Source organism: Balaenoptera ricei, chromosome 13 (genome assembly GCF_028023285.1).
Source record: "Balaenoptera ricei isolate mBalRic1 chromosome 13, mBalRic1.hap2, whole genome shotgun sequence".
NCBI lineage: Eukaryota > Metazoa > Chordata > Mammalia > Artiodactyla > Balaenopteridae > Balaenoptera > Balaenoptera ricei.
The window spans coordinates 77,739,003-77,872,563 of NC_082651.1; the positions used below are offsets into that span (position 1 = coordinate 77,739,003).

The 133,561-nt window shown below is 45.3% G+C and overlaps 1 protein-coding gene and 1 long non-coding RNA gene across 2 annotated transcripts; one reads left to right on the forward strand and one right to left on the reverse strand.

Annotated features, from left to right (window-relative positions):
- Positions 1-27,990: 27,990 nt before the first annotated feature.
- Positions 27,991-87,751, forward strand: XDH (xanthine dehydrogenase). Its single transcript, XM_059942928.1, has 36 exons — positions 27,991-28,032; positions 34,193-34,250; positions 37,233-37,329; positions 38,634-38,742; positions 41,882-42,008; positions 42,963-43,024; positions 46,289-46,357; positions 46,676-46,762; positions 47,867-48,008; positions 50,217-50,309; positions 50,929-51,080; positions 52,342-52,435; positions 54,103-54,212; positions 56,345-56,529; positions 57,956-58,130; positions 59,527-59,610; positions 61,198-61,367; positions 63,088-63,211; positions 64,899-65,018; positions 65,499-65,595; positions 66,579-66,703; positions 67,429-67,562; positions 67,978-68,065; positions 69,300-69,386; positions 74,587-74,778; positions 74,957-75,102; positions 75,920-76,001; positions 76,513-76,608; positions 77,258-77,386; positions 77,976-78,050; positions 80,263-80,315; positions 82,104-82,218; positions 82,877-82,942; positions 84,401-84,589; positions 85,903-86,079; positions 87,701-87,751. The coding sequence occupies exons 1-36, from the start codon at positions 27,991-27,993 to the stop codon at positions 87,749-87,751; spliced, it is 4,002 nt and encodes a 1,333-aa protein (XP_059798911.1).
- Positions 87,752-103,413: 15,662 nt separating this feature from the next.
- On the reverse strand, positions 103,414-105,699 carry LOC132377014 (uncharacterized). Its single transcript, XR_009506500.1, has 2 exons — positions 105,499-105,699; positions 103,414-103,987 (listed from the first exon to the last, which is right to left on the reverse strand). It is a non-coding gene; the product is annotated as an uncharacterized LOC132377014 (long non-coding RNA).
- Between the last annotated feature and the right edge of the window lie 27,862 nt (positions 105,700-133,561).

Below are 133,561 nucleotides of genomic sequence, written 5' to 3' on the forward strand. Positions count from 1 at the left end.
CTGCAAAGCAAGTCCCTCTGGCTTTCAAAGCCAAACATTTGGGGGGCTCATATTCCCAGGGCAGGGGTCCTGGGCTGGGGAGTCCAATGTGGGGCTCTGGCTCCTCACTCCTTGGGGAGAATCTCTGAAATTGTGATTATCCTCCCATTTGTGGGTCACACAGCAGGGGGTGTGGGTCTTGACTATACTGCATCTCCCCCCAACTCCTACCCATTTTGTTGTGGTTCCTTCTTTATATCTTAAGTTGTAGAAGATCTTTTGTGCTAGTCTTCAGGTCATTTATATTCATAGTTGTTCTGTAAATAGTTGTGATTTTGGTGTGACTTTGTGAGGAGATGAGCTCAGGGTCTTCCTACTCTGCCATCTTGGCCACTCTCTCCCATGTATTAACTTTTTAAGAACCCCAAAGTAGAGTATAATACAGAAGCTCTACCTGTTTCTCCCCACTACTAAATCCAAACACCTGGTGACATTACCACCCAGTTGTCTTCCTCTTCTGTGTCTGGGAAGAAGTGTCCCTTTCCCTCCTCTGCAAAGCTAGGTTCCCTATTTGTGCTCTGGATCCCACCCCTTTTTTTTGCCTTATAAGGCTGTTCTTTCCTTTATTAGGGATTCTGCCTCCACCTCTCTTTAACCCTTCACTCTCCATTGGATCCATCCAATAAATATTCAACATTTGTATACTATCCTTGTTATTCTCATCTCCTCCAAGTATTGCCCCAATTTTCTGCTTCCTTACTTAACTACACTTCATTCAAGAGCTGTCTGTGTCATGTCCTCACCTCTTATTAATCCTTCAGTGTATTCACTTTCAGCTTCTGCATCCTCCACTCCATAGAAACCCATTTTCCTAGGTCACTACATGGTGCCAAAGCCAACGGTGTTTTCTCTGTCCTTGTTTTATTGGACCTTTTTGTGGCATTCTAAGCTGTTGGCCACTTCTTTCTTGAAATATATGTTTCCTCTCTTGGCTTCCATGACACCATACTACCCTGGTTTTCTCCTAACTCCCTGGTCTTCTCAGACTTCTTTTCCAGCACCCCTGTTCTTCCTCCCCTCATCTGAACTCTAATACTTTGAGCTCTTCAGGGAGCAGTCCATGGACTTCTTCTCTTCTCCCTTTAAATCCTCATCCCATCCATTCCCATGACTTTTGACATTACTTTATATACTATGACCCTTAAATGAGTATCTGTAGCCCAGACCTTTCTTCTGGGCCTCAGACTCTTATATTTAATGACTTATTTGATATTTCTAATATCAAATGAAATGGCTCACAGGAATCTCAAAATTAACATGTACCAAAGAAACTTTTCATTCCCTTATTCCTGGCCCTTCATCATTCTTCTTCATCTGGGTAAATTTCATTCAGGCAAAACCAGCTCTATCTTTCCTGCTACCTTTCCTCATTCACTGCTCCTCTTCTCCCAACACACATTCTAATTCATCACAAAGTGCTATTGATTCTATATCTAAATCAATAGTCTTGGAATCATTACGGATATGTCCATCTCCATCTCCAGAGAGCTACCTCAGGCCATCACCATCTTTTGTTTGATTCCTGCCTAACGTCCAACCTTGTTTTCCTGTTTCAACTCTTGCCCCACTTCAATCCACTCTCCATGTAGCAGTAAAAATGATTTATAAATGGGTGTAAGATAATGTCTCACACTTACACATAAATTGCACCCACCCCCCCATGATGGAAAACTATCAATGGCTTATTTCACTTAAAACACAATAAAACCCTTACCATGGTCTCAAGGCCCTGCATGGTCTATCTCCTCACTAACCTCCCCTTGAACTGCTTTTCCACTCACTCACTACACCAATTTCCCTCCTCCCATCAGTACTTCAAGTAACCAATCCCTTTTTCCATCTCAGGGAGTTTTTACAACCTGTGTGCTCTGCCTAGAACATTCTTTCCACCACTCTTTGCTTGGCTAACTCAGTCAACACTCGGTTCTCTCATCACTTCCTCAGTATGGCCTTCTGTCTGCTTTTCTGTCCCTGACAGCCCAGTGTTTTCCATTGTAACAGCCCAATTTGTAAATATATATTTATTTGTGTGTTTATTGGTTTAATTTCAGTTTTTTTCTAAATATATTTAATCTCTGTGAGGGTAGAGACCAGGCCAGTTTTGTTTGCCGCTGTACATCAGTGGGTTCAGTTCCTGGTCCATAGTAGATACTCAATAAGTATTTGTTGAATGAATTTATTGTTGAATATAATATACATAATGATAAGTTCTCCAACTCTAGGCCAGGATCAATTGTCTGTTTTTCTGTGTAACTGTCCCTACTCCCTTAATCTCTAGTACAGGCAGGATGTACCATTTCTTCCTACAAAGTTCTGTTTTAAATCCCTCTGTATTTGCATTTACAGTGCTACTAATGTCACATGAATGAGAAATAAATCACTGTTCCTATAAATTATTGAGATTTGGGGGGCTGCTCATTGCCACCATTTAACCCGAACTACGCTGACTGATGGACTCACTTCCTTGAAGTTAGATGTAGCCAGTGTTACTAGTTCTGCCAAGAAAATGTGGGCAGAAGTCACATGTATTACATGTATCACTTGGTCATATCTCTCCAGGCTTCAGAAGTCATACTTCTGGGTCTAAATGCAGTGGGGCGGTAAGGAATCAGGAACAAAATGCAGAGATTAGGTATTTATGACTTGGTAAAGAGAGAATGAGATTGCCTGGAAGAAGATCTTTTACATCTAATATAAGTGTGCCTTGACTCTCTCATCCAAATCCTTACTTCTGCCTTTGGGCCACCCAGCATTTTCTTGGATAGAAACAGACCTAAGGGTCCTGAAGTCCTGGATGTCAGAGACTTAGTCCCATCTCTGCTTGGCTCCCCACATGTGAAGTGAAGGGACGTTGTGTACTTACTGCAGCCGTGTGGCCTAAGGCAGGCTCTCAGGAGGGGTTCATTCTCCTCATGCCTCCTGGTGGTTGCTGGTGTGTCCCAGTGTGGGATTCAGGAACTCTCCCCTAAGAAGTGCCTAATTGACATCACCAGTTTATTGACAGATGCATCTGGCTGGTAGGTTCTTGGGAGAGTGGCTAAAATACAGTATAAAATACTGCCAAGCTCCAACTTCTGCTTCAGGAAACATTTCCTGAATACCTGCTCTATTCCTGGAAATTAGCAAACATTTCTCCTTGCAACCACCAGATAAGGAAAGTATTATCTCCGTTAGACAGATGGGGATGTTGGTTCAGAGACCATAGGGATCTTATCCATGGGTGCAGAGATAGTGAGTGAAGAACAAAGGATTTGAACACAAATATTTGAATTTCTCTTTCTCTGTCTCTCTCTGTCTCTGCCTCTCTCTGTATGTTAGTGATGTTGTACATACAACTAAATGTACAACTAAGCTCTTAACGTTCCCTTCTCTAAATCTCATCCCTGGAATCTTTTTCTTGAAAGCTCTTCCTACTAGCCTGGTGTTAAAGGACATTTTTCAGTCTCCTGGAAATTATTGCTTTGTGACAAAAATTAGTTCATAGAAGTTTGATGGAAGAGCCCAGAGGGACAAGCCTTGGGAATCAAAATAGTAAAACCTTCTTTCCTGATTCCTGTTGGTTACTCCAGCACAAGCTGTGCTGGGCTGATGTAGGGAACCAGGGATTCATAGAGCTCCCAGCTGGAGCCACTGGACTGAGACAGTCCTCTCTGGGTTACTTCATACACCTCAGCCATCACTGTTGTCCAACTGAATACAGTAACATAATCCAGAAGAAGAGACCAGCTGTGGGGTCCGTCTCCCCAGGACACTTCTCAGAACTAATTGTGGGCTTCCCAAGTTGGAGGGCATGCCATAATTAAGGGGATCCGCTGGGGCAGCCACAGGCACCCACAGCTCAGACAGTGCCTCCCATCCCTCCCAACTGCTGCTGCCATACCTGTCCTCAAGGTGCTCTACCAGCTCTTGAAGGTGACTAATTATTATGTGGTGGCTCTGCTGGACATTTCAGGGCCTGTGGTCACTTGGGCCTTCAGAGAATTCCTGGTGTGAATTTGAATGGCATGTCTGTGTTATGTTAATCTTTGTACAGAATAGTGTCTTCCCACCCTCTTCCCTGACATTTCCCTTCCTTTCAGTGGATGCTGGTAGGAGAGGGCTGGATCTCCAGGCCCTTACTGAAGGAGAAGGCAGGTACTAGGTGTATGAAAGTGGAAGCAAAGTTGGGGTCTTTAATTTAGGTAGTGTCAATTACCGCTTCTTGGAGTTTATATCTGCTTACACACCCTATTCTTTTTTTTTTTTATTTGAAGCAAAATTTATTTTTGTTTTTTAAATTTATTTTTTATTGAAGTATAATTGAATTACTATGTTGTGTTAACTACTGCTGTACAGCAAAGTGACTCAGTTATACATATATATATACATTCTTTTTTATATTCTTTGCCATTATGGTTTATCACAGGATATTAAATACATTTCCCTGTGCTATAGAGTAGAACCTTGTTGTTTATCCATTCTATATATACCAGTTTGCATCTGCTAATCCCAAAACTCCCAATCCAACCCTCTCCCACCCTCCTCCCCCTTGGCAACCACCAGTCTATTCTCTGTGTCCCTGAGTCTGTTTCTGTTTCATAGACAGGTTCATTTGTATCATATTTTAGATTCCACATATAAGTGATATCACATACCCTATTCTTACACTCTGGAAAACTGGCCTTTACTGACAGGTGCTGGGCTTTAACTTATTCCTTATCTCATCTACAAAGTCCAGTACAACACTGTGCTGCTTCCTACATAATGTAAAACTGAATAACATCTTCCCCACCCCATGTCCAAACAGAAAGGGACTGAATGCGAGAGGGCACAGAGGGAACATGGGGAGACCTTCTGGAGGAAAAGGGAGACTCTGCTCTGACAGCCCAGCAGGGCAGTTGTTCCTTTCCAGAAGGGAAATAAGAAGAGATTGTTTTAGCTTTCCGGGGATTTTTGTAGGGTAGGAGCAGTCAAGCCTGTGGTCTACCCCTTCCGGTCAGAGCTGACTCGGTTGGGTGCAGTTAGGTTTGCATCATACCACTGGAAACCATGAGGCCATGGGAGTGGGCAGATGTTCCTGGCTCATCCTCCCTCTGCCTGGGGTTGGCTTTCTTTGAGCTACTTCCTGGTTTCCTTCCTCTTCCTCTGCCCAAACCAGTTTCCCCATTTTTCCTTTCTCACTTTCCTTATAATCTTTACTTGTCCATTTCTGGACCACTTCCATCCCTTTAGCAAACACTGTTTCCAAACCCCTTTCAAAATATTTCTTATAAGAGAGCACCCAGCATTGCCCATGACAGATTTCCAGACCATGAGTAACTCCCATTTGACCTGCTGTTTTCTGGAAAGTCCTATTTCACTTAAGCTAGCATTTCTGGTGACTGGAGTTTACTTAAGCCAAACTCACTTCCCAATCCCTGGATTTTCATTGTTGGTTGTTACTATTTTGTTTTATAAATGTTGAGGGTTTCCTCCCTGACTCCTTATTTGTCCAAATCCAATGTTGATTAGATCTCTGCACTGGTCAGTTACCAGGGTCTACATGAGCTTGTCAGTCATAAGAACAAGGGGGGTGCTTAAGTCGTAATCTCGGGGATCCAGTAGAGAGGAAAGAGCACTGAAACTGGAATTAAAACCTGGGGTTCAAGTTCAAACACTGCTGTTTGCTCACTCTCAGATCTATTTCTTCAGATGAAAATGGGGCTTATAACATTATGTAATACTTATGAGGATACCATGAATTGATGTACATGAAAGAGCTGTAGTGCTGTACAAACCGTAGGGCATGATGACGAGTGCAGAGAAGTGTCACAATAAGAATAAGTGTGAGATTAAGATGATTTTCTCTCTGGATGGGAGGGAAGCAGACTTAGGTAAAACATGTGAGAAGAATCAGTGCCTTTCCCTCAGCCCTTTATAGCTGAGCAGAGGTCATTGAACAAATATTGATTGACCACTACTAGGGATACAAAAAAAGTAACATCTAGTCTGTTTTTTGCCGTACTAGAGGTAGACATAAAATATATTGGAAATAGACAAGAGAGCAATGAATTTTCCTTGGTGTGGTTGTGTGTGGAGGTCTGAGGCTATGGCCTTTGGGGAGCTGATTGCATTTAAGCTGAGCTTTCAAGGATTTCATTATAGGGAGAAGTGGGGAAAAGGGGTTCTAAGCTGAGGGAGTGAACTGGGAAAAGGCATTGAGGTTTGGTGGTGAGTTTAGGGATTGGGGAATAGCCTATTAGCCAAAAGATGGGTTGTGTGGGCTGGGTCCAGATGGGTCCTGATGGCACAACCCTGTATGCTAAGGCAAAGTGGTCTGTGCTGTGGACTCTTGGTCCTTCTCACTGCGCTTGGAATCTTTCTGTTTGCATTGGTTTGAGTTTTAGGAGAGGTTTTCCCTTAAAGCTGTGAGTCTTTGCCACTGCTCACCTACTTTCCCTCCTCTTTAATAATATTTATACAAGCTGTTGGAAGTGCACCACTTTCCAGGCTCACTCCCAATATTTGCAGGGAGAGGGTACAAATGGAAGCCCATTTGCTATATGTTTACGTATTTAAAAGTTGTAAACCAACTTAACAAATGTTAAATCAAGAGGTTCTATGCTCCTCACTTGACAAATGCACCTTTGTAATCACCTTGAGGGCTAGGTTTTAATTTATAGTTTACGGACTCTCCAGCGAACTGCCCTCCCCCGCCTCATAGTGCATCTCCCCTTTCCACCTTGACTTCCCATCCTCAGCTCTGTCCCACTCTGTGATGGTCTTCTCTCAGGCAGATGAGTGGATAAGGCAGCTCACAAATCCAAGCTATGCCCACTGTCCCCAGGAGTCACCCTCCGGGGACCTCAGGTTGTACATATCAGGAGCCAAGGGGTGGTCATAATAAGATCACAGCTCTCCTTTGCAGGAATAGACCAAGGAAAATGGCCAGATTGGGCCTTGAAGTGAGCTGGGGCCATTTGGTGGGAACCCAGGTACTTAGGGTATGCTATAAAAGGGGGAGTGATATAGGCTATGAGTGGTTACTTTCCTTAGGCCTAAAGGACCTCTCAACCTGTGGGGAGGGGAATAACCACAGGAAAAATGGAGAAGGGTCCTATAAAGGGCAGGCCCAGGGCAGGGCCACCTCTTGCTTGGGCCTCAGGGTGGGGCTGTGATGAGCAGCTCCTATCCTTGGTGAGTCCTACTTTCAGGGTTACTGGGCTGACTTTGTAGGCGCACCCAACCTAGCCGGCAGGAAGACTTCTTGTCACCTCCATCTCCCAATAGATATTTTAAGGGAGTCAAGTCTATGCATTGGTGGACAAGAGTCTGACAACATATTTCATAATGCCATACAATGTTATGACTATTTCAGAGGCTTACTAAGGAGAGGATTACTCAAGGATACTCTATATTAGGAAATCCTGGTCCAAAGAGTTATATGAAAATGATAAGCATAAAATAAACTAAAGCACTTCTATCATCTGATATTATTTTCCTTTCCTTAACACTCTGGCTACACTGATGTTGCACAAGAGTTGGGAGCGTCCTGATAGCAATGCACAACTTGCTCAGAGATGAGTGAGGCTCAGAGGACATGAATATAAAGCACCGTTGCACACTTGAGCAGGCTATGCCATTGGAAAGAAGGATGCAAAAACAAAAAACAAAAAAGTCCAAGTATTATCCCACACCATAATACCCTAGTATGACAGAGCTGGAAGAATACGTGGAATTTTATAGATAGGAAAGGGTCTTGCTGAAAGTGTCAAGGAGGAACAGATCCTTGATTGTCACCTGAGTCTCTTGTCTCTTAGACTGAGACTCTTTCCATGGCTTCATCTCAACACAATGTTTGGTTGCCAAAATTCTCTAGATCAGTTGAATGAGGGCTCTGTTTCATAACAAAGGGATGGGAAGCTAGAAGATTTTGCCTTGGAAAAAGATATTCTTTTTTTTTTTTTTGGAACAAGTTCACAAACTCTGCTCACAGACCCACCATTGAGGCACTCTGATTTAGCCTCCAGGCAAGGTGCTTCATGCATTTCCTGGGAGCTGCTACTTCCCTGGCACCCAGACATGGCTACTGGGGCTGTGTGATTCATTCACAAGATCCTTGTCACCGTAGTTCCTACTTGCATATGAGATTCTCAGAATAATGGTGATAATTAGATAGAGGTGATGAATAGGGGACATTTAATATCACTGATAGTGATCAAGACTGAAAAATTATAGTTGCCAGGTCACTAAGGACTGTTAACGATTCTGGTCTGGCTAATCACCTGGTTCTAGAAGACGTCCAAGAATCACAGAGGTAGGAAATTAGACTAAGAGGCCATGGAGTGGTCCCTGAGGTAACTTCATCATCCTTGGGAACCACTCTATTTTTCCTCCCTTTGGGTCTGTCTTCCTTCTTGTCTCCTTATGTCCTAAATCTATCAGGCCCACAAGTATCACCTATGGGGGGTTAAAACTTTTCCCATCCAGGTTCATGTTCCCTTCATGCTCCAGGAAGCTACCAAGCCACCAAAGGGTACTGTTTTCCAGAAGCTTCCTTGTTCTCCTAGAGAAAAATGGCCAAGTCCAAGTGTCGGGTAGACCCTGCAAGAAGACTCCTGCCTTTGCCCTTCTCTGCACATCCTGGACCTGGGATTCTGGAGGAGTGGTGACAGTAGTCACATGGCCTGTTTCATCTGCTTCTCTCCTGGTAGAGTGAGGCTGGGACCTGGGACCTTTTTCTTGGTACCCAGGGAGTCAATTGTCAGATGGGTGACAGCTAAGATTGCACTGACTTCCTACTGTCTGTTTCTTCTCTCTCCCTAGAACTCTTTTACACTTTACATTTCCTTTGGGATTATAGAATCCCTTAAGATTCTTGTAGTCTGACATCTTGTAGTCTGACAATTTCTGTTCACTGGGTGATCTCTGTCTATGAAGCACTTTATGGGGACTGTAAGAGTAAAGACAGAGATATAAACTATCTCTGTGTATTTTCAGAAGACAGACCTGAACGGCCCCAAGCCTGCTTCTGCCATACTGCACACCATTCTCCTTGTTGTTTCATCCCCTACTCTACTCCTCTGATTCCTCAAGGTCAAAGTTTCTCACTGCTGATACCTCTTCAGTGTTAAGTGAGACCTTTATCAATGAAGCAGTTTCTCCCCTGCCTCCAGCCCCTATAATAGGTGGTGTTGAGCTAGGAAAGCTTAGTCTCTGCTCTCTATTGCTTTCAGAAGATTCTAGAATCAGAGGAACTTGGGTTCAAATCCTGGTTCCCCCTTACCAGCCATGTGAATTACATAACCTCTCTGAGTCCAGACAGCTTTTTCATATAGAAAACAAGAAATGATATCTATCTTATAGGGATATTGTAGAAAGTAAATGAGATCCATATAGAATGCCTAATTTAGGACTTGGCATATATTAGTGGCTTCATAAATCTTTGTCCTCTTCAAAATGTCTCCTACTAGGGAGGTGATTTAACTTTGACCAGTAGACTAGCCTTAGGACTGGAGGCCTTCCGTTGCAGCATTTATAGCAAGAACTATATACTCTCCTAAAAGACCTTAAGGTTACTTGCTAGATCAGTGAGAAGATGTGGTTGTCTTAATTTCTCCAGTCATCACAAAATGTACTAAAATAAAGCTAACAGTATAAGAAATCTCCTTAACTCACTCAATGAGAATTGCTCAGAGTGCTGTGATGTGGATGCAGCATTATAGCTCATGAGATTACAATTCACGCTTCAGGAAAATGGCAAATATTATGCCATGAAACTTTGGGATTACCCACAAAGGGCTAAAATCTCAAATATCAATCCACAAATGCCAAGGATCAACTAGCTTTCAAGACTCTGGAGAGAAGGGTAGACTTCTTCCAAAAGTGCAAGAAAGGATGGAAGGGAAGGTCGCATCAGCAGTGGACAGCATCGGCCAGGCATGGATAAGACCACCAGGAAGGACTCGTGCAGAAGGGAAGACTCTATGCAGCAGATTGCTCCAGTTTCCTTTTCCTCTCCTTGAGCACTGGGAAAACTGAACTTAGTCTCGAGAACAGGTCTGCGGTGGCCAGCTTGCTCTCTGTCCCTGATTGCTTTGGGGACTATGCTCCCTTTTTGGGCTGTATGCCTTGGGATGTAAACAGTAGTTTAATGGATTTTTTTAAAAAGCAGGAGAGATGGTGTTCCTTCTTTTTTAAAGGAAAAACAAAGCAAATAGCATCATTAGCAACACTATGTTCCTGTGGAGAGTTCTGGTTCAAGGACTGATTTAGAATGGGAACAGCAGGTGATCTTCCTATATACTCTTGCACCCTGACTTGACTTCCCAGAGGCTACTGTATTAAAACTAGGGAGGCAGCCCTGGGAGGTCTGAAGGAAGCTCTCAAGTTTTCAGATCATAACTATTTAAAAAATATCAATATATATACGGGACTCCCCTGGTGGCGCAGGGGTTAAGAATCCACCTGCCAATGCAGGGGACACGGGTTCGAGCCCTGGTCCGGGAAGATCCCACATGTCACGCAGCAGCTAAGCCCGTGCACCACAACTACTGAGCCTGCATGCCACAACTACTGAAGCCCGTGCGCCTAGAGCCCATGCTCTGCAACAAGAGAAGCCACCGCAATGAGAAGCCTGCACACTGCAACGAAGAGTAACCCCTGCTCGCCGCAACTAGAGAAAGCCTGCACACAGTAACAAAGACCCAACGCAACCAAAAATAAATAAATTTATTAAAAAAAAAAAATCACTATGTAAGCCTGAAATCTGCATCTTTGCTTTGGGGAATGGTGATATTTAGGAGGGAAGGTAATGTTCTGAAATGTTCAGTTTCTGAAATGTTGGCTCAGAAATCATGGATTATCTATAAGGTAAAATGAGGGTGTTCTTTAAGCCTCTTTGACCCTACCAAAGCCTGTCATAGTGCCTGAGACAGGGCAGAGTCCTATTAAAGTTGATAAATGAATGGGTGTGTGAATATTGCCTTGTATAGAAGTTGCTCTGAGCCCATCCTTAAAACAGAATTGAGGATGGGGACACTAAAGGCCAAGGATCTGGGAAGGAGACCAAAATTGTCTTCTGCTCAGGGGCCCACAATCCTTGGTGGCCATCATTTACACACGCAGCTTTGCACATGGGTCAAGCCAGACATCTGAGCCGTGCTCCCTTGCCTTTAACTAAAACCAGGTCCCCTCATTGCTCTAATTCATTCGTTTGTTCATTCAGTATTCAAGAAATATTTCTTTCTTTCTTTTTAATCATTTGCTCTGTTTACATGAGAGAGACAGATCTGAGCTTATTTATAGAGAATTTGATTACTCTTGGGACTAACAAAAGACTACAAAGAAGAAATTTCAAAATACTTCTTGAATAAATATTGTGTTCACCATGCCCAGGCAGTGTTTTGCACTGACAAAAACACATTAACACATCTGTCTTTGGGGAACTTATTGTATTAGTGAATGTAATCCTAGATGTTGTAACAGACAAACCCAGAAATCTCAGTGGGTAAATACAATACAAGTTGATTTCTTGCTCCTAAAAAGTCAAATAAGCAATAAGGTAGGGGAGGAGAATGCTCAGATCATTGTAATATTTATTTAAGGACTTTGGCTGACTTGAAGCTCTGTTATACTTAGTGTGAGTCTTCCAAGATTACCCTGGACGTTGACATTAGCGATCAGAGAGTGGGAGAGAAAATGGCAATCTGGAGATTGTGAACATCACTTTCATCCATATTTCATTAACCAGAACTCAATAATATAGCTTTATCCACATGTAAGGGGGCTGGGAAATGTCGCACCTGGCTGGCAATTGTTTCCCAGCAGAAACTCTCTATTAGAAAAGGAGGGCATGAATATTTGGTTGACAGGTAGACACATCTGCCACACTTACCTTCTATTAGGTTCAGGTAGATAGACAATACATATCTAAGTGAGTACATTATATAGTATTTCAGATGATAATAAGAAAAATAAATCAGGGGAGAGGAACAGGGCTGCAAACAATTGTGAAAATAGTTTTCCCTAATGGTACACATTCGGCCATATTGCCTACAGAGTGTATGTGAGTTGATCCTTTGAATGAGCAAAGTAGTAAGGACTCTCCTTCCTGAGTTGTGCTGGAGCAGCTCAGATTGGAAAGAGAGACTTTACTTGGTATCCAGACAAGCCCACAGTTTCATCATCACAATGATGATGAGATTATAGAGTTTATTGAAAGATATTATTGGAAAACATAATAGGTGCAGACAGATAAAGCGGGTTTACATTTGCTTCTGGGCCTTTTCTACTTTTTGAGCTTTTTGTCAGCAGTATTGACCCAGGCAGAAGTTCAGGTGCTTTTAGTTTTGACTCTGTATCCACTTTTGGATAATACCACCTTGTTGATTCTAGAAGGATCTACTTCGCAGATGTACATAGAAAATCAAGGGTTGATTTTCTCAGTAGTAATAGAGTAATGTGGCCTTTATGCTGAGGAATACTAGCTGGTTACCTAATATCAATGACAGAAGTTTAGTTGGAAAGAAGCTGGTGAGGGACTTTAAATGGTTCTAAGAATGTATGGAGTGATGGGAGAGAGTTCCACATTTGGCAAGAGGCAGAGGTTTAGACATTTCTGAAAACTCAGTTCATTCCTTGCATTGTGGGCTTAATTCAATGGGCATTTATTGATCCTTTTTATATACCTGGCCCTATGTTGGGCACCAACAATATAGTAGTAAACGGTTCTGCTCCTGATCTCAGGGGCTCACCATCCAGGCCTGAGAGAAATACTTCAACATCCAGAAGGCTGAATTTCAGCTGGACTGAGAGTACCCATGAGTGCTATGCTAAAAATCTTGGGTTTTATGCTCCTAGTTAGTGAAGAAGCATCAAAGAGATGCTTTCTCTGCTGGGTAGTGGGTGACAGGTGTAGAAACCGGTACTTGCTTACTGTGAGACAGTTGGCAACTCAACTTATTGGACCACCATTTTCTTTGTCTGGAAAGGGAAGATAATAATAATTTCCCTGCTCATCTTGCAGGGTTTTTATAAGGATGAAAACATATCACATTGTGTGATAGAAATGTTATTCAGTTGTTAAGAACTATTATTAGGATTGGTTAATAATCTAGACATCTGGGAGAACAAGGGAGAACTTAGGTGCTGGGCAGTGATGTTCTGAGAATATAGCAAAATCTTTCATCTAGAACGGGTGTATGTAAGAGGGAAACCAGTCTTAGCTAAAAAAAACAGAAAGCCCAACAACTTAGTAAAAAATAATCTAAACAATGGAATATTTTGAAAGAAAGGTGATTTTTTTCAAGTAAAGTTTGTTGTAAGTGAAGGAAGTGAACAGGGGATGCCTGTCAGACACAGAAAAGATGCATATCTGGATTCAAAGAAAGGGAGTGAGCAGACCAGAGGCACTGCTGTCCAGGCAGGTTAAGGGCTGGCAGTGAGACTTCTGAAGGGAGCTGGGGATCTGCCAGGGCACAAGCTACCAGAGAATCAACTCAAAAGCAGCAAAGGCTCTACAGCTGTCGACCCAACCCAGCCTAAGCCTTCAGAGAACACGCCAAAGCTTTCCTGAATCGCTCTTCCTCTTTTGCAGGGAGTACCTGGCCCCAAGGGGGCTCACTCTTCCAGAAATAATGACTTGGTTTTTGGCAGCATTTTCTCTCTTCTTATCTTTTATGATTTCCTAACAGTGTTGTTCCAAGAGGAAGAGGTCTGTGTCCAGGAGGCCTCAGGGTTTATCTGACTTTTCTGTGGACTTTGGGACCTCACATGCCAATGCAGTGCATATTATAAACCAAGCAGTCCTTAGGAAAATGAAGCAAATTAATGTCATGTAAGTTGTAGTTGGCCTATTTCAAGACCATGAAATCCCGTTATTCAGCCCAAATTTGAGAATGCATCCCAACGTTGAAAGCATATACAGGTCTTCAGCTTGGGGAAGACCTAATTTACAGCATCTTGAAAGATTGCAGAGAAAGACATGGTCACAAATATTCTTCTGAATTAGAAGTAATCATACTAAGTCAAAGTATCAATATGTCAAAGTTTTGTTAGATCTCAGTTTTATAGAAACTAGTTATTACAGAAATAAAATCTGAATGACAATATAAGCCCTTATTGAAATGTTCCATAATAACAGTGGAATTTCTTCTCCAGATAAGAGAAAGAGGCTAACGATTGGCCGAGTGGGAAGTAAATCAATCCCTGCAATCAGTTCTCTGTATCCACCGGTTTCAAATCCACAGATTCAACCAACCAAGGGCAGGACATTTGATCCACGATTGGTTGAATCCACATATGCTAAACTGTGATTAGGGATATGAAGAGCTGACTGTATTCATTGTACTCTAGCCATTTTACATAAGGGACTTGAGCATCTGTGGATTTTGGTATCTGGAACCAATCCACCACGGATACTTTGGGACAAAAGTATATGTTGAGTATTTACTATGGGTAAAACATCTAACCTCTGCCTCATTTAGTTCTCACCAGTGTGGATTCCTACACAGCTGGTATAGTTAGCCCCATTTCATAGATAAGGATATTGAAGCCAAGAGAGTGATTTTTGCCAAAGGTCACACAGAACTGGTGGAGCTAATATTCAAGTTGTCTACCTAACCCCAAACCTGAGCTCTTTACTCAGCCTTCCCCCTTTACCTTGACAGTGTCCTGGTGCTTTGGCTAGAGACTGGCTAGGAGGAAGTGGAGGTCTTGTAAAGCTGGGTAGATCAGTGAATAGGGGAAAAGCCTCTCCATCACAGAGGTGTGGGCACTGTTGGGAGAATTGACCCATTACAAAACACCTACCCAAGCTTAACTCCTCTACCTCTCCCAAACTCCTTCCCTCTTATTCCTTTTAAGGCAGGATTTCTCCATTGACATTTTAGATCAGATAATTATTGCTTATAGGAGGCTGTCCTATGCATTGTAAGGTGTTTAGTAGCATCCTTGGCCTCTATAAATTAGATACCAGTAGTAACTTTCCCCAGTCATGTCAATAAAACTGATGGAAGAAATGTTCACATATTGAGGTATGGGGAAGTAATTCTGGCTTATATAAGATTTAACTTAAACTTTATGCTAACTAGAACAGCCTGTTTTGTGACCTATTAAACTACATTATACATATGCTTTAACCATTAAAGAAAAGAGTGCATTGACCAGAAGTAAAAATGTCTGTTTTAAAGATAAAGATTAAATGCCTCCATTCCTGAGACACCAGTGCTAGTACACTTCAATGACAAGGATCCTTTCCCACGCGCCAAGGCTGTACTGACTTTTGGTGTACATGCTGATCTGTCGTCTTTGAAATCTTGAAATAATTTACGCTTGTCATGTTTGATGTTCTTTGTTCTGACAGGATATAAAACTGTGCTGAAAACCATGCTTCTCAGGATCAGTTCCTCAAAGCAATCTGAGAGTCTGAGGCTATAGTCCTCAGTTTAGCTCGAATAAAGCTCTCTTCTATTTGTATGGTAGATTGATTATTGATGATTTCCTTTGACGTTACTTTGTGTAGTCAGCAAGTTATCAGAAAAACCCACCTGAGGTCACCTGGAGTCTACTTTGGACTCAGTACCTAGCACAGACCCCTTGAGTCCCCACCGCCCTGGCTTCAGAGAATTCTTCCGATGCTTTGGTGAGTTCTTCCTGATATATGGACCTCCTTATCTTAAGTTTGACGTTCCTGTGACTTTTGTTCAAGTTGTCATCTTAAGCCTTGGAGTTTTATTGCGGAACCGGTACAATTCCTAGGTAGAAAGGATCTAGGAGGAATCCCTAGGCAGGAATAGCCTAGAAGAAATTTTTGTTATATTTCCTACGTGAATAGGACCTAGGGAGAATTCCTAAGCAAGGAAAGCCTAGAAGAAACTTTGGAGCGCTTTCCTAGGCAGGGACCTAGAGGTGATTTCTTACCCAGGAACCTAGAGGGAATTCCTAGGCAGGAAAAACCTAGAAGGAAATTTAGAGTTAAATGTGTTGGCTGACCTCTTTTTCAAATTTGGCTTAAATTGGAAAGATTTGTATGTATATATTATGAAGAAGGTGTTTAAGAGCAAAATGAGAGACTGAGTCCATTCAGCTCTCAAAAGAAGGGACACTAGTTCCTTCCAGACCAGAGGCATTCTCAGGCAACTGACAATCTAGAGGAAGTGTCTGAGAAATTATCGTCATAACGAGTAGTGGTCCCATAGGGAACCCCATCATGACACTTTATGTAGTTTTTAGCTGTCCTGGGGATGCACATAAGAATTTGTCATTCAGTGCTCTGAGCCCACACAGTGGTTTTAGACAGCTGGCTGGAGAAACCGAGACACAAAAGAGCTGAACTGACTTGAGGGCAACACCTTGATGAGCTAAGCTCACAAGTAGCACACTTTTTTTTTTTTAAGTTTCAGTTAAAGTTAAAAATTTCTGCCAAGCCAAAACCTCCCTTACTCTACTTTCCCTTGTCCTATAAAAAGCCTGAACCTACTTAAATGCCGGAATCATCTGGTCTTCCAGTAGCCTCGATGCTCACCAGCTGAATAAAGCCTTTAGCAAATTTTATTCTGTCATGCAAATCATTTTGTTTTGACAACTAACATATTCACTTTAGACTTTCATTTATCTTTTCTCTCTGGAGTCATGTTTTCTTCTTTTTATTCATTTCTGCTGTTTCATTCTGATTTATAAAAAACTTTTATTCTTCCTTGCCTTCCTCTGCATTTTTTACTTGAATATTTTTTAGATTTTATTTTGCAAATTATACATATTATTCTTTTTCTTTTCTTAGGCAGTTTTAATATTTTAACAAGCATTCTAACTTGAAATATAAAGTTTATCAACACCCCTAATGGTACAAAGATTTCGAGCTTTGTAGTTGCAATCACTTAAAAAAATTTGCATTACTAATTTATTATTTATATTTATGTTGTTTTGCTTATACCCACAATTAGATATCGGTGTTGGTGTTTTTGTTATTATTGTTAAATAAAATTAATTATTGCTTGTATTGTGTATTTTTTCATGACATATTTTCTAATATTTCAAATTTCCATCCAGTTAATCCTTTCTTTCTTTCTTTCTTTCTTTTCCTTCTTTCTTTCTTTCTTTCTTTCTTTCTTTCTTGTGAGTTGTATAATAAAAAACTGAAATTAGTCACATTTATTGATAACAGTAGAGTCTATCATAAAACCATAATTGTGAGTTACTGAAAAGGGGGGAACTTGAGACCATTGGAGTACACAAAGTCTAGAAATTTAGATGCCAATATGTTGGAGAAATCGTCTAAATGAGTTATAAAAATCACCAAGAATTACAACTGGGATAGCATTGGAAAAAGTGACAATAATCTTGTTGCTAAGACATTCAAGGAACAATGACCAGGGTATGGCAGATGAATATTACAAGGAAAGGTAGCAGTCAGTATGACCTGATGTACTGTCATAGCATTCTTTTTTTTTTTAAACATCTTTATTGGAGTATAATTGCTTTACAATGCTGTGTTAGTTTCTGCTGTATAACAAAGTGAATCAGCTATATGTATACATATATCCCCATATCCCCTTCCCCTTGCGTCTCCCCCCACCTTCCCTATCCCACACATCTAGGTGGTCACAAAGCACCGAGCTGACCTCCCTGTGCTATGCAGCTGCTTCCCACTAGCTATTTATTTTACATTTGGTATTGTATATATGTCAGTGCTACTCTATCACTTCGTCCCAGCTTACCTGTCCCCATACTCATGTCCTCAAGTCCATTCTCTGCATCTGTGTCTTTATTCCTGTCCTGGCCCTAGGTTCATCAGAACCAATTTTTTTTTTGTTTAGATTCCATATATAGGTGTTACCATATGGTATTCATTTTTCTCTTTCTGACTTACTTCAGTCTGTATGACAGACTCTATGTCCATCCACCTCACTACAAATAACTCAATTTTGTTTCTTTTTCTGGCAGAGTAATATTCCATTGTTTATATATGTGCCACACCTTCTTTATCCATTCATCTGTGGATGGGCACCAAGGTTGCTTCCATGTCCTGGCTATTGTAAATAGAGCTGCAATGAACATTGTGGTACATGACTGTTTTTGAATTATGGTTTCTCAGGGTATATACCCAGTAGTGGGATTGCTGGGTCATATGGTGAGGAAACACAAGCTTTAAGTGACACATTAAACAATTTGAACTTAATTGATATTTGTAGGACAATCCATCCAAAAACAACAGAATATGCTTTCTTCTCAAGTGCTCATGGAACATTCTGCAGGATAGATCATCTCTTGGGTCACAAATCAAGCCTTGGTAAATTTAAGAAAATTGAAATTATATCAAGTATCTTTTCCGACCACAATGCTATGAAACTAGGTATCAATTACAGGGAAAAAAACCTGTAAAAAATACAAACACAAGGAGGCTAAACAATATGCCACTAAATAACCAAGAGATCACTGAAGAAATCAAAGAGGAAATCAAAAAATACCTAGAAACAAATGACAATTTAAAAAAAATGACCCAAAACCTATGCGATGCAGCAAAAGCAGTTCTAAGAGGGAAGTTTATAGCAATACAATCTTACCTCAAGAAACAAGAAAAATTTCAAATAAACAACTTAACCTTACACTTAAAGCAATTAGAGAAAGAAGAACAACAACAACAACAAAAAAAAACCCCAAAGTTAGAAGAAGGAAAGAAATCATAAAGATCAGATCAGAATCAGAAATAAATGAAAAAGAAATGAAGGAAACAATAGCAAAGATCAATAAAACTAAAAACTGGTTCTTTGAGAAGATAAACAAAATTGATAAAACACTAGCCAGATTCATCAAGAAAAAAAGGGAGAAGACTCAAATCAACAGAATTAGAAATGAAAAAGGAAAAGTAACAACTGACACTGCAGAAATACAAAGAATCATGAGGGATTATTACAAGCAACGATATGCCAATAAAATGGACAACTTGGAAGAAATGGACAAATTCTTAGAAAAGTACAATCTTCTGAGACTGAACCAGGAAGAAATAGAAAATAGAAACAGACCAATCACAAGTAATGAAATTGAAACTGTGATTAAAAATCTTCCAACAAACAGAAGCCAAGGACCAGGTGGTTTCACAGGTGAATTCTATCAAACATTTAGAGAAGAGCTAACACCTATTCTTCTCAAACTCTTCCAAAATATAGTAGAGGGGGGAAAACTCCCAAACTCATTCTACAAGGCCACCATCACCCTGATACCAAAACCAGACAAAGATGTCACAAAAAAAGAAAACTACAGGCCAATATCACTGATGAACATAGATGCAACAATCCTCAACAAAATACTAGCAAACAGAATCTAACAGCACCTTAAAAGGATCTTACACCATGATCAAGTGGGGTTTATCCCAGGAATGCAAGGATTCTTCAATATATGCAAATCAATCAATGTGATACACCATATTAACAAACTGAAGGGCAGAAACCATATGATAATAGATGCAGAAAAAGCTTTTGACAAAATTAAACACCCATTTATGATAAAAACTCTCTAGAAAGTAGGCATAGAGGGAACTTACCTCAACATAATAAGGGCTGTATATGATAAACCCACAGCCAATATCGTTCTCAAAGGTGAAAAACTGAAAGCATTTCCTCTAAGATCAGGAACAAGACAAGGATGCCCACTCTCACCACTATTATTCAACATAGTTTTGGAAGTTTTAGCCACAGCAATCAGAGAAGAAAAAGAAATAAAAGGAATCCAAATTGGAAAAAAAGAAGTAAAGTTGCCACTGTTTGCAGATGACATGATACTATACATAGAGAATCCTAAAGATGCTACCAGAAAAATACTGGAGCTAATCAATGCATTTGGTAAAGTAGCAGGATACAAAATTAATGCACCGAAATCTCTTGCATTCCTATACACTAATGATGAAAAATCTGAAAGAGAAATTAAGGTACCACTCCCATTTACCACTGCAACAAAAAGAATAAAATACCTAGGGATAAACCAAACTAGGGAGACAAATGACCTGTATGCAGAAAACTATAAGACAATGATGAAAGAAATTAAAGATGAAACAAACAGATGGAGAGATATACCATGTTCTTGGATTGGAAGAATCAACAATGTGAAAATGAATATACTACCCAAAGCAATCTACAGATTCAATGTAATCCCTATCAAACTACCAATGGCATTTTTTACAGAACTAGAGCAAAAAATTTCACAATTTGTATGGAAACACAAAAGACCCCGAATAGCCAAAGCAATCTTGGAAAAGAAAAACGGAACTGGAGGAATCAGGCTCCCTGACTTCAGACTATATTACAAAGCTACAGTAATCAAGACAGTATGGTACTGGCACAAAAACAGAAATATAGATCAATGGAACAGGATAGAAAGCCCAGAGATAAACCCACGCACATATGGTCACCTTATCTTTGGTAAAGGGGGCAAGAATATACAATGGAGAAAAGACAGCCTCTTTGATAAGTGGTGCTGGGAAAGCTGGACAGCTACATGTAAAGAATGAAATTAGAACACTTCCTAACACCATACACAAAAATAAACTCAAAATGGATTAAAGACCTAAATGTAAAGCCAGATACTATAAAACCCTTAGAGATAAACTTAGGCAGAACACTCTATGACATAAATCACAGCAAGATTCTTTTTGACCCAGCTCCCAGAGAAATGGAAATAAAAGCAAAAATAAACAAATGGGACCTAATGAAACTTAAAAGCTTTTGCACAGCAAAGGAAACCATAAACAAGACGAAAAGACAACCCTCAGAATGGGAGAAAATATTTGCAGACGAAGCAACTGACAAAGGATTAATCTCCAAAATATACAAGCAGCTCATGCAGCTCAATATCAAAAAAACAAACAACCCAATCCAAAAATGGGCAGAAGACCTAAATAGACATTTCTCCAAAGAAGATATACAGATTGCCAACAAACACATGAAAGGATGCTCAACATCACTAATCATTAGAGAAATGCAAATCAAAACTACAATGAGGTATCACCTCACAGTGGTCCGAATGGCCATCATCATAAAATCTACAAACAGTAAATGCTGGAGAAGGTGTGGAGAAAAGGGAACCCTCTTGCACTGTTGGTGGGAATGTAAATTGATACAGCCACTATGGAGAACAGTATGGAGGTTCCTTAAAAAATTAAAAATGTAGCACACTTCTGATTCCCTACACTGTCCTTCGAAATTGTTAAGACCTTATAAATAAAATGAAAGTAAAAGGTAAACAGTACTTCCAAAGCCTACCATCTCCCAGATGGGCAGCCACCCACTAGAACTCCAGCTGGGTTCATGTACCGTTGGTACTGAACCAATACAGTACTATCAAGTACTTATCTGGCCCTAAAATGACCAGGATGGGGCTCTTTTGACATTTTGAAACTGGTTTTTACATATGCAGCTAGAAAATAAAGCTGGCTTGATATAATATCTTTTCAAAATTCTGACCCATAGGGAACAAAAGTATTTCTAGGAGAAACCTTGAAGTTATAACTTTTACCATGTCTTTGAAATGTAAACATAGCCTACATCTCCTGAGACTATGGCCTTGGCTTAATCAGTAGAACCTAAAACTTGAAACAAACAAACAAACGAAAAAAAAAAAAAAAAAGGGAGAAGAGACCTTTTCAAACTCAAGCAGGAAAACTATGAGATCTCTGTCTGTGTATATCTGGATGTATGTATGTCTATGTATATGTCAAAGACATGATATGTCTCTACCTTCAGGTGGTATTATCAAAATTAATTTGTAAGAGATCTCTATTTAAATAGCTTAAACAAATAGGTGTTTATATAAATTCTCAGAAATATAATAGAAATTTACTCAAAGGACTTTTGGGTTCATGAGATCTGGGAAATATTCAATATTAAATTAATATTCAGTATTAAAGTTAGTTTAAGTTGTTGGTATAATTAATACAGACATGTTTTTAGAGTCATCAACATTAGAATAATACTTTAATTGTACCTGGGTTTATGGGAAGTCAATAGACTCCTGTTATCTCTGTTGGAAAATTTGTCAATAAGAAAATTAACTTGGTATGATGATACTTTCATAAGTAATAAAATAGAAATAAATGGTTTTTAGGTAGATTCTTTAAGAATAATTATGTTTTATGGTATGTTTACTTAAAAATAGTTTCTCCAGATTTTTGTTTACTTGAAACTTTAGAGTTTTGCTAAGTTAAGTTTGATGATGGGAATTCATTTAATATCTAGATCATTTTTAATAAGATAAAATACTGAAACATTAATGCTAAGCAAGTCAATGTTTACCTACTTTTGTCTTTTATTAGAGAAAAACTAAAGATGTTTAGTTTATTGGACACACATCTTGTACCACAGTGAGGAAAGAAATTATGTTGTGAGAATATGTATGTTTCTAGAGGTTATGGAATATGTACGTAAGTTTGCCAGTCAGGAAATGCTGGTATACAGACAGTTCGCAATTGTTGCTTCTTGGTTTTTTGCTAGCGATTGAGGTTCTTAAGGATTAAAAATTGTAACATATATGTAATTAAACATACTAGAAAAATAAGAGAAACATTTCAATATGCAAGGAAAGTAGGATGTGTGATTCCAGTAAAAAAAGATATGAGGAATGGACGTGCATTTTGTTAAGGTAAAAAGAAAGTGACTTTGTCCTGAATCTGGTTATTTCTAATGGGAAAGAAAATAAGAGACAAATTTGGATATAGAATGTTGTGGGAGGTTTGTGGAAAAGGCACCCTGAGAAAAGTGGTGGTCAGGACTGGCTAAGATGAGATTGAATTTAAAGGTAAGCTGCTGCAAAACTAGAATTTGGTTCTCTCCCTGTTAGGAGGACAAAGTTTTCTTGGAATATTGATCTGTTTTGATAACAGATTGTAAAACTTTCTTTACATTTTAAGCAATCTGTTGTCTTTCTGTATTTGTCTTTGAAATATTTTATTGTCACTTTGGCTAAGTGAATGACTAAACATTTTTTTCACAGTGACTTATTTGACTGTTTTAAAAACCTTTTTGATACCTTTGAAAAACTTTCCCAAACTCAAATTCTAAATGAAGTCTTTTGGTTTAGAACTAACTTTGAGATATTTTTCTCTCCTTATAAAAAGAGAGATATTAAACTAATTAGGCATGTTGCCATGGGAAACACTGTCAATAAATAAAATATTCAGCTTTCTTTATGTAGTAATAAAAAGTAATATTCAGCTTTATGTAGTGTTCATACATATGGACACTACATATGCATTATAAGTGTTCCAGACACTTATATGCATTATAAGTGTTCCAGAAATTATGTGAAATTCCTGGAAGTCTTATATGTCCTGACATAAAATGTTATCTGTCATCAAAATTGAGACTCACACTGAAGGGACTGAACTCAAGTATCAGGGAAATGCCCAGCTGACTTACATGCAAAGGCACAAACAACAGAATCTGTCAAGATTATGGCATGTATAAAGTCCATTCTGCTCCTGCAAAAAATTAACCCCTCACTGTCAGACTTTTGCCATCCTGATGTCCTTGTAACATGGCAACAGCCTGCTCCTAAGTCAGAGAAATTGAGATGAGTAAGGAATAGCTGTAAATTAAATAGTTGGGCCTTGGGAAACCCAGAACGACTGCTTGGCTCTTCCTGGATCCCTGGCAAACTCCACTTTTCATTTGATGGGTTAAAGCCTTCCCTTACTGCAAGGCTGGTGCCCTCACAATGACAACGAAACTGTTAGAAAATGTTTTCTACTTGGGGTATACCTTCCACGGTCTCCAGTGATCAATGCACCCACTTTCCTGCATAAATTGTAGGAGCCTTAACAAAAACCTTGCAAACTTCTTGAAATGATCATTGACACTATTGCCTTCAATCATCAGACAAGATCAACAGAACTAAAGGAAATATTGGACTCAAGAAGAACAAGAATTAGTTACATGGGATTGAATGAACTGATAAATATAATGGTAATTTTAGTGATTTTTTTGTCTGAACTATTACTGACTCATGGATTCACATCTCTCATTTAAAAAAGTCCCCTCCACCCAAGTGGACTTTGACACCTATTTCTGACCTGGCTTTCACTGACTGAGGCAAGTACCATCAAACCAAGATGAGAAGAAGACATTAGTGGTAGGCAACGGACCCAAGTATCTGGACCAAGCCTGTAAGACCCGCTCTACCAGTTCAATTGAACTGTTTACCAAATGTTTATCTCTCTATCAAATTGAAAATTATTATTTCTAGCTATGCTTTTGCCCCAATGTACAGGATGAAAAGAACATTGTCTAGTAAAGTTGTCACAGCGTATAGCTACTGAGGGCAATTTAACAGATTGTTGGATCTGTCATCAAACTCCTCAGTGAATACAAGCCTGATTTAGGCCCCTCTTAATACCTGCCACTGACTTTTCTGATGTTCCAAACATTACCACTCATCTAGAACGGCCTCTCTCTGGCCTAACATTTCAGGTTCAAATTCTTCTACATATTAATGTGTCCATCCCTTGTCTGATACTGTCCTCAGTCTTTAGAGACCAGATACAACATACCCTAGGACTGCTTCACTCTGTTCCTAACTTAATTAACAGATGTCTTAAAGAGAAAAACACGAGTAAATTATGCCAGCTACTCTTAAATGTCAAATGCCATACAGATAGTTTTTGGAAAAGCTGCAAGAAAAATGATCCGTGGTTTAATACTATGTTAAGAAAACTTCCAATTAACAAGGCTATCAATGAGACTGCTTGTGCTTCCCCAGGTTTTATCTTAGCATGTGGTATTAGAATTGACCCACTTTCCCAAAGATGGGCATATAGATGTCTTAATAGCTGGCAAATAGAATCATTATGTTTACTGGTACATTATACTACCCCGTTGTTTCTATATAAGGCAATAGATGAACCTCCTTTCTCTGTTCATTACAGAGTCAAGAGATCCATTTTAGCAGGATACCAAGATACCTGGTGGGAAAGTCTTTTAGGAATCTCGATTCGTAGTGCAGGAGTATATGTAAGCAGAGAGATGATCAGAAATCTATGAGTCACCATTGGCCAAATAGCTGAGGACGCTGCAAAAAGCATTGCAGCACAACAGACAGCCCTAAACTCCTTCGCCCAAGTAGTATTTGATAACAAGGTTGCCTTAGATTTTCTGCTGGCTTAACAAGAGTTGTTGTGCTATTGCTCATGTTACTTGTTGCACTTATATCAACACCTGTGGAAAAGGAGGCATACACTTAGAAAAAAAATTCCCAAAAGGCAAAAAGGCTAAAAAGATGTGTGGGAAACTAACCCTTTAAATAATCTCTTTGGTTACCTTCCTTCAGTAATAGGTCTTTTTTTTTCCTGCTTTGCTTTGTAGATGATTGTCATTGTTGTAGTATGTATTATTATTCTTTTCCTAGCTGTCAAGGTACTCACGACATGTATCACTGTTTGCTCTAAGTTGACTGCTCCAAAAACATGTATAAAGTTTGTGCAACAATTTGATATAATTGATAATATAGCCTACGTTTATCCATCGTCGTATACCTCTGTGTTTACTTTGGTTGATTAATTAATTACTCCCCAATGAGAATAATTAGGCAACTCTTTTCCTAGAAAAAAGAAAAAGAGAGGAAGTCCTAGCACTGAGGGCCATGTTGGACAGGCAGCAACCACTCTGGCATCAAGGGACAAATATTTTGGTCATCACTGCTTTCTTTTGAAAGATTTTATTCAATCAAAAAAAGGAAATGATGGAAGAAATGTTCACATATTGAGGTATGGGGAAGTCATTCTGGCATATACATGATTTAAATTTATACTAACTAGAACAGCCTGTTTTGTGACCTATTAAATATACGTTGTACACCTGCTTTAATTGATAAAGAAAAGGCTGCATTGACCAGAAGTAAAACTGTCCATTTTAAAGATAAATAGTAAATGCATCCCTTCCTGGGACACCAGTGCTGGTACTCCTTTGATGGTAAGTCTCCTTTCCTAGGTGCCAGGGCTTTACTGACTCGCTATGTATGTGCTGATCTGTCTTTTCTGAAACCACGAAGGGATGTACTCTTGTCATGTTAGATGTTCTTTTTTCCAACAAGGTATAAAACTGTTCTGAAAACCATGTTTCTCTGGAACTATCGGAGACACTGTCTCCTGGAGTGTAGTCCTCAGTTTGGCTCAAATAAAACTCTCTTCTATGATTATTATTAATTGATTATTGATGATTTCTGTCAACAAAACATATCCCCAGACATTGCCAAAAAGGCTCCTGGGATGAAGATGTCCCTTCCCCAGTTAAGAACCACTGTTTTCTGCTGACCAATCATCCTAGTTTGCCTTGGACTGATTTGGATTTGCCAGGGATTTAGTGCTAAAACCAAGACAGTTGGGGACAAATTGGGATGATTAGCCATCCTACAAGTGGAATTTCATCTCCTGCTTAAATAAAGTCTGTTGTGGAGAGGGGCATTGTGTTGATAACATGGTGGTTGTCCTGGCAGTCTTCAGTTTCTCTAGATTATTTCTGTACCAAGCACATCTGCCCAATACTGCTTTCTTCCCCGCTCATATTTTTCAAGGGGTGTAGGGGAAGTGACCTACTTCACAGAGGCTAGCTTAGTAGAAGAAGACCAGAGAGAATGCTGTTGTGTGTGTGTGTGTATGTGTGTGTGTGAGAGAGAGAGAGAGAGAGAGTTGGGAGGGGCAGTTGGACGCTGGACTTTAGAGCCCATTGGTGCTGCCTGGGTAGGTGATATGCATGTGTGTTTACACCAGGAGTTAATGGACACTGGATGGGGGAAGGTTTTCAGCTCTGTATTAATTTGGCCTATGCCTATGAGATATGCACATTTTATTTGGTACAGTATTTTGAAATATTTTTATGAGTTATTCTGACAATTTAATCAAGGGTATTTCCCTGAGAGAAACAAAAGGAAAACCTCAAAAGTGGTTTGTTATCAGGATTATTTTTGCTGTGCTGTTGAGAATATATTTGCAATAGTAATAAAAATTTTGGTTGTTTGCTTATTTACGAAGCACTTCCAAAAATACATCATTTGTCACTCAGCCTTTTGCTCTTGATGTCATTCATTTGCCCATTTACAGGATGAAAATAAGTGAGTTCTGAAAGTGATAAGAGACCTGCTGAGGTCAAATGCAAGATTTTGTATCTGAATAACTGGACTCTGCCTCTTATGACTCCAGACCCCTCCAGGCTCTGGGAGAATGAGTCCTGCATGTAAGTTCTGAGTCTGGGTTGCTGTAAACCTAAATGGTAAAATGACAAGTGTAGGGCTTCCCTGGTGGCACAGTGGTTGAGAATCTGCCTGCCAATGCAGGGGACACGGGTTCAAGCCCTGGTCCGGGAAGATCCCACATGCCGCAGAGCAGCTGGGCCCGTGAGCCACAATTACTGAGCCTGCGCGTCTGGAGCCTGTGTTCCGCAACAAGAGAGGCCGCGATAGTGAGAGGCCCGTGCACCGCGATGAAGAGTGGCCTCCGCTTGCCGCAACTAGAGAAAGCCCTCGCACAGAAACGAAGACCCAACACAGCCATGAATAAATTAATTAATTAAAAAAAAAATGACAAGTGTAGACGCGGAGGGTGTGAATCATCTCTATTGCCGGGACTGTCACTATGACCGTGGCCCTTCCGCTTTCTCCGTCTTCAGCAAGTGGGAGGTTGAAGCAGGTTCTGTGAGGGTGGCGCCTAAGACCCCCAGTCATCTGGCACCAAGGCATCCTCCTTGCTGATATCTGCCTGTGTCTTCCTCTGTGCTCTTCGACACAGGTGTTGAGGGTGTGATTTGCTGTGTGTGATTGCATTTTCCTTGATTATGTAAACGGGTGGCTTTTGCCAAGAACTCTCCATGCCCCGAAGCTCTGAGCTTGGTCCCTCCCATCGGCTGACTTCATTTCATTTTTTTGGGAGGCGTATTTTTCAAGTTGCAGAGCAGTAATAACTGGCAGTGCCTCTTGGGCATACGGTACCTGGAGTTCAGGGACCCCCAACCCGTGACAATGACAGCAGATGAGTTGGTTTTCTTTGTGAATGGCAAAAAGGTAAGCAGAAGCTGACCTTTTCTCTGGTTTCCCTGATCCCCGGGAGGGATGTGTGTCCTCTGGAAAAGACCTGTTCTTGTTCTCTCTCTTTTGTGTTCTCCCTCATTTGTTCGCCTTCTCTCTTTCTCTCTCTTCCTTCAAACCTGTTGCTGCATTTGGGGTAACACTGGGGAAAGAAGACCTTCTCAGGGTTAGAACACAGTCAAGATACTCACAGGGCAAAGGGGTGATGGGGAGGGAAGCGAGAAGAAAGGCGTCTGTGAGTTCCACCCGTGCTACCTGCAACCTCTTCTCGGTAATAGAGACATTGGCAGGAAGCTGAGAAAGGTGGACAGGGTTCTAGGTGAGATTGGAGGTCGTCTCCGTTTCTGTGTTTAATCAAATGTATCCTAAGGCTCTTGTTGCTTTCTTTACCGAGAAAAGGAGCAGGAAGGTGTTTTCTTGCTAATCTCAGGGTATAAGATGTACACAGCTTTGCGTCTGATATTTCATCGGTGTAAATGTAACAGCTAAGTTGTGTGAGGACGTATACTGACATCTTGTGGCAAGCCACAATTTTTTATTTCTTAAAGGGCACGCTTCTCTCCCCGAGCCCTTCCACCCCACACTTAGTTATACATATAAATATTGCAAACCTCTTACTTTGATAAAAATTGCTCACTTGGATTAACTTCATTGGTGCACAGGGACCTAGGGAAGGTGGGGATGGGATAGGGCAGAGGGCGGTCTTATGAAAAGGGTACCAGTCCTTGCAGCACCGGAAGGGTGAGAATCTTTGCACATTTTAATGCAGGTGCAGGGAGAAGAGGGGGCAAGCACATCACATTGTCTCCACCGTCCACTTGCTCTCCCTACACAGGTGTTGAGGTGCTTGCGTCTGCTTCAGCCCCCTTATTGGAAAGGAAAGCGACAGTAAAAGGGTAGCCTTGGTTGCACATTGTGAATGGCCGTGTGCACAGTATGAGTGATTATTATACCCCGTCATAAGAGCAATTTTATTTGTTTTGCAACATTGGCAATTTTGAGTTGAGAAACTGGGTGACTTTGGAGGCAATGTTCAAGAACTAAAATGCATCTAGTGCTTAAATTGTCAGAATATATTTGGGTGACTAGCAGGGGAATTCCATGAGCCATCACAATATCAGTGCTCCCAGGACTGTTGGATTCAGTTTGAGTGGTATCACTGGGTGGCCCTGGGAACTGGGGTCAGCTGTGCTCTTCCAGGTGCAGAGCTGTCTCTCTGTGCCGACTTCTTTTCAGCATTGGTCTCTGGTAGCAAACTAAGAGGCAGGGCAAATCTTCCTTGTTGGTGGCTGTTAGACTTGCAGCCAAGAATTCCAACGACTTTGTCACATTCAGCAATTACATTGTAGAGATTTAAGAAACAGTCGTTGAATTGGCTTTCTCGACCCATTACTTACACAGTGGCATCTTCATGGCATTTTTCTAAGCAATTTTTATACTGGGTGAGCAAACGGATTCAGTGACTTCCAAGGAACAGTCTCACTCTAAGGTTTGATTATTTATTAAGCCAACAGTTCACATGTGACGGTGCAAGCTTCTGTTCTTCTTTGGGGACGGTTTGCTATGATGCACCGGATCTAGAAGCAAGCATTTCAAGGTGAATCTGGTTTGGTGAAAATTGTTTCCCCACGTATTTTATTTTCACCTTAGGAAAGCAATTTAAAATTTGTAGTTAGTATCATTACATCAAACCCTACTATCTCTTGAAGCTTCTACTACTACAGGTTTCTGTGATGAATATCAGTGCTTTTAATTTTATAAACACACAGACTTTTGAGAATCTGCTGGAAAGGTGGTGAGGCAATGCAAGGAGGGATGAGGTGAAAGCAGCGCTATAAAAACTAGACCAAGCAAGGGAATTCCCAGTCAAATAAAGACAGCTGTAAGTTTCTTCCCAATTCGATTCCCAAGATAATCTAGATCTTTTGTTACCAGATATTGTGCAAGGAGGTTACCAAAGAAGCTGTTGGTACTTAGTGACTCACTCTTAAATATGAGCTTCCTACTCTCCCTGTTTCAGGCCACTGTCCAGGATTCTGTCTTCACTCGCTGTGGTCCTGGAGAAGGTGTAAGATGTAAATGATCAAATACCTCGAGGGCCTTCTGTGGTGGTGACAGGCCTTGGTGACTATGGTTTCCACATCTGATCTAGAGTCAGAGTCGAAGGGAAAGAGCTGCCCAGGATTTTGGTATCACCGTAGTGATCGTCCTCTTGGAGGACAGGATTCTTGTTTTTCTGAACAGTCACTCTCTGGTTAGTGGAGATGGTGGCCCCGAGAGGAGTCTGGGAAGATTCGGCATGTAAGGTGCAGCTGAAGGTGTCCAGGAGTGACCCCCATGAGAAGCAGCAGTCAGTGATGAGACAACACTCACTCAGTCACTCAACCACCCACCTACCCATGTCGTCAACATTTACAAGCTCCTCCCAGGCCTGAGCCTATGGGACACATATGCGCTGGGGGAATACAATCTCTAAGACCAGGCACTTACCATTCGGGAGTTTATGAACTAGTTGGTAAAGTGGATTGTGATTAGGTAAGGTACCATATTCCAAAATGTATTTCAAAGAAAAGTATCCCCACCAGATACTCTTCTTAGATATTCTTAGACCACTTTGTATAGTGTTGGCACATAGTAGGTGCCCAATTAATGTGGACAGAATGAATGGATGAATATTAAAGCCCTGAGAAACCCTCTACTGAAGAAATTTATTTTTCAAACTTTGTACTTTAAAGGTATTTTAAATTTACAAGGAAGTTGCAAGAAGAATAAAAAGAAATATTAAATAGACTTGCCCACATTCAACACCTAACATTTTGCCACATTTGCTTTAACATCCTCTCTTTAAGTATACATACATGTGTGTAGATCTATGCATATAAATAGATATATAGATATATGAATACATAATTTAATATATATATTTATGCATGTAATTAATTGGAATAAATACATAAAGTATAAAATTTTCTTTCTGAAACATTGAGGATAAATTTCAGATATCAGGGACTTCCCTCATGGTCCAGTGGTTAAGAATCCTCCTTCCAATGCAGGGGATGCAGGTTCAATCCCTGGTCAGGGAACTAAGATCCCACATGCTGCAGGGCAATTAAGCCTGTGCACTCTAGATCCCATGCACCACAACTAGAGAGCCCGCTTGCCACAACTACTGAGCCTGCATGCTCTGGAACCTGCGTGCCACAATTAAGACCCAATGCAACCAAGTGAATAAATGAATAAATAAATAAGTATAAAAAATAAATTTCAGATATCATACTTCTCTATCCCTTAAACTAAGAATAAGTGTATTCTTACATAACCACAATCTAATTATAAAAATCAGGAAATCTAGTGTTAATATAATACTAGTCTAATCTATAAACTTTATGCAGAGCATTATTCCAAGTTTCCCAGTAAAGTCTTTATGGCTTTCACCCCCCAATCCCAGGATCCAGGATCATGCCTTGTACTTAGTTGTCATATCTCTTTAGTTTCCCTTAATCTGGAACAGCTCCATAGCTTTCCTTTGTCTTTTGTGACATTGATGTTTATGAAGAAAACAAGACATTATTTTTTAAAATGTCCCTCATTTTGAGCTTGTGTTGTGCTTTCTTCTAATTAGACTCAGAGTCTGCATTTTGGGCAGGATACCAGAGAAATGACATGTCTTTCTTGGTGGATTATATCAGGAAGCACATGTTATCAGTTTTCCCCATTATTTGTGATGTGAACTTTGATCACTCAGTTAAGGTGGTGTCCACCAGTAGTCTTACAATCTCCACTGTAAGATTACTTTTTTCCCTTTATAATTAATGAATAATCTGTGAGAAGATACTTTGGGACTATGTAAATACCTTGATTATCAAACTTTCATCTGCTAGTTGCAGTACCCATCGATAATTCTTGACCAGATCAGTTATTGTGCTGAATTACAAAATGGCCACCCAAAATGGCCACTAGTTGGTATTCTTCTGTCAGGAAGAACTTTCCTTTCTCTCCTACTTGTTTGTTTATTTATTAATGATCGGTTTGGACTTAAGAGTTTCAATTCTATTTAATGGTTTGTAATCCATTATTGCTATTATTTGTTTTGGTGCTTGAGTTTTACCAGAGCAATCTGTTTAACCCAGCATTTCCTAAGCTCACTTCCCCACAGTGTTTTTCTTTTAGAATACACATTTCCTTTGGGCATCCTGTTGAGAGAGGGTTCTGTGGAGTTTGCTAGGACAAACACTACAGCCATACCATGAGAGTGGTATGGTCATTCTCTGAGGAATTCAAGGAAGGTTGGACCACTTGTGGCTGGGGTGATAGGAAAGTGTTTGGGGTCTTCTAATAAGTCAAGATGCAGGTGAAAGAGGAATGGAATGGCCAAAGGCACAGGAGTTAGAAGGTTTAAGTTGTATTTTCACTGGAGTATGAAGACCAGCTTGGCAGGGAAGCAGGAGGGGGACAGGCTGAAAATGAAGACTGGGGACACATTGAAAAGGGTCTTGAAGGACAGCCTAAGGAACTTGGATGCTACCTTGAATATGTGGGAGGTCACTGAAGGCACTGAGCAGAGAACTGATGGGATATGATAAAAGGAGAGCAGCAGGGCAGGAGGAAAGGGAGGCAGGAGCCTCTTAGTAAGCTAAGAGGACCTTATTGCCATCTATGAGAAAGGTAATAAAGATTTTTATTTTGTGCATTTATGATTTCATTTCCAAGAGAAAAGAAACAACTCCTTGTGTGAAATTTGTAACCAGGAAAATTTGAACAAGCTGGACCTGTGGGGTGTAATCATAAAAGAAAATTAATTTCATCTTCCACTTTCCTTTAGACTTTATTCAAGGGTAAATTTTGGTAGTTTCATGACCTTCTGGATTACTCTTAGTGAACAAAAAATCCTATGACCAATTATAAGTTGCCAAACACAGTTTCATTTCAGGACAGAGAGGAGAGGGTAGTGAGAAAGTTCTTATTTATTAGGTGCTGGTGTAGGATGGCTTCCCACTGCTGGGAACCTTCAATTGCAAGTCTCATGACATGGTGCGGGGGGCTGTTTTCTCAGTCTGGCTGTTCTCCCTCAGCCTCCAGTTTTGGGAGGTCCACTCCACACAGACTCTGATGGAGGTCCCATCACCTCCTGTAGTCAGTCTTTCAGGAATGATTTAAACACCTCCAAGCAAGTTCTCTCTCTCATGTATAGCCTGTGCTAGGTCCATGGCACAACAATTTCACATCCTTTGCTCTTCCAAACTCTGGAAGTGCACATCAATCCTTACACTACAATTCTACCTCAGCTTGTCTGGTAAGACTTTCTCTAGCTTTTAGCTAAGCCAGACCACCATATGCCCTGCAGCATGTGAGCTTTACATGTAGGGCTATAGAAGCCCCTCATGAAGCTGGACGGGTGAGGCAGATACCTCCTCCTCCTACTTTAGGAAGATGTGAGACTCATAATACAGGTCTCTCTCAAGAAACTCTTATCACACATTCTCTCCCCTTAATCATCCCAATCACCCAGACCCTTTTAGGCTTGATGATGCATGAGGAGAAGCGAAACAGGTTTTCATAGATTTCCTTTGATGATTTGCATCTGGAACTGACACCACACGTCGTGGACAACATTTCTGCCTTACTGAACATTCTGTTCGTGGGCCTTTGGTTTGAGATTTCTCCTCCATTTCTAACCTGTGTTAGTGCTGTTGACTGTGATGACCCAACGCATACCACACTCTGCTATGAGCACAGGACGGCAGACTGGCCGTCCACCGCCTGAGTCCACCCTCCAGGATGCAAAGCCAGAGGTCTGCATGCCCCCGCTCCCAGCTGTCCCTGGCGTTCACTAATGTGCTCCAGCAGCTGGAAATGAAATGACTTGTTCAATTTGAAGGGAACTTTGCCTTGGTCAGCCCAGCACGGCCGGCGCCACACCTAAGTGCTCTGTGGTGGGTGCAGAATTTTAGAATTGCAGCGTGTCCGCAGGTACACGATTTGGCTTGCAGCTAATATGCTCATCTTATAGAATTAAGAAAAGCACCTCCGTTTTCATGATATATGTAGCACATCTCCATTAACTCTACAAATTCTTGGGTGAGACGATGGCTAAGTATACCTCTGATATAGTTTTCTTTGGTGTTTGCTTTTATAGGTGGTGGAGAAAAATGCAGATCCAGAAACAACCCTTTTGGCCTACCTGAGAAGAAAATGTATCCTGACTTTGGAGCTGGGGTGAGGGAGAGGGGGCACTTGGGGACTCATTCTCTGGGCCTTATGCCATTTGCTAGTGACTGGTCTGGAGGCCGTGAAGTGCAGAGGAAAGAGCACTGGGTCAGGGCTCTGGACCCCTGTGTCTTAGTTGGAACTCTGCCACTTGGCAGCTGTGTGACCCTGGGAAGTCATTTGAGCCTGGTGGGTCTGAAATTCTCAGCTGCTGAGTAAGAATATGATTCTTGATGTTCTTCAAGTCTCCTGCATTTAAGGTTCTAGTAATGCCAAGGTTTTATCCTGGGCCTGTAAAACAAGCAGCTCCAAAAGACCCTCCTTAGCTCTGGCAAGCTTCATGGTCATTCCCCTCCCCCCACCCCCAGGAGGAGCAGAGCCTGCCTCAGCAGACCTTTGTTAATACATAAATGGGCTTCCCAGGCAGGGTTTCTAGCTCTGTGAAGGTGGAGGGAAAGTCAGGGGAAAGGGTATTTTTTTGGGAAAAGGATGCCTGAGGTGGGAATCGTGTAGAGGTACCATCCACTGTGGGAAGGGCAGGCACTGGGAAGCATGGGGTGGGGGACTCCTGAGCGGGGTTGGGGTGCTGCTCTGCTCCCAGAGTGGGGAGGGCTTCTGTAAGATCCCCCATCCCTTTTGTTCTTTCCTAGTAGGAAAGTATTCTGAGGCTCTGGAACAAAACCAACAGTAAAGCTAGAATAGGAGCCAACATTAATGGGCACTGACTACATATGGGTGGAGTTCAAGGTGATTTATGTAGGCTCTCTCACTGATTCACAGCGATCCCTTTAACAGAGGAGGAAGTGAGGCTGGATGTGTTAAGGGACACACCTCTCCCTCGTGTGTTCTGGGCAAATGCTGGCAGACCTGGACTGAAGCCGGGAGCCATGCTCTGAACTTCCCACCCACACTGGAAACTCTCTAGGGGTCTGTTGTAGAATGACACCCATCCTGACCTCTGTCAATAAACCCTGTGGCTCCCAGAGGCAGGGATGTCTGGTGGCTCCTTGCAGTGACATACTTTGGAACAACAAAGGATCGTTTCAGCACCCACAGAAGCCAGCCTGGAATCCATGGCCTTGCCTCTGGTTCTTTCACCTCCTATCAGATAGCAGCTGGCTCTAGTGTACTTTGCCCTGGATCTTTGACCTGGCGGGGGCAGGTCTGGAGGTTCACAGCACATGGACCTGATGGCGTTCTTTGTAGACCTGGAGTCACTCAGTGGGATCAGGGGACTGCATGGGACTCCATTTCCAGCCCATCTACCTGGGTGGTCTGGAAAGAGAGGCTCACTCTTAGAGATTGTTGACGTCAATTTTAGATTTCTAATACAGTTTTGAAGACCTGACAGCCTCAGAAATTCCTGATCATAGCAGTTGGCTGGTTTAAAGGCCAAATCTCAAATGAAATCCAAACCTGAAAGTTGGCACGTAAATATGAAGTCCTCATGGCTTGCTGTTGCCTGTGTTGAGAGTTGATTTGTGGGAGTTCCAGGCAAGAGAGAAGACCCTAGCCTTGACTTCTACCCTGGCTTCCAGAGGATGCCCAGGTTAGCAGAAGACCTCTAGACTACTTTGAGCTGCTTCCATTTGTCCTCATGTGCCCCTAGATTGGTCTAAGCTGCCGATCTCATACGTCCAGACTAGTGAAAAGAATAACTTGAGATCTAGAGATCCCTCCCCAGCTGTGCTTTAAAAGAGGCAGCAGCATGGTGGAGGAGGAGTCAGATGGCCATGTTTGTGCCCTAACACTCAAGGTAACACAAGTGACTGTCACCTTGCAGGGCGCACATTACATCTTGGGTCTCAGTCTTCCTCCCTCCCTTCCTTCCTTCCTTCCTTCCCTCCTTCCTTCCTTCCTTCCTTCCTTCCTTCCTTCCTTCCTTCCTTCCTTTCCTTCTTTCTTTCTCTCTTTCCCTCTCTCTCTCTCTTTCTCTCTCTCTGTCTTCCTTCCTTCCTTCCTCCCTCCCTCCCTCTCTCTCTCTCTCTCTTTCTCTCTTTCTTTCTTTCATCAATTCCTGCCCTACCTGCTAACCACATTATTGTGAAGATCAAACGGGTCCGTGGGTATAGCTGCTTTCCAAGTAGAAGATGCTGTATCATTGTTAGTTATTAATTTTATCTTGAAATTAGGGAAGTGACCAGGGATAATAGCCTCAGCTCCTTCCATCTTCAGTAGGAAGATAGATGGCCTGGAGGCCTGTGGACCTGAGGGAAAAGCAGCAATGGAGCCTGTGTGTCCCAGGGAAAGAGGCCACCATAACTGCTGTTCTCCGGAATAGCCTATTAGTAAGGCACTTTTCAAGCACAAAGTATCAGAGATTTTGTTTCCCCCAATATATAAGCGGTGGCTCCAATATTGGTTTCTGACCTCAAAAATATCTTCATTTAAATTTCCATTCACATATCCTATGGGATGGATATTCAGAAGCCCCTGGTCCAGCCTTAATTTTGGTCCCTGGACTTCATCAATCCAAAAGGTTCGGCGGGGGGATGAGGGAAGCTGAACTCAGCAAGTCCCCTGCTGGCCTGAGTGGCTTCCTTGCACGACCAGCTGGGGTGATGTGAGGTCTGCCCCACGTGCCCAGTCTTTGAGGTGCCTGATTTACCTGCCCAGTGAGGCCACAGGGTTGGGGGACCGTTAAGACCACACCTAGAAGACCTTGATCCCAAGAAAATCTCCAGGATTAGAGAGCAGTGGAACTCCAGTCCCAGGGGATGACACGTGGGTGCTGGTGCCTTTCCTTTTCTGTACAGTGGAACTGGCCTCATTCCCTGCTTCTCCGGGATGCAGGGCAGCCTGTCTGAATGGGAGGCCGTGTGGGTCTGCTGCCTCCCGGCTTGAGAGGCCTGAGCCTGTGTGTGGACGAATGGCTCTTCACTCGGAGCTCAGTCCAGGCATTTCCCAGCAGCCCAACAAAGACTTTTTTTTTCCTCTGAGTTCATATTCTTTAACCCTTGACCATCCAGTGGGGCTGAGAGGGACAAAGCTGGGCTGCGGAGAAGGCGGCTGTGGGGCTTGCACGGTGATGCTTTCCAAGTATGATCGTCTCCAGGACAAGATCATGTATCCTTTGCCTGCTGGCTGCTGGCCTTTGAGGACTATGACGCAGGGGTCAGCTTTTGTGTGAGTGTGCGTGTGTGCGCATGTGTGTAAGCTCCTGCGTTTCTAAGTAGGCTTTGGTCATGAAGAGGGACATTATAGAATGATGTCTTAGGAAGTATCTTCCTGGCTTATAAATATGGACAAGATTCTGAACTGCTGAAAAAAATCATCTTTTTAAAATTCAGACTTATATCACATCCCATGAAATCCTTCAGTAGGCCTCCATTGCCCCCAAATTGAAGTCCAATCTTTTTGTTCAACGTGTGAGGTCCTTCAATTTTCCCCACCTTTCCTCTCCAGTTTTCTTTCTCTTCGTGGGTCCAGCACTCTGTTCATGCAGAAACAATTGTGAACTACCAATGCTCCATGCCCATTCATTTCTTGGTCTTTGCAGAAGCTGTTTCCCGTCTTGAATATCCTTTTCTCAAGGACTTCTCTACCTGGCTAACTCTTACTAGCACTTTAGGACTGGGCAAAATATCACCTCCTCTAGGAAGGCTTCCTTGACCTCCCAAGATTGGGTTAGGTGCCCCTTGTCTCTGCTGGTCCCATGGTGCCCTGTGCATAGCCCTCCTGAAACACTTACTGTAAAATATTTAAATTTCATCTTCACACTGGCTTCTGTTTTCCTGAGTTGAAGGCAAGCTATTAGAGAACAGAGATTCCATCTTATTCACCTGTATTTCCTCAGCCCTCGGCAGGAGTGCCTGGCACTTGGTTGGCCTTCAGTAACTGATGTTGTCTGTATGAGTGAATGAGTGATGCATAAAGGGATGGATGTGGGGAAGCTATGTCTAAGGGGTTGGTGTCCCATGTCACCTGGGGATTTCCCCTCCCTCTCCCCACAGAGGAATGGGAGAAATGGAGGTGAGTGAAAGCAGAGAAGCAAAAGTGACAGGACGTTCTGAAATTGAAGTGGCTAAGGACGGGCCCTGCAGAGAGAGGAGCACACTTTGGGCCTGGAAACTGCCAGAAGCTTCCTCTTGACTCAACCTCCAGTGTCGGGCTAAGAGGCAGCTGAAAGAGACCCTGGCTCCCATGCGCCGGCTCAGAGGCCTAGGGCGCACCGATGTCTGACTCCACAGGACGCTGGAGGGGCTCGGGTGCAGAGTCTTGGGTAGAGAGGTGAGGACACCTGTAGAAAAGACAAGAACATAATGTAGTGAAGAGAAGTGACACAGGCATCACAGATCTCCCAGACCCTGCACTCAGGTCTGCTCTGATGACCTGAGTTGTCAATGGAATGACCTTAATCTGGGTTCCAGTCACTTTTCTGCCAATGCCTGCCTGGCCCCCATTTGCTCCTTGCACCATGTTGCCGTGACAACTGTGGAAGGAATCGGAAGTACCAAGACGAGGCTGCATCCTGTGCAGGTAACCAGAGGCTCTTACCAAGGCTGCAGACTTGCTCTGGGTTATTGGGCTGAGTGTCACTGCCCAGGGCAAAGGTGGCATTCTGGCCCAGCCACCTCCCCAGATCCTCGTGGAGGTGAGGGGATGGCTGTGAGGCAGAAAGTGGAGGCCCCCGAGCCTGAAGCTCCCTCCTGTGTCTGGGTGAATGGTGACATTGCATGCCCCATGGGAACCAAGAGGTCAACTGGATCTGGTGGCTGGTAAGTCCAGCTGTGTCAGAGCTGGAGGGAGGAGGGGCAGGGGAACTTCCTCACCTTGTGCCCGAGTGTGCTTAGGAAGCCCCCTTGCCGTCTCAGATTGAAGATTCCAAATGCTCTGTGCCCCTTGATAAAAAACCCACCTACTCCCTGCTCCCTCCAATGGTGATTTCATTGCACCCCTCACCTTCCACCCACGGATCATATAGACATGGGCTCATTAAAATGGAGGTTAGCAAGGGCTGAGTCAGAGAGCAGAGACACATGGGTGTCTGACCAGTGCTTTCTCCCTGATGGTATCAGGCACCTGAGGATGAAGCGAAATTGGGAACACTTTGGGGAAGAGTGGGCAGTAGTCTGAGGGGTTTGTGGAGAGAGAAAGGATGCTCGTAGACAAGGTGGGATGGAGCCCATGTGGGAGCAGAGCACAGTGGGAAGGAAAAGCCACTGCTTCCGGTGCTTACGTTTAGAGAAACTGAGGCAGGAGGTCCTTAGGAGACTGCATCACGGAAGGTGCCTGAGCCAGGCCCTTTTCTTAATCTTCCCTTGACCGTGTCATTCAGATCCTGCCACCCTTGTGCCCCTTATGAGAGTCTGGAGCCAGGGTCGCCGGTTGAGCAAACTAATTACACTCCCTGGTGGGAGCATCCTGGGCCAGTCATGTGGGGTCAGAGCGGGGTGGGGTGGTATTGCTTCACTTCCGTGTCTTTGCTTCCTAGGCAGGAAAAGGGCAGATTACTAAACTTGTCCAACCTGCAGCAGATGTGAGAAGATTAATGAGGGCTTGTAATTTTCTTTGAAACATAGATGAAAGAAAGAATGAACCGTTTAAACACAGGGATCATATGCATACAATCAGGCGAAAACCCTCTCTTTCCAATGGTACAGATCCTTATTCCTGACGTACTTCTTTTGGCTCCAAATAAGCTGTAGATTCCACTTCCCCTTGTCCATTTATGTTTCTCTCTTGGCTTCTACGACACCACACTTTCCTCATTTTCCTCCTGCCTCCACGCTTGCACCACGTACAGCTCTTCCTCGGCTCAGTCCCTAATTGCTGCAGCACCCTGGGCTCTGGCCTGGGTCCCATCCCTTCTCCACCTTCACACTCTCCCGAGGTGAGTTTAATGCCATCTACATGTGAATGTATCATATTTGTATCTTCAGCTTCGACCTCTCCTCAGAGACCAGACTCCTATTTCCAGCTGCCTACTTGAATCACTAGATGGATACGTCTAATCTCAGACTTAACAAAACGCTATTTCCCCCCCAACTTCTTTCTTCCCTGGTCTTCCTCCATCTGAGTCAGTGGCAAAAGCATCCACCCAATTGCTCAAGATAAAAATCTAGGAGTCACCTATGATTCTTTCTCTTATACACCACACCCAATCCATCCAGAAGTAGTAACTACTCTACCTCCAAACTTTACAATGAAATCTTCATCTTTTTTCTCTGTTTCCCCCATTAATGTTTGGTTCAAGTCACTATCCCCTCTTGCCTAGGCCATTTTGGAGTCCTGTTCCCCTGTTTCTTCTCTTGCCCCTACAACTATTCCCTGCCCAGCAGTTAGAGTGATTCTTTAAAAACACAAATTTGATCATATCAATCCCTGCTGAAATTCCCCTTAAAGGCCTCTCATTATCACACCCAGAATAACAATCCGGATCCCTAACCCTGGCTTATGAAGAGCTGCATCGACTGGCTGCTGCCTGTTCCCCCAGCTGACATCCCTTGTCCCAGGATTCCACCCACCCTGGCCTTTCAGCAGCTCTAGCACATCAGACTTTGGCACTGTCTGTGCTCAGAGCCTTTGCACTTGCTGTTCCCTCTGCCTGGGATACACTCTTCCCTGCTCCAAATTATGTCATTAAGTTCAACTCAAAGGTCACTTTTTCAGAGTGGCTTTTCTAACCACTCCAAATAGCCACTAGTCACGCTGGGTCATGTCCTCTTGTACTAATTCTCTGCATAGAACTGACCTCCACCTCAAATTTTCTTCTTTGTTTTTGTCAGTATTTCCCCTGCTAGGATATGAGCTTCATGAGACCAGGAACCTCATCTCCCTTCTTCACTCTCTGTCCCCAGTGCCTTTACCACTCTTGGTACATGATAGTTTCTCAGTAAATATTTGTCAAATGAATGACTATCCATGCTAGGCACTGGGGATACAACATTCTAACAATTTTACTTAATGTAAGTTCTAAGAGAGATTCCCAGAGATTAAAAAATAGTGTAGATGAGGAGAATCTCCTTGTAATAAAAATCTTGCAGGTTTGAATGAAAATTCTGTGACATTCAATGCTTTTAGTGAATTCTATATCGCACATTTCCCAATTCTTAAGTCCCCACCCATTGGACTTCAAGGATTGCCTTCACATAAGAATACAGCAGCATTCTAATTTGGAATAAAATGCATTCATTTGGTTGATTTTGGATTGTGGGGTAGTGTAGTTAAAAGAACCTGACACAGCTCTTGCATTCACCATGTGTGATCTTGCATACATCTCTTAAATCTCTGAGCCTGCTTCCTCCTCTCTCTAGTGAAGGGAGTGAAGGTTGAGAAGCCCCTCTGGCTCTAACAGTCGTTCTTTGAGGGGGCTGTCCTATTAATAACTCCCATGGGTTGACTCCCTCCTCTATGCCAGGGATGATGTTAAGAGTTTTACGTGAATGATCTCACTGAATCCTCTAAGTGCTAGGATGGTCCTAAACATATAGACAAGGCTTAGTGAGGCTTGGTAACCTGGCCAAGGTCACAGCCGGGAAGTGGCGGCACTACAATTTGACTTCACGCCGTCTGCTACCCTACACTGCCTGTCGACATGGGCTGGCTCCAGTTGAGTCACAAGGGAGCCTGGGAGGGGTTCTGCAACACAGGTGTCTACGTCATCTGCCCCTTTTAGGAGAGAATCGCCAAAAGCCACGGCTCCCAATGTGGGTTCTGCACCCCCGGCATCGTCATGAGCATGTACACGCTGCTTCGGAACCAGCCCGAGCCCACTGTTGAGGAGATCGAGGATGCCTTCCAAGGTATGGGCGTTGAGGCAGGGCCCGGGAGGTGGAGTGGCAAGTGGGGCTCTGAGGAGGGCAGGGCAGGGCCAGAGTGGGTGCCAGGAGTGGACCAGGAGTTCCAGGCACTGCCTTTTGAGGGAAAGGCTCAGGCCATCCCACCATGTTGGTTACGATTGACTGGAAGGTTGGTGCTTTCTTAATTTGAAGAACACTTGGGTGGTTTGGAGACCTTCTGGGGTCTCCTGCCTTAGCGACCATCTTCCTGAGGTGTCTTCCTGCTCCCACCCCGTGCTGGGATGGGGTAGCCATGAGTGGCCGGAGTGGGAGGAGATCGTTTGGGAAACCGCACAGAAGCTAATGACATGGCGTCTTCCCTTGCTGCTTCCTCAGAGCACGATTCTGCAGAGCAAAGGCCACATATGAGGAAGGAGGCCATGACTCTGAGCCTTGAGCAGGGACTGGCTTCCCACTTTGCCTTCTGTGAATGGGCCCAGATGGTTGGGTCTGGTATCTGTTCCTCTGAATTGAGTAGAGAAGGCTCCCCACTCATTCGATCCATTTCAATGCATCATTTATTCTGTCATTTATATGAAGTCCTATCATTTGTCAGGCACTATACAGGGTACAGGGGACACAGGGATGAAAGACACAGTCCCTCCTCTCAAGGAGTTCGTACTCTGAAGGGGAAGAGAGCTTATAATGTAGTTTGATAAGCTCACTGATAAAGCTATGACTAGGCACCATGGGAGGACTTAGGAGGAGCACCTGATTCAGTCTAGGCATTATAGCAAGGCTTCCTGGAAGAAGTGGTAGATGTTTTGAAATCAGGGATACAAGCAGGAGGAGGGTCATTCCAAGCAAAGAAAATCGAATATGTAAAGAGAGCATTTAACTGAGCTGGGAGCAAAGCCACAAACCCCTTAGCTGCTCCGGGGCCTGCGCTGACACTGCAGCTTTTTCCTTGGCCCACAGGAAACCTGTGCCGTTGTACAGGCTACAGACCCATCCTCCAGGGCTTCCGGACCTTCGCCAAGGTAAGTTGGGGCCCTGGGACAGCAACGGCCCTGCTCCTGAAGCAGTAACACTCAGGAATCACAGCTGGGAGGGATGCCAGGGGCCTCTGGGTTACAGAGAAAAATGGTCAGATGGCCCGCTGGCGGGTCCTTCTGCCGCAGGTACCTGGCAAGGGCATTGGGCTCTGCCGTTCTTATTCTTGGGGGTGGAGGGAGGTGGTGGTTCTCATCAATAGCACGGAGACTTTCCTTCCAGGGAAGGCCTGGAGAACTGGTTACTGGAACACATGCTGCCTAAGAGCTAATTTCCTCCAGGGCATTCGGGCTTGGCATCCTTCCTTGGTGACTGGCATGCTCGGCCCATGGCACAGGAGCTGAACGTGGCAGTTAATAACAACCCAGCCTGACTCAGCACTCGAGTCCCTCCTGCTTTCCTGTCCCGGCTGCTCTCTGCAGCTGGCACTCTGCTGGGCTTATGAAACTGCTAATTAGATCTTCAGACAGTGTGTGAACCCCTGTAGTGTTCATATAACGCTGAGTGAGAAACCACAGCTGGGGTGCATGGGCATTGATTACATAAATGCAGACACACACCTGTCATCTGGCAAGGAGGACGGAAGGCTAGCTTCTCCTTTCTTGGCTTAATCTCCCCAGATTTTACCTAATTTCCCAGCTGGGTCAAGTTGATCCTGACTCCAATCAAACTGTCTCGTCTCAATTTGATTCTGGGTTGAGGGGAGAGTCACAGACTCCTGTGCCTTTCACTGACTTTTAGAGTTGGCACAGTACAAAAAGGAGTATTGTGTCCAAATAGCCCAAAAGGGTGGAGATGGAGATGGAGCCTCTAAGGATGGAAAATGCCACATCCTGGTGAATGCTGTTGATGATGAGGAACCAGGAGGTACGGATTTAAATGAAAATGATTGAAAGCTTAGATTCAGAATCTGCAGACCTGGGTTCAAATCCCATTCCATCACTTAACTGACGCATGATATTGGGCAAATTTCCTTGTTTCTAAAATGGGGATTGTAATAATATCTACCTTACAGTGCTTGTGGAAAGGACTTCTTGTAAAGCTCTTAGGACGATGCCTGGCACTTCTTACATTTTCAGTAAATGGCAACATAAACTATGATGCTGGTACATTTTTTCCGTTACCCATATTTGATCTTCATGTATTGCTTAGGCTCCCCTGAGAACCAGGGATTGTTAATCTTGTGCATGTACTTATTTCATAGGAGGATTCTCAAAGAAATACAATCTGACCAGCTCTCCTAGTTTCTCCAGAGAGAAGGGCTTTTGAGTGTAGCTGACAATTATACTCCTTCTGTGGGTCAGAGTTTTATCATCATTTACACAGTTCCTGAGTCTATTGTGACACCATGGGAGGAGGTGAGCCGCACCCCCTTCACTCCAGCTGCCTGGCAGTGTACAGCAGAGCAGAGTAGAGCTGGATGTTCCAAGCAGGCAAAGTGACTGACGCACAGAATGTGCTCAGAAGCTCATGCATGTTACTCATTGGAGGCCCCCAAGGCCTTTATTCAGAGCCTTTTAATTGTTACCTTACACACAGTTCTAAAAAGCTCATCTATCTAGTTTTCATGGCCATAGCACACACCGGAAGAGGGTGAGGAGAGCATGCTATAGCGAGGCAGCTTGTTCACAGCAGGAAATGACAACGTTCATCTAGCAGCAAGGAAGGAAATGGGGGAACCCTAAAAATAAGCCCAGTAGTTTTAGCCTACTGAGAAAAGTGGAAATCTCACTGGGGAAAATCCCTAGCCTCATCCAACCGCAGTAGACCTTGAGGGCAGTGACACATTATTGTACGTTACAGTAATTTATGTCATAAACACATCAATGAATTATCGAGGAAAAAGATCTAAGTAAGAAAGTGCTGGCACTTTCATTATCTGAATAATCCACTTTTGCGAAATACATCCTTCCCCACAAGGACCAGGTGAGGGAGGCTGTTGTCTTACTGTACGCAGGGCCTGGTAATTCTCCACATCACTCCTCCAAAAAGAGAGATGTGAAGAGACCCTCTCCTTTCTGTCCAAAGACAGAGGGGAAGGGCAAGGTGGAGGTGTGGCGGTATAAGATAGACCGAGCCGCTCTGAGATCCAGTGGCAAAGCAGTGAATGCAGGAGGGGTCTGCACGCAGGGCAGGGGGGTTGAGGCAAGTCTGACAGCGCTTGCACGTTCTCAGAGGCTACACCTTCGGCCTCCTTGGCCCTCTGAGAACTTCCTCGGGGACGCTGGTAGGTGGTGACTCACCCTTTGGGAAACGTCGGCGTGAATGGTGTCTTCCGCGATTCACGTTCGGAAGGGCTACTCCCAGCCTGCTTCCCCAGGAACAGCTGCCCTGGAAATGTGTCCCAGGTCTATGCCTGGGAGTTCCCCCACTTTTTCCTCTTAGCACAAATCCACGATTCTGTAGTGTCTTCTGGGGCCCTGAGCTGAGACTCCTGCCTCCTTGGGCTAGATCAGTCAGGTGAACACACCCTTTCCCACCTTCAGTGCATTGGTTTTGGGAGGTAGCAATCTGGGCTCTATTCTGTGCTCCGCCATTGGCACCCCAAGAGGTTCTGAGCAAGTCCTTTCCCCGTAGGTGATGAGTCATCAGACCTGTACACATCCTCCAGAACAGGCCTGCAGTGAGGGGTAAAGAGTGGGAGCTTTCTGGAGAGAAGTGCCTGATAAGGAGTGGGAAGGCCATCAGGCACACTGGCCGGGCACACCTCTGGTCCTGAACGTCTTTGGCAGGAGCCCCACAAAGGCTCCAGTCTGGGAGGCGCCCAGCCAATTCCCATAGAACTTGATGGTTTAGAAGTAGAGGCATGAGGGGCTTCCCTGGTGGTCCAGTGGTTAAGACTCTGTGCTTCCCCTGCAGGGAAGGCAGGTTCGATCCCTGGTCAGGGAGCTAAGGCCTCCTCAGGAAGCAGCACTGAAGAGGAAAGGGGGCACAAAGAGATGATTTGATAAAATAGGACTAGCTTTTATGGAGACATTTTCTCATAATTAAATATCCCTGCTGCTTCCAGGAGAGGTCCTGTTTGTTTACTCTCAAGTTATTTAATCGACATTAACCAAGTGAATGTAGTTAAAGCAGAGGCCTTGCCTCTGTGCAGAGGCAAGTGGGATGGGGTCGGGCATCTGCTGCTCCTTTTGATGCTGGAATAGGTATCACACCCAGATTTCATTTGATAGTAATACTCTAGGTTCTTTAGCTTCTGTGAAAACTCTTTGCAAATATCTTTGTGTGAATGTTGGTCATCTCTCTAGGATGGTGGATGCTGTGGGGGAAATGGGAACAACCCAAACTGCTGCATGAACCAGAAGAAAGACCACAAGGTAAGTGGGTCCTTTTCAGCCTGGAAGCCTGAGGGCCAACCTCAGATCAAAGGAGCCAGTGGGCTCTCTCCACACTCTGGGCAGTGGTGGCTGGAAGAGGAAACAGTTACGCCCCAACCATGAGGGTGGTGAATGTATACATTAGCCCTGGATCCTCTGTCAAGACCTCCTTGTCCCTTCTTCCCAGGAGATACCAGCTCCTCCACCAGCCTGCTGGGGTCTGTGGATGAGCTCGCTTGGACAGAGGGCTAGGCCAGCCCTATGGGGCATTTCAAAGGAGGGGACAGTGTATCACTCATCTGTCCCCTTTTCCAGCAGGTCACTCTCTCGCCATCTTTATTCAACCCAGAGGAGTTCATGCCCCTGGATCCCACGCAGGAACCCATCTTCCCCCCAGAGTTGCTGGTAGGTGATGCCCCATGAGCCCCTGGAGACCTGTTGGGTCCCACTCGTACCCACTGGGGCCTTTGTGTCCTCCTTGTCCTGTAGGTTTCAGCCTGAATTTCCCTTCCTTTCTCTGACACCCAAACATCAAGTCCCTGAGCCACATACTCCCACAGGGACCCACACTTCTCTCCTTCTCACACGTGTCACTCTGAGGGAGTGGATCCCTTTGGCACACTGTGTACAGTAACAGGAGCTCCAGGAGTATTTGGTGACCTCCTGGCTAAATCTCACGGATAAGCCCTCAAGCAATCCATTCTTCTTTCTGTTAGCAGTCCATTTATATACGAAACAAACAAACAAAGAGAGCTGTGTTCAAAGGACACAATCCATGGCCTGCAGCCACGTCTTAAGGACACCTCTCATGCCTACTTTCTCACCTTGATGATTCTGCTCCTTCACTCCAACATTCATGACCAAAATAATAATAATAATAATAATCAAGCCACTCTCAACGTTTCTCAAGTGCAGATTTCTCAGGCGGTGGTGAGCTCATGAAGCTCACCATGAGCTCATGATTTCATGCTGTATGAATTCAACAGGCCAGAAAGAACGGCTTTGCAGCAGACTGCCAGCATGTCTTTCTCTGGATTGTGAAACCTTGAAAAACCATCAGTTTGATTTGGGGGTTTTCTCTCTCAGCCCCCCATCACCCCTCATGCTCTAGAGCCAACCTTCCATTGCATTCCCTTCTGATACCCCTCTCGTACCTCCTGGAGACAGTGTGGGACAGTTCAAGTCACCTTGTGGCAGTGACCTTCAGCAGGTCCCGTAACCTGATCTTCAGGTTCCTCCTTCACCTGTAAAAGATGAGACTAACAGTGCCTCCTTCCCTGAGATCTTCAGAAGACTAAGTGACATAATGTCTATAAAAGAGCTGCAACGTAATTCCTGCCTCAATACATGGTGTTCTCCCTCTCTTCTCCCCTGACGTGCATTTTCCATCTGAATTCAGTATTAAACAAATCCATAGAAGAGTTGATCCCCTTGCAAACTTAAAGCAATGGCCCTGGGAATGGCAGTGGGGAGGAAGAGGCAGCACAGTAAGAAAACTTCATTTTCCAGAGGCTGAAAGACATTCCGCAGAAGCAGCTGCGTTTTGAAGGGGAGCGTGTGACCTGGATCCAGGCCTCGGCCCTGAAGGAGCTGCTGGACCTCAAAGCGCAGCACCCCGAGGCCAAGCTGGTGGTGGGGAACACGGAGATTGGTAAGGGCGCGGGGTGGCCCTGGGCCAGTCTGCCCAGTTCAGTCCCTGTGGCTGTGTGTCCTCTGTGTGTCCTCTTCTGCCCTCGCTTCCCCATTTCATATGTGGAGTAATGACACCTCCTGTAAGGGTTGTTCTGAGTATTAACCGAGCTCCTTGCTGACTGTTCTCCGTAAACACTGACAGAGAGCCGGCTCTGCGCGGTACTCTGGGAGAGCCAGGGGTACCCAGATCACCTGGACCAGACCCCTTCCCTTCAGTGTCTCCCAGTCTAAAGGCGGAGGGAGCAACGTAGCTCACATGTCTGGGCCGGTGCCTGACGGACACTAGGGGTTCCATAAAGGTCACTCTCTTGCCCTCCCTTTTCTGGGGGTGATGTGGTAAGGCTAGGGAGAGGAGATGTCCACGTGTGACTGTGCTGGGTTGCCCATGACTGTGGCCACCTGCCGTGTGGTGCCACCACTTGGGACATGAGGCCCACAGTACGTGAACAGGTCAGGGAGACACCAGATGTGCAGCTCTCGGGCTTGGTGCTTGAAGACACAGGAGCAGAAGTGCCCAGGTCCCTGCTCGTCTCCATCCATTTATAAACCTGGCTTGGCCCGTTTCCACTTGGCTGGGACCCAAGCCCAGTGAGGATCCAAGGAGAGGATGGTGGCACAGCCGAGGTCTGCCTCAGAGGAACCCTGGTTTGGGGGGACTTGACATGCTTTTAAGCAACCAAGTCCAGCTTGTGGGGGACTCCTGGCTCTGGCTCTGGAGGGACCCCCAGAGCCCTGGGTTCCGGTTGGTTCTTCAGCCACAGAGAGGAGGGCCTGGCTCAGGTCTGTGCTGGTGAAGTGCTGAACTGGGCCACCCTTGTGAGCACAGGTGCTGTACAGAGTCCCCTGCTGCCATAATGTGACACATTGGGATGGCAGGGTGGCCTGTGAGACGTGCCTCAGGTGATATGACCACAATGGCTGGCCTGTGTAGCCATGACCCAAGGGCCCAGGGTCCCATGAGTTAAGGTGGAGAATGAGGGGCTGGAAGAATATTTGGGGTCCTTGGGTATATGACATGTTCCTCGCCACGAGTCACACAATGTCCTGGGTTCAGTTAGATTCTGAGAGAAAGGCATTCACAAAGATATGATAAGCTCCAAGTTAGAAATAATTGCTTAAGACCATGCCCAGCTCCACCCCGGTCTCCCTCACACACAGTCCTCACAGCGTAACCACCTACAACCACGATGTCGGGGGAAGTGGGTCATAGAGAGCCCCTCGTCAAAACGAGCCACTTAGTGCCTCCCTCTGCATTCTTCGTCCTACGAGCTGATATTCAAACAGGCCAGACTCCTCAAAGCCTGCACCTGCCTTCAGAGACCCTCAACAGCACCGGAAAGTGGGGGGGGGTGGAGGGTTGATGCACAGACATTTCCTTCTTACCCTTTTCCATCTACAGCCCTGTGCGCGGGGCTGGGAGAGGTGCTGTGCTAACTGGGTCTGAGGAACAGCAGGTCTGTTCGCAGAGGTTTCTTACTTGACTCACCGGAAGGACAGAATCCAGACACAGACATTCGGTCCCACCAAGCCGTGCACCTTAAGAACTCAGACAGCTATTGGGAACTGGGAGGCCAACTTGAAGTTTTCTCTCTCAGTCAATTTTCCTGTTTTGTCTGAATGTTAGACTTTCATATCATATTACTATTACATCCCAATTCTAATAATTGCTCCGGTACTTAGATATGCCCGTTCTTAGCTGTGTAATTTGGGTAAGAAATTTAACCTCCCTGTGCCTCAGTTTCTTCATCTATAAACAGAGAAAATCACAGTGTTTCATAGGGTTATTGTGAGGATTAAATGAGTTAAAATATGTAAAGTGCTTAGAAGCATTCCTGACTTATTTTCATGCCCTTTTTCTAATATTGTGATTAAACACACATGCACATATGCACACACGCACACACACACCACACACACGAATTCAAGTTCATCTTATTTGAATTCCGATGGGGTTTTTTGAGAGGGAGAGAAAGACATAGCTTTCAGGCTGATTGTGCGGAATCTGCACTTAATCCCACATCTTGTCCACTGCACCCCCTCATCCCAAGACACCCACGGAGCATGTTATGATCGTGAATATGTCCTCCGTCCTGTGTGCAGTGGTGGGAAAAAATGCCCTGGTGATAAACAACAGACCTATAACTTGAGGCTTCTCGTTTGTCTTGAGGCATTGAGATGAAGTTTAAGAATCAGCTGTTTCCTGTGATCATCTGCCCAGCCTGGATCCCTGAGCTGAATTCAGTGGAGCACGGACTGGAGGGTAAGGGGAAGTTTGCCTGAGCCCTCAGAGGGGCTGGGATGCTGGAGGTGGGTCATGCGGGGGGATGGCGAGTGCCAGGAAAGACTCCTCTTTGGCTCCCGCTGCCACCTGCTTTTTTGGGAGCCGCCCTGCATGGGGGAAGCGGGCACCCTCAGTGCCCTCCTCCACGGAGCATCCATGGTAGGGTGCCAGCGGGCAAGGGGCTTGGGATTCTCAGTAGTTGTTCTCTATCCTGGCTGCATGCTAGAATCGCTCATGGAAATAGGGGGTAGGTGGGGGGAATTTTTGGGGTGCTTTTTTAAAAAACATGCCAAGACTTCACCCTCAGAGATTTGATTTTATTGAGTTGAGGCCTGGGGTTGAGTCCTGGCTCTTTTATTAGCTGTGTGGCATTGGGCAGGTCACTTGACCTCTCTGGGCCTTAATTTCCTCATCCATATAAGGATGTGCGTCCTGGTTTAGCCTTACTGGGGTTGCTGTGTATGGAAGTGCTTTCCAAGCTGTGACGGGGGCTGCTGTGTATGGAAGTGCTTTCCGAGCTGTGACGGGGGTTGCTGTGTATGGAAGTGCTTTCCGAGCTGTGACGGGGATCGCTGTCATTCCGAGCGTGTGTTCCCAGGTATCTCCTTTGGAGCCGCTTGCTCCCTGAACTCTGTGGAAAAGACCCTGCTCGATGCGGTTGCTAAGCTTCCCACCCAGAAAACAGAGGTGTTCAGAGGCGTCCTGCAGCAGCTGCGCTGGTTTGCCGGGAAGCAGGTCAAGTCTGTGGCGGTGAGTCCCTATTTAGGGGCCCAGGATGCACGTTTTCATCGCAAGGCGAGGGGGGCTAGTCTGGACTCTGCTGCAGACCCAATGGGTGTCAAACTTAAGTGCTTAGAATTGCCTGGGGTGTTTGTTGAAAATGCAGATTCCTGGGCCCCACCCTCAGAGAGTCTGACGGCAGGTCTGGAGTGGAGCCCAGGGGTCAGGTTTTAACAAGCCCCACAGGTGTTTCTGATGAAGGTGGCCTGCGGGCCACCCTTGGAAGCACCCACGCTGTGACTCAGTCTTTACCCCTGAGGTTGGAGCCACCTGCCCCCCTCTTCCTGGACTTGGCCGAGGCTGCCAGCAGGTGGATGAGAGATAAGTTAGGGAGAAGCCGAAATAGGAAGAGGGACTGCCTTTCAGAGCTGGGGAGAGAACCAGAGGTAGACCCCCTGAGAGGAGGGAGAGGCCCACGTGTTGACTGTTTGTAATAAGTCTTCAGCCTAGCCCCCAAATTCTGGGTTTGCAGACGGCATTCTCATACCTGGCGCCATTTTAGTCTCACAGTGGTTGATGGAGTTGGGAGAAAAGCTGGCCCTTCCATTCCACTGCTGTTGTTGTTTTAAATTAGAACAAAAAACAAAGCAAAACAGCCTACTCCCATTCTCATCACCCTACCCCAGGCACCTGCCTCCTTTGATTACAGTTAAGGAGACATAAACCCAGAAAACTCTACTGAGTTCCCAAGCTCAGATGCAATCTACTTCTGGGAAGGATTTTTTTTTTTTTTTCCCCCTGGAGCAACTGGTTTTCTTCCTCTTTTCTAATAATAGGAATCCTGTGTCTGATTCTCCTTACATTCTTTGCCAAGGAAGCTCAGTTAGAACACACTGTTCATCCTTAAGGCTTCCTCCTCATTTTCCTTGATCTTTATCTTTTATTTCTCTTTTGCTAAATCTCTATGGCCTCTGTGATAAACCACCTCAACCCTTTCAGAAAAAGTTTGAGTGAAATCGATCAAACAAACAAACAATTTAAAGGGGCTGATCCCGGTTTACCAACGGGTAAACTTCAGAGCTGAGCGCCAACCCCAGGCACTGGAATCTCTTGCATGTTGCCCGAATGCCCGAGCTCTTACTGTGCTGATCCTGTGTCTCCACAGGGGTGGAGAACCTCAGGGCTCTCCGTTCAGAAGGTGTCCCCCACCTTCTGCGTGTTCGGGAGCCAGCTGTGTGAGCAGGGCTTCCCTGGGGTGGGCTCTCTCACGCGCTCTCTCTGCTTGTCCTAGTGCATTGGAGGGAACATCATCACAGCCAGCCCCATCTCCGACCTCAACCCTGTGTTCATGGCCAGTGGGACCAAGCTGACCATCGTGTCCAGAGGTGAGCTGCCTCACGCAGTGGTCAGGAAAGAGGGCTGGGGATGGGGTGGAGTCTCACAAGATAGGTCACTTTCTGGAGAAGCAGAGCCCAAAGTTCAATGATGCAGCTTTCCTAAAGTTTGGATCCCTGGCAACTGCAAAGGGAGATGTACCCAGGTTGGGGGCCAGGGGAGCTGGACCATCACTTTATTAGGAATTCACAACAGGACCTGTCAACCAGATGCCTTACTTAGCGGTGTGTGCCGGGGCCAGAGTACACTGCTCACCACAGCTGATTGCTGGGTTTTCAGGGAGTCTGAGCATTTGTTAAACATGGCAGCGATTAAAACTTAAACTATATAACCTTACAATGAAATAAAGTATATGAACAAAGTATTAATAAAGTATAATAAACAAAGGTAATGGACTTATATACACTATCAAATGTAAAATAGGTAGCTAGTGGGAAGCAGCCGCATAGCACAGGGAGATCAGCTCGGTGCTTTTTGACCACCTAGTCACAAAGCTATACATATACATATATCCCTAGTGGGATAGGGATGGTGGGAGGGAGATGCAAGAGGGAGGAGATATGGAGATATATGTATATGTATAGCTGATTTCACTTTGTAATAAAGCAGAAACTAACATACCATTGTAAAGCAATTATACTCCAACAAAGATGTTAAAAAAAAACCAGAGGCAATAAGTACTCAAAATTCACCACTTCCTAATTATTTTATTTCATTTTACAGTTGTCTATGCCCTTGAGGTTATTTCCATTTATTATATTTGTAGAGTGGAAATGCTACATAATGGTGTACTCCTGTCCATCTTTCCTCGTTGGAGGGTCCCCAAGACCACCTCTAGGTTTGATGACTCTTAGGAGGTCAAGGAAGACTCACAGGACCCAGCATAGAGTCTTACTCATGGCTATGACTTATTACAGCAGGAGGGTAGAAAGCAAAATCAGCAAAGGGGAAAGATGCATGGGGCAGAGGAAACCAGGCACAAGCTTCCAGGGCCTCCTCCCAGGGGAGTCACACGGGACATACTCAATCTCCCCAGTAATAAGTTGAGCTGTGACAACACATGTGAAGGGTAGTCTACCAGGGACGCTTGTTAGAGACTCAGCACCCAGGGCTTTTACTGGGGGCTGGTCATGTAACCCTGCCTGGCACATACCAGAAGTCCAGACGCCCAGAAGGAAAGTCAGGTGTTCAGCATAAACCATATGATGTGTGCAAACATTTCAGGCCCAGTGAGCCGTTCTTATCAGGGAATGGTGGGAACTCTCCTGAAATCCAAAGTCCCACAGGATAGCTAGTGGCCAACCTTGTAAGCAGGACTTTCAGAGGAGGGCAGGTCTGCTGTGTCAACTCTTTGCTACCCGCCTTCCAACATCACACTGAGCGATGTTGCTCTTTTAGCTTTACATTGGCCGTGGTAGGAGTATTTATACCACAAAAACTAGGAAATACTTTGAATCAGGGCTTTTTCTCAAAGAACTGATTGTTAAACAGTCACCAGCACACCAGTGCTTAAGGATTTCAAATGGAGCACCTTGGCCCCCATTGTGCCAGCCACTGCCTCTGACTGTGGGCATCAGAGACCAGGATGGAGAATTCCACTGGTGGTCTGTCCTATGCTTTCCTCACATTGGTCCCTCTCTATCTTGCCTCTGTACAGGCACCAGAAGAACAGTTCCGATGGATCACACCTTCTTCCCTGGCTACAGAAAGACCCTGCTAGGTCCAGAGGAGATACTGCTCTCCATTGAGATCCCCTACAGCAGGGAGGTGAGATGCTGTCAGAAACATCCTGAATCACCCCTACTCCTGCCAGGCTCCAGACAGGGAGACCAGAGCCTGCCTCGGGAACCAAACTTAGCATATCTTCACTTTAACATTGATGTTCTTGTCTCTGAACCTTGCCTTTAACCAACCGTATTACCCTCTGGACAATGAGGAGTTTCAGGGTAGGGGGCACAGGGCATAGTCAATGAAACCAGACAGGAGATGTGTGATCCTGAGTGAGTCATTCATCTTTCTGAGCCCCCAATTTCCTCATCTGTAAAATGGGCCCATATTACTGACTGTGTGGGTTATTGCGAAGACTGAAAAGAAGGAATTCATAAGGTTCCTGGCAGATATCCAGGAGCTGGTGGAGATCACCAGCTAGTGCTAGCGACATAATTCCAAGAACACATCTAGTTGTGGAGTATCCCTGCCCCAGTTTTCGTATGATGAAGTGCGGAGTTTGTGTGCTGGGTAGAGAAGCTACCTGTGAGTCAGGTCCTCACATGCTGACCTTGGGCTTGACAAGGTGCTTTTTCACTGACCTTGCCCTGTGTTGTCTTGGATGGATTTCTGCTTCACGAGACGGTTTTCTGGCTTGTTGGGGCAGGTCTGGGTTCCTCTGGCTGCCTTGCTCTTGTTCCTTGGGGCCTGTGGTGTCTTGAGCTGGTGTGGTTTTGTCCTATATATTCCTCAGTGGGCCTTTTAGAAAAGTGATCTGTGAGAGCCAGGAACCAGCTGTAAAGGAGAGTATTAAGGGTTTACCAGAGCTTGTGCTTTAGCGAGTGTTACAAGGCATGTTTTACCCTTGCTGATTTTGACCTCCTTAATGAGAATACTAATTAAATTAAAGCAGTTATATCCCTGTAGTGGTTTCTTAATGATTTTCCAGCTTGTCCTTATAGACCATTTTGAACAGGGATTCCCAGAGTTTTTGTATTTCACAGGTCAGTAGATTTTTTTTTTTTTTAATTATGAGGTGGGGAAAGGAAGAGGAAACAGGCGTAGCACTGCCCAGTTTTTATTTTGCCAGGTAGGGACATTAACAAAAAACATTTTATAAATGAAAAGAGGTTTTAATACCCAGAATTAGGTCTTTCTCAAGAAAGAACAGCTGATGGCCTGATGCTGACACTGCATGAACCCCGGGAAAAATGTTGCCGTGGGCGAGCACAGTCCTGGAAGTGAGTGGCTGGAACCTGTTCCAGAACCGAGCTCAAGCTCTGGGCTCATTGCCCCAGGGCCATGTTAGACATCAGAAATCTAGACAAGCTTTCTCATTAGGAGGGGTCTCCGTGGCTTCTTCAACAAAAGTCTGGGGCCATTTTGAACCTGAACAGTGGGGCTCCTTGTTTCTCCAATAAACCTTTCCTTAAACCTCCCACCTTTGACATTCATCAGAACTTGTGGTGCCAGGGTGAGCTCAGACCTCGAGCAGAACCTGAAACAGATGGTTCTTACCTGGAAAGTAACTCACGCTCTCCTCCTATCGCCAATGACAGAGATTGGCTTGGATCTGGGGGAGATGTATGTTCAAAGCACAAAGGCAGCTACTGTTTCATAGTGAGTCTTTCTTTCAGGAAACAAGATTTCTAACCATAGCCAGTAGACTGGTAGGAGACACAAGTCAGGGAGAGCATCTGCAGAAGCCACAAACACCTCCATCTGATGCTGGGTTTCAAACACCCTTTGGCATCGCACTGTACCTGCTTGAGAGGTGGTCAGGCCAGTGAAGCCTTCAGAACAGCTCTGGGGAGGCCAGGTGGACATGATACTGGGCACCAGGATGGGGAAGCCGTGGTGGGGCTGAGCCAGTCTCTCAGGAGCCTTCGTGGAAGCACCTTGCCTCCTCCTGCTCTTTGGTTGAGAGCACCCAGTTCTCCTGTGTCCCTGATTTCCCATTTTCCAGACTGATAGGCAGAAATCCTGGCCCTGTCCCAGCTTCCAGGAACATTATCTGGAACTTCTCCTGAAAAGGTGGTAGTTATGTCCCGATCTTTGACCTCTACCACCAGCTCTTGGCTGCTCTGTGATGGTCTTACCACCTCACCCCATCTTGTATCCCTGCTTCAGGCTCACCATTTGCAGTCCTTGCAAAACAAGGTAGGAAACAGGTATTTTTCCGTTATTTTTAGGGTGAGTTTTTCTCAGCATTCAAGCAGGCCTCCCGGAGAGAAGATGACATAGCCAAGGTGACCTGTGGCATGAGAGTCCTGCTCCAGCCAGGAACCACACAGGTAAAGGAGCTGGCCCTTTGCTATGGTGGAATGGCGGACAGAACCATCTCAGCCCTCAAGACCACGCAGAAACAGCTATCGAAGTAAGAGCTAACAACAAAATAAAATTGCTCCTGCTGCTACTAATATTATCACTGCTGCTGCTACTACTATGACTACCAGCAGTATTACCATTGCTGCTACTACTGTTACTACTGTAGCTGCTTCTACTACTACTACTGTGATTACTGCTGCCACTAGTGGTATTACTGTTAATAGTGTTGCTGCTGCTGTACTACTATTAGCATTGCTACTACTGCTGCTTTACTAATACTATTACTACTTATTGCCGCAGCTACAACTACCGTGACTATTGCTACTACTGCTGCTGCTTCTACTACTCCAATTGCTACAGCTAGTGCTACTCATGTTATTTCTGCTACTATTATTACTACTGTTCTACTACTACCATTACTGTTATTCCTATTGCTATCACTACTATGACTAATATTACTATTGTGGCTACTGCCACTATTATAGCTGCTACTACTACTGCTGTCTCTTCTACTACTAATATACTATTATTGCTGTTACTCCTAGTATTACTACTACTGGTGTTACTGCTGCTGCTACTTTTAAAGATGCTACTACTAATGCTATTATTATTGCTATTACTACTATTGTTACTGCTACTACAACTATTACTATTGCAACTAGCATTGCTGCCGCCACTATTACTACTAATAGTATCACTACTGCTGCTGCTGCTACTTCTACTACCAGTAGTATTACTGGTGCTATTGCTATTACTACTGGTTCTTCTCCTATTTCTATTATTACTTCCGCTTCTACTATTACTATTGCTTACACTACTACTACTATTACTGCTTCTGTCATTGTTAGTATTACTGCTACTAGTATTGCTGCTGCTACTATTGCTATTGCTACTATTACTGTTACTGCTGCTACACTATTATTATAGCAACTACTATTACTATGGCTACTATATGGCAGCAGTTGTACCAAGCACTTTGCTGGCACTGTCCAATGTAATCCTTACAATAACCATATGGATAGATAAAGCTTAACTTTGGAGTTTGCTTCCTTGGTTCCAATTCCTGGCTCCAATACTTAACAGATGGGTAATATAAGTCAAGTTACTTAATTTTTCCATGTCTCAGTTTTCTCATTGGTAAAATGAGTATAAAAATTTTCCCGACTATACCTTTTAATTTAAATTAAAAACGACGTTTCATATAAAGCACTTGGGACATTATCTAGTACATTATAGGAACTCAATAGATTTACCGATTATTATTTTTGTGGTCTTTAAAAAATTGTATCTATTTTTAAAGAAGAGAAAACTGAGGCTCAAGGAGGTTAAGTGACTTGCCTAAAGTCACTTAACTATAAGTGTCTGAGCCACATTTTGAGCTGAGGTTCATGACTCTAAGGCCCTGTGCAAACCACTCACACAGTGGATTCTGAGAGCTGGGTGGGAGCGCTCTCCCACAGCCTGCTCTCTGTCAGGTTCTGGAATGAGGAGCTGCTGCAGGACGTGTGTGCAGGCCTGGTGGAGGAGTTGCCCTTGTCCCCAGATGCCCCAGGTGGCATGATTGAGTTCCGACGCACCCTCACCCTCAGCTTCTTCTTCAAGTTCTACCTGACAGTGTTGCAGAAGCTGGGCAAAGAGGACTCAGAAGATGTGAGTGTGGGGCCTGGGCAAGGCAAAGACTTCCTGCAGCACTTGTGTTTAGGGATCTGGGAAGTTGGCCGGGATAGGAGAGTGCCGTGGACCAGGTGGTAAACGTTCCTCTCCTCTGGATGTCTAAGGACAGAGGAGCAGGGACCAGGGACACAGCCTAAAGAGCCACATGGAGATGGAAGCCAACTGGGTGGCTGAGAGGCAGAGCACTGGGCTGGGAGTCGGGGGTGTGGGTTCTTGTCCTGGCTGTGTCATTACCTCAGGTGAGAACTTGAGTAGGTCACCACTGTTTCTATGTCTTAGCTATAAAATCTGGGGGGCGGGTAGACCAAATGATCCTTCCAGCAGTGTAGCTGATACAACTGTGGTTGAGTAGTTAGAATGGGAATGTGATGTGATGAGAACGTGAGGTGGGGCTGCTACAGCCAGGGGAGATGTGCATCCAGGAGAGGATGCTAGTTGAGGTAGAGTCCAGCTCCTGAGATGGGTTTGCCAGCAAGTATTTATTTTGCACCTATTACATCATAAGATTCTACTGTGTGCACTAGGGGTGGCAGGGGGGAGCCTAGTGTGGGAGAGAACGGGATCAATAAAGGTCAGCCTGGTGTGACAACTGACGAGATGGAATGGGGGGTGGGGCACAAAGGAGAGAAGGCTTCACAGCTGTGGGTGCAGCGGAGTGAGATCCCTTTTTATAAACATTTGTAATACTTAATTTTTTCTGATTATGTAAGTAAGAAATTTGTGGAAAACTTGAGAAATTCAGAAATGTATAAAGAAAAAATTAAAATTACTCTCAGATCTTAGATAAAGCCACTGCTAATACTTTTCCTTATTTCTCTCATCTTTTTCCTATGTTTATCTGTCCATCTGTCTGTCATCCTATTTGTCTGCTCCATCTCTCTCTCTCTTTCTATCTGTCCTTCCATCTGTCTATCTATATATCTATCATCTTCCTATCTTTTGATCTGGATATATCATTTTCTAAATAGATTTTGTGTCATGCTGCATACAGAACTTCACGTTCCCCTTAATCTCGTTGAGATGATACTATGAGAATTTCCCCTACCACTAAATATTTCCCACAGAATTGAGGAGGAAAAGGATGACTTTTCCAGGAAGACTGAGGGAGAAGGATATTCCCAACAGAGAAAGCAACATGCATAAATGCAGGAAGGAGGGAAACTTTGGTTTGGTGTGTCAGAGGAAGTAGGGTGCAGGGGTGGGGGAAGAGAAGCTGTCAGAGCCCACGTTCGGATGCTGAGATAGATACAGCCAGTACCAGGAGTGTAAATGAGGAGATGAGAAAGTTGTTACTTTTACCACTTGGGAACAACCAAGGATGGGACCAATGATGGAAATAGTCATGATCACCTCTGTTATCTTGTCTCCACAGAAATGTGGTAAACTGGACCCCACCTATTCCAGCGCCACCTTACTCTTTCACAAAGACCCTCCAGCCAACATCCAGCTCTTCCAAGTGAGTACAGACGGTATGTAGCTAATATCAGTGGCCCTTGCAGGGCAACTTAGATGATGCTGACCATTGGTGAATGACCGACTCACATTGTATGTGGGTGCTTAAAGGTCCTTACCGTTGTGCATAAATGTCTAGTGAAGGAAATGGGAATTATATTAATGTGAATGAAGCCATTTACCCCCTTGCTCACCTAAATTTCTCTCTTGGGATTCCTCTCATCTTCACCTGCTCCTTAAAAAGCTTTTTTTCCCCATTTTGTTTTTTTCTAGTTCCTCTGTAGGGCTAATGTGCAAAGCTAGGAGTTCTCTTGAGCATGTAAACTAAACAAAATTTAAAAAACCCAATTTCTATCAACAGTAATTTTTTGAGAGGTATTAGTTAAAGGGTAAATGTTTTGGATTTTTGTGGGCCACATAGTCTCTGCTGCAATTCCTCAACTCCATCATTGCAGCACAAAAGGAGCAAGATGCAATACACAAATGAATGCGTGTGGCTATGCACCAATAAAACTTTATTTGTAAAAATAGGGAGTGGGCCAGATTTGGCCCATTGTCAATGATTTGTAGACCCCTTCTCTAGAGTGTAATGGTCCAAAGCATGAACTCTGGGCCTGACTGCCAGCACTTGAATCCAAACTCTGCCATCACATAACTGTGTAACCTTGGACAAGTTACTTCCTCTCTGTGCCTCTTGGGCAAGTTAATTATGCCCAGCTGCAAATGTGGCTAATGAGGGCCCCTGTTTCACAGCATGGTTTTGAGGATTCAATGGGTTAATAAAAGTGAATAGCTTAGGTAGTTCCTGGTATATAGTAAACTCTCAATAAATACTAGCCATCATTATTATTACTTTGAAAAAACACACAAAACAGAGTTTTATTATAAACTGAATACATTTTAGAACATTTTGAAAAATATAGCAAAACATAAGAAAATAAAAATCACCCCAAATCTCACCTCCAAGAGAAAATCATTATTATATGTTTGTATACTTCTTTCCATTTTTTCCTATGCATATATGGACATATTTGTACTATATTTATAACATTTTTCCACAGAATTTTGAGTCATTACACACACACACAATGTTGTATGCCCTGCTTTTACACTTAGCATGAGCATTCTTTCCTTCTAATTAAAATTCTTCAAAACTGTCTTTTAACAGTTGTATGTTATTCCATCCTGTGAGCATAGCATAGTTTATTTACCCGACCCTCAAAAACATTTGGTTTCCTTGTTCTGTTTGCTCCTGCATACAGTCAGCCCTCATCTGTGGATGTGGAACCCATGGATACAGAGGGCCAACTGTACTGCCCCATTTTATATAAGGGACTTGAGCATCTGCAGATTTGGGTATCCATGGGGGGTCCTGGGCGGATGCCCATGGATGACTGTATAGTGGTACTGTGACCACTCTTCTCAATGCCTTCTTACCTGCCTTCTGTCTCTTTCACCCTGTTCCCCACCTGCCTCCTCCATTCTCACTCCTCACATTTGCTTTGGCCTGAAGCTCTCCATGGCTCCCTGGGGCCTCTAGGGGAACTGTGTCCTCTGCAGCTCAGCCTGATTGGTGGCCATGTTGTTCCAGGAGGTGCCCAAGGGTCAGTCTGAGGAGGACATGGTGGGCCGGCCCCTGCCCCACCTGGCCGCGGCCCTGCAGGCCTCTGGGGAGGCTGTGTACTGTGATGACATCCCTCGTTACGAGAATGAGCTGTTCCTCCGGCTGGTCATCAGCACCCGGGCCCACGCCAAGATCAAGTGCGTGCAGTAAAAACACTTGGGAAGGGGGGTGCAGGGAGCACCTGCCAGGCCCTGGAGATGCCATGACGACAAGCCTCCTCCAGGGCCTCCTGGTCCAGAGAGGAACATGGGAACTCTTGTTAAAACCAGTCTGGAGAGGAGCAGGAGACGTGAGGGGCTCAGGGGTGCTGGGAGGGTGGGGGGATGACATTGGAGAGATAGGCAGGGGCCAGATCAGGAAAGCCTTGGGGTGTTGAACAGGGACGTTACACTTGGCCGGAAAAGCAATGAGGAGCTGCTGAAAGGCCTTTCTTAGATCTGCACTGTGGATATTGGGCTAAACTTCAGTGTAAGTCTTCAGGAGAACTTGAGTCAGCACCAAAGGGAAGAAGGAGGCTTCAGCGTGCCTGGCATTGACTTCCTATTCCAGTGCTTAGCAACTTGACCTTGGCTTGTATGCTTAAGCTCTCATTTTCTCCATAGGGTACTTTTGTGAGGATCAGTGATAGTGTCCACAAAGGACCCAGCAGAGAATAGTCACTTGTGGCCGTTTGTTGAACTTTGAGAGCCCAAATGGCAAGAATTGCTACCTCGATGATGATGATGATGATGATAAAAACACTCACATCACACAGTATTTGCTGCAGCCTGGTTTAAAGCATTTTACACACGTGGCCTTATCTCTTCCCCACCACAACCCTATAGGCAGGTCATATTATTATCCCCATGTTCCAGATGAGGAAACTGAATGGTACAGCAAGGGCCCTAATGTGCTGAATCTGGATAGGTATTAGCTGTGATGTGGGTGTTGGAGCTCTCCAGAGTAAATGCTTTTCGGTTCTCTTATACTTGGAGACCAAAATAGGGCATTGTACAAGGTCCATGGGGACAAACATGTCCTATTCATCTTATACCTCTCACAGCACTCAGCACGGTGGCCTCCATGTGGTAAGCATTTAATCAGCATTTGCAAAATAGGATAGGATAGGATAGAAGGTCGAAAAGGGAAGCGTTAGGGTGGAGGAAAAACTGTCAAACAGAAGACAAGGTTAGGGCTTCCCTGGTGGCGCAGTGGTTGAGGATCTGCCTGCCAATGCAGGGGACACGGGTTCGAGCCCTGGTCTGGGAAGATCCCACATGCCGCGGAGCAACTAAGCCCGTGCGCCACGACTACTGAGCCTGCGCGTCTGGAGCCTGTGCTCCGCAACAAGAGAGGCCGCGATAGTGAGAGGCCCGCGCATTGCGATGAAGAATGACCCCCGTTTGCCGCAACTAGACAAAGCCCTTGCACAGAAGCAAAGACCCAACACAGCCAAAAACAAATTAATTAATTAATTAATTAATTTAAAAAATATATATATATATTTAAAAAAAAAGAAGAAGACAAGGTTATCCAATTGGGTAATGGGTCTTTTTTTTTTTTCCCATTTAAGTTCATGGATCCCTGAATTCTATCAATAGACCCTTTGAGAGTATAGATCCCTGTTCTAGATGATAGTATCTGTTCTCCCTATGGAGGGATGGATGGGATCGGATGGGGAACTACAAGGAGCAAGATTTATAAGATATAAAAATATAGCTGAAGATATTTTAGAAATTTTCTCTATTATACAACCTTTTGGGAAAAAATTATTGATACACAGGTAGAAGAACAGCATAGTTCATCATTGTGTCAGGTGACAGGTCTTCCGCTTCAGTTTTCCTCCCTGGCTCCTCACATTCCTCCTCCTTCTTGCAGGTCCATTGATATTTCAGAAGCTCAGAAGGTGCCAGGGTTTGTTTGCTTTCTCTCCGCTGATGATATTCCTGGGAGTAACGAAACTGGACTTTTTAATGATGAGACAGTCTTTGCAAAGGATGAGGTACGTCTTGGATTTTTTAAAAAAAAATATGAAGTTAGTGGAATGAGTATTTAAGTTTTAATTTGTGTTTTTTCCTCCAAATCCCTGATCTTGAAAAGATTATACATTTGCACATATCACGGCCATCATCCAATTAGCCAGTATCCAGGACAATCAGTAAAGGGATAGAATATGCCTGGTAGCACTTTTACTTTTAACTTAATGTTTATTTATTTATTTAATTGATGGCTGCAGCTTGTACATAGTATAAGACATAGTAGGATGACTCCATGCCAAAGTGGCATTAAAAAAAGGCTGGTGACTGTATTTTAACTAACAATCAGGTTCTTAAGTGTACAATATTAAGCTCCTTTATTAAAAGAAAATAAAAATACATTAAACAAACCAACCAGAATAGAAATTACAATTACAATACCACCACTATGTGTATTGATAATTCACTTACATGAAATTTTATCTATTGATTTCAACCATATATGGAGTTCTGCCAAAAAAAAAAAAAAAATTCCAAACATTCAAGGCAGCTGCTACAAAAACCTATATACTCATAGGACAGTTGTCTGTCATTTTATAATTTCAGTACAGATCAAATGTTGCAAATTGGAGGTTGATAGGTGTTGCTGAAGGACAAATTCAACTTATTATTAAGGTAAAAGTGAAGGAGAGAATGAAAAACTATAACCCTGAGACACAAGGACTCCAAAAGGAGAGCATTTGATAGAAGACAAATTGCTTTACAAACTTCAAGAGCCTCTAAGACCATAACTAGCATTATGGTTAGTGAGAATCAGCCAGGTTCAACAACCACTAGGCTAACCAATTAAGTCAAGAGCTTAATTGGGTTCTGAAGAGGTAATTATCAGAGACAGACATGTTAAGTATTTGTTCCTATTGTCAGAAATCTCATATTCCAAAGTGATGAGTTGGACAATTTTTTTGTTTATTTTTGGAGGGATGTTGGAAAAAAATTATCCCTGAAGGAGATCCATAAAGTTTCTATAGGAACTGAATTTATTAAATGAAAAGAAAACAATAACCATTAATTATTTTATAAATCTAACAACCAAAAAAACTGGTTTATAGGCCATAATGTTTAAGAACCAGTATTGGGGAATGACCACTTTGGGACATCTAGGTGAAATATAACACATGATTGCTGCCATTGAGAAACTTTTGGTATAAATCTGAGAAACAGAAGATAAACGAGAGTAGAGTGGTAGAAAGAAAATAAAACTGGAAGTCAGGGGTTAAGATTTAGTCATGGTCTAGTAATGAGGCAATTGTGATCTTGCTATCTGGGTATCCATCTCTTCGTATGAAGAACAAGGGTGTTGGGGTAGATCTGAGTTGACAGATATACTTTATGGTGCCGTGCTTTCCATTCTGCTGCTCATGGCAGACATCACTAATCAATCACCACATTTTATCCTGGGCAGCTTCTCAACAGGCTGCCATCAGATACTAGTTATCCCCAAGTCCTATTCCAGTTCTACTGATTCTAAACACTTATGAAGAAGCACGTAACCCCAAGTAGTAGGATAAGAACATGAAGAGGCCCCAGGACATTCCTTAAATGTACCTTAAAAAATTATGGGGGCGGGACTTCCTTTGCTTTTTTGAACAATCAGAAAGAATTTGCTTCATGAGGAGCACGTTATGTTCTTTAACCATCTGGCTCTGCTCCTAGGTGACTTGTGTTGGGCACGTCATTGGTGCTGTGGTCGCCGACACCCCAGAACACGCACAGAGAGCCGCCCATGGAGTGAAAGTCACCTATGAGGATCTTCCAGCCATTATCACGATTGAGGTAACTGGGGAATGGGCTGCCTGGAGAGGGGAGAGCTACCTGTCCCTGGAGGCACCTTTATTAGGATCCTCTAGGGGAGGTTCGAACAGCAGGTGGAATCTGACCAGATAAGTTTTTAAATCTCCTCCAGCCTGCGATTGTGGGGTCTTATGAATCCTTCCCCATCATGATCCTAGACTCAGTCCATAAATGGCCAAGCTGAGTTCTTCTTTCCCAATTTCAGCTCCAGCTGGTTCCTTGAGGGATTCTTTGCTGTTCCTCAAGATCCAGGGTTGTATGTCTATATCTAATGAAATAGAGAAATAGGACACCCTGGGCTACAATTGAGCTTTAAGTCTATATAAGAAACTTACAGAGATGGCTGTGTGACTTATGTGGGAAGAGAGAGGTAATAATTCCAAGAGCTTCTCTTCTCCAATCCCTTAAATCCACCTTCCGTCCTTTAAAGCCAAGTCACTGAAGCTTCGTTTTAATCCTCAGGATGCTATAAAAAACAATTCCTTTTATGGATCTGAGCTGAAGATTGAGAAAGGAGACCTCAAGAAGGGGTTTTCGGAAGCAGATAATGTTGTTTCAGGTATGGCTGCACGATGCAGCAGTGGGGATGGGGTGGCCCTGGTTTATGAGTTAAATTCAAGAGCTGTACCTGAGCCCTGGAGCAAGGGAGTGATTTCCTGACATTTCCTAACAGAAGAGTCTCTCTGTTGTTTGTAACAAAATACTAGACAGGTGGCTGGGAAAGAACTTCAGCATCTTAGTCTCTACTCTCCTGTCTCTAGACTGGACATACCTAAGTGATTCTGGAGACATTATAATGTGTTGGATTTGGAAGACTGTCTAGGGAAGATAAGGGTCACAGATGTCTCTAACACAATATTGTAAAACAATTATACTCCAATAAAGATTATATAAAAAAAAAAAAAGGGTCACAGATGTCTGAATAGTCTTGGGTCTGCCCAGCCTCTGGCTACACAGACTTCTGGTCCTCCCCATCTGCCTGAAGGCAGTCTTCACCCATCTCCAGCTAGTGCTCTCTCCCCTCCTCCCCCTTTCCCTCCTGCACTGTGAAATTAGGTCCAGAGCTCTCACCCCAGAGCAAGGCTGCCTATCAGCCCCCTTTGGGGATGGTTTTCTACATTGGTTTCTGTGCGTTGCTAAGTTACTAGTAAGCCAGCTATCCAGCTGGACTGACAGCTTTGGGTCTGGAAGATGCTGTTTATTTTCAGCTTCTGAATCACACCTGTTAATTCCTTTTTTACTTTTTCCAAAATTTTACGATGATAGTCTAAAAATCTTTCATTTCCACTGGCTGCAGCAAGAAGGGAGCTTCACACCTGATGCATTTCAGTGTCGTTCAGATTTCTTTGTTAGGGTGCGGGGGTTCAGCCCCCAGATGGCTAAGACTTTGAGACCCTTTTCCATCTCAGTTGGGGAACTGAAAGGTTACCTGTGAACAGCTGGTAACTGCACAGGGCCCTGGATGAGTACATTCTCTCCTTAAGCAAACTCACCATCTCTGTAGCATCGGGCTCACTGTGAGGAGTCTTGTTGCTTCCCCAGGCGAGTTGTACATCGGTGGCCAAGAGCACTTCTATCTGGAGACTCACTGTGCCATTGCTGTCCCAAAAGGCGAGGCAGGGGAGATGGAGCTCTTTGCGTCCACACAGAATATCATGAGTACCCAGGTAGGTGTCCAGTGGGTCAACAAAGGGCCAGGGAAGAGGGAGACATGAGCTGATCCAGGAGGGGATGTGAGGGTAGTGGTTCGAAGCCAGGCCCTGTCACCAACAAGCTGGTGTCATTGAGCTTGTTATATAACTTTCTCATCTATAAAATGGGGCCTGTCCAGGACGTTGTAATGATTAGATGAGTTTTAAAACTTGGATGGAGCCTAGAAAATGTTAGCTTTTATCATTCCAATGCTATATTGCCTTGGTCAGATCATATCTGGCCTCAGTTTCCTCATCTGTTAAATTAAGGGGTTGTGCTAAGTGAGAGCCATGGGGACCACTACATTATCTGCAGTGGCTCAAATATTCCTAATTTCTCTATTGCGTGTAATAGGACAGTGGTTGCCAGTGTTTTGGGCAACTGGTCTTACCCTCATGACCCACCAGTTCCTGGCCAAATGGAATGAGTTTTGGCTCTGAAAGTAGGCTGTGAACAGCTGCTCACCCCTCTGGTTAAACACGAGTGTCTGAATTCAGTGTGCAGTGACTGATGCGCGCTAGACCCTGGCACCACTACCCAAAGGCTGCCCTGGGACAGGAGGGGGATTCTTGAATTAAGGGATTTCAGAGTTCATAGCAGTAATTAGGCTTCTGTGTGTCGGGTAGGCTCTGGGTCAGGCCTGAAGTAAGTCCAGGTGGCATATACATTCACTAGGAGTATTTTGTTCTTTTGCCCACAGTCCTTTGTTGCAAAAATGTTGGGGGTTCCAATAAACCGGATTCTGGTCCGAGTGAAGAGAATGGGAGGAGGCTTTGGAGGGAAGGAGACCCGGGGCATCATGATGACTGTGGCTGTGGCCCTGGCTGCATATAAGTGAGTTCCCCCCCGTGGGCTCTGGGAAGAGGAATAAGGCTGCCTCTGCCAGGAAGGCTTGCTGGATTTCCCCCTTTGGGAAGTAGATTCCCCTTGCTTCAAATTTTCACAGCCCTCGGTTTTTAGAACTCGTGGGCATAGGGGTGAGGGCAACGTCACCTGGTTCATTGTATTCAGATGCATGTGTCCATGTCCTATCCCTCCTACCTGACTGTGAGGACCCCAATGGCAAGGACACACTCCACACCCCATACCCCACACCTGCACGTCCCCCACCTTGTCCAGCACAGTGTCTAGACAGCGAAGCAGCCCAGTGTACCAGGTGGAGAAAGAAGGCTTCCTTGCTGTTTTAATCCCTGAGACTCACAGGGCTGGGCTGTTGTAGAGGTTTCTCACTCTCTGGTGCCTCCCCCAGGACTGGTTACCCGGTGCGCTGCATGCTGGATCGTGATGAGGACATGCTGATAACTGGCGGCAGACACCCCTTCTTGGCCAGATACAAGGTTCTAGATGTCGGGAGCTGTGCCGGGTGGGCAGTGCCCTCTGCTTAGGAAACTGGGGATAAAGATTCAGGGATCCTGGGATATACTCTGACTTTTGTCATGACTACCTGTAGAAATTCAAAGAAGGGATAACAAGGAGAGAAATTCAAATCGACCAACAGCAACATAGGAGGGTGATCCTGGGGGAGGCTGGCAGGCCACTTCCCAAGAGATGCCACAGGACGCTGTGCATGACTTTCGTGAATTTGCTGTGGTCCACATCTGGTCTTTGTCCACTCAGGCTCGGAAACATGATTTGTCAGCAGATCTGGGGTAAATCCATCCCACAGGATGGCCTGATGTTAATGTGTTTACAGCCTGATGTCAAAGTCAGAATGACCACTTAGTAATTTCCAATGAGAAATACAACTTTCCAGGGGCCTGGTCAGGTATAAGCTGTTAGGGTGCCTGCTCGGCCAGACCATGTACGGCTGGGCACTACCCAAGTGCCCTGTGGGACTGTCCCTTTTCTGGGCTTCTGTGGATGACCAACTACTGTTCTGACCATGCATCCTCCCCTCTGCGCACCAGTAGAGCCTTACAGGTCCCAGTCTAGTGCTGTAAACCTGGGAGCCCTCTGTCCCACAGGTTGGCTTTGAACATCTCCTCTTTAGCCTCTTCTGACTTTATTCCATGATTTAACTCACCAAAAGGGATTGTGTTTCCCTCATTCCCAAATTCTTGTGGGCTCCAAGAAAGTAACTTGGTCTTTTGGGGTTTCAGGTTCCTCACTCATGAAATGACCTGTCAGGGTTTGTTTAGATAGTTTACACGAGGTTGGGGATGTGAAAGCACATTCATGCTTGTGCAAGGTGTAACTTTTGCTGTCTTCTGGCCAAAAGCTGTGAGGGAGTCTCCAGTTTCTCTCCTAGTTTCTCTTCCCAGCCCTCCCCTCCCTGACCTATCATGACCAATGTTCTTTCTTCTACCTCCTCACTTCCGCTGGTAGAACGAGAAGCCAGGAGTAGGGAGGAAGAAGGAGTGTAGGGAGAAGGGGTGTCCAGGGTCCATCACTGGGGAGATGTTAGTTCCTCTCTTCTTCACCTGTGAAGTCTGGTGATCTCTTAAGTTCTACTTTATTTCGTGGTGGGATGTCTTATTCTTTCTGTTTTCTCCAGGTAGCATAAGTGGGAGGAGATGGTTAGAGACAGACAAAGGAAGGGGACAGTTGAGAACTCACTCTCCTTTTTTTCAGGTTGGCTTCATGAAGACGGGGAAGATTGTGGCTCTGGAGGTCGATCACTACAGCAATGTCGGGAACAGTCAGGACCTCTCTCTCGGTGTATGTAGGACGTGCCCCTGCATCCGGGGTGACTGGGAGGTCACGGGTGTGCCCCATAGCCTGTTTGCACACGCGGGGATAGGCTTCCTCAATTCTTGCCTGTTGTTGCAATAGCCTCTTACTTGGTCCTCACCTTCAGGTTCTCCATCCTTGGTTATTCTCTAAAGCATGGAAGTGATCATATTACTTATCTGACTAGAAACTCATCCTTCTGGTGCAAGATATTTTGCCAAGCAAGTAAAGTTAGTTACAAAACTTTATGTATCGTATGGTGACATTGAGTGCGTGAATGTAATACTAATTTGTGTGTGTGTGTGTATAATGATATGCATGACAAAAGTCTGATAGACCATACTCCAAACAGTGACTGGGTGGGATTAAGGGGGGTACTAACTGTCGTTTTCTATATTATGCATTTCTGTGATGTTTGAATTTTAAATAATGACTTGATTTACCTTTTTAAAAATAATTTAATTGAAATATAGTTTACATAACATAAAGTTCACCCATTTGAAGGACAGTTGACCTTTGAACAACGCAGGCATTAGGGGCACCACCCCCAACCCCACAGTCAAAAATCTGTGTATAACTTTTGACTCCCCCAAAACTTACCTACCAATAGCCTACTGTTGACTGGAAACCTAACCAATCACATAAACAGTCCAATAACACATATATTATATGTTATATGTATTATATATGTATTTTTACAATCAAATAAGTTAGAGGAAAGGAAATGTTCTTAAGAAAATCATAAGGAGAAGAAAATACAGGACTGTACTATATTTATCGATACTGTAAATTTACATAATCTGTTTATAAGCTGAACCGTCTGTCTGTAAGTACCTACATCAATATTATCTTATACGATACAAAACACTGTAGATGTTATATGAATTACTAACACTAGACATCAACAATGAAAAGATAATGTGAAAGAGAAATTCATGTTTATTTACAGATACAGTGATTCATGCATTGATAACGAAGCAGCAGCAGTATGATTGCTTTATGGTAGCCCAGTGTAATCAATACGATTGCTTCAGGATAGCCTAGCCTATACACTAATGAATGAATCGTTATAAAATTTTTATGGCATACAGTAATTTTTATGGCATATAGTATATGATTACAGTCATAGACATAATATAGTACTGGAAACATTGTTACATTTTAAAAAACCCACTTCCCTGTGATGATAGGCTGATAGGCAGTTTCTCCAATTACAAGAGAGGGGCATACTGAACAGTAATGTAATTCTTTGAAAGCAAAGTTATAAAACAGTAAGAAAACTAACATATTATTTTATATTTAAGATCACTTATGTTATACCTATGTAAGGATAGACTAATATCTACATATATCCTATGCATTCATGTCATACCTTTTTCTTAATTTTTTGATATTTCTAGCCTATTCAGTTCATCTGTGAGATTTTTCAAATTGTTGCAAATCTCCAAAAAAATTTCCAATATCTTTATTGAAAAAATATGCTTATAAGTGGACCCACACAGTTAAAACCATATTTTTCAAGGGTCAACTGTTTTACAATTTTACGGTTTAGTACATTTAAGGAGTCAGGCAACCATTATTGCAATCCAGTTTTTTTAACACTTCAACCACCTCAAAATTATCTCTTATGCCCATTTGCAGTCACTCCTGTTCCTGCCCCTCAGGCCCAGACAACTGCTAATCTAATTTCTGTCTTTATAGATTTTCCCTTTGTGGCCAATTAATATAAACGGAATCATATACTATGTAGTCTTTCATGTCTGGCTTCTTTTCTCTCAGAATAATGTTTTTGAGGTTCACCCGTGTTTTAGCATGGATCATTCCTTCATTCCTTTTTATTGATGAAGAATATTCCATTGTATGAATAGACCATTTTTTATTTTCCATTCACCACTTTAAGGACATTTGGGTTGTTTCCAGTCTTTAGCTTTTATGGATAATGCTGCTTTGAACCTTCTCATATGGCATATACTTTTGTCATTTTGTAAATTAACCAAGTTACCTTGGTGGTACTACATTTTAAGATTTTTAAATCTTAATTTTATAACCATATTAGTTATATATGCATAGACTCTTGTTAAAAAAAAAAGTCAAACATTTCAGGAGAAGCAGAAGTTCCCCGTTATTCCCACTTTGAACGTGCTAAGGGCTTCTCTAATTGGCTCAATTAGGAAACATTATACGTCAGATCTAGTGTAGGAAACTGTTCAAAAAAGAAAGCATTTCTGGTAGTCTCACCAAATATAACACTTGCTTCTTGGTGTTGTAGGAAAATCAGGTTGAAAAAGATATAGGACTTATCCCCAAAGATTTTACAAGTGTTAAAATTCAATCCAGCAAATATTTATCGAGCCCCTAGGGTGATGACATATAGAAGAATATGGCATTGTTTCTGCCCTCAAGAAGGTCACACTATGGTGGGGGAGACAGATAATAAAAGATAAAATGAAGTACAATTGACAAAGTGCTAAGGGAAAGCAAAAATGGAATTGAGACATATAAAAATCATCTAGGATGACTAAGACTGAAAAAATCAAAGACCCCCAAAAGCAACCTGTGGGAAAGAGGCTATAAATGGGGAAGTAAACTAAAGCCAAAATGAAACAAACAAACAAAAGCTACCATTTAGCTCATCAGAGAGATGAGTTATTACACTTTAAAGAAAGAACAGGATGCTATAAAAAATGAAGCAGTCTAAGAATAAAAATGAAGCCTTGTGAATTGAAACTGTGAAAACAGAAGGGTTGAAAGAAACTTGAGGTGCTCTCTTAAAAAAAGAGAAAACAATGGGGAAAAATAGCAAGAAAATACAAGAAAATTTGAGGACCAGTCCAGGAGATCCAAATAATAGAAGTTTCAGAAAGAAAGAATAGAAAAAAGAGAGAGAAGGAAAACTATTAAGAAATAATTCAAGAAATTTCCCAAAACTGATGGGCATATATTTTGAGATTAAGAGAGCCTATCCAGTAACCAGCACAATAAAGGAAGATAGACTTATGCTAATTTACATTATTGTGAAATTTTAGAAACCTGGGGACAAAGGAGATTTTACAATTTTCAGGGAGGAAAAAAAAACGGAACTCATTCCAAGAGTTGGAAAGGCATTGGTTGGATTTCTCAATACTGGGGAGCTAGAATGCACTAGTAAAATGCCTTCAAAATGCTGAGGGTAAATGGGAAACTTAGTGCCAACCTAGAATTCTGTATACAGCAAAATCATGAATTAAGGGTGAGAGTAGAATAAAGACATTTCAGACATGCAAGTTCTCAAAAATGTACCTTTAGATATACACTTTTTGGGAAGATGTTGACGGTTGTACTCCAATAATATAAGGGTGTAAAACTAAGAAAAGGGAAAACATGGGATCTAGAAACAGGAGATTCAATGTGGAGAGAGGCAGAGGGAATCCTTGGGATGAATGTGAGGGGAAAACCCGTGGGTGACAGCTGAACAGAAGCCTAGGGGCTGCCAATTTAAATTGAAGTTGGCCAGAAGGCTCCAGAAACAATTTCTTCAAAAAGATGAGACTGATAGAAAATCAAATGTGTTTGAACATATTGAAAACAAATTTGTAGTAATATGTGCATAGAAAATGAAGCAAATGAAAAAAGTAAAGATAATTGTTAACTCCAAGGGGGAAAATATTATCAAGAAAGAGAAGTAAACCTAGTATAACTACATGGTTCAGCTGTAAGTGATGTTTACAGAATGATTAAATGGACGGTTGATGAGAAGAAAGTATAACTATACAAGGACGAGGGGAGACAGGAAGCTGGTGTATATGTAGAGAAAGGGGGTTGGGCGGGAACTAAATCCTCCTTTTCCATGATGGGAAAACAGTACAAGTCAAGAAATGGCAATATAAACACATTATTTAGAGATGTGGAAGACAATGTAAATAGCTGACAAAGAGTAAGTGGTTGCTTCTGGGGAGTGGAAGGAAGAAAGTGGAGGTGACTGCTGTTTTTCATAACATGGCTTATGGAAGTATTTGATTCTTTAAACTATTTGCAGTACAAGTTTAATGGGAATAAAGTCACCAATTTTTTAAAAGAGGCAAGTGATCAATTCCAACTAGAAGATCTGGGAGGGGCTCCTCCATGTGGGAGCTGAATGGGGATTTTAGCAGGTGGAGATGGTGGGGAGGGGCCTTACGGGTGAGAGTAACATGCAGTCAGAAAAGAGGATCAAAAGTATATTGGGGGGACTTCCCTGGTGGTCCAGTGGTTGGGAATCCGTCTTGCAATGCAGGGGACGCGGGTTTGATCCCTGGTCAGGGAACTAAGATCCCACGTGCTGCGGCGCTGCTGTGCCCTTGCACCACAAGAGAGCCCATGCGCCTTAACTACAGAGCTCATGCGCTCCGGAGCCCATGCGCCACAACTAGAGAGAAGCCCGTGCGCTGCAACAAATAGCCCACTGCAACGAAAGATCCCATGTGCTGCAACTAAGACCCAATGCAGCCAAAAAAAAAAAAAAAAAAAGTATATTGGGGGGACTTCCCTTGTGGCGCAGTGGTTAAGAATCCGCCTGCCAATGCAGGGGATGTGGGTTCGAGCCCTGGTCCGGGAAAATCCCACATGCTGGGGAGCAACTAAACATGTGCACCACAACTACTGAGCCTGCGCTCTAGAGCCCGCAAGCCACAACTACTGAGCCCGCGTGCCACAACTACTGAAGCCCACGTGCCTAGAGCCCATGCTCCACAACAAGAGAAGCCACCGCAATGAGAAGCCCGCGCACGGCAACAAAGAGTAGCCCCCGCTCGCCGCAACTAGAGAAAGCCCGTGAGCAGCAATGAAGACCCAATGTAGCCAAAATAAATTTATTTATTTAAAAAAAAAAAAGTGTATTGGGGAAAGGTCAGTAAGTGTCTTGAATTCCATGCTTAAAGATATACAGACTTCACTCTGGAGATAGTAAGTGCCACTTTGAAGCAAGTGCTTGACCTGCTATGACCTTATATTTCAGAATGAGGCATAAATTAGAAGGAGGAGACACAGGAGGCCAGGAGTGCACTAAGGAGGTTTGCAATACCCCAGGAAAGCAATAGTTTGGGCCTGAGGAAGGACAGTTGACTGTGGGCCTGGCAGAGGTGGGGATGGGCACAGCCCTTGAAATTCCTTTTTTGAGGAGCCAATGAAATCCATGCATTGTTCTCTCCCATTTTGGTTTCTTCTGCTTCAGATAATGGAACGAGCTCTATTCCACATGGACAACAGCTATAAAATCCCCAATGTCCGGGGCACTGGGCGGCTGTGCAAGACCAACCTGCCCTCCAACACGGCCTTCCGGGGCTTTGGCGGCCCCCAGGCATTGTTCATTGCCGAGCACTGGATGAGTGACGTCGCGGTGACCTGTGGGCTGCCTGCAGAGGAAGTAAGCGGGGAATCTGGGGGCGCAAGTCAGAGGGGGTTAGCCTGCTTTGTATCTTGGACATCTCCCGTGGGGGTAGAGGATGGGCAGGCTCTGGTGAGGGGCGGGAAGCTCAACTTCCAGTTATGCCCCCCTGGTCTCTTGCCACCGACCAGGCCTCAGTGTCTCTCTCCTTGGGAAGGTACGGAGGAAGAACCTGTACAGAGAAGGGGACCTGACACACTTCAACCAGAGGCTTGAGGGTTTCAACTTGCCCAGGTGCTGGGATGAATGCCTGAAGAGCTCTCAGTATCACGACCGGAAGACTGAGGTTGACAAGTTCAACAAGTAAGCGCCAGGAGGGGAGGCGCCTGACGTTGTGGGGCTCTCTGGGTTTCAGATTCTATAGCCTTCTTGCTGAACTCAAAATAAGAATAATAACTTAAGAGGTAACTTAGGAGGCTGCTGTGTTTGCTAACTCAGTCACAGCCATCTCTCTGAGATCCTGAAATGGTCTTCAGCCCTGGGGCTCGGGGCTCACAGCACTCAGCGTCATAGCACGTCAGCGTGGTCCATCTTTATACGTTTGTGTGCCTTCTGGGCAGACGATGTTCTAGAGAACACCGGCCTGGGACTAAGAACACCACGTTATGTGCCTACCTCTGACACTAATCTATAAATGTGACCTTGGCAGTCACTCCATCTCCTTGGGTCTCAGTTTCATCATCTGTAGAGTGGGGATAATTGTGCTGGCTCTGTCTTTCTGACAGAGTTACTTGGATAAGCAAATATACAGCACAAAGAAAGTATTATCATTATCATCAGTGAGCCACAGTTCCTCCTTGGGGCGAGTACAGTCCAAGATCACAAGAGCACTCTGACCCAATCCGAATCCCACTCAGGGAAGCAGAGCGATGACACTTTAAAGTCAAGACTTTCAAGGGTGGGCCCTGTTTCAGCTCCACTGGAGGATCTAGAACCCAAATTTCCACTGTTCTCATTTTGTCTACACAATTGAAGCACAACTCAGTTATGACAGAGACTAAGTGGGCAATTCCAAGGATGCTTTGTCCCAATTTTACAAAGATAGTGACATAAGATATGTCCAATCTGACATGAATATAGTGGAGAAGCTGCTATGAGAATTTTTTTTTTTTTCCTTCAGGGAGAATTGTTGGAAAAAGAGAGGATTGTGCATAATTCCTACCAAATTTGGAATAAGCTTCACAGTTCCTTTTCTGAATCAGGTAATTGCTTTATATAATTTTGTCCATCTCCACTGCACTGGGGCCCCATTTCCCCCTCTGCTTGCAGTGTTGCAAGGGAAAGCCCATTGTCACGGGAACAGAGCTGACCAGAGGAACTCTTTGCTGTTTAAATGAAAGTTGAACTTGCACATCCCTATTTGATCTGGGGTCAATGTCTAGTTCTTATCTTCCTGCCTATAGGACTATGGACATCTGTTCTGCCTTTCTAATCCCATTTCTTTGTCAGGAGAATCAGGACAAAGACCTACCTCCCTCTTAGGATGGGTGACAGAGAGATATGAAAAAAAAAAAAAAGTAGTTTTGCAAACTACTGAAAGACTATATAATTAGATCATGAGATTTATACTGCTTTGATTTTTCTGTCTGAGGTTTCTATCCAAACTTCTACTGCTGGTTTTCTTTTTCCTGGGCTCCAGTACTTTTGGTCCCAGGCCTTAAACTGAGTTAGGATTTGCTGAATTTTCTGTTTGGTGTCGTTCTCTTCCCTTAGGCAGGAGCCCTGATCCACGTGTACACAGATGGCTCTGTGCTGGTGAGCCACGGGGGCACAGAGATGGGCCAAGGCCTTCACACCAAGATGGTCCAGGTGAGCAGTCTGGAGACCGTGGGCATCCGCCCCAGCACTGTGGTGTCTGCGTGAGGGAAGATGCTATGAAAAAGAGAGCAGTGCCACATACCAGAAGCAGAGGCGGGCCTAGGCTCTGGCCCTAGCCCTGCTGCTCATTTACATGTGACCCTGGGCAAGTCTGCTCCTCCTCTTGGCCTCAGTTTCCCCATCTGTGCAAAGGGGTTGGCCAGGTGATGATTCAGGCCACTTCCATCACCAGCCCTCTAGGGCTCTGTGACTGTGTGTAAGGTGTGTGTGTTATGCGTATTAAGGTAGCTGGCTACCCTCACTCACACGGCACTCCTCTCAGGGGCGCTGAATTAGAGTTGGCATACCTGCTTGGCCTGTGGGCATGGGCCGAACTGGATTTTTTTAAAAGCCAGGGTTAGTTTAAAAAGGCATTGTTCATCACCATTACATTTATGACTTTTTTTTAATCCAACCAAACCACTCCATAAAGTGCTGCTTCAGATTCAGACAGATGTGAGAGCATCCGAGTCTCAGTAGAATTATGGTTTACGAGATGATTTTCTTTCCTGTAACAGTGAATCTGAATCTCATCTTGGGGAGAAGGTAGGAGAAGGTAGCCAAGCCCTTTCCTAGGGAGTGACGTCCTCTCTGTTCGCAGGTGGCCAGCAGAGCTCTGAAGATCCCCACCTCTAAGATCTACATCAGCGAAACAAGTACTAACACTGTGCCTAACAGCTCTCCCACGGCTGCCTCTGTCAGCACCGACATCTACGGACAGGCCGTCTACGTAAGGAGCCTCAGGGGCCACCGCGCTGAGGGCCAGCCCAAGGCGGGGGGCCTGGAGAGTCCCCGGGCTGGGGGCTGGAGTGGTTCCTTGCAGGCTCGCGGCTGTGGCCATGCCTCTGGCTCTCTTCTCCAGGGGACACCAAGCTGAAAGAGGGGCTCAAGACCCACAGCCGCTTCCATCAAGGCCAGGAAGGATGAACGTGGGAGGGCAAGGGCAGCTGGAGGGAAAGCAGGGGATTCTGGGAGGACACAAGACAATGGAGCGAAATTGAAATTCGATTGTGGGGTCAGCCAGGTCAGACCACGTGCTTTGTTTGATGTCATCAAACAAAGGCGTTTGATGGGAGAAGGCACCTCCTTAGGGATCCCTCAACATCTCCCCCTCTGTCAGCCTCAGGACTGGGTCAGGAAGTGCTCTCCAAGCAAGGGCCAACGGCTTCTACCCGGGGACTCAGACATTCCCAAGAGGGTGGCAAGGCTGTCTGAGTGGCACTCTGGGCACAGCATCGCTTGGAGGACCTCGGGGTTTTGTTTGGGTCTGGGAACGCAGAGGACTGATGTGTCTGCCATGTGGGGCATGTGTTCTTCAGGAAGCCTGCCAGACCATCCTGAAAAGGCTGGAACCCTTCAAGAGAAAGGATCCCAGCGGCTCCTGGGAAGACTGGGTAAGTCTGAGCTGATTCAAGTCGCTTTTGCAAATTAAAGTGAAGTTAAGAGCAGGGCTTTGTCCCTGATCCTGGGCAGGAATAAGAGGTTGGGATCTAGTCACACACGCAAAGAGAAGTTGAGGTGCTCTGTGTGCTTTCACAGGACAAGTCAATGCTCAGCCATACTGGGCCCCTCTCTACAGTGTTCATAGTTGAGGGAAGTCACTTGAGGAGAGTTTTTGATCCAGAATCTTGACAGCCCTGTGGGAACTAGGGGTTCGGCTACCCTGAGCCTCAGAAGACGGGGTGAGTGCTACCTCTGCCTCACTGGGAAGTCTTGGTCCCTCGGGGCTGGTCCCTCGCCCCACTTGTTTGCAGTCTTGCTGAGCCTCGTTTTCTCCAAACCTCCATCTCTCGGAGGGCTGCCCCAGGAGCCTCTCCCCTTGCCCAGCTCTGGGGTCCAGAGACTCTATCTGTGAGGGGGCAGGGAAAAAGATACTGCCCACGAGTTTATATCGTCTCTGTGATTTTAAGAGTGACACAGCAAGCACTCATGATAAGAATGAGCCCAGTTCTCTGATTTCTGGTTCAGAAGCCTGCATGTCAAAAACCCTCAGAGGGAGCTGCAAGGAAGTGTCTCTCAGGTGGGAGACCTCAGCTGCTCCCATGAGCAGAAATAGCAATGGTGGCCCTGCCTCACCTTCCCCTAATGTTGGAGTGAAAGGACTGGATATAATAGTAACACATAAAATGTGACCACACGTGAACCAGCACAGATAGTACAAGTCTCCCTCAATAGAGTCAAAGAAAATAAGCTATTTCTCTCTGACTCACTCACCTTACTATGCCTCATACAACCTGTACTTCCCTGCCCACACTCATAGATACCACATGAATGTGGGTTGATTTTGGTAGTTTGAATTTTAGTGTGGATTTGTAAGGCAACGTAATTGTTTTTAATAATGCCTTTCCGATCCGTTGACCTGGGCTTTGTCCTCAACTATCGGCCATGTAGTCCAGTGTTCCTTATAGGCAGATAACCCCCAAAAGGCCATTATCAGAAGGGTGTGATCAGGAGATGACAGGCATCAAAGCTCTTTAGTGTTTGTACTGTACTGAAAAACAAGCCATTACTGCCACCACTATGATCTATGTATATATTTGATATCATGCACATATAGTAAGGATCCTAGAGAAATTTTTTCTCTAAACCTTAGTTTTCTCATCTGTAAAATGAAGATAATAATCTTCATAAATGCTGATCTTATAGGATTGCACTGAATATTAAGTAAGACGGTATCTGTAAAGGACTCAATAGCATCTGGTATATAGTAAAGTGCTTGGTAATTGACAATGATTATGATGCAAACTATATCAGTAACAAATTAAATCTTAGAGCTGTGGATATTGAAAGAAAGAGAGAGAGAGGAAGGAAGGGAGGAAGGAAGGAAGGAAGGAAGGAAGGAAGGAAGGAAGGAAGGAAGGAAGGAAGGAAGGAAAATTTATTATGTAGCTAAAGAGATAGAATGGGTGGAGAGATGGATAGCTTTATTAATAGGAAAGTATAAATAAGAACACAAGGCTAACATGTTAAGTATCAAATGAGCAGTGTACAGAGCTGCTGTTGTAATGCCCAGATTAGGGAGTAATCACAGGAGAAGTGGATGAAGAGGCAAGCTTGAGCTGGTTGCTGAGGGAAGAAAAGGATTTGGGCAGATATAGCAGAGGACCCACATAAACAAAGGTGCAGATGTGTGGGGACATGAAGGATTGGGAGAGACTTAACACTTGATTTTGGCTGGAGTAGCAATGGTGTGTGTGTTACATAAAGCCAGAGAGAAGACTGGGGTCCTGAATGTCAGGCATTTGGTCTATTGCTCTGTAGGCAATGGGGAGGCGTGGAAAGCTCTAGAGTAGGGGAGTGACATGGGTAGTGTGGTGTGTTAAGATGATCCCTTTGACTTGGCTGGGCTACACGGCAGGGCGAGGAGGCGACTTGAGGCAGGAAGACCAGTTAAGAGGCTACTGCAGTGCTCCAGGCTTCAGATGACGAGGACCTAGTGCAGGGGGTACGGTGAGAAGGGGAGGTAAGGTATGGAAGTGAGAATCACTAGTAAAAAGAGTTGATCAGCTTCCAGATGAGGAGGACGAGCTCCTGAAAGTTTAGTGCTGGGCCAGGGTTTCTGGAAACCATGGTTCCCCCTTCCTGATGGCCATTTCCTCTCCTCAGGTTATGGCTGCCTACCGGGGTACGGTGAGCTTGTCTGCTACTGGATTTTACAGGTAAGTAAGGCACTGATCTCGCCCATCTTACAGTGTGTTGTCATCCTAACCTCTGCAGGGCCCTCCAGCACTGAACTCTGTCAGCCTATGGTCAGGAGAGAGCAGTTCCACCAAAATGCTTGTCTCTCCAATGGACTTCCACTAGCTTCAATTTAAAGGTCCTCTAAAATACGTGGGCTTACCCAACTCTGTGCCAAAAGCACGAGCTGTCATATCGGAAGCCCTCTGTTCTAGTTCTGGTCTTAAAGTATACTATTCCACTTGGGGGAATCACTGGTTCTCCCTGAACCTGTCTCCTCATTTATTGACATAGTGCATCAATTACCAGCCACTCCCGCCTCAGCGTCCTCCTCAGCAAGAACCAAAGGCGTCTGGTGTTCCGAGTTACCCGTGTGTGTTACTTTGTGCTACGCGTCAGATTTCTTTAAGGAGGCTTTCCTTCAAAAGAATGAGAGGAGGATTTAGAGCACGTAGTCCTGTTACAAAATGCAGAATTCAGTGGACTTAAAGTGAGTTTTAGAAAAGAGCACGTATCTTCCGCAACTTTAAAATTCAGTAGCAGAGACCCTGTCCAACAGCTTTAGAAGCTGTAAAAAGATATGATAGTATTTACTGTCAGCCATAATGTTTTAGCTTTCTCTGGGAAATTTAACTAGGACCTTTTCTTTCACAGATCAGTGGATTTGGAAAATAGTTCAATGTTTGCTTTAAAAGGTTTTGTGTGAATTTATGAATATATATAATATACATGTAATATAAATGTATATATATACTTTTAGGGCAAAGTAATGTTTTGCCAGTGCTCGTTGGGTTATGTAATATTTGACCTACACAAACACAAACTAACGCAAATTTTCTCATAAGTTTCTATTTCATTTTTAGAGTTGATAAAACTGGGGTTATATCAGGGAACACCCAGATGAAGATGGTGAGGTCAGAGGTCAAAGAAGGTGATGATCTCCTGGGAGAAGCCTTTTCCCTCAGCCCTGTATTGGTTTTGTTTTCATGCAGATTCTGATCACATCAGCTCACATCATTATTTCTGTGTAGTGAATAGAATAACACAGATACAGTGTTATAAACAGAGAACACACACACATACATTCGTATATGTTGACTCATGCAAAATTGGAATCTTATAAGATATTCAGGATTGAAAAAGAAAAAAAAATTATAAAAGAGCATCTGTTTTTATTAACAACCCTCTGCTCAAATCATTTGTTGAAACTTAGAAGGGGTCTGTAGATGAGGAGTAATACCAGGCAAGGTGGCTGCTTTAAGAGACACCCAAGTTGGCACGAGGTACTGATCTTACTACCTTTCACCTTGAGAAAGGTGAGCAGCCCCATGAGCAGGTGAACTTGTATGAACAGCTCACAAGCTGGCCCAGAAAGAACCTTTGGTTCTGAGATCTTGAATTCCTATTCAGTAGATCATTTGGAGTGTAGCTTACATGTCCTTCATGAGCTCAGGCAGATCTGTCACCTCTGTTTCTACCATGTAGAGGCCAGCATGCTGGGACCCTCCACTGCTCTGCTCTACAGAATGATTCATATAAAGGCCATTGGCAAAATAGAGCAGAGACAAGGGACAAAAGGCTCCGGAGTGCCTGGGTTTCATGAACAGGTTCAAAATGTTCAAAACTGATGGACCTTTTTGAAGAACAGCTGAATAAAAAATAAAACCTTTAGCGTCTTAAGATTTTATGGGACAAGCTATTTGTGTTTGTATGAGTGGGAGGCATGTTCCTCTTAATACATGTGCAGTATTTTCTCTTTTCTCCCCCAGGACACCCAACCTTGGCTACAGCTTTGAGACAAACTCAGGGAATGCTTTCCACTACTTCACCTATGGGGTGGCTTGCTCTGAAGTGGAAATTGACTGCTTAACAGGGGATCATAAGGTAAGAAGTTTGCAAAACTTTAGTACTCAAGGGAAAAAGAGAAACATCTGAAATTGCAGTACAAAGAGTTGATAGGAATGAACTTTCTGGTTGGGAAAATAATGTGTTAAATCATGCCTTGACAAACTTCCTATAGAGGACCAGAGAGTAAATATTTTAGGTTTTCTGGGCCACAGAGACTCTGCCTCAATTATTTCACTCTGTCTTGTAGTGTGAAAACAGACATGAACGTGTGTCAACAGATGCTCATGGATGTGTTCCCATAAAATGTAATTTATGCACACTGAATGTGAACTTCGTATAGTTTTCATGTGTCACAACATATTCTTTTTATTTTTGTCACTCATTTAAAAATGTGAAAACCATTTGTAGCTCACAGGCCCTAGAAAAACAGGGGATAGGCTGGGTTCAGCCTGTGGAATGTAATTTGTGAACCCCTTCCTTACATGATCAACCCAGACACAGACAGGTTCAAAGCCTCAGGAACCTGGGGACCTGCCCTTCCTACTCACACTGCTGCCTGAGTGTCCCCGGAGTGGTCTGCTTGTGAAAGTACTACTCAGGTTGGCACTTAATAACCTAAGGGTCACCAAGACCCATCTATCATTCCACACATCCCTTTCTTTTCAAACTGCTTTTATTTTGCTGTCTGCACTAGAACCTCCGCACAGACATCGTCATGGATGTTGGCTCCAGTCTGAACCCTGCCATCGACATTGGACAGGTAAGACTCCTGGGGGGTCAGAGTGGTGACAGACTTGGCCACTGATGTGCCCCACCACCTCCTAGGGTCCCCAGACACAGCATGTTGTCCACTGTCATTTTTAAGCAGGTCTGAGCACGGTACCAAGTGAGTCTCCCTGAGTGGGATTTAGGTAGATGAGAGCCCACCCACCTCTCGGGGCGGAAGACAAATCCACGTGGTTAAACCTGGAAAGGGCACTCATACATCAGAAAACAAGATGATGGGTGGTGGGAACACTGGGTGTGCACACACTCAAACGCACGCACACATGCACACACACGCGCACACATGCGTAGTCTGAGCGGGAGCATGAGGGGGAGTGGAGATTGAGTTTGGGATCAATGTGCAGGCCGTGGGATCTCGGGTCAGAGGCACCTTCTCCCTCCTCATTCCTCTTCTACCGAGGACAGCTGTTGCACCCTAGGAAGTAAATGCTACCAAGCGCGGGGTGGTGGAGGGTCCTGGGAGCAAAAGACATGGGTTCCAGCAAGAGGAATAAAGGGATGGCTGGAAGAAAATCACGTTGGGAAAATAGAGTATTAAGCAGAGCAGCAGAACAGAAAAAGACAGAGGGAGGAATCAAGAACTGAGGTATTGAACATCTGGCAGAAAATGTTCATTATGTTTCTCGAAACTGGACAGTTACTGAGTATAGAGAAACTTAGTCATAAATCTGTTTATTAACTCACTGAACAGTTGTGGTGAGGAGCCCCTCCTACAGGCAGGCGCAGGGCTCAGCATGGCAGACACAGATGCTCAGCCCCCGGTCTCCCCCAGACACACTTGTTTAGCTACGATGGTGCCACATAGCACGACTCTGAGCAGTGAGGCTGGGAGAGCAGACGTGTGGGCCAGCAGAGCATGGCAGTGCCCTTTAAGAGATCTGTAAGCTACAGCAGAGGCGCTCTTCTCCCGGAGGGCAGGCAGGGCTGGGAGTTCAAAAAGCCTCAATTCTACTATCCAGGAAAGTCCTCCTCTCTTGTGGGGCTGCCCCAAAGCGCATGGTCCCACTCAGCACACAGGAGGGGCGTGGGCCCCTGCGGGACGCTCAGCCACCATCAGCTCACGAGCTTGCTTCTCAGCTCGGGGTCGCCATTTCTCCCCTGGCAACGTGGAAGGAACATCTCCATCTGCCGCGCGGCAGGTTCTAATGGGAAATTATGCCTACAGCTGCGTGTCCCTCCTGGAATGGCCGACAAGTTCTGAAACTGATTTCAACCTCAGTGCCTTTGCTCTGCCTACACTGATGCCTGGCAAAGGCCCAGATCAGTTATCCTGGGCTGGGGAGGGAGCCAGGGAAGCAGTGGGGGGCTGTTTTCAGCTTCTTTCCAGGCTCCACTGCAGGTGGGGCTTGGTGCCCGCTGTGGGAAGCAACACCTGTCTTTGGGTGAGGGGGGCGGGAAGGCAGGGTAGCCACGGTCTCTGCCTGCCCTGCAGGTGGAAGGGGCATTTGTCCAGGGCCTGGGCCTCTTCACCCTGGAGGAGCTGCACTACTCCCCTGAGGGCAGCCTGCACACCCGCGGCCCCAGCACCTACAAGATCCCTGCGTTCGGCAGCATCCCCACGGAGTTCAGAGTGTCCCTGCTCCGCGACTGTCCCAACAGGAAGGCCATCTATGCATCCAAGGTACTGTTGCCCTGGGTCTGTGCTACCTTCCCGTCTACACTGTGGGAAACCACGGGTGGTGATGAGGGCCTCCAGCCACCCGCCATGTGGGTCTGTGGGGGGCTCGTGTGGAAGAGAGAGGAGAGCCTGACACGAGCCTTGGTGAGGGCGATGGAGGGGTGGGCAGTCCTGCCTGGGAACATGGGGAACTGGGTCAAGGGTGACACCACCTCTGTGTGGTCCAAGCCAGCTCTTGCGGGTACGCTCAGAGGGATTCCTTAGTTCAGTCCTGTAGGTCGAAGCCTGACCTACACCCCCGTCTCAGGTGTGCATCCCCGATGCTTGATCTTAGAGATGATCTCACAGGTCCAGCACCCATGTTGTCTCATGAGAATCAGCCTATTCACTGCACATGGGGCAGCGCCTCTGGGCACACACTGTCACCTCCTTCAGGGTCCACCACTACACCTTAAGTCTTGATCAGCACTCCTGGATGGTTATAACCATCCTCTATTTCCTCCATGCCCTGAATAAGTATGAAAAAATGGTTGAAAATCAATCAAGCTGATTGATACAGTCGTTGGTCTAGGAAGGAAGACAGATAATTACTTGTAACCAATGAGACACAGCCCTTTGCTCATCTCACGGTTTACTTTCCTGTGGGAGGGCCTGGGATACTTTGTGATCCTTGCCATTGGCTCTTACACTTTACTGCACATCAGATCACTGGGCGGTGGAGCTCATGATAAAAATGCAGCTCCACTGGGCTCACCCTTAGAAATTTTAATTCGGTAGGTCTGGGGTACAGCCCTGGAAACTGCATTTTTAGCAAGTGTCCCTAGTGATTCTGATACAGGCAGTCTGTGATCTATGCTTTGGGGGAATAAAACAACCTCTGCTAGAAAATAGTTTAATCCCTATTTGTCATGATGCCTCTATTTCAGCAAAATTGTAAGAATAATTATGATGCCTGTAAATGTTGGTGACAGAGCTGCAGGTGGATTATTCCCCTAGGCTTATTGCTGTGAGGAAAGGGTCAGATTTTTTTTTTTGTCTGTAAAATATAGTTACTTAATATAACTTTCAACGGTCCATTGTATTTGCGTGGTGTCATCAGAGAAAATCACATAGTAAGAGTTAGAAGAAATAGACCCACAAGGTTGAGTCATTTACTAGACTGATTGTTCTCAGCCTCCGATTAATTTTGACCGTCCCTCCTGTCTTGCTCGATGCAGCCACTAGTGCCGCTGGGCTACCCGACACCCCCAGCCCTGCAGATGTGGAAGCTGGGCCCTCCCCTGACTCCCCGCCTATACTCTGCTCTGCCCACTCAGGCTGTTGGTGAGCCGCCCCTCTTTCTGGGCGCCTCCATCTTCTTTGCCATCAAGGATGCCATCCGCGCAGCTCGGGCTCAGCACACAGATAATAATACGAAGGAGCTTTTCCGGCTAGACAGCCCCGCCACCCCGGAGAAGATCCGTAATGCCTGCGTGGACAAGTTCACCACCCTGGTATGATGCCCCCTCAGTCTGGGGAGGCGGGGCATAGGCTGGGGAAGGTTCTCTTGCAGAGAGAGGGGTGAGACGGTAGGCTCTCTCTCAACTGGGAAGCCTTGGGTCCACGCCCGCCCTCTGCTATGCAGTTGAGGTACCTCCTCCAACCTGCAGGAAAATAACAAGAAACCCCTTAAAGCTGCAGCTTGCAGCTAGGCCTCCTGAGAGGAAGGAGGGCTGTTTGATGCACATTTATCACCCACAGATTTCATTATTTTCCATAAAGTTGAGGGTGATGGATAAAACTCCAGAAGAACCTAATCTTTTGTGCCCATCCCTGGCATTTTTGAGACCCTTCTTTGTTAAACACACTGTGTGAGGTACTAAGGAGATGGAGAGAAAAAGAAGAATTAATTAATGAATGAGATGGACCACATTTGTTCTGTGATTACCCTGTGCCATGCTGATACTGGGGACACATAAGTGTCCTTGAAGAATTTGCAGCCTTTTAGGAAACCAGATGATTGCACTACGTGGTGATCGGTTACTACCTTGGAGGCGTGTGTAGCAGTGAACTCCACGGTCACTGGAATCATTTTGGGGAAGCCCCTATGTGATGCCTGTGGAGACAATGCCTGGCAAAAGGAGGCTGTGCCGGGACAGTTTCATCCACTGTTGGAGCCTCAGAAGCAGCGCATTCTCTGAGTTGGGCTGAAGTGGGCCCTGCCTACACAGGACTCTCCAACAGCCTTTGCAGCCTCTGTTGAGTTAGCAGAACTGGATTCTTCCTGATACCCAAGTTGGACTTCCTCTTGGGTATTTGATAGGAAATTCGATAGGCCTTTTGGGTTTCAAGATGAAGTGGGTACTCATGAACCCAGTGTTCCAGGGATGGGAAGGGTACAGGAGAAGCCCTGGGGGCAGGCAAATCTGCCATCAGTACTGAAGGTGAGGAAGGCAGATGGGTCCCCAGTCAGGCTGCCCTTTAGGTTTTCCAGTAGATTTAGCTTCAGCTTGAGGACCACACAGCTCATGTGCGGGGCTCCCAGGCAGTGAGATGCCCACACCTGGGCAGCAACCTTCCCATAGCCCAGAACCTTCCCACCGTGGCCCCAGTGCTGACCGTTACCCAAACCCCATTCTCACAGGGCAGAGGTGTTGCATGGCCCCCAATAAGCGCACACAGATTGCAAAGTTAGCTCCTTGTAAACAGTCTGATGCAGAACTCAATGATTTGATGAGCCCCTCCCTCTGAGGCCCTAGACCTAAAGCAAAGATTCTAATCTAAGCCCCTTCCTTTGTGATGCTACAACACACCAGTGATTTAAAATCCCTGCAATGGATTTGCATGAGCAGCTGATCCATGAGCCAACTGTGCTTTTGAAGGACTGTGTCACATGACAAAGGACCACTTCTGTATTTGGTCATCCCTGGATCTCCACAGCCTGCCACAGTGCTTACCACGTGGACCGTGCTTAATAAAAATAAACGAATGACTAGGAAATTAAGGGGTCCTGCCCTGGGGGCACTCCCACCAGCTGGGACTGCAGAGTGGTGTCTGGTCTTGGAATGGTGGTTGGCACTGGTGTCCCGAGCTATGTGAAGACCCTGCAATAAGTTCTCTATTGTTCCTTCCTAGTGTGTCACTGATGTACCAGAAAATTGTAAACCCTGGTCTCTGAAGGTCTGAAGAAAAAAGCCCCATTGGAGTCTTCTTATCCTACACTGGGGATTCCATGGAAGATGGAACTTGCCCTGCAGAACATGAATTTATAAAAGTTGCAGGATGACAACGGTGTGATTCACCAGGATGGTGTTTGGAAGAACACTGAATGCATTGGAAGATTTTGATCAAAAATATGATTTATAAACACAATGATAAGCAAATTCAGAAATGTTAGGCCCAAGTGGCTAATAGGCAATTAGCATCATTTCATGTCTGTTGTAATCATGTATTTGAAATAGGTTTAGGAAGTGTTTGTGCTATGTCCCAACTCACTGGACAGCCTGTATAACCTCGTGTTGACAGCGTCTGTCCTTCAAAGAGGATTTCCACAAACCTCCAGAAGCGTAAACCAAAGTAACTCTAAATCTGTGTGCCTTCCTCAGAAAGCTTTTCCTTCAAACCAATGAGCGTCATATTATAACCTCATATCCACACTCAGATTTGCAATGGGACAGTGGGGTGAGATTCAAACCTCTAAGCACTTCATTGGAGAGAATAAAGAATGAAACAAATTCAAGGTTAATTGGATTTAATCTTCTTAAGCTGCATAAAGTAAGATTATTCTATAACACCAAAAGCCAACAAACCCAGTTATTGAGTATCTACAATGCATTAGCTTCTTCCTCTTCTCCTTTGTGCATTAAAAAAAGATAAGGTTTAAAAATCTTCAACTGAAGCCAGTAGTTCCCATCTACAAACGAGGCTACTCGAATCAAGATAGGCCAGAGAAAAAACAGTCAAGGAGCCTGGGTTCTCTTCCCAGCCATGTCTCTAACTATCTTTGTGACCTTAGACTGTCACTTCCCTTTTCTGTGCTTCATTTTACTGCAAAATGAAAGGATTGGACTGGAATAATCTCTTAAGGTCTTCTCTGGATCTAAACGTCTATAAATATATGACCTAAAAACTCCAGTTACATAAGGGAACTGCAGCGCTCAGAGGCTTGTTTCCCTTACTGTGATGTGCTATCTGGGCTTCATGAACTTGACTTAAACCCCCCCAAGTGTCTGAGGTTGGAAAAGACAATAGGAGAAAGGCAAGGATCCCCTCTGCTTGCTCTGACGGGTGATTTCATCACTACCTGGTGCTAGGTGGACAGTGTGACCTTGTCATGTGCCTTCACTGTATAAAATATCCAACATTCTGCTGGATGGGATCCACGGTTCTGGCCATAGAAGGAGGACAGTGTAAACCACGCAGCTGAGCCCGGTGCTTGATGTCACTAAGAAATGAAACTGTCAGCTGGTTGGCATGTGAGAAATGCTTATTAATCACCATAATCACACCAAATGCTGACATCTGCCATATATTAGCCAGCCTTCATTGCTAGAGAATGCACACACCAAACACTCACATGTACACACACACACACACTTTCTTACAAAATTCCTTTCTTCAGAATATTCTAGACTGTTTTACAGCATGATGAAAACTGAAGAGCTTTAGAAATAAAACCGGTATTTGCACTGAGATCCACACAGGCCCGTTTCATTGATCTTCTGGAATGTTCTAGGACATGGCCTGAAACTGAGATGTGTCTGTCAGCTGTTATTAGTCTATCAGGGCTGAGCAATGACTGAATTCCCTTCTGAGCTTAGGAACAGAGGCAAGGCAGGGTGGTCGTGAAAATCAAACAGGCAAGTGCTTTGTGAGCTGTAAATCACCGTGCTATTCCGAGGTGTTGCCTTCCTCGGACACCTGGCCTTGCCTTGTTGTCTTATCTGTAAACTGCTTCAACTCTGTAAAGTGAGGGTCCTTGGGCTTGGTGTCGCACAGGGGATGCCGGCATTGTCTGCAGTATCTCACTGCAACCTGCAGAGGGCAGTGGAAGACTGGACATGAGACCATAGTCTCCAGCTGGCCCGGCAGCGTCGCGTCTGCTGTAGGTTAGTTACCGGGGAGTTGCTTTAGTGCCTCAGGATAGACCGGGTATCTTCAAAGGTCTCTTCAAGAGCCGGATTTGAAGCTGATTTAGGGTTTCAGACTGACAGAAATCTCCTCAAAGGAGCTCTCAGAAGACATGGGTCAGCTGTGGGAGTCCGAACTCCTGGTGAATGGCTGGCAGGGGAAGGCAGGTCTTACTTTCTCAGCATCTACAACTTGCCAGGTGCCAATTTTCGTGTTTTACATACGGGGTCTCATTTAATCATCCCAGTGGCCTTAAGAGGTAGTGCTTTAATCTCTGTAATGACATGAAGAAGAAACCCTGCCCACAGCCGTGCAGAAGGGTTACTCACGGGCATTTACTCCTGGAAAACAGGCTGCGATTGAGCCATGCAGGCAGGGAAACCTGGCATATACCGGGAGTCCCTCTGCCTGTCAGAGTGCACCCGTGCTACGCAGGCTCCCAGAGGTTGCAGGAGGCCCCGATCGCCTATCTGCTCGCCTGTGTGCAGGTTAGGATTCTCACAGGGGCGTGACCAAGCCGTGGACTGCGGTCCGAGGGCAGCTGATGAACTTCAACCTACTGCAGCTAGAAGGTGGCTGGGGAGCCCGGACGGGGAGGGCAGGATGGATGGAGGTCGTAGGAGGAACCGTGGGCAAGGGATAAGGACAGAAATAGTCCCAGCGGATTGATTTACGACTGGGAACATCCCCGGGCCCATGGTATTTTTATCTTTAGCGGAGGGGGAGCCTGGAAACCATTCCTTTTGCTGCCTATTTTAGATCCTGGGACAAGGCTGTTCGGAACATGCAGCTTCCTTGACCTGCTGAGGCTTGACGTCACCCTGGGGCCTCCCCAGACCCAGGGACCTGTCCTTTTGTTTCGTCTCTATCCTGGACTGGGGGAGTACATGTCCCCAAGGCAGGAGACAGATCCTGTGACAATCTCATCACCTGAAACAAAGCAGCCCACCGATGGGAATGGAAATGTCAGGAACTGCCCAAAGGGTTTTTGGCATCATCTCTGTCCTTGAACTGGCCTGGCCCTGACCTTGTCCAATCTTCTAGACCGACTCAGCATCCTAGAACTGGAAAGAACTTGGGAACCATCAAACTCAAGCTATTTGTTTAAGAGCCAAGAATCGTAAGCCCAGAGAGGGTAACTGACTTGTCTACTGTCCCACAGCCCTTTAGTGGGAGAGACAGGCTTATGACAAGGCTGCCTGACTCCTGGTCCAGATGCTTTAAACTAAATCATACATCCACTAGTCAAGCGAGCCTTCTCTTAGGCAACCTTTGGGTCAAATTGCGGGGAAAATGATAGAATTCTAGTCAGGTGGGGTGGGAAGAAGATATGGACAGCTTGGAGCCCAAGACAAACACTGTGCCCTACTGTCGCCTGTGATCTAGGACAAGATGCTGCGATTGGAATCCTTCTGAAGCTCCACAGGTGGGAACAAAATAGTAAGTGCAAAACATCCCCTTGTTCCAAGTGATGGGCTAGGTCATCTATGCGAGACTTGCATAGGGGCTTGGCTGGAAACGGACTTTGCTGCCTTTAGCTCATCACCTACCTCAGGGAATAAAGAAATGAAATATAGAGTTTGAGATATTGGAGAGAGAGTATATCTTTGAAGACAGCAAGATGTATATCCTCCCTGTTAAAGAGAAAGGAGGGAGGGAGGAAGGGATGGAGGGAGAGAGAGAGAGACTGTGTATGGGGCAGCGTTTTCCCCCACCAGGTCAGGGGAGGGCGAGCTTCAGGAGTCCACTCAGAGACCCACATCCTGAGAGCTTCTTGAGTGGCTGTGGTTGGATCAGCCTGAGGCAGCAGAGCAGCAAGAGGAAGTGGGTGAGAGCGAGTTACCCATCCTCCAGTGTCAGGGCAAGGATACCAGTGTGGCCACACTGGAGGAAGCCACCCAGGAGGACTGCCTGGAGGGGGCGATGTAATCCCAACAGAGGGAGAGACCATTTTGTGCCTAGGGATCAAACTAGCCTCTGGTCAGCTTGCTCCAGGGTGGCCCACTGGAGCACCTTTCCGAGTGCTCTACTGTGCCTTTGTGATGGCCCGAGCCTGAGACCTGAGATTTCTCACTCAGAAATCTTTCCTGAGATTGAGCCCTGAATGTTGGGGGAGGGGGCTTAAGAACAGCAGTGCCCAGGCTGCTCCCACTGTTCTGATGTACTCAGAACACCAGCCCTAGAAGCACAGAGCGCGTTTCTGAGAGTCTGGGCAGCGTGTGGCTTGCTGCCTTCTCCTCCTGCCTGCCCATCCCCATCACATCCTAGCTGGGCTGGAGACCAGGGCCCTTCCTCTGCGCAGCCAATTGTCCTCACCCATCAACAGTGTTGAACTGACCCATGCGTGTGCCCTGTGTTCTTCCTCCCATGAGATGTGTATTTCCTGGGGTCCTCCTGTCCATGTGATGTACTGGAGGGAGGCTGCCTTTCCTTGCTTCCCACCAAGGCTGGAGTGAACACCTGCCCTGGGCAGTGGCACCAGCATGCCTCAGGCAGTGCTTGGCTATTTAGGAACTGAGTGTGGGCGGACCAAGCTCCTCTGCTTCTCCTCTTCTTCCTCTCTCTTGGGCAAGTCGCTTAGTTCCTCTGAACCTCAGTCTTTTCATCTGTAAAATCGGCTTGAAAAATCATACCAACCCTGCAAGAAATTTTTATTTCTAAATGGACACGCATGAGGTATCCACCGCAGCATGGGGAATTGCCCTTCCTGCAAAAAGATTATAAATGGAGATACTCGACTTTGGTACTTGCTTCTAGTCCTTTATCAGACCCACATAATTGTTTTGTACTATAGTTTCTTAAAGCATTTCTATGTACTGAAACAATTATACACAGAAGTGGAACATCTTGTCTATTACTCATGTTTTGAGTATTGTGTTTATAACCAGATACACTGTGAATGTTTGTTTCCCTGTGGAGGGTCTGTTTTTCCTTTAAGAACTTTTTTCTTGAATAAATTCAATTACAATGTATATCAAAAATAAGTAATATGGAGAAAAATAAAAGACACGTATATACTTCCCACCCAGTTCTAAAAATGTTTGTTTGCCCATATTTGTTTCTCATGCTTAAAAATGAATAAGTACAGTTGAAGCCTTCCATTTCATTCCACCCCCGCCCTCAGACTTGCCTCTCTGCCTTAAGGTAGTCAATATTCTAAGGTTGGTGTATATCCTCCCCCTTCATGTTTTTATATTACATGTATATTCATTCACAGGCAACGTACAGTAGTTGTGCATGAATGTGTTTCAAAAGTCATACCCATCAACCACCAGAATGACTAAAATTAAAGAGACTAAAAACTCAAGTGTGAATAAGATGCAGAGTAAGTGGAACTCTCACACACAGCTAGGAAAGTAAATTGGTAAAACCCTTGGGGAGAACTACTGAGAATCTCTACTTAAAGCTGAAAGTCTGCATACCTCCGACCCAGGAATTGCTGAGCTTATACCTAAGAGAAATGCATGCACATATGCACCAAAAAAAAAGTCCAAGACTGATCATAAGAGCACTGCTTGTAATACCTCCAAACTAAAAACATCCCAAATGTAGATCACCAATGAAAGACATAAATTATTGTGGCACATTCCTACAATGGAATCCTAGCATAGCAAAGAGAATGAATAAACTATAGCTACATGCTTCAACAAGGATGCGTCTCCCAAACATAATATGGAATTAAAGAAACCAGACAAGAAACAAGTACACACTTTGTATGTGTATGATCCCATGTATATAAATTTCAAAAATAGGCAAAACCAATCTATAGGATTAGAGGTTACGAGAGTAGTTACCTTTGGGCAGGGGTAGCAACTAGAGTAGAGCAAGATGGAGGAGACATCTTCTGGGATGCTTGGTAACGTTCTATTTCTTAACCTGAGTGTTGGTTACAAGGGTGTGCCACTTGGTGAAAATTCATTGAATGGTTCCTTATGATGTGTACATTTTTATGTATGTATATTGCTCTTCAATAAAGTTTCTTTTGAAAAAAAACCCGCATCCATGATATCATATGGTGAAATCCTTCTGCAACTTGCTTTTCCACTCAACCTTACGCTTTTAATATGTATTCATTTGATCTAGTTCAGCCATTTATCTGTTATGTAGTGTTTTATTGTATGTATATGCCAAATTTTATTTTTTCATCCTCATACTAGCGGATGTTCATGCTGTTTCCAATCTTTCATTGTTACAAACAACACTGTGGGAAACATCCTCGAACATACCCCCTTCTGCAATGGGTGAGAATTTTCCTCCACGGCCCATACTCCAACTTGGCATTTCTGGGTATGTCTACTTTGTTCCTTTATTTCTGACTGTTCACGTTATGTTTTAGTTGAGTCTCTTGTAAATAGTATATAAGATGAGGGTGTGTGTGTGTGTTTAAATGCAATTTGAGAATCTTTCTAACTGGCAAAATAGGGTATTTACAGGAATTGTGATTAATAATGTATTTTGATTTATTTCTGTCATTTCATTTGGTGTTTCTCTAATGACCATGTTTACTCTCTTTTTCCCATTGTCTTCCACTGGCTTAATCAAGCTATTTCTTTCCTTCCCGCCCTGCTCTCTCTACTAGTTTTTTGGTTCTACAATCTATTTCTACTCTTTTAGAGATAATCTTTAAATTTTTAACATGCACACTGTATTTAGAAAAGCCTATGTTTAATTAAATATATATGCTGCCACGAAACAGGTTAAGAACCTTAAAATGCATGAACTCTGATCATCCCCTCTCTTCCTCCATCTCTGTAACTGAGTGGTTTCACCTTGTTCTAACACTTTCTTTAGTCACTGTTGTGTTATCCTTGAAAAGTTTAGTTGTATTCATATGTTTGCCTTTGTTTTCTCATCATTGCTTTTATATCCCACTCTTCCTTCTGGGTTCAATTTCCTTCATTAAGAAACACATCTTTTAGTAGTTTTTCAGTCAGAGTTTGTGAATGGTAAACTCAGTCTTTTTTGTAAAAATGTCTTTATTTTGCCCTCATCCTCAAATCATTATTTAGTTGGGTATTGAATTCTAGGAAGCAGCTATTTTCTCTCAGTCCTTGCCATATATTTTTCTGATGTCAGTCAAATTGTCATTCTTTTGCAGGTAATACATCTCTCACTGGCTGCTTTTCTTCTGTTAAGGTATTTTAAGATATTTCATTATCTAGGTATGTGTTAACTCTTTATTTATTATGCTTGGGATTCTCTCTGTTTCTTCATTCCTATGTCAGCGTCAAAGGATATTGGTGGGGATCTACTCTGCTCAGTCCCTCAGGGACCAAGTGTAACAGAGGCTCCATCATCTGGTAGTTGCACCAACGGGGCTGTGAGGTCTCTTTGGAGCTCTTACTCTTGACCTTCTGACTTCAAGCTCCCTCTTCTTTTTGGAACGTAGGGGTCTCCCTTTCTTTTTTTTTTTTTTTTTGAGCTCAGCTGGGTGTTATGTTACATTTTCTTCTACATGTCTATCCCTTTGAAGCAGAAGAAGAACATTCATTTAATTAAAACTTCGTGTTGCCAAGAAGTTGACTCTTTTAAGAGGTTATATTCTAAAACACTTTAGATAACTTTCAATCCTATTTATTTTGCATATGAATTTACATCTCAGAGCCAACAGCCGGAGCATGATTCCAAGCATCTCCATATTCATATATCCTTCTGTTGCCCATTCTAGTTTTCCTTAGGCTGTCAGAATCCATCATCAATCAGCTATTCCTTTCTATATTTGCAAATATTTCTAGGGTCCATCTTTCAATTCCTAATTGCCACAGCAATTCATCTTATTAAAATAACCATCCGTACAGGCTGTGAAACATACTTCCAAGAAAAATTTAGCACTGACTACACATGAGGTGCTGTGCCCTGGAAGGAAAATAAAGATGAATAAACCTCAGATGCTGCCCCGAGTAGCACATCATCTAGTAGGATAAATATGACATGTACATAAATAACCCTAATTATATAACCCAGGGGGACCATGGCAATGACTGAAGAGGCTCAGGGGCAGAATGCTTTGAGACTTCAGAGGGGACACACCGATAGATGGATAAACTGGAGAAGGCTTCATGGAAGTGGCATTTGTACTGAATGATGGTGCTGAAGGATGGTGTGTTAATTTTCTATTGCTGCCATAACAAATTACCACAAATTTAGTGCATTAAAACTACACCTTGTAATGTACAGCATGGTGACTATAGTTAATAATACTGTACTACATATTTGAAAGTTGCCAGGAGAGTTATTATCCCACAGTTCTGTAGGTCAGATATGTGGGTACCATGTGGCTCTGCTGGGTCCTTTGCTTAGAGTTTCACAAGGTCAAAATCAAGGTGTTGGCAGAGCTGCATTCCTTTCTGGAGGCTCTGCAGATGAATTTGCTTCCAAGCTCATTCAAGTCGTTGGCCGGATTCACTTCCTTGTGGTGGTAGGACTGAGGTCCTGATTCCATACTGGCTGTCAGCTGGGGCCTGTCTTTGCTCCTAGGGGGACATTCACGTTCCTCCTCATGCTTTCCATGTGTCCCACCCCTGCCCCCAGCAGTGAGGGCGAATCCTCTCATGCTTTGAATATCTGTGATTTCTTCTTCTTGTCTCTTCTGACCCCAGCTGGGGAAATTGATTAGATTGGGCCCCACCTGGATAATCAACCTATTTTCAGGTCTGTAACCTAATTTACATCTGCAAGGTTCCTTTTGCCTTGCAAGGTAAGGTATTTACAGGATCCAGGGATTAAGGCATGGACTTCTTTGGCGAGCCATTATCCTGCCTACCTTTGATGGGTAGAATTTACATAGGCTGAGCCTGGCCAGAGGGCTCTTCAGGCAGAGGAAATGGAAAGAATGAACTTTGGAGACAGGAGACCTGCTGCAAGGAGCAGTGAGAACAGCCGGGTGTCCCCCTAAGGAGCAAAGACAGGCTCCCAGCTGACATGTCTATTAATATTCTTCCTCCATGTTATTTTTAATGGATACATGGTTTCCTATTGTATGGATGGCACCGTGGTTTATTTAATGAATCCCCCAATGTTGACATTTGGCTCGTTCCCAAGTGGTTTCACCGTCATAAACAATGCTGAGATGAGCATAACAAAGGTTGTTTTTATGGACACAGCGGACAGGATGTGCTCAGACTCCCAGCAGGAATGCAGAGGGGAGCCTGGGTGCAGTGGCAGCTGCTGGGGTGAATGCCTTCTTGCCCGTGTCCTCAGCGGGGCCTCTTGGCTGTTCCCATGTGTGTCTTGTTTTGCAATTAACTTGATCCAGTTGCACCCAGGGCTCCAGTTGGGACCCTGGAGCTGCGGCGTGAGGAGGGGGTGTCGGAGCAGCGGTTGAGCGCTGCCGCAGACAGTGGGCGCTCAGGGTGCGAAGGCAGTAAAAAGGAGTGACGGTAGCTGTGTGCAGTGCAGGGCGGGTTAAGTGACTGCCCGCAGCCGGCTGACCCTGCCCTTTATACTGCCACATGGAAAACCAACCTGATTACAAAAAGCTATCGTTCTAAAGCAAATTTTGGAGGGATTATTTATATATATACACACACGTCTGCTTTAGCTTTAAGATTACTCATATTTTAACAGCAAGCTACATGTCTTAAAGTCTAGTTATTGGGAATGTTCAGGCTGGTTTATACAGCCAGAGACAGGGAGGGCAGTGAGGAAGGGCCCAAGCAAGGTGGGCTCTCTATGTTGGAGAAATCTTCTGGTTTGATCCTTGAGTTGTGGCAGCTGAGAGAAAACTAAAGTCCTCTTAGAGGGAATGGGACCAAGGAATGAGAGACTCAGAAGCCAAGGCTGGAGATGCAATGTGAGAGGGAGAAGACCACAGAGAGGGCTGGAAGGACATAGGGGAAGTGATAAAGGAAAAGGAATGTACATCCACACAGCACTGACTGTGGACCAAGGGCTTTACCTATCCATCTCACTCACTGCTCACCACAATGCTCCGAGCTGGCAATAGCATTCCCTCCTACATGTGCAGAGAGGGTGGCTCGGAAAGGTTAACCAACGGGCTAAAAAAAGGATGGCAGTCAGGATTTCATTCCAGGGCCATATGGTTCCTGAGCTCTGGCTCTTTACCTAGCGCTTTGAAAGATGAGTAAATTACGTGCAACCACTCTATCCATCTATACATTTATTCATTATTTCATTTATCCACCCAACATGAATGTGCTGCTACTAAGTCTCAGGCACTGAGATAGCATCCAGGGATTGACTGGTCAACAAAAAAGACATTATCCTAGATTTTAATAGATGCATACATTAGACAACCACACAGGTTAACTATAACTTTGCAAACAGTTGTAAGAACTAAAAAAGAAAATTGCAGGCTCTATACGAAAGAAAGCAGGGCCTCTTATTTTAGGCTGGAGGATCAGAAAAGGCCTCTGTGGGAATGTGACATTTAGGCTGAGACTTGAAGGATAGGTTGGAGTTAGCCAAGCTTGAGTGTAGGGAAGACTGTCCCAGAACTTCTGTGATGATGGGAATATCCCATATCTGTGCTGTCCAGTATGGTACCAATGAGCCACATGTGACTCTTGAGCCCTTGAAATGTGTTTCATGTGACTGAGGAACTGAATTTTAAATAATTTCAATTAATTTAAGTGGATATATAAAAAAGCCACGTGTGGCTAGTGGCCATTGTATTGGACAGCCCAGCTCTAGAACAAAGGGAAAGTTTGTGCAAAGGACCTGAGGTGGAAAAGGATTTGGTGGCTTCCAGGAGCCTAGTGTTGGTCTGCAAGGGGGGAGATGGAGCAAGGTGTCCAGGCCTCAGGGGGGTTTTCGATTTTACTGCGATGGGGAAGTTGTTGAAGGGTTTTCAGAAGAGGAGTATCTTGGGCAATTTTACTTTTTAAGAAGCTCACTCTGTGCTATGCCAAAAGAATCACAGAGGGTGAAAGTAGGAGAAAAGAAACCAGGGAGGAGGGGATGGTGATGGTTCAGCCTAGGGTGGAAACTGGAAATGAGGAGAAGAGGACAGTTTTGTGCTACCATTTTCAGGTAGAATCGACAGAACATGCAGTTTAAAAGAGACAGAATCCATCTCCCTAGACCTGTGTTGACTAATATGGTAGTCACCAGCCCCTTGTGGCTACTTAAATTTAAAGTAATTAAAATTAGGGACTTCCCTGGTGGTCCAGCGGTTAAGAGTCCATGCTCCTAATGCAGGGGACTCAGGTTCCATCCCTGGTCAGGGAACTAGATCCCGCATGCTGCAACTAAAAGCCCACATGCTGCAACTAAAAGATCCCACACACGGCAGCGAAGATCCCACATGCTGCAACAAAGACCCGGTGCAGCCAAATAAATAAATTAATTTAAATAAATAAATAAATAAAGTAATTAAAATTAAATGAAATAAAAAATGTTGCTTGCCCACACAAGGCACATTTCAAGTGTTCAATGGCCACACCTGGCTACCGGCTGCCATTATTGGACAGTGTAGCTTTAGTGAACATGTCCATCATGGCAGTAACGTCTACTGGCTAGTGCTAAGATCATTTGGAAAAGTATTTACAAATGGGTCTATAAGAGATCAAAGAGGTCATTAAGTCCAACACCCTCATTTTAGAGGTGACCTGTTGGAGGACACCCAGGTGATGTCACTAGAGGGGTACCCACACAGGCTCTCCTATGGCAGCCCCCTACGCTCGCTTGCTTTGTAAGCATCATTGGCAGAAACTCCAGCTTTCCGGCTCCTGGAAGGCTCAGGCCTGATCCTGACTCAGACCACTTAATCATTCCATAGCAGCCTGGAAGGAGAAGGAAGGGTGAGATATAAACAAAACATAAGCACCATTATTGTTTCCAGCTAACATGGCCCAGGGCTGGAGGCCCGGAGGACATGTCCTTAGTCCTTTCAGCAGGAAAGGATGCATTGCCTCTGAAAACCACACACCACATGGGGAGCCTCATTTTGTCATTCAGTCCCATCTCCTCACTCAGCCTCTCCAAAGATACCAAAGAAGTGGGTTCCAAAGAAATACTACCCGCTCACACTTTACACTCAAGTCTAGATCCCAAGTAGATCTTGTCATCAGAGAAGCAACAAGAAAAGAAAAAAGAAAGGAAAAAACTCAACTAGCGAAGCTTCCTGGTGACCTGGTAATTCTGGGAACAATTAAGTGAGTTCACAGGAAGGAGGTGAAACGAAAAGAGAGCCTGTTTTCGTCACCTCTGAGCTTCTGGTTATGGGCAGGGCTTAGCTTCGGATGAGTCAAGTGGAGGAAGGGGTGGGGGAAACTGTGTGAGGAGCAGACTTGGGAAGGAGCCGGTGGAGGACAGCAGACGTCTAAGGGTTCATGATACCCCCCAACACCCTGATTTGCTCAACCTGGGACAAACTTTACTATGGGACAGAGGGTTCATCTCCACCTCCCCTCCCACAGCGCAGGCTGCTCAGGAGACCACCACATCCCTCCTCAGTGGAGGCAGCGGTGCCCTGACAGCCTTCCAGCATTCCTTGTTGCCCTGTGCCTTCTTGGACTGCAGAGACATGATTCATGACTATGACGTACCCATATGTCACCCCCCTCAGACAATGCTTGGCTTCACATCCCTTACATTAGTGTTTTCACTAACATTTGAGTAGGCTAACGAGCAGGGCTCCCATTAGTTGAGCCCCATCTATGTGCTGGATGCTGTACAAAGTGCTTCACGTGCAGTAGCTCAATCAAACATCATGAAGAAAGTGAGGCTCAGAGAAGTTACAGTAACCATATGATCCAGCACTTGTACTCTTTGGTATTTACTCAGATGAAAACTTTACTCCATGCACAAACCTGCACGTGGATGTCTATAGCAGCTTATTCATAATTGCCCAAACTTGGAAGCAACCAAGATGTCCTTCAGTAGATGGGCTGAGAAATAAATTGTGGTACCTTGGGACAATGGATGATCATTCAGTGCTAAAAACTAATGAGCTATCGAGCCATGAAAAGACATGGAGGAACCTTAAATGCACATTACTAAGTGAAGAAGCCTATCTGAGAAGGCTCCGTAGGATATGAATCCAACTATATGACATTCTGAAAAAGGCAAAACTATGGAGACAGTAAAAAGACCAATGGGTGTCAGGGCTGGAAGGAGGGAGGGATGAATAGTCAGAGCACAGAGGATTTTGAGGACAGTGAAAATATTCTGTGTGATACTAGAATGGTGGATACATGTCACTATACATTTGTCAAAACCCACAGAATGTACACCACCAAGGGTGAACCTTAATGTAAACTAAAGACTTTGAGTGATAATGCCTTTGGGTGACAATGTAGGTTCATCAGTTGTAACATCAGGGCAGGATGTTGATGGTGGGGAAGCTCTGGATTGGGGAGATGGGGAGATGGAAGTCTCTGTAATTTCTGCTCAGCCTTGCTGTGAACCTAAGACTGCTCTAAAAAATAATCTACATTAAAAAGTTTTAGTGCCTGTCCAAGGTCCAGACTGAGTGGAGAGTGGCACTGGGACCCAGTGCAGAGCTTTTTAACCCCAAATACCCTGATCTTCACCTTCACCCTATCCCACCTCAGTGTAACCTTTCATATTATACTTCACAAATACTTTTGTTTTTAATTCACAGTGACTCTATGATGCGGGCGTGAATCCTATTTTCTAGGTAAGGAAATAGGCTTCAAGAGGTTAGCTAACTTAAGTTACGAGTTGGGTGGGTGAGCAGCTGAGTCAGAACTTGAATTTAGGTCAGCTGACTTGCAACTCTGTACTCTCAGATAACACCTTGAGCCCCCTGATCCAGAAACTCATCTGACCTAGAAACACACAGAGTGGTGTCCGCGCTGATTGCCTCCACCTCCCAGCTACAACGTGACGTTCGCAAGATGTTGAGTTATTCCATGAGCTGCTAGCGGTGGATGGATCCCTGTGTGTCACGGGACTTGGGTCATTCTCCACCAAGGCAGGATGCCATTGGTCCACACCTAGAATAAAGGGGTGTGTGCTACATGGAGAGAGAAGGGACAAGAGAGGTGACTGGGCTTGTGTGCCGGGAAATTGAGATGCAGGCCCAACACCTCCCGCCTCACCCCAGAGGGCTCGGCTCCACTTCCCACTGACGTAATGGGCTTCTGGGCCACCTCGTGGGTGGCCAGACCTCCTGGCTGCAGGGGAAAGCTCGCAGTAGGAATGGAGAGGCCCTTTGGAAACACTGGGAACATTCAGAGCTCCCTTCTCCCTAGGTCCCCTCCCTAACTGGAAGTTTGACAATGCCCTCTTCTCCTCTGTACGCTGAGAACTTCCCTGATTGAAATCCTGACCACATGCTGGGCTCCCCTCTCCTCTTTCTTTCCTCCGATTCCAGGCTACACTCCTTTCCCTGTTCTCTCCTAGGAAAGGAGGAGATGAAGGGTGCCACACCCTGTCTGTCTGTCAGGTTGGTGCCTTCTTTCTTGACCAGTCTACACTCTGGCCCACCGATTTCACTGCTCTACGAGGGGACAGCCTTCGAAATAGTGAAATGTTGAGCACACAGCCACCCTGCTGCAGAAAAACAACTCAAAACTTAAGGTGATAACCACAGGGGTTGCCAACGTGGAGTCGGGCAGGTTGGACACTGCCCAAGGGTGCCTGGCACCGGGGGTGAGTGCTGAGTGGGGTCTGAAATAGAAACCTTGGTATCTTCACCAGGCTGTACTCCCTCAGCCCAGAGGGGCATCTAATGAACACAGACGTGCCAAGCTGCCTGAGGTATTTTAAAGGCGGTGGTGATCACTGTTGTAATCAGCATTGCTGTCGTTATTTTTAGTCCTAATACTTGACCCAGCGTGGAAAGAGGCTGAGAGATTGGGAGTCAAGGCCCCGGGTTCCATGTAACTTCTCCACTTATAGGAGGTAAGGACTTTGTAAGTCTCTTGGCCTCAATTTACCAAAAATGCTTCCAAATACATATTTTCATTGACTTTCAGAAAAGAAAAAGAAAAAAAATTTTAAAACTCTGTAAAGAAAGCAAAGCTTGAACTACCAGTCCCATTTCACAGAGGCAAAGTTAGGTGATTTGCCCAAGGCCACCAAGTTAGTAAGTGGCGGAGAAAGCATGGGACCTGGGTCTTCTCTTTTGGTTCCAGCCTACTTCTCTCCAGCACACACCCACCCCCGCTCCAAACCCGCCACAGTTTAGCAAACCTATACACACTAGTATGACATTTGAAGCACTCTCACATTTGTTATCTTATTTGAGTCTTAAAATGAACCAGACAAAGAAGACAGTGGATGTGTTTAGGGCAGGTTCTGCTGATATCTTGTTTAATCCAACACTAGGGGAATGAGTGTCCAGAATTAGCCACGAACGCAGTGAATGAACACAATTCACTGGCCGTTCGCTAAATGATATTCTCTTATTTATGCATAGCCCTTTGCAGTTTAAAATGTCCTTCCAAACATAATATTTGAAGCTCTCATTTGCTCTCCCACACAAGCCAGGGAGGAGCCGGGGCAGATCAGACCGATGAGGGTGTGGCAGTGAGAGGAGTGGGCTGACAGGGGCAGAAGCTCGGGGCAGAATCAGACATTCTGGTGCTGAGCCAGTGCCCCGCCCAGGACTCCCTTCTGCCTGGAGCCATGCCCTAACCTATTGGTTTTCAGAATTCTTGAGGGCTTCCTGGAGGTGACTCCAGGGCTTCCCCCTGAGGTTTGTGTGTATGGGGGTGGGGGAGGGGATCATTTGCATCTGCTCTAATAACATTATTTAAGTTTTTAGTAGATAATGCATACACAGTGAACAGACTTCAGAAGATGTATTTATTTGGCCAAACACACGTGTGGGTGCTTGGCCCTGCGCCAGCATGCCAGACAGAGGCAGGATCGGCGTGCGGTGTGGAAGCTTGATTAGAGAGTGCTCTCGGGATGGACATCTGTGGAAGGAAGGGAAGGAGGAAGCAGCACTGAAGTGAGGGGAAAGCTGCGGGCTGGTGCAGCGGCAACAGACAAAGGCCTCCGCCAACACCGTGGGGAGCCCGGAAGCTGGGGTGGACCTTCAGAGTCGGATCGAGTGGTGGGGATGGTACAGGGCTTTTACAACTCCGCATCCACCAGTCACTGGATGCAGGTTGCCCTGGGAAGAGGGTGTCATTTGGGGCGAGGCAACTCTCTACCACCAAGGCAATTCTGAAGGGGGTTCTCAGCTGGCAGCACTTCCAGCCCCTGAGGGAGTAAGTTCTTTAGTCCTGAAGCGGCCTCTGGGCTGCTCAGCACAGCATCTTCCATGGTCTATCTTTTGTGCCACTCAGACCCACTTCTTAGAAGTTCTGGAAGCAGCTCCTTCAGGATTCTGGTGGTCTCTTTTCCTGGGAGACACTTACAAGAGGAAATGAGACAAACCCCAGCTGGTCTCAGGGCCACATCTATGCTCATATCTCCATCCTTGTTGCCCACACCCTCAGCCAGCCCTTCTACTGGTCTCAACAGCTTCCCTGGTGGTGTGACCCAGATAGACCCTCATCCCTGAGGTGTTTGAGTCTCTTCAATGCTTTTCTAAGCCCATGACTGCTTCATTTTCCATATGCTGTCAAGATTGGGGCAAAGAGTAGCAAGGGCACCCAAAGGAATGGCCTGGTGCCCTTACTTCTCCCTGCTCCCACCGGGTAACAGCAGCCTGACCTCCTCCTGCGACCATGTCAATCACCCCTGCCAGGACGGTGAGTCTGCTTCTTACTTTCCAGCCCCATGACACACACACACACACACACACACACTCAAACTCAACATGTGCAGGTGGCAGCTGTAGCTTATCATTCAATGGACCTCCTTGATCCCAGGTAGAAGCTCCCCTTTAGAAAACCCATTGGATGATAACAACAGGTTTTTCTACTTTTTATTTTATTACAGTTTTGAACTACAAGGAAACACATGACAGACCTTAGTTGGGTTTCTTTCTAAGTAAGAATCAGCAGGCCTCCTCTATCATTTTCTTCTAGGCCCTTCCAGGCTCCAGAGACACTTCTGCTCCCAACTCTCTTAGCCAGAGCCCCTCAGAGCAGAGGCCCCCAGGCCCCCACTGGAGGCGACTGCTTTCACAGCCAGGGGCTGCTCTTGCCTGTATCAGAGCCTGTGGCCTCACCCTTGGGTCCTGGTGCGGAAGGCATTCTTTCAAGGGCTCCAAGTATTTTTAATCATCCGTGTTTATGGGACCTGGAATGGGGCAGGGCTCAGTGGGCGCTCTGTTTTCTTTTTCCTGGACAATCAGCTGGGATTGTCAGGAATTCCAGGCTGTGTGTATTTACGGAAGGCCATGGGGTCCTGAGAGAGGAAAGTGACATGCTGACCTCCCTTCCCATGAGCCCCTGGGAGCTTAGAGCCTTCTCCTTTCTGCTCCCCAGAGCCTGTGGCCCCAAACCCAGGACACCATCCGGGGCTGGGGGGGGTCACTGAGATGTGCAAGGAAGGCAGGGGAACTTGGCCGCAGAGCCTCTAACCTGGGGTGTCACCCACCTCTGCCCCTGCCCAGTCGGCAAGTATTTCCAGAATGTCTCTCGTGGGCACGCAGTGCTTTCCTCAGCCTGGGGAAACTGCTCAACTCAGGGCCACTTAAGGAGGGAACCAAGAGACAGAGAAGCCGGTACAGCCCTGACGGCCAGAAGCTCCCAGTAAATGCTCACGACGGGAGCGATTATTCCCGGCCCGTATCCATAGCCTATTGCTGACTCTCTATGTGAGCTTCTTTCATTCCAGCCCCACCTGCAGCTCCCCCGGGCCACAGGGCAGCCCCCCCAGAAATGTCAGTGAGTTGCAGCGTGGGTCTGAGAAGCACGTGGCTGACCACCACCTCCCTCCCCGCCAGCCCCAGGATATTTTTGCAGGGTGCTTACCAGTCTGGGCCCAGCCGAGATCTTCTTTTACCCAGTAATCCTGCTGGCAGACAGGTGTGAAAGGAACCGAAAGCAGACAGCACGGTCTGTTGATTGAATTATTGCTCTTCGGAGCAGCTGAGTTTTGGTCTGGAAAGCTCCTAATGGCAGGTCTGTCTGTGGAACAAGAGCAGACATTGTGAGCTTCAAATAGGGGCTTGACAAGCCACAGCTGACGACACTGGGCAGCCGGTCCGGGCAGCCGGTCCGGGCAGACTCCTGTGGCTTTGGCACCCTTTCCCTGCGCCTCAGGTGTGGGCCGTGGCGCTCAGATGAGCTCCCGTGCTGGCCAGAAGGAGCCTGCAGCCAGGACGGGGAGGACGAGGCGGGGACACCCCTCGGGGGACGCTGAGCCGTACGTTGCACGGTCCAAGAGGTGCGTGTCCTTTTCTTTATTCACTCAACAAGCATTTGTTAAGCACCTATATCATTTGCCAAACGTTGTTCTTCCCTGGGGATACAATGTTGAGCAGGGAGTCACAGTGGTGAGTGGTCAAATGCCCCGTCTTCCTGGAACTTTTGTTCTCTGTTGCCCTTCGTCTGGTGCCCCTGTCTGGCCGTGAGTTTGCAGATAAGAGGAAAGCTTTTCAGGTGCAGAGTCTCCGAGAACAAGCATCTTGCAGAACGTGGCCCCAGGCCTGAGGTTATGCCAGTGTGGGCCCTGGAAGACCCCAGTGAAGTGTGGTCCTGTCAGCATGCTTCAGGCAAATCCTGGCTCCTCAGACAGCCTCAGGCGCCAGGTGAACGGCCGGCTTTTCGTGCTGCCCCAGGTGGCCATTTCTGATGGCCTGTGTTTGGTGGGGGAAGGGCAAACCACGTATCAGTAAGGACTAGCCATTATTTCAGATATTCTCGGGGGTACGGGCGGAAAACCGTGGGCGAGCGAGGCCATGTCCCAGGGTGTTTGTGCAGAATGAACGGACAGGAGTAACGACCTATCCATCTGTCTTTGAGCTGTTCAGAGACCGCGGGTCAAGGTCTTTGTCGGGGTCTCTGCTGGCACCGTAGTGCTCCAGTCCGGGCCACTGTAACCCTCACCTTCCACCCGAGCCCACGTGAAACAGCCACACCACCTCCGCGTGACCTGTCCTGGGCATGCTTGACTGCCCGCGGCCCTGATGGCGTTGTTCTCGCCTCCTCAAACCCGCAGCCTAGTGTGGCTGGGTGGTGAAGGGCTGTGAAACAAGGGCGTTTTCAGCAGCGAAAGGATTCAGACGGGGCACTCCAATACTGAAGGATCAGTCTGCCTATGCCTTTCCTCTCTGGTTATCTCAATTTACAATCCTATTTTCTTCCGTCACAGGCATTTATTTAAAGCCAATATCAAGGGTCCCACTCTGTCAGGCATTGTGTTTACATGAATTGTTTCATTTAATCTTCCAGACAGTCTTGCGAAGAAGCATGATGAAACCTTATCTTACAGAAGAGGGAACTGAAACTTAACAAGGAAGGAAGTTTGCCCAGCATCCCTCAGATAGTTAAGGGGTTTGACCCTCATGGGCTGGCCTTGGAGCTCCTGCCCTTAACCTGCACTCTGCGGACCCTCCAGGCCAAATGATGCCCATGTCATGCTTGTCTCATTCATGGTCAAGGCTGAGGTTCAGCCTTGAACTTGTCATTCAGTTAGTTCTGGAAGGTGGCTGATTTTCTTGTCTCTTCCTTTCAAGACCTAGGGCTCTGCCTCTCCATGCCTGAGGGTGAAATCTGCCCAGGCCCATAACCCAGCAGTCCCATGGGAGTCACCTGCCTCTCCTATGTCCACCATCCTAGGTGCCCTCCAAGGGGACCACAGAGATGGGGGAGGGGTGGTGGTATCTATAACCACCCACGGAGCTCTGCTCCCATGCTCACTCTCTGTGTGATCTTGAGCAAGTTGCTAACCTCTTTAAGCTTCAGTTTCCTCATCTGTGAAATGGAAGTAAAATGAGAACTTACCTCTTAGTCTGTTGGCGGATTATAAGTTAACTCACAGTAGACATTTAGCAGAGTCTGGCGTATAATAAGCACTCAATAATTATTATCTACTAGAGGTCCACATTCTGTTATCTACGATTCTGAAGTCAAAACTCTGAAAATTGTGTGGTTGGTGTTGAAACTCATTTGGAAGTAAAACCTCTCCTGATGTGGAATGCAGCTATATTTAGAAATACTAATGAAGTGCTGCTTTGGACACTGCTGGGGTTGTTACAGAATATATTGTATATGCACCACATCACTTTTCTGAAATCTGAAGAATTCTGAATTCTGAAACACACCTGGTTCTGAGAGTTTAGGATAAGGGGTTGTGAACCTGTATTGCTTTTAAAAGCAGAGTCAGTATGGCCCCTAAATAAGTCTCAGTAGTGGTGACTGTCAACCCTGGAACTCTGAGAGCCAAAACCCTGGAAGGAATGGAATTAACTCTCTTTTCTCCTAGAAGAATTTTTTTTTTAACATCTTTATTGGAGTATAATTGCTTTACAATGTTGTGTTGGTTGCTGCTGTATAACAAGGTGAATCAGCTATATATATACATATATCCCCATATCCCCTCCCTCTTGTGTCTCCCTCTCACCCTCCCTATCCCACCCCTCTAGGTGGTCACAAAGCATCGAGCTCATCTCCCTGTGCTAATGCGGCTGCTTCCCACTAGCTATCTATTTATTTTTGTCTTCTTTCTCCCAGAAGAAATTTTGGATTCCTATTTAAGGGCAAAAAGAACTAGAGGTAGTGAAGTCAGTTGAAACAATGTTCTTTTCTTCATTTGCTCGTGTGATCATTGAGGAGTTTCTAGAGTGGTCTGGTCCTGGATGAGAACAATCTTTTTTTGTTTGGTTGGTTGGTTTTATTTATTTATTTATTTTTTTGGTGTGTTTTTTTTTTTTTTTTTTTGGCTGCGTTGGGTCTTCGTTGCCACGCGCGGGCTTTCTCTAGTTGTGGTGAGTGGGGTCTAGTCTTTGCTGCAGTGCGCAGGCTTCTCATTGTGGTGGCTTCTCTCGTTGAGGAGCACAGGCTCTAGGCACGCGGGCTTCAGTAGTTGCAGCACGCAGGCTCTGTAGTTGTGGCGCACGGGCTTCGCTGCCCCGCGGCATGTGGGATCTTCCCAGACCAGGGCTCGAATCTGTGTCCCCTGCATTGGCAGGCGGATTCTTAACCACTGCGCCACCAGGGAAGCCCGAGAACAATCTTTAAGGACCATTTAAATTCCCAGATCCCAGGACATGGTGGTCACTTCCTGCTTATTTAGCATTTTTCTAGGCAGGGATGAGGAGAGGGGAGCAGAGCAGTCATCCACTCTCAAGGAATCTATGCTTTTATCAAGGATACAAGCTATGCATGCTTGAAAGAAACAGTCATATGTTAGTGCTGTAGGAAAAAATGTGGCGAGACGATGGTCACGTCCCAGGCCTTGGGTGAATCCCTGGGATGGGCCGCCAAGTGAGGATCCTTAGCTTCGTGCTGGAAAGAATTCAAGAGTGAGTCATAGTAAAGTGAAAGCGGGTTTATTGAGAGAGATACACATTCCATAGACAGAATGCGGTCCATCTCAGAAAGCAAGAGCCGCCCCGAAATATGGGGTGGTTAGTTTTTATGGGATGGGTAATTTCATAGGCTAATGAGTGGAAGGATTATTCCAACTGTTTTGGGGAAGAGACAGGGATTTCCAGGAATTGGGACACTGCTCACTTTTTGGCCCTTTATGGTCGGCCTCATAACTGTTGTGGGTGTGTCATTTAGATGCTAATGTATCACAATGAGCATATGATGAGGCTCAGGGTCTACTGGAAGTTGATCCTCTGCTATCTTCGACCTTGTTGGCTCTAACCAGTTTATGTCCTGTCCTGTCCTTGACAGCTGTGTCATTCTTTTAAAGGTTGTGCCCTGCCTCCTTCCTTCCTGTCTCATTAGGAGACTCAGTTAGATTAGAATATATTAGACGATTATGAAATCAACATTCAAGTGAGTAACATAGCTCATATGCACAGTAGGAGTCTAGAAAAGAGACCCCACAGGTGGGAGAGCTAATCTAAGGCCAGCTCATTCATAGCGAGAAGAGCCCCAAGGAATGATTAAGAATGGAGAGAAGAGGGGAACTGACACTGGAGTGCAGGGAAAAGCAGAGACTTTGGAATTCAGTTCACACTCCACGGGTACTAGCTTTGTGGCTTGGCTAACCTTCTGAGTCTGTTGCCTCATCTCTAATGTGGAGACAGTTCTATCTCTGTCTAGCTACAATTATTATAAATATTACACAAAACAGTGAATGTAAAGTGTTGCCGGAACACCCTTTCTTCTTTTGGGGGCCATGTCCCTGCAATTCGGCCCTCAGAATCTTAGTGCTCCTTGACTCCAAGATGCCTGTTGACCCTGGGCTGGGCAGCTCACAGCCTTGCTCAAAGGTGTGTGTTTGAAAGGCATATAAATCAGGAGGAAACAAACACAAACAGCCATTCAACCAGCTAAAACCTCAAACAAATAACCCGTACCCCCATGGCAATATTTGACAACGGGCTCCATTCAGCCCCTCCAGAGCTCTAATTAAGGTAACTAACGTAGCACTGGAGAGGGGAAACCAGCCCATCCACGGAACTTTGCCCACAAGTCAAAGATGTTTGTTCTCAAAGATCTCATTTTATCTTCTTCTTCTTAGGACCTCTTGGCCTGTTAACACACAGCACCACCCCATGGGAAGGTTCCTGATAGATGGCAATTGTCCTGGTATCTTGGCTCCAATGCCATCGTCAGGCTCAATAGGTCATACAAATACAAAATTCTACATATCAACCCAGGGAGAGGTTAAGGGGAAATGTAAAACGAAAGGGGGGAAATGTAAAACGAAAGGGAGTAGATGTTATCGTGGGAGAAATGCAGAGTGAGAGAAAGCTGCACCATATCTAATACAGAAGAAAGAGTCACCAGAACACTTAACACCAGAGCCTACCCCACAAACAGGGAGCTTAGGAAAACCGTCTCAATTTGATGGGAAGCATCCTTACCCCACTATAAACACCTAGGAGAGCTGGGGCATATGAGGTTTTGGATGAATGGAAGCTATTATTAATAGTAGCAGCAGTGGTTTGGTAATATCATCGTCATCACCCACTTTTATAGAGGGTGAAGGTTCATGAAGATCATCTCTCTTAGGAGGGCTGGGCTCGGGAAGAGCACACATACCTTAGTGACCAGTGACAGGGGGAGAACAGTCTGGCTAAAGTAGAGGGGATGCTGGCAGTTTAGATGTAGAGATTGGAAGACTTTGAACACCCAGCTGAAACTTCATCTCTAGTCACTGGGATGTCATTGGGCATTGCTGACAGAGCAGATGTCGTGAGTGAAAATGGTGTGCGGAAGCCCTGAGGTGACAGGTGACCGTGAATGTTTGACGGAGGAAGAGAAAGGAGTCAGGGAGACTAATAGGAATTAAAATGAAAGGATGAGTCCCAATGATATTCTTGTTTTGTTCAAATTAGTTTTATTGTTATTTTATCAACAAAAGTATTTATACCATTTATTGAGATAAAATTCACATAACATAAAATTAACCATTTTAGAGTGAATAATCCAGTGGCATTTAGAACATTCATAATATTGTGCAACCACCACCTTTATCTAGTTCCAAAACTTTTCTGTCATTCAAAGTAAAACCCTGTACCCATTAAGCAGTTTCTCCCCATTCCCCTCTCCTCCAGCCCCCGGTAGCCACCAGCTGTCTTCTGTCTCTATGGATTTATCTCTTCTGAGTATTGCATATACGTGGAGTCATATGATATGTGACCTTTCGTGCCTGGTTTCTTTCATTTAGTATATTTTCATGGTTCACCCACACTGTAGCATACACTAGTATATACTTTATTCTTTTTAATGGCCGAATAATGTTCTGTTGTATGGATATACCAAAATTTGTGTATCCATTCATCCATTAATGGACATTTGGACTGTTCCACATTTTGGCTACTGTGAAGCGTCAACAGAAACACACACGTACAATCCCGATGACATTTTAAAGGTGACTTTAAAATTTGTTTTGATGGCTTCTCCGCTTGGATGCAAGTCAGACTTTGTGAAATATATCTCAGAGGCTAGTTTCCCAATTTTAGTTACTGGTGAACCAGGACATGGGCATCAATAGGCAGAAGAGGCTAAAGATCAAATAACCCCCATCCTGGGGAAACAGCTCCAATTCAGCGCAAGAGGTCTGGTAGAGAATGTCCTAGGTTGGGGTCAGGAGACAGACAGCTGTTTACATGATGATTCTGCCATCCCCAGGCTGTGTAGCAGCTGGGCAGGTCTCTGGACCTCAGCCTCCTCCTTTCTCAAAGGTGCTGTGATTGCTGCTTGCCTTCCTCACGGAGCTGTTAGAAGGCCGAGGAGCTGTCTGGTGTCGGGGTGCCCCTCAGCCAGTCCAGGATCACACATTTGTGCTGAGACTATTACTTTCCAGTTAGAAGACACACCATGTGACACCTCTGACTCACCATCAGTAAGTACACTGTTGCGTTCATCACAGTGCTTTATTTATAAGTATTAGAAAATGGAGATCTTCAGAAGGCACCTGGGTAGCCCACAGAATTGGAGAAATGAATAATCAGACTCAAAAGGGGCAGGGGCCAGACAAGGTCTGGGCTCCTGGGGTCAGAGGCTGACTGCTGGGGTGAATGAGTGATGGTCATTTTTCTGTCTTTACATCCCTCCACTCAAGGTTCCAAATCCCAGGACAGGGTCTGATTGATGGGCCGCTTGACCAGGGGAGGGCAAGAATCCTTGACTGATAGTTCCATCAAGCCAGCACATTGGGTGGAAGAGGTGATTCTCCAAATGGAAATGGGGGAGCCATTAACAGAAGGAATGGGAGCTGGATGCTGGGAGACCCCAAAGTCTCAAATGTCCACTAGAGACAAACTCTTTGAACTGTTTATGCAGAAGCAAGCACAGCGGGGACTGCTGAGCCAAAGGCTCTGAGCTACCCTAGAAGCAGAGCACAAGTTGGGGTGACCAGGGATTTGTGTTGAAGGCTGAGGCCTGGCACCTGCACACCCCCTGCAAGGTGCCACCCTGATATGCCACGTTCCATGTGTGAGGTTCAACATCTCAGCCTGAGAATCTGGACCAAACTGCATCTGGCAACTAAAAATATCCAGGCCCCAGGAAACTAGCAGAAAGAACTTTCCAAAGCTGACCAAGGTCTTCAATGCATGTAGGAAATTATTCATCACACCCTGTGATTCTTCTTGGTATGAGCTGTCTTTACACTTTAAGAATAAGCAAATGTGGACCAGGGCCCACCGGGCCCCTCCTTTCTGTAATCATCCATCTCGGAAGTAGTTGGTAAACCCTGCTGTCCATGCCCCCCGATAGTCTTCCCTGCTCCCTGGAAAAACAGGAATTTCTTATCAGATCAACAGGAAATTCTATTTTTACTTGATGTTAGAATTAGAAATACCACAGGGAGAGAGAGGCACTCCCATATTCCAAGCTGGGCACTAAGTTTATCCCCCACCCCCCCAACTGAGGAGTTCCCCTCCCAAACTTTGGTCGGGGGTTCACTCCCAGGGTTGACTCCCTCTGAGACTGGCCCCAGATAGCACGGATGGACAGAGAGCTGTGACATCCCAGCTTGGTTTTCTTTCTAACCCCAGGTAGCAGTGTTGCCAGGAGGACCACCTGTGACTCTAGGAGGGCGAAGTTCCATGCATGTCATGGTTGGGCCTAGAAGGGTGCTCCAGAGACATCCATTAAGACACTGAGACAGGTCCAGCTAGCAGCACTCCGCAGCTGACTAAGTGGCCCTGGCTAAGAGTGGCCCTTAAGCCAGAGAACCCCTTTCCCTAAAGCAGTTAGGAGAATGGCATTGATTTGCTATGAGAAACCAGCCTCAGGAACATCAGGGAAGGAAAGTCGAAGTTTACTAGGGCCTGACTGTGTGCCAAGGACCTACTAGAGGGACCAGGCCATTCAGTGTCCCCCGCAGCCATCAGTGGAAATTATCATCAGCGTCTTCCCCAATTTACAGAGGAGAATGCAGAAGCTCACAGAGGTGGTCAGGGATTGGAATTCGGGTCAACTTGATTCCCGAACTCTATCTCTTTTCTCTTTACCAGCGATATTTAGTTCAATGTCTTGCTGCAGGTCAGAAGCTAGGCTAATGGATCCAGTGGCCACTAGTGTGGGCACAGCCAGCTGGATGGGTGGCAGCCCTCCAGGACTCCTTTCTCCTGAAAGGAGTATCTGTTTAGCAGCGCAGCTGCTTTTGCTTGGCTTTAACTGGAGCACAAATAACTACCCCACTCGGAGAGCAGAAGAAATTCCCTCAATGCCCAACTTGCTTGAACTTGAAAGTCACATGACTTCTTGTACTCTGCTAAAGTACCTTCAGCATTTTTGTCTGGGTTCGTATAAACCAATACCTTATTTGCTGCTGAGTGGTATTTTTGTTTTGTTCTGGTTTGGGGTATTTTAGTGGTACCACTAAAATGGTATCGCAGACACCTAGGCTTTAACCTGCCTCTGAAGTGGGGATCTTGATGTCATTCATTTCTCATCTCAGGGCCTCAGTTTCCTCATCTCTAATGATAAGAGGCTTCACTAGACCTGTGCTCTCAATACAGAGGCCACTAGTCACAAATGACTAGTGAGCACTCGAGCTGTGACTGGTCCAAATGGGGTGTGCTGTAAGCCTCAAATACACACTGGATTTTTTTTTTTTTTTAACATCTTTAATGGAGTATAATTGCTTTAAAATGGTGTGTTAGTTTCTGCTTTATAACAAAGTGAATCAGTTATACATATACATATGTTCCCATATCTCTTCCCTCTTGCATCTCCTCCCTCCCGCCCTCCCTATCCCACACCTCTAGGTGGTCACAAAGCACAGAGCTGATCTCCCTGTGCTATGCGGCTGCTTCCCACTAGCTATCTATTTTACGTTTGGTAGTGTATATATGTCCATGCCACTCTCTCTCTTTGTCACATCTTACCCTTCCCCCTCCCCATATCCTCAAGTCCATTCTCTAGTAGGTCTGTGTCTTTATTCCCATCTTGCCACTAGGTTCTTCATGACCTTTTTTTTTTTCTTAGATTCCATATATATGTGTTAGCATACGGTATTTGTTTTTCTCTTTCTGACTTACTTCACTCTGTATGACAGACTCTAACTCCATCCACCTCACTACAAATAACTCCATTTCATTTCTTTTTATGGCTGAGTAATATTCCATTGCATATATGTGCCACATCTTCTTTATCCATTCATCCGATGATGGACACTTAGGTTGCTTCCATGTCCTGGCTATTGTAAATAGAGCTGCAATGAACATTTTGGTACATGACTCTTTTTGAATTATGGTTTTCTCAGGGTATACGCCCAGTAGTGGGATTGCTGGGTCGTATGGTAGTTCTATTTTTAGTTTTTTAAGGAAACTCCATACTGTTCTCCATAGTGGCTGTATCAATTTACATTCCCACCAACAGTGCAAGAGGGTTCCGTTTTCTCCACACCCTCTCCAGCATTTATTGTTTCTAGATTTTTTGATGATGGCCATTCTGACCGGTGTGAGATGATATCTCATTGTAGTTTTGATTTGCATTTCTCTAATGATTAATGATGTTGAGCATTCTTTCATGTGTTTGTTGGACATCTGTATATCTTCTTTGGAGAAATGTCTATTTAGGTCTTCTGCCCATTTTTGGATTGGGTTGTTCGTTTTTTGGTTATTGAGCTGCATGAGCTGCTTGTAAATCTTGGAGATTAATCCTTTGTCAGTTGCTTCATTTGCAAATATTTTCTCCCATTCTGAGGGTTGTCTTTTGGTCTTGTTTATGGTTTCCTTTGCTTACACACTGGATTTTGAAAACAGTTTCAAAGAAAGAATGTAAACTTTCTCATTAATAATAATTATATTGATTACACATTGAACTGACAATTTTTGGATATATTGGGGTAAATAAAAAGGTATCATTAAAATTAATTTCACCTACCTGTTGTTTTTTTACTAATGTGGCTATTAGAATATTTAAAATATAGATGTGATTTGTAGTATGTTTCTCATGGACAGGTTAGGCTAGACTTTCTGGGTTCCTTTCCATTTTTGGTCTGGTTGGTTGACTAGCCTGGAGTTAGGTGAAAGGGGGGCTTAATGGAAGACTCGAGGTGGCTGCAAGGACACTGCCTCTGGCTGCTCCTGGGTCATTTGCTCTAATGTCCCTCACAGAGTTGGCCAAAGCGGAAAGGGGAAACCCAAGACTGCCAGTGTCCTTGTGAACAACATACTCCTGTGGCAAAATATTTGCTCTGAAAGGAGCTGCTCCAGGCCATGGCCTGTCCTCTCTGCCACCAGTATGAGGAAGAAGTCACCCAGGCTCTGAGATCCTTCCTGCTCTGGGTTGACCAACTCCTTAAGAATGTCAGGCAGGGCTTCCCTGGTGGTGCAGTGGTTGAGAGTCTGCCTGCCAATGCAGGGCACACGGGTTCGAGCCCTGCTCTGGGAGGATCCCACATGCCGCAGAGCAACTGGGCCCGTGAGCCACAACTAAAAAAAAAAAAAAAGAATTCCCGTTTGGGCTTCCCTGGTGGCGCAGTGGTTAAGAATCTGCCTGCCAACGCAGGGGACACGGGTTCGAGCCCTGGTCTGGGAAGATCCCACATGCCGCGGAGCAACTAAGCCCGTGAGCCACAACTACTGAGCCTGCGCGTCTGGAGCCTGTGCTCCGCAACGGGAGAGGCCGCGACAGTGAGAGGCCCGCGCACCGCGATGAAGAGTGGCCCCCGCTTGCCGCAACTAGAGAAAGCCCTCGCACAGAAACGAAGACCCAACACAGCCAAACATAAATAAATAAATTAAAAAAAAAAAAAGAATGTCAGGCATGTGACTGATGGCTGAAGGGCAGCCTTGACTTTTGACACCATGTCCAGGAATACATGATGGTCTGCCATGTTTTAAGAACTTCCTGTCTTAACTTCCAAAGAACTGGTTCTTCTCCTGTCGAGGCAGCTTAAGGAAAGGAGATCAAAAGACAAAGAAAAGGAATTAAGAGTATGTCCTGGACAGAAACCTGATGACCTGATTAAGAGGCTGACAGCACTTAGAATACTCAAGAACTGAGGTGTGATAAGAAAAAACAAAAGAAACAAACACACACGAAAAAACAAGCTCACACCTCATGGACTCTATTGTCAAAGGCCAGGTGCTTGTGTGGAGTTGGTTAAGGACCGTACATGTTAGTTGAATAAATACCAATTAAAGGCAGGGCCTGGTAGATGAGAGTCAAGCATAAACTCACAGCTGTGGGCAGCTGGATGAGGAACTAGGAGATGGGAAGGGTGATTCAAGAGTGAGTCAGTGCACGTAGTCTGACCTTTGCCCCACCTGGAGAAGTCCTGGTTACTCCCAGGGAGAGATGAGATAAGCCCTTGAGATAGCTGGTTGGTCCTCCACATACACAGGGCACCATCATGAACACAGAGGGGTACAGGACAAGACAGCCTAGAAGGGTTTTTGTCCCGTATTCTCATTCTAGAAGTGGGGAAACAGGTCTGTGAGCAGGAGTGACTTACCCAGGATCACACAGCTAAGTAGTGGAGGGCTGGTGCTGAGATCCCAGACTCCTGCTGTTAGGTCCTTTGTCTCAAGGATCCTACAGGATGGTGCCATGGAAGCAGCATTGGACTGGATGTTAGGGGAACTTGGCCCTAGACTTGAGTCACTACTAATGATGTGACCTTGGGCAAGTCATTCCACCTCCTCTAAGCCTTAGTTTCCTCGCCTGTAAAGCAGGAGATGGGCTAGTTGTTCTCTTAGATTTCACATCATAGCAGTCAGGATAAGCCAGATTTTGCTGTGATAACAAATAACCTCCAAATCTCAGTGGCTTATGATGCAAAGACATTTCTCACTCCCACTATATGATCATAGCAGGTCAGCAAGGTCTCAGGCTGATGGAAGCCTCGCCTTGACACATGTTTCATGGGGAAGAAAAAGTGGCAAAGTATACACTGGCTTTTCAAGCTTCTGGCCAAAAATGACACGGATCACTTTCATTTACACTTGTTGGCCAAAGCAAGTCACGAGGTCGTCCACCAAATGCCCAGCAGAGGAGACTGGGAATATTTGGCAACAGTCCTACCAGCCATATCGTCCCTGCATTGTGACAAAACAATACAGAGAGCTGTGTGGGGCAGTGGGGATGGGAGCGCTGGCCCTGAGCAGCCTTGATGGGGAGACTTCATGGAGAAGGCTGCACTCTGAGAGGCAGGGGTTGGAGAGCACAGGATCTAGAAGGATTGGCGGGGGCAGAGGCAGAGCTGTGGCAAAGGACAAGAAATGTGAACTTAATGGGGAACTACCTAGTTTGGCTGAAGTGTAGGTGCACGAGGGGAGGAATAATAAGAGAGAAATCTGAGACCAGATCACGCGGGGCTTTGAGTGCCAGGAGAAGGGGCGTGTGCCTTGTTTGCTAGGCTCTGCGATTTCTGAGCAGGTTTGTGAACGTATTGAGTGGTGTGTGGATGGTACCAGCAGCTCTAGAGAAGTAGGGATAAGAGTAGCACAGGGTAGGGGGTGACCAGGTAAGAGGCCACTGCTGTCCTTGGGGCTGGAGGTGATGAGACCCTAACTAAGGTCCTGAGGCTTTATTCTAGGCTGGGTGCAGCAGGGGAAATGGGACAAATGCAAGTGAGACTACCTGTGAAGGAACCTAGCACAGGTCTTGGCCGCCTAGACCTTGGCTGTACAGCCTGTGTTCTCTGAGCATGTGTGGATACCCACACAGGAGCAAGTATAATTAGTCTGGGAGTTACCTGGAGCTGCCCCGAGAGGTTCATGCTTCTAAGGGCACCTGGGACCTTCTCGGGAGGGAAAGGGGATAACCCTGAGGGCTTGTGGGAGCTCCCTCCTGAACTCTAAGGGGAGAATCAGGCTGAGCGACAGTGTGGACACTCCTGCCTGGTCTGGAGTCATGGGCAAAGTCATGGGTAAAGTCCAGCGCCAAACAAAGGGGACCCCATGCGTCAGCTGTCCTTCTCTGTCATTCCAACTGGCCGTTTTGTGCATTTTGTCCCGATCTCAACGTGACATTTCTAAAGTGGCTGCAATCGTCTGGAGTTAATCCAGAAAAGACGCTGATGCACCCTCTCAGCCCCTGCTGCTATGATCCTCCAAGACTCTGAATATGATTATTTAAAGTAATAATGAAAAGCAAAACAGGAAATTCTTATCCATTTTGGCAGGAAATTCTTTAGCTGCGTGGAAGGTACTGCTCCGGGGGTTTGTGCCCTCCAGGAACCATTTGGAAATGATTTATGGTCCAAGATGGCGCCAGTCCCTCCTCAACCCCCCGCGTTGGAAGAGGGAGGGATGAGCTGGGCCATGGGAAGCGGGACCTGCATTATCTCGGAATGTGCCTTTCTGTTGATAACATGTTCATTGTCTCCACTAATAAGTTATGGTCCTGTTTTCGTCTTGCCCTGGGATGGGAAGTACCAAATTTAGGCAAATTAAAGATGTTCCATTTCAAGTTTGAAAAGTTTAATTCCTCAATATGTATTATTTTATGTGGAATCCTAAGTAATAGGACTTAGGGGAGAAGGTTTACGTTGATTAAGGACACGAGTTCCACATGTTGTGATAGATCTTCTCTATGTGTCATGTTATCTTCTCTAATTATGGGTATTATTTTCTTCATCTCACAGATGTAAAAACTGAGGCTCACTGAGGTTAAGCAACCTTGTCTAAGACATATAAGTAGTAAAGGGTAGAACCAGAAGAAATGTTTTCAATAGACTCTGAAGTTACCTGAGGGCCCAGGCCAGGTCAGCTTTGCTCACCAAATATGTCCCCAGCACCTGGCAGAGTGCCTGGAATACAGTATGTTTAACCCACTCCCCCCCCCAAAAAAGTTCTCCAATGAAAGAATTAAAGTGTCTAGGAAGTGGAGAGGCTGATTATCAGAGCTTTGCTGCAGTGTTAATATGACGAGGACCCCTTGTTCTGTTCCCGTGAGGTCTTTTGATTATTTCTAGTATACACAGTGCCAGAGAGGACAGATGTCATTAAAATGTTGAAGGATTGTTGATTTCTACCAAAAACCAGTGATATGGGCTGAATTGTGTCCCCCTCAAATTCATATGAAGTCCTAACCTCCAGTACCTCAGAATGTGACTGTGGTTTGGAGATACGATTTTAAGGAGGTAATTAAGGTTAAATGAGGTCATTAGGATGGGCCCTAATTCAATATGACCAATGTCCTTACAAAAAGAGGCAATCGGGACACAGACACACACAGAGGAAAGACCATGTAAAGATACATGGAGACGACAAGCCAAGGAGAGCGGCCTCAGAAGAAACTAACATGCCCTTGATCTTGGACTTGTAGCCTCCAGGACTGTGAGGAGATAAATTTCTGTTGGTTAGACCACCCAGTCTGTGGCACTATATTATGGCAGCCCAAGCAGACTAATACAGCCAGCCTCCCTCTGTGTCTCCTTACCAGTGGGAATCACGTCCTTATGTTGGCTTCTGGCACATTCCTTATTGCACTTTTATCTCGGAACCTGCATCAGGGCAAGGCCAGTGCTGAAAGCAGTCTGAAGCTCAGCTTAGGCTGAGGGTCAGGGGCAGAAGATCTGTGTTTGAACCTGCCAGGTCCACAGACCCTCTTCTCTCCCCTGGGGTCTTGACGATGTAATGTTTGCAGTTGGAAGATAGAGATTGCAGTCATCAGGCTGCCACAAGCGGGCAGGCTCTTCCACTCTCTGAGCCGGTTTCTTCATCTGTATTTGTGAGGCTGGCAAAGGTTTTGTTTTTAACCGATTTTTAAAGGCCTCCGTTGAAAAGGGCGTATGTTCTCCGGTTCACCACCGCCCAGCACCCCGCTGTCGTGTACCTGTCTGCTTTATTCACTTGCATTTGGGTTGGAACCTCTTCTGGCTCCGGCAGCCTCTGTGTGTGTGTTGCTAGGACAGCTGAGCATGTGGCTGAGCCTGTGCGTGGCCCCGAACTGAGGAGGCTTCTCACGGCAAGGCCGGTCCCCTCTGCTGCGAGGCCTCTCCTGTGGCTCGTGTTTACACCTGGTGTCCTGCCAGCTTGGCTGTCTTCATACTGCCGACTTACTTCAAATTCCACCTCTGTGAGCTTGGGACTGCCCCCTCCTTGTTTCATACCTAGGTTAGCACTGTTTTTGGGTTCTCCCCAGGTCTGATCATGTCAGCAATCCTATATTCCACTCATTCATTTATTCATTCATTCAACAGATATTTATTGCTGGCTTTCCAGGATGTCTTTTCAGCTCATCGTTACCTCTAGTGCTGCTAGCTTATTTATAGTGTGGCTAAGAATTGGCAAACTGTTTTTGTTTATTGCTTCTCGGTGAATTAGGCTGACACTGGGAGGTAGGCATTTATAGACCCATTTTACAGATGAGGGAATGGAGGCTTGGAGAGCTTACTCACCCAGAGTCACGTGGCTAATAGCAGCAGAGCCAGCAGCTACTCTGGTTCTATATTTTCAGGATACCCTGTTTGATTCTAACCCCTGACAAATATGAAGGGGAGAGGTTTGTCAGCTTGGAGAATTTCCTAAATTCTAAGAAAAGATACACTAATAAGGAATTGTGTACCTAAACCCTGCTCCTGAGAAAGCACTGTTAAAAGAAGTGGACCCAGGCTGGGGGAGGCTGGGGAAGATGAGGTGTCAAAGAGGGATTTGACGATGTGGGCTCTGCAGGGATGTGGCCAGATGGGAGCAGGAGAAGGTCAGGGGACGTTCTAGCAAGCCCACCCATACGCTGCAGGCCTGAGCACTTCCTGGCCATGAAGCCCTTGGAAGAATGTTTTGATCCAAAGCAGAGGCCTGGCCTGGGACCTTGGCTGTAAGGAGCTTTATTTGTCAGGGGCTGAGGACTAACAGTGAAAGCTTGACTTTGATTTAGAGGGCAGAGAGCTAGAATGTCAGTGACCAGAAGGTTCTAGATAGTTGAAACGAGTTAACCAAGAGCTTGAACGGGGAGTAGCAGGAGACACCAAGACTTCAGCCCTGAGCCAAGCTAACTGAGCAACTGAGAATGTGTTTCTATAATCCGTAAACCCAAATGTTCTTTGTGCACCAAGAGACTTCCCAGTGGAATAAAAACTGGTGTATAGAAAGCCTCCCTTTTCAGGTCAGCCTTTCTACCTTTCCCAGGATCCTGTAATTCCCTCTCTCCATCCCCACTCTGTCCCCTTCGCATTTTTTAGGATGACCAACTCCTTCCGGTTTACTTGGGACGTTACCAGTTTTGATGCTACAAGCCTCATATCCCAGGAAATGGCTCAGTTACAGGCAAGCCGGGAGTGTAGGTTACCCTAAAGATCTTTTCCTCCACTGACTCCTTCCTAACCTAACATTTGCTCATGACTCCTCTTTGTTAAAAAATTCCACTTCCTTTTGAGCTCCTATTCCATTCTTTGTCATCTATGGATTGCTAAACCTCTCCCACATGTAGTCCATCAACTCACTATGTCCCTGCCCCCTTCCGGATGACTCCTGAACCTCCCCTATCAAACTTCACCAGCCTTCGTTCTTGGTAGCTTTTCCATTGCATTTAGTACCACTGGGTTCTGAGATCCCATTTTCTGCTTCCAGCTCTGAAGTGGCTGGTGCTCTGTCTCAGGTCTAAGGAGTGACTGTGCCCTTCCCTCTCTCTGCCTGTTTGGGACAGCCCTCAAGGCTCAGGTCTTGGTCCTGTGCTCTCGCTGACCTACAAAATGCCTAAAAGAGTAGGTGGGTGATGCGATCTGTTAGGCAGACTGAGTAGGGATGGCGTGAAGCGGAGAGTCTGTGCCCCATCTAGAGAGGTCTTCTCTTTAGTAGGTTTTCAAAAGAGTTGGCCACCCTTGGTTTGAGTATTTTTGGAGTTCAGCTGTTATATGAAGTCAATTTGATCCAACCTGGGAATGGGACATTTCCACCCAGAAGCATGGAAACAAATCTGGATATACCTTAGGCAAGAAATCAGAGTTTTGGGAAATATCCTATCCTTGACTTGGGAGAAGAGTTCTTGTCCTTGCATTGGGGTGAGAAGGCTCTCTCCTCACCTGACTTCCCGCCTTTCCTCCTCCCAAGCAGGTAATCAAGTTCTTAGTCACAAGGCTCTCACAGTACAGTCAGGACCTTGATGCAGAGAAACGAGGGCCAGCTTGTCAAGTCCTGGGAGCATCGTTAACGTGGAAAAAATGCTCCTATCTGCTGAAAGTCTTTTCACTCATCAGAGACTTATTATTCTTTCCATTGCAATTAAGGGATAGAATGTGGCAATATAATGAGTGCACGATGGTCAGCAACTAAGGATCAGATAGATCACGAGACATTTCAGACATGAACAAGGTCAACAGCTTGACTATTTAAGCTATTTTAGTATCCAATGTCACGAGTCTAGAAACAACTTTGAAGAATAATTTGTCTATTCTTCTGGTCCCTAGTGGGGCTGTGTGTAAATAATCTCAGATTTTCTATATTCTAATTCTTATTATTTCCCTAAAGAGTTTGTGCCCTTTGCTCCTTTTTTAAAAACAATTCCTTCATTCCTTTATTAAGCATTTTTTTAAGGCAATATAGTTGGATATAAAAAGTAGAAGAAGGTGTATCTCTCTCCTTGAAAAGTCTCCAGTTAGAGAGGGGAAGATGAAATATACATAAATCCTTGGAAAGACTTCCCGTTGCTAATCCAATCCTGCCACTTCATGGATGTCAAGCTGGGGCAAGTTAACAATCAAGTCTCATCTGAGTCCGTGCAAGGCTGGAGGCTTCTCTGACTGCAGCCCTCAAGGGACTCCATTCACTGGGCCTGAGACAATCTGTCCAACACCAAATACCAGCAGATTGCCCCTGGCTCGTCCAGGCAGTTTGGGAGGAAGCAACAGGAACAGGAAACTCAAGCCTGCCCGTGGAAGCTTGGAGTGTGGTCAACAGACAAAATAAAGACACCTGAGACCCTTAATAAACAGCTCAGTCTTAACGTTATTAGGTGCTGAGTGTGTGAGTGCATCCAGTTCAGGAAAGGGAGAGGCCACTGTGGACTTGTGACCAGGGCTGAAAAGAGGGGAAAGTGGTGACAAGGAGAGAGGGCATATTTCCGAGCTGCCTTCTGTGGAAGGGTGTTGGCAGGCAGCACCAGGAGGAAAGGGTGCAGAGCCCTTACATTTTACAGATGTGGTTCAAAGAAGGGTTCAACTACCTGCCCAGATGATGGGCTGCAGAGGACCTGGTAATGGGCTTGGTGGCCTGCAGACCTGACTGGTTCATAATAGGTCAACATTGTCCTGAGTCTTCAAATTGCTCAGCTGGAAGCACTTTTCACTGTTGTCTTTCCAAAGCTGGAATTGCTTAAGAGAAACAGGATAGGAACGTTCCGGTAAGGTGTTTTGCAAAGTTGTTTTCAGGTACTCTCCAAAACTGTTGTACCACTAGAGAAACAGGACAAAAGTAGTTATCAACACACACACGCAGCCACACACACAAATACCCACACACAAGGCACACATAAATGCTCACAGACACTTTCTCTGTCTCTTTCTCTCTCTCTCACACACACACACGAATGTTGAAGCCCTGTAGACACTGCACTACTCCTAACACATACTTCGGCAAAATTGTTGAATTAGGGCCAAAACCTACAGTAACTGAAATAGCTTTGTATGAAATCTTTTCGGGCAGTGGGAAGAGTCAGGGGAAGGGCATTGGAAGGATCACCTTACGTTTCATCCTTATTTGATTAATTCTCACAGAGAAAGGGCACGTGATGAAATTGATCATATTCCCCACACCCCCCAATCTGCCTTTTTTATTGAACAAAAAAATGATTCTGGTTTCAGACACATAAATGATACATTTGGTTTTCAAGGGAAATTTTATTTTTGCATTGGAAGAAAATTAAAGAGTTCATTTTAAAAAAAAACTTATCTAGCGAGTTGCATTTCCTGAGCTGCAAAGAAAAAAAAAATTCTTTCCCTTCTCGTGACTTATCTCCTTTTCTCTCAGCAATAAGTCATCTTGGGTTATTTTTTTCCGTGCCTGGATCAAATGAGACCAACAACGGAGGGAAATGATGGGACATGACGGTCTCAAAGCTTGGCCACGGTGGAAGGCAGGCCCTCAGTAGTAGAACTGAAATGGGGAGCTGAAAAGGGGTATGAGGACAAGGGGACCAAGTGCTCCTGAGATTAGCTGCAGCTGCAAAGATGAGAATATTGCAGAGTTAATTAAATGATCATCTATTTAAATCTTCTTTCTTTTCTAGACCCCAGTTCCCCCAACTCAAAACTCAACCCCTCACAACACCCAGCAGTCATTTGACTTTATTTTGTCTCAGTGAGACGGGAAAGGAGCCGGAGGACCCAATCCCATTGACCCCAGAGTTCATGCCAGACAACACGTCCTTCACTGTGACATACAGCTACAGAGCTCCACGTGTGCAGACAGGGCCCTGATTTCTTTCTTTCTTTTTCACTAATAGGCTTTATTTTTCGAGCAGTTTTAGGTTCATGGAAAGCTGAGCAGAAAGTATGGAGAGTTCCCACACATGCACAGCCTCCCTAACTCTCAATATCCCCCGCCAGAACGGTACACTCGTTACAGTGGATGAACCTACACTGACGCATCACATCACTCAAAGCCCATAGTTTACGTGAGAGCTCACTCTCAGTGTTGTACATTCTATGGGTTTTGACAAGTGTATTTTGGCCCTGCATTCTTTTCAGATGCAGTTCCATGTGCCTGTTGATAAGGCAAAGTGTTGTGATAATGAGATAGTGACTGCTGAAAGATACCGCATCCAGAAGAAATTGGTCTGGACACATGGGTGGCCAGGGACAGTCATAAGGTTACAGAGCTCCATTGGTGGGTGTCTGAGGCTGGGTGGACATGATGATTTCCAAGGTCCCGTTCAACTCCTAGACCTGTGGTTCTATGACCTAGGCCAGACACAATCAGGCATTGGCCTTATGAAGGCATGTTCTATAAAGGGTGCTGTTACCCATCCTGCCCACTCTGGCCAACAGGGGATTTACCACAATGATTCACTGGGGTTCACCATGTCCAGGCTTCTATTTGCTTAAAAGTATCAGAAGAGGATCCTTTTTCTCAAGACTTTTCAAAGACGATAAAATGATTGAGACTATGAAATAAGATTGATATGGTTCATTAAACTATTAACTATGTCTAGCATAAAATTGTTTATATAATATACTATAAATAATATACAATATGGCTCTGGTATTAAATTTGATTCCTCTTCACTGAGGAACTGGTGACATTTTAGTCTAGGAGGAATGTGCCACCATTCCCCATTTCTGTGCCAGCAAAGCCATAGCTGGCTGGTCACGGAAGGCACCCTGAGTCCTCGCATCAGTGTTCCCGGCAGCTGCTACGCGTCCATGGCTGTTGGGATGTGGAAACCAGCCGTGAGGATCCTCATCCCCATCAGATCTTCTTTTGTTGCCCCAGTTCTTTTTCATCCACTGATTTTCTATTATATCCTACAAGTCTGCAATTAAAAAAAAAAAATCTCATCCTTATCACCAAGGCTTTTACGGCAAATGCAGAAAAGTCTCCCAATGCAGTGGTTCTAGATTTCTGCTTAAGGACAGAATCTTCACCAATTCCGCTCCTAAGGAAGTGTCCTTCCCTCTAATGTTTACTTTTTGAAAGGATGTTCTCTCCGTCATCTATGGACCTCTGTCTCTCTCTGAGCTGCAGCACGTCCAAGAACAGGAGAGACTGGCTGTCAGTAAGAAAAGAAGAAATGGTGGCAGATTGAGAGTGATTTGAAAAAATGGTCTCATTCTGCAAAGAAGAAGAGTCCTATGGTCCTTCCCCTCATTTACTAATAACCCTTTGCCTGGAGCTGCCTGAGGTGTAACTCTGGAACAATTTTGCCTTTTTCCCTGCGTTTCATGGTGCCAGCTTCTCCCAGTAGTTCAAAGTAACCTGCCAAGTAGGTTTGGTGCCACGTGGCACTTACCTTCTGGCAAGGCCACCTCTCCTATTTGCATGGTCAACTAAGTAGTCCCCATGAGGCCAACCTCTGATTGGATTTATCACTGAGCAACTAACTGACTGTTCAACTGTGCCAACCAGTATCTATTGAGCAGCTTCTATCTGCCAGACCCTCTCTTTTATTGCAGGGTGGGATCTCTGGGAAGCAGACCCTGGGATGGAGTTTAGCATGCAACAAGTTTATCGGAGGGTGCTCTTGGAAAGGGGAAGGGAAAGATGCAGGAGGGGGTGGAGGGCGGTGTTGGGCTGCAATGCAATCAGGAGGGCTGGGCTGAGCCCATGTGGAGTTCTAAAACGAGAGGGCGCTTCAGAACCGTTCCAGGTGGGGCAAGGGGCCAGGCCTTTGTAACCTCTCACTGACCCCTCATTGGGTGCAGCTGTTCCTGGGGAGAGGGTGTGGCACTGGGGGGAGGCCGCTGAGGATAATTTCTGGAGACGGCTTGAAGTTGAGGGCGGGCAGCTGGCAGCACTACCTGCAGCTCGGGAAATAAGCACTCGAGGACAATCCAGGTGACACAGCGAGGCACCCCTGCACGGGGCTAAGCGTGTTCCATGCCCTGAAGGAGTTCATTATCTGGATGGTGAAATTCGACACGTATGCCAGTGACATTGATCCATTTGAATTAGGTCTTGGAAAATCCCAGCTTGTGGATTTTTGTCGTTATCCAGTCGAGGCAGCCCAGCTGAAATCCTTGGTGCATGAAGCGGCCCTTCTTGTACACAGACCACTGGACCTGGATTCCAAACCAGACATTAAGTCAATCCCCAGGACTGAGGAGTGACATCTGGCCGAGCACTGCAGCTCAGAGTCAGTTTGCTTGTTTTCTCTTCTTCTCAAGAAGTTCCAGGAAATGTCACTACAGAGTTCAGGGCTACTATTATCTCAGGCCTCGCTTCCTGTGGTCCCTGGACGTGCCAGAGGATCAAGAGGACAAGCTGCATCTGCTCTGGGGCCTGGACGGTTACTCTGCTCAGGGCCAGAAGCACCAGCTGACTTCCTTGCAGTTATATCTTTTCATGCCATGGCCTATTCCTGAGGAGTAGAATTTTCTGGAATTGGGGAATTGCTATGTACTGCCGAGAAAGCTGTGGAGGTATTTAGGAAGTAGATAAGATCCAGAGGGGAAGCCTGCGTAGAAGCAGGTGCCTGCATGGTGGTGTGTCCCAACACCCGCCTGATCCTGAATCTCCTGCCTTCTTCTTTGATGGATTGACTGGGACCTTTCCCACTGGGCCATCCTGCTAGACTCATACCTGTGACCAGAGCCACGGCCACAGCATCTGACCCCATGGTCATACATGCAGACTCTTGGTTCCTCAGATCAGCCAGTGGTCCCATGGCAGGACCCCGCTCCATGGGAGGGAACAGACACGGCTACTGGGAGTGGGGTGTGTGTGTGTGTATCACTGGTCTGGAAAGGGCAGAATGCCCAGCTGGGGAGAAGTGGTCCTCTGGCACCCTGGATGGGGGTGGGAAGAAGGGCAGGAGAAAGAGAGAAGAGAGGAAGTGGGCTGTGAGAAGGGAGACATGGACTGAAGTCAGATTTCACTGGCATCATCATTACACCAGGAAGTGAGATTCTCGCGAAGGCGAACCAAATCCCAGTCCCATCCCGCAATGGGGTTGGGATGCAATGAGGGTCGTCTCCTTTCTACTCTGATCTGGCATTTGCTACTCTCCTAGCTCCTTGTCTCAAACAAGGATTAAGAAATGCTATTTCAAAACAAACAAATAAACAAAACACAGGCTGGTAGAAAAGGAGACTTCACCTTGCATAATAGTGTGATTCTGGAACTTTGTGAATGAAGATAAACCTTTGATATTTGGGTTGTGTATTCAGTATCCTGGAGGATCTGCTCTGACCTGTGACATCCGTAGGTGGCCTGTGTTGGAGCCAGGCTGTCATGCTGCTCCTCCAGCCCACCCAGTGAGTGCACCTTGCTTGTTCACAGCCCTCTGCCAGCACCAGAGCGTGGTGGCTGGGAGGCCAGGCAGGGGTGCCAAGCAGAGATGCAGGTGGCGGCCGGGGCCCTGGTGGTCTAGGGCCTGCAGGTACCCGCAGGTAGTCTCCAGCCCCCGGGCACATTTCAAGAATTCAAGCACTGCAAGCCTGCTCTTCCCAGATCCTCCACACCTCCTCTTCCGTTCTTCTTTCTCTCTGTGCCTTTTTGGGGCTTGGCTGCTTTCCTTCCCTCCCGTATGTAGGATTCTTGCCTCTTCCCTGAATCGTGCCTCTTCCAGCGCATGCCAACAAAACTCACATGTGCAGCATTTATGTTACTGGTGAGCTTTCCCACCTATTGTCTCTTTGTATTTTCACAATACCTCCAAAAAATTGAAATGATCCTTACTTAGGGGAAAAATAAACGGAGGCACAGAGAGGCCGCATGGCTTATCCTGATGCTGGAGTTCAGGTAGCCTGAGCCCCAGTCCTTGCACTTTCCATGTCTTCTCTGGGTAATGAGGTGTGTACATGCCATGGTTGCCGCTATTATGCTTTAGTGACGTTTCCTGGGAAGGGGTTGGGGGAAACTCTCCCCATGAAATTCTAATGGAGGAGATAGAACAGCTATTCATTTTTTTTTTTTTTTTTACCATTTCCTTATTTTATAGTCTCAAGTATTCTAAGTACACACATTCATACCCTCTGGAGTCTTAGAAAGGGATTATTACTCTGAAAATTCCCCAGTCATCACTCTCTCTGGAAAGCCCCGCCATCCCCTCCCTTCCTCACTTATCCTGCAAGAACCACTTCAGGGTATCCTCCCAGCACACACATACACACACACACCCACACACCCCTCCAGGAAGCCTGCCCTGTTGCAGCCTGGGTCCCCTCTGCACGTCTCAGCAGTGCCCAGGCCCTCTGGTTAGGTGGCATATGATCATTTGCTGTGCTGTCACTAGTGCAGGCCACTGCTTCATCTGACCTCACAAGCAAGGCCTCTAGCTTCTTGAGCATAAAAAGGAAGCTGTGAAGTCAGGAAGCTTCTGTGTTAGCTGCTGGGTCCACCTCTGGCATGATCGGCTTCAGTAAACTCTCTCACGAGTACATCGGGTTGGCAGACCTAAACCACATCCTGAGCCCGGCTGCAAGGGGGTGTGGGGATTGTAGCTCTTCTCTTTCCAACCTGTGCACTCTCTGTTTAGCTCTAGGCAGACAAATGCTCATTCAATCCCCAGAATCTATATTATCAGAGAAAGAAGACAGGGCCTATCAGCATTTGCCTCCATTAGTGCAAAGTTCTCCGGCTTAAAAAGTGATATAGAAGGGCTGGGGCTGGGGCATTGCAGAATATGGCTCAGACACTAAAAGACTTTGTGTAAATCACCTAAGCCTTCAGCTTCAGGTGAACTTGGTTCTGCAGAAAGCAGAAACTCAATCTCCTAGGAGACTTTCCTTTACACTTACTCAATGGACTAAACTTTTGGAAGAACTTAGCAGGTATTTTGGCTGTGATAGTCTAGGTGATGCTGGGTGATAAATAGCCCATGACTGTCAGCGGCTTAAAATTAAAATGACTAGAGTTCCCATTTTGCTCATGCCACCTGTCCAATGCAGACTGGCGAGGGATTTCAGGGTTACCCAGGGACTTGGGCTCACTAAGGCTCCCACGTGCATTCCTGGCCAGGCAAGAGAAGCAGAATGTGGCAAACCGCATGCTTGTTTCTGCCAGGAGGGGACATGTCGCCGACCACCATATCTCGCGAGCCAAAGCAAGTCACGCAGCTCACCTTTTTTCTTTTTTTTTAACATTTTTACTGGAGTATAATTGCTTTACAATGGTGTGTTAGTTTCTGCTTTATAACAAAGTGAATCAGCTATACATATACATATGTCCCCATATCTCCTCCCCCTTGCGTCTCCCTCCCACCCTCCCTAGCCCACCCCTCTAGGTGGTCACAGAGCACTGAGCTGATCTCCCTGTGCTATGTGGCTGCTTCCCACTAGCTATCTATTTTACATTTGGTAGTGTGTATATATCCATGCCACTCTCTCACTTCGTCCCAGCTAACCCTTCCCCCTCCCCGTGTCCTCAAGTTTATTCCTGTCCTGCCCCTAGGTTCTTCAGAACCATTTTTTTTCCTTTAGATTCCATATTTATGTGTTAGCATATGGTATCTGTTTTTCTCTTTCTGACTTACTTCACTCTGTATGACACACTCTAGGTCCATCCACCTCACTACAAATAACTCAATTTTGTTTCTTTTTATGGCTAATATTCCATTGTATATATGTGCCTCATCTTCTTTATCCATTCATCTGTCGATGGACACTTAGGTTGCTTCCATGTCCTGGCTATTGTAAATAGAGCTGCAATGAACATTGTGGTACATGACTCTTTTTGAATTATGGTTTTCTCACAGTACATGCCCAGTAGTGGGATTGCTGGATCATATGGTAGTTCTATTTTTACATTTTTAAGGAACCTCCATACTGTTCTCCATAGTGGCTGTATCAATTTACATTCCCACCAACAGTGCAAGAGGGTTCCCTTTTCTCCACACCTTCTCCAGCATTTACTGCTTATAGATTTTCTGATGATGCCCATTCTAACTGGTGTGAGGCGATACCTCATTGTAGTTTTGATTTGCATTTCTCTAATGATTAGTGATGTTGAGCATCCTTTCATGTGTTTGTTGGCAATCTGTATATCTTCTTTGGAGAAATGTCTGTGTAGGTCTTCTACCCATTTTTGGATTGGGTTGTTTGTTTTTTTGATATTGAGCTGCATGAGCTGCTTGTAAATTTTGGAGATTAATCCTTTGTCAGTTGCTTCATTTGCAAATATTTTGTCCCATTCTAAGGGTTGTCTTTTCGTCTTATTTATGTTTTCCTTAACTTTAAGGGAGTAGAAAGTTCGGTCCTCCCTGTGCCAGAAGGACCTGAGAACCACACTGTGGGGAACAGCACTAATTACCTCCAGGGGGAGGTCGAGCGGAGAGCCGTGTCCCTTACAACCTCCATTTCCCTCATGGCTCCAGCTGGGATAACTTACGATCCCTGTTAACCATTTTTCTTTTTCTCCAAGCACTGAAAATTTCAACTTGAAAGATACTGATAAAATTTTTACTTGAAATGGCCTGTGAAAAACCAGCACAGTCCCCAGGGACAAAATTCTCATCATACTTTTCCTCAAATACATCAGCGGTTCCGAGTCTGTCATGATTTTGTGGGCTGGGAATGCTGTGTGTTTACTTTTGTATAAAAATCCTGTCTTCCTTGGATTAGAGAAGAGAGATGATGGGCACAAGAGGCAGACTCCAGAAGGTTTCGGGCTCAGCTCAAGTGCCCCACCCTTGCCCCCAGGCTTTCTCTGACCACCTTCTCTCCAGTTGGAAGCCATTTCTGACTCTCATGAGCCTCCACTTTTCCTGCACTCCCCCATCTCAGGACCTGTCATGGTCGCTCACTGTATTATCGATGTTTGTATAAACGTCTCACTTCCCCAACTAGGCTGTGAGCTCTTTGAGAGCTGGAACCTGATTGGCTCCACCTAGGACTTTCCCCCTGCACAGGTGGCATTTATTAAGTATTTTTGAATGGCTCAATGGATGTACGAATCTCATCTTAGGGCCTTTTCTGCAGGAGATTCTCAGTGTCTTCTGAATGAAAGGATGACTGGATGGATAAATGTATGGATGGACAAATTAAAGAATAAAAGATTGAATATGTATAGAGGCTAGTTAACATCTCATAGGGAAAACAAGCCTATTCCCCCCACATGGCTGTGCTAATTCTGACCAGCTAACACATAAATGTAGATTCTTGGAACAGAAGGGACAAATGGGAGTGGGGTGACTCAGGGAAACCTCTTTCCACCCTGTAAACGGAGGCCAGGCCCTGCTGTGGCAGCAGTGTCCCCCGTACATGACTGCGCTTTGGTCATGACTTAGTCCTCAGGTGCCAGGGGCAGGCTTTCTGGTCACAGAGGCACAGGGCGTGGCTCTTCCTGTCTGAGCATTTCTGTGGCCCAGGCTGAGTTTGGGGGAAGGAGCGACAGGCCAGCGGAGCCCCTAGGGATTCTTGCCGGCGAGACTGCTGTGACGTGGTTCTGCTCTCCACATTAAATGTTTTCGAGGCTGAGGCAGGGGATCTCTGCAGGCCCCCAGAGCCCACAAGAGGTCAGTAGGTCGAGGCGGCAGGGGCAGAGGGACAGCCCCAGAGAAAGTGTTCCTCATCTGTCCCCTCACCCGTGGGGAGGAGCCTCAAGCACCATTTCCTCTTTCTCAGGAGATGCCAACATGAATTCCCATGTCTCCCAGATCTCTCCGGGGTGGAGCCTTGAGGAAGGGAGGGGAGACAGGCAGGGAGAGGAAGGGCAGGAAGGTGGCACATGTGTCCAAGAGGTGGTGGGGTGAGGGGACAAACAGACACCCCCTTTTATCTAAAATAAAGACAGAAACCTCCCCTCCCTCTGCTGTCTCCTTCCCATTTCTCCTTCAGCTCAAGTAAAGGCATAGAGGTGAGAAATGGTCCCTTTGCTGGGCTTGGCACTTGAGTTAGAGGAGGTTAGACCTCTCTGCCTTGGTCTTCCTTTGGTCTTCATTTCATGAGAAAGAGAAATGTACGGACGCAGAAGGAAGCCCAGGAGTTGGGGACCATCTTCCCTCCAGAGTGTCAGGGTGGTTCCACCAGGGCAACGGGCCTGGAGAGGCACCAAGCCAATGGGATGCTACTTGTGGATGCTGGCTATGGGCGGCCCCGATCCTCTGCCAAAGATGCCCGAGTAAGAGTCCAGCTCCTCTCCTCAGCCTCCCACGGAATGATGCTCTGTGGCCAAGCAGGTACCAAAGGATAAATGTGCTATATTAACATGAACACTAAAGACAAATGCACTGCAGTAGTGAGCACATCGTAGATACACAGAATATTCTCTATATAGTCTGAACATAGATACAAAATAAGTTATACTTGTTTTTGTTTTCCATCACAGTAGGAGTGTAGCATACAAAGTGACTGAGTCAGTGGCCGCAAAGCAAGCCAAGGGAGAGACCATGAGGGAGACTGTAGGGCACC

Excerpts from the sequence above, each read along its gene's own strand:
- XDH (XM_059942928.1), top strand. The coding sequence starts at position 27,991 with ATGACAGCAGATGAGTTGGTTTTCTTTGTGAATGGCAAAAAG. Across the intron at positions 43,025-46,288 it reads GCTTCCGGACCTTCGCCAAG|GATGGTGGATGCTGTGGGGG; the intron begins GTAAGTTGGGGC and ends TCATCTCTCTAG. Across the intron at positions 50,310-50,928 it reads AGTGGAGCACGGACTGGAGG|GTATCTCCTTTGGAGCCGCT; the intron begins GTAAGGGGAAGT and ends GTGTGTTCCCAG.